This window comes from Pieris napi, chromosome 11, assembly GCF_905475465.1.
Source record: "Pieris napi chromosome 11, ilPieNapi1.2, whole genome shotgun sequence".
Classification (NCBI taxonomy): Eukaryota; Metazoa; Arthropoda; class Insecta; order Lepidoptera; family Pieridae; genus Pieris; species Pieris napi.
The window spans coordinates 8,454,536-8,598,714 of NC_062244.1; the positions used below are offsets into that span (position 1 = coordinate 8,454,536).

Consider the following 144,179-nt stretch of genomic DNA (forward strand, 5'->3'; position numbering starts at 1 on the left):
GATTCTGTAACTCACTTCACGAACTCACACAGCGGTTTTCGCATCGGCGGTCGCTCTCAAATCAGTCGTGAAGCAGTCATTTTATGATTTGGCATTCTGAAAAGGTGGGAGCTTGTACTTTATTGTTTATCAGAATGCCAAATCATAAAATGACTGCTTCACGACTGATTTGAGAGAGACCGCCGATGCGAAAACCGCTGTGTGAGTTCGTGAAGTGAGTTACAGAATCGCAGGGCTGTTTCTTAATTATAGTATAAATAGTTTGGATAATTTAGTATATTTCCGGAAAAGAGCGTATGTTGAACTTACACGTTCATGTTGCATTGTACGCATAAAACACCTTGTTATTCTCAGTAGTACTTCCATCGCTTTATTTAGTTGATAAATTATAACTCACTCATTATAAAATATTTACAAGGGAGATCAATGTTCTAAATCTACTCTAAGATAAAGCCAATATTGGTAATACTTGAAGTATACAAGCTCTCTCGACTTACTGTTCAACTCTCCTTGACGCCTGAACGAGTTAACAATGTAAGTTTATATTTGGTTAGCAGATAATAATAATAAGCCTATAATCATCCGCATATTATTGAAATACATTATACAAAAATAAATATATAGAATTTTACTACCCTAAGATGCGGCCCGTGCCCCGGAGAAAGCCTCCACCAACTTTTTCCACTCTATTTTATTTTTTGCCGTCATCCACCAATTTTAATCTCATCGGCCCATCGCTCTATTGGTCTGTCCTAGTTTATTTTTCCTTATGGCCCAGTCAATTCGAATACTGTTTAAGACCATCTGTCATCTGTATAACGATCTACGTGGCCTGCCCATCTCCATTTAAATTGTAGGGCATGTTGCTTTAGTAACAAGTCAGCCTACATCCCTACCAGATAATATCGTAATGCCTAAAGTTATATACGTTTGTATATATCACTAAGTGGCCACGTAAATGATACCCAAACGTTGAGCGTTCATATGTGAATTTTCTTTTCTTCTTCCGATACGAGTCAGACAGAAAATTTAACATAAAAAGAGTATTATAATACTTAAGTATATGTACGAATGTTGGGTCATAATTTTAACAAACTACACGCTAAGAAATTATTAGTTTTCCTTACGAAAAGTTTTGTACGAACTTATAATTAGCCTAAATTAAATTTAGTTCCTATTTCGTATGTCACGAACTAATTTGTACGTAGAAGTTACATTAAACCTGTAAGACATTAACAACGAAGTTTACATACTCACAAATGTCCGGTACTAACAAAATTAATGAAATTATTGCGCTGCCTGCGATTCGTGTTTTAATAAGCCGTGTACCGTATTTACTTTAGATCTAGCTTTTGTACTGTAATTGGGACGCAATAATAGTGCAATAGTGTTTATATAATTATTTTAACACCAAGAATTTTTGTTTATTTATTAATAAGTCCTAAAGCAATGTGTATATAATTATACAAGAAATTTTACACATCAATTATATTAGAACATAAGCAAGCAAGGGAAAAAATTCAACAAGTAACCACAAAATAAAAAATAATAACTAAAGCTAAATGAAAACTAGTTTATTTAGTTTTAGTTATAAACTCTCAAACCTCATTAAGAGCATGATAATTAAAGTTAAGAAAGTAAAGAAAATTGAGAGCCACTAGAATTATTTGTTGGTCGTTTTACGTACACTTTAAACAAAGCACTCGCTCCTAAGGAATCACTTACGTGAAAATGCTATATATTATAATGAAGCCATTATTGTCATTAATACGTTGTGCTAATAATGATCTCTCAGCAATATTTCATCCATGACAAATGTGGGGCAAACGCGGCCATAATTAACAATCGGCGGACAAACTGTTACCCTTATTTATGATCCATTCGGCTTATAGCATTAAGTGCATAATCGATATTGGTTTAATTGTTTCTGTTATGGGAAGTTAGAGGAAACCTAGCTAAGGAAGATATTTGGACGAAACTGTTATCTCCATAATATAAAACAATGTCTCACCGTTGCGTACTTTAATACATAAAATATTTTCTGGAAAATTGTTTTTTACTCGTTAATTTGGACAGGGTTGTTAGTCTTTCGGTACACAGGAGAAAGACTTTAAAATAAATATACTCCTATAAATTAGAAATCAATACAATTGCAAAATTATGTTTAAGATGTCGGAAAGACTTCTACTAAGTAGTTTCATTGTGCTCGGGTACGGAAGCTACTTGTGATGACAGCCCTGCGATTCTGTAACTCACTTTTCGAACTCACACAGCGGTTTTCGCATCGGCGGTCGCTCTCAAATCAGTCGTGAGTAAGCAGTAATTTTATGATTTGGCATTAACCGCTGTGTGAGTTCGAAAAATGAGTTACAGAATCGCAGGGCTGGTAGTGATTTAACTCGTGTATTATTTTTCGAACCAGTCACTTAACACCTTGAACGAAATCAAGGACAAAACGAGTCGTTCATTAACTACGCATTTGTGTTTTGTTTATTATTACGACATTTTGTTTCAATATGTCAAGTAAATGCCAAAGTATAAATTTCTAGTAAAACAAAACTGGGCGATTAAAAGAGTGGCGGAAAGTTTCTCGACAGTACTTCTCACCTGGTCTACGCCCCTTTGGAACTGGAAGTAAATGAAAATTTTCTTTTGAAGTTATACTTCTTTAGGCGCGTTATGAAAAATTGATGAGAGTGAAATTTTACGATGCGCGCGCACCGTGACACAATATTAACAGATGAAGTTGCCCACGGAAGATGCTACGGCATTGCACATAATTTAAAAACAACATTCGAATAATAATAGAATTTATGTTACACTTAATAATAATAAATATTTATTTATTTAATTTTTCAAATGTAAACTAAACTTTATTGACTATAACGACTCATTTTCCAGTCTTTGATTATTTGATTGTAATTAATTATTTGCATGCAATCAAAAACTATTTTTAATAATGCCAAATAAGTATAACTTCTTACGCGCGTACATAAGTACACGCACCCTTTTTTTATATTGACGTTCATAAGTATTATACCGATATGGTTAAAAAAGTTTGATTGAAAATAAAATTGACAAACGAATTATTTTGGAAAATAGTATGTTAAGTGTTTAACCAAAACATCGTTCTAGTTGAAATATACTCGTATTATCCATAGTTGTCTAGAATTTACCAATCAGCGGTTGTCCCCGGAGGCTACAATTCAATTTGTTGGCGTCCGTCCTACCGGATCCCTGTCTGTCCTTGTTCCTTTGATATTGCCTTTGTGACATTTAAATAGCCCTTTAAATTATTTACACATTAATGAATTTTTAACCTAAAATATGATTTTGTGCATAAAATAGGATCAGGCTTTTAAATGAAAAATACTTGTTTCATTTAACCATTTAAAAATTCTTTACTCATTATTAAACCGTGTCGGCCTAATCACATATAACTCACCCACATAAATAAATGAATGTTTGTTTTATGGGCGATTTCTCTGTATACACAAGTAGGCGATGGGCAGGCATAGGAATGCCTGAGCCACATCGTTTTCTAACACTTAACATTTCACATACCGCTCTTTATATGCAATGCGCTAACGGTATTTGCAATATAGAAAAAAACATCCAGTAGTGCTATCGAACGTGCGATCTGAGGGTTGAAAACCCTAATAGTGGATTATTTGTCAATTTTGTCCATAGGGGATTTGTTATTAATTATGATTTCGTGTTCGTTAAAAGCATATATTTATGTATGCATAAAAAACCCAGAAATATCTTTTATCTGCGCTATAAGTCCTGACTACACTCCAGCAGCCTAATTCCTCTCTGAAATCTAAGGCAAAACAGAATATCCCAATTTTCCCCAGATTGGGGTTATTCCTCAGTTGAAAATCTCCTTCTCACACCGCGTAGGGTAGCGTCAATCTGCTAGAAAGCTACGCTGTTTGTGTAGTTGCGCACTCACTATGAATGCAATATAATAAGAGTATTATCAAGGACGATGGAAATGTAAAAAAAGACAATGGTGCTTTTGTATAGTGACGGGTTATAGCATTGCTATTTCAAATTCGCACACAATCCGAACTTTATTTAATTACATTATGAACTATCTTAATAACACGGACCGATATATCTTTTTTCACACTAAAAGTTGTATTGTTTTAAATTAAGTTATTTAATTTAAATTTGTTCTCGGCCTTTGGGAGGGCTGTGCGGTACCGGGCGAATGCTTAAACCGTACATGGAGGGCACGGTCGAATTTCTAAGGCAAGCAGTGAGTATGCTACCTAAGAAAGGAGACTGTGAAGGTTTAGAACGTAGCAATACGTTCTAGGCCGAGGATGGCAAATTATAAGTGCGAATTATAAAAATCTTATACTTGACGCTGGCTAATGCACAAACCGTGCCAGAGCCACAAAAAAAAAAGTTTTTACAGAACCAGTCACAGACACATCTCGCGTTCCAGATGTTATCTAGCCAAGATGTAAACTCCGCTATAATGGTAGGGGAGCCCACGATGCTAAATGGGGATTTACTCGAGCGTCGTAGAGACCTATTGGGATGCAAAGCTTAGATGATAAGAAGAAAAAAATGATATATACCTTTTCATCGGTGGGGGAAGCGGCTATAGTTTGTTAAATATGTAAAAAAAACTGTTGCATGGACATCCTCGAGCGCGTCAGATATTGATAGCATCAATGCCCTACGTATTTTTAATAATGTACGAATGTTAATCTGATCGTTTGCATGATGCGGGTGGTTGTATTTAAGGGTTGAAAATGAAAAAAAAAAAAAATTATCGAGCGCGTCAGATTTTCTAAGGGAGTGTTGAGTGCACCAAAAAAAAGCTCTCATTCACTAATCTGACGATTTCGATGGGACGCAAACCCACGGCCATTTTCATAATTTGCAAAAAAAAATCGACATTTTGAAATACTCAAGCGCGTCAGATTAAGATATATATGGTTCATCTTTATGTTCTAAACGTACAGTCTCATAATCTGACGATTATCTAGAGGGATTCGCCTGATCTGACAAAAAAAAATTAGAAAAACGGTTCACCTTAAAGGCCATCCCTGCAACTTCCCGCTAATTCCATTCCTGGGCGCTTAAAATTGATTTTTGAGCTCGCTGAGTTCAAAAAGAAATAATATTTCTATGCATTTGAGCTCTCCCAGCTCGAAAGTCTGATAGAAGTTTCATAGAACACTATTTTTGGAATTTTCAAACCGCAATAACTTTTGAATAGATCAAGCAATTTTCACGCGGTTGGCGGCATTCGACGAAGTTTTATCATCCTCATAAGTAATTTTGCAATTTTAATTGATCGAACCACAAATTTCGGAGTAATCCCGAAAAAACACTTTTTCGGGTTTCTTTCGTTTACGATATCTCTCGAACGAATCAACCGCTTTTGACCAGCTTGGTGGCGATCGACGTGGTTTTTCAATCTCAAAGGCGGATTAGTTTTTGAAGTTGATCGATAAAGAAACCACTTTAAAAAAAAATATTTCTTATTTTTTTAAGATTTTTCAAAATTTCTCAAAATCTATCAGTCCGAATCGGTTCAAATTCACAGGAAATGTAATTTTGAGGGAAATATTTAGAACGCCGTTTAGTAGATTCCGATCGGTTTAAGGAAATGTAGGCATCACGCAGCTGCACGCATTTAACTTTATCGACGAATTTTTGTTATTTTGGCTTGCGGAAATCGTCAGATTATATATTTTTCATTATTCTTGAATTATTTCCTTCAAAATAAAAAAAAAATTAGCTACGCTCGAGAATGTCGAGATGACGTTTTTTTTTTACAACTTTGTTGCCCTCCCCTTTTTTTACGTCACTCTCAAATTGTCAGATTAGTGGAATATACACTTTTTAGGGTGTAATTAACTCACCCTACCTTAATCTGACGCGCTCGGGAATTTCTGATGGTCAATTTTTTTTTACTAATCTGATCCTGTCTCCTTCACGGGCGGCCTTATATATGGGCCTCATGTTTTGTGGAGGTACTTAACCGGGTACAAGGTATCCCCCTATATATTAATCTGCCGCGCTTTAGTAAATCCCGAAATCCCCTCTTGGGCTCCCCTCCCATAAGAGATTTGACCAGAAACTGGACACCGCCCAGGGGGCAAGAGCCAGCGAGCATACAAGAGCTACGAATTGATGTCATCGGAGATCAAGCCTTAAAACTAATTTTCGTACATAGTTCTAAAATTTAATGAAAATTATAAATAATTAATATTCAAATAGGTACTAATTGTATTTTGTGGATATTAAAAGCTCCATTTATTTTGTTTCTGTTTTGCTCATTATTTATTATAATTATAAGCTTCGTTATTTCGTAAATTGGGTTCTAAATTATTTTATGACTAGCGGCTCAAGTACTCTAAGCTCTACTTGTGCCAAATGCTAAATTTTCCTAATTCATTTAAGATACAAATATATATGATTGCCAAGTCGTTCAGTCATTCAGGCTTAACCCTAACAGAATTTTCTTTAGTAAGCACAACGTGAAGAAAGTAGTGCCTCTATACGTTGTAGTCCATGAAAAATATATTTATTTCTGAGGAAATTAAACTCTATTGGTGTGTGGCTCATAATAATAAAACACAAAGTTTCCAGCATTTATTTCAACATTAATTAATCATAATTATTTGTAATTTTAACATAGCTTATTTTAATGATAGAAAAATTAGACATTTGTATCTCGTTCATTTTAAACAAATGTTTAATTTTTCCAATATTTATGATATGGAAGAATTCGTCTATATTCACTTAAAGCTAAGCGTTGGCGATTTAATTTACATAAATTTATTTACAGCTCCTGACATCCGATTTTGTATGTTATCTTTGCGGCATCTGAAATAAAATATAAATTAAAACATTGAAATTTTATTATCCGCTAATCAAACTTAATATTTTTGTAAAAGCTTAAAGTTTACACAGATGTGATGTCGCCCAATTATTGTATCTTTAAATCCGACCAAAATGTTTCGATACTGAATATAATAGTGTAATAATAGAGGCGCTAAGCTTTTATAACGACTCATTGGTCTAGTGGTTAGTACCCCTGACTGCGAATCCATGGGTCCCGGGTTCGATCCCCGGCTGAGACGAACATCGATGTGATGAGCATTTGGTGTTCTGCTTAGGTCTTGGGTGTTTAAATATGTATTTATATATCTATGTATGTATATCCGTTGCCTAGTACCCATAATACAAGCTTCACCAGCTTAGCATGGGACTGGGTCAATTGGTGTGAATTGTCTTTAAAAAAAAAGCTTTGTTTTGTTTTTTATAGTAGGTACGCGGGGCCTTCGCATTCTTGACGTCGTAGATTTAATCGCCGGCTATGGATATTCTATGTGTCTGTGCGCATTTAAGACACGCACGTGAAGGAAAACATCGTGAGAAAAACGTCAAGCCTATAAAAAGTAAAAAAGTCAACAGTTTGCGTCAGGCACATTAGGCTGATCACTTACTCGCGTATTTAAAAAAAGTGGGGTAAATGAGACTCAGACCCAAAATGTTGTAGCGCCACTGTTTTTTATAGGTCCGTAGCAACATTTATTTTGCAGTTTCATGCTCCTTTATATTTTTTAATACCCAATAAAAGTCCATATTTGGTGTGGAGTAAAGTAAATAATATATTATAAAGTAACTGTAAATACGTTAAGCAAACGCTTTCAACTCGATAAATTAGACCAAAACATTGTAGTGTAAAGTTAACGATCATCTCGGGAGCTTTAACCAGGCTAAATAATTATACGGACTGACGTGACGAGACAGTTATGGCTCAATGGGGATTATATTCTTCAGATATTCGATACAATTGAACCTTTTTCTGGTAAGATCAGTGGCGTAGCTACCTAGGGGCTAGGCGGGGCAGTGCCCCGGGGCCCTCAAGCTCAAGGGGCCCTCGAATCCTTACCAGAAATCTCGATCGAACTGAAATTTTGAAAATTTCTCACATTTTTAAAATAAATCTGCCAGGTTGCAATCCCACTTTAATCATGACAACTCAGCTGAGAGAAATTCAAAGTTATCTCTAGCTAGGGGAATTCCCTCCCCTAAATTCTTCCTATAAGTTGGCAGTGTCGTCAATTTGAAGGATATGTGCGTTTTGGAATTCGAGATTCGGAGCATTTATTAGAAAGAATTACGCAACACAGTTGTTCGAGTGTCGAGTGCCCTGCCGTGCACAAAAGAGCTTAAGTGGATTAGCATTTTTAAAGTATTTGTATTTTCATATTTTTATTTGATAAAACCTAATCAGTTTACACAGCAGCGGGCCCCATTTTTCAATTTGCCCCAGGGCCCTTGGTCACCTAGCTACGCCACTGGGTAAGATTAATTAAACATTTGAAAGTAACAGATTATTTAACATATTTTGTACTAACCTTACTCGTATGGCTATAAAAGCTTTGGAATTAACAAAGACCATATACATAAATGATTAAAAAGAAAGCTATAAAGACATTTTAAAAATGTGACTCTCTTTTACATGTCTGTAAAATTTGTATCGAGAAATAATGTTGATTATATTATGTCTTTGGTCTGATACTAGATGGCGCTTTATACGTTTGAAACGCGCTATGGGATTGCTTTGGAATTAATACATATAAATTTTGAAATTATTACACAATATTAACGTCGCTGAACTCATTGAAAGAGTGTCTATGAGATCGGCGCCGTTAAAGTATAATATTTGCATGCCTTACTATTGCGATAGCTTTCATAATGGCTTAGACAGTAACATAATTATAATGAAGTGATAACCGAATACTGAATACTGATAATGATATAATATATATAAATTATGATATAAATGTTTTAACATGAATAATTGATTAATAAAATAATCAATTTTTTATTGATGGTTTATTAAATAAAAATAAACAATAGAAATTATAAACACAAATTAAAGTTTTAGAATAATCAAAATTGAAACTAACCTAATCTGAAATCTCGTTTTGTCTATCAAAAAAGGTAAAATTTAATAGATGCTGAGTGTATGCCTTTTCAGTAGCACATTGCAGTATTTTTGTTGTCTTTTTTATTGTTTGTAACCTTGTGCTGCTGAATAAGTTTATTTTACTTTTAAATTATAGTGTTCAATTCAAACTTGCGTTTTTGTGAAATTAACTGGTTTTATCACCCTTTCGATGTATCGCATCGATGTATATCGAATATCCCTAATAGTTCGGGGTCGGGGTTATAAAAGACATTATAAAAAAATAGACGGGAGGTGGCAGATGAAAAATCGACTATGAATGATTTTCAATTATAAAAATAATCGATTATTTCTATAATCGATTAATTTTCACATCCCTAGATGAGAGTGTCACTGCGTTGCCAACTCTACGACTTTTTACGTAGATCTACGTATTTTAGGCCTACGAAGTTCATTCACAGAATCTACGTATTTTTAATCAACTGTTATTGAATATTATAGAATGTCGCAATCGTCAGAAAATTTATTATTAATTTACTTATTTTAAAAGTAATAAACAATATACAACTTGGTTATTTTTTTTTGGAAAATAATCTTTCGGATGGAGCAGATGTAGCCATCCCAGAGAGATGCTTAAAGGTGGGAACTGACCAAAGTTACGAGGTGTAAAGTAGCATTCGCATCGAGCGTGTTACGCATCGAACATATTACGCTGTGTTTTAAAATCGGCGTAACCTGCCCAAAACTCTGTGCTCCGCTTTCGCCGCCAGTGTTCACGAGATGGCCGACAGCGAGGACGCGTTGGTATCTTTGATTCTACTTAACTATTGTTTCATCCAAATTAATAAGAAGAAAAAAAGTGGAACAAAGCGAGGAACAAAAATTTGCAATACCATATCGCCGTGTGGTGTGTGCGGCAGACAAGTGGAGTGAGGCAGTGGGTTCGCTTCTCGGATGATGTAACTTGTGTTGTCACTGGATTCTAGAACCACTCGGGGACCCTCAGCTTCATCTATGAGATTTTTTTTTAAATTATCACTTAAAAAAAAGGTTTTTTCAGAATATTCAAACAAGTTTAAAATCAAACGTAGTAAAGATAAAACTGTTAAAGTATCACAGAAGGTTTAGAAACCAACCAAAAGGGTGTTCTTAATAAATGCTTGTGTAGTATATACCAATTGTAATAACTGCGATCTTGTTTTAGAAGAAAAATGGAAGAATTCCATGACAAACACACACACTTATAGTTTTTTATTATAATACTAGCGGACTGGCACTGGACATACACCGATTTTAAATACAAAAGAAATCGTCTTTTCAAATTTCCATACTCGAATCAATTTCATCAAGATCGGTCCAGCCGCTTAACAGGAGTTTAATTACAACAAAGAAGATTTATATATATCATGTTAATAAAAAATGGTGATCGTAAACTAAGTCTACTCTTTCCAATTTGATGGCATGTGGAAGACTTCATTCCACGTTTCATTTCCGTTGTCATTTTCTTTTACGAAATATGATATCAGGTCCCGTTGGAGGTATTCCCTGGGTGATAAAGAGAATTAACTCCGTCCTTAAAGGCCGGCAACGCACCCACTAAAATGGGTCTAAGCGATGACCGGATTTTATGTATGTCCTATACGCAGTTAGTCTTATATAAAAAAAAGACTACAAGACTATAAAAGAAGTGTTGGTGTGCTTACTGTGTTTGGGGTTTAGTATATCCGGTTTAGTCTCCATTTTCTCCTGGCTGTGTGTCGTGGGATAGGCTATAAGGTAGCGTCGACCCTGGGCGTCAACCTGCACCACACTTTGACATGGCCTCTTGCTAGTTGTTGAAGATTCGTGACGCCTTGATACGTATTAAAAATTTAATTTTCTATTAGTTTATTTACATACATGGAATTTGTGAATGTAAATGTAAATCTGGTCCTTTCATGATGTATTATCTACTTATTTCACTACATACAACATCACAGACCAGCAGTAGGATAAGTTTCATATTCGAAAAAGTTTTTACATCATTATTATTAGTTTATTTCTTTCCGTTTGACGTATCACAATTAAGTGATGTCATCGATTCGTATTCGATTTAAAAAAGACTTTCCTTCTGGACCTTTATATTTTAATGTTCTATATTTAAAAAAAATATATCGTTTAGGGGAGAGTGCGGAACTATTTAATAGCCTGCCTGAGTCTATTACAAGCGCCAACAGTTGGCGCATTTAAGAGATGTTTGGCGTGCTTTATGACTGACAATAAATTATAGATTTGTGTGTTTATTAAATGACTTCTATTCATTATTTATCGTTATTCTTTATTTGAATTCATTTATCTTGTTTTCTTTTTGTGTTCTGTAACTGTTATAGTCGGGGCAAAGATTAATTATAAACATTATATATAAAGGTATGGTAAAAAAATTAAAGTAGGAAAGGAATAAAGATTCTATACCAAAAAAGAAAATCACATAGAAGAAATGTATGCGAAAACATAGTCTTACATGAAAACAACGCAAACCAAAGACGACGATTACAGCATAGAGGCTTTATAGAATTAACAAAAGAATTAACTTAATTCATATGTTTCGTAATCGTCATAACAGACGTATTATACGTAAAATAATATTAAAGGATCACATTATATTTTATCAAAAAACGTTTCGGGAAATGAATAAAACATTTTAAACACAAATAAGATAATATTGAGGTTAAACTACTGAAAATTTACGATTAATATTTTGAACACGACACAATATTTTATAAATTTACCGCGCGTACAGTTATTTCATAAATGAACATGTTTCGATGTGTCGAGGTTTTGAATTTTAAACTATTAATTCTTATTGAAATTTAATTTTATTGTCGATTGTTAAATATTGTCATAAATGTCATTTTAAAGATAAATATGATACGAGTCACATAATAATAATGATTTTGTGAGTGTATTTTATTGTAGGTACTTAAATAGTAGCTATCAGGGTTACACTAAGTGCTGCCTGTCCTTGTGGCGATACAGCTGAAGAGACAGTGCTGCATGTTCTGACCGACTGTCCCATGTATGGATACGAAAGGTAATGAGCTGAGCAAGCTATGGGCATGAGGGTAACGAAGACGAGTTTGAAGGGAACAATGCTCAATGTTAGGTTGAAGGGCATCTTTTTGGGATTTGCTGTGAGGGTCATGCAGGGGTTTGTCAAAAGAAATAGGTAGTAGTAGAAAGTAAATATTCGGGTAACCAATACCATTTATGTAAGCTTTTTAACACCTCCGACGACTACATAGTCGGGGAATTATCGGGAAAACGAAAAAAAAAAAATAGTAGCTACAGATGAAAAAAAAAAAAAAAAAAAAAAAGACGCTGAAATTAATTGTATTAATAAAAGTAAGACTAACTTATCAGACCAAAACTTATTCTAAACCTAAATCAGCTCTGATAAAAAACCGTTTTTCGTAACAATGTGAATTGAGTACATTTAAGGCACTTTACTTCTTGTTGACAGGCAAGGTTTTGTCAAGGGTGGAACGAGAAATCGCAGAATAGAAGGGCCTGGAGATCTTTGTTGTACAACAAACGGAAAATGTACGAGCGTTTGATTTGTTTTATTTTTGTGTCTTTTTTTATTTACTTACTTCTTAAAGACAAGCGCTATGATGGCTCCAATAGCAGTGACAACAGCAGCAGAACCAGCAAACGCAGCAGCGAGTGGAAACTTCGCTATTACACGATCCGTTTCCTCTGTTAAGTGTCAATAAATCAATTTATAACAAATAAAATATTTTTTCCTTATTCTATTATGAAATACCTTTAATTTTCCATTTACCTTAAGGCTTTAGTTTAATGGGCTTCTAAATTACTTATATAAATTTTGTTTGAAATATTGAAATATTAAATTTGAATTTGGAATTCCAAATGTTTGCCTTATTACAAAATGTGGATTCAAGTCAATGCGGATTTTGTTACCATGGTAACTATTCCTTTTACAAGGAAGCAACATCTTTAAACCACGGACAAACACATTGTAATAAAAATGATACAAATTTTAATTTATTTTTTGCAAAACCGCAGATGTTTTAGATACAAAATCAGGGTTAGATGGTTTTTAAAAATGGAAATCGTTAACTGTGTTCGTGATCTAGAAAAGCAGTTGACCAATCACAATCAAGCAATCGCCAAACCGTTTCATCGTTTCGAATTTCAAAAATTTATTCTAACGTCAAACCATTGTCACTATAATATTTCATTACCTGTGTATTTTAAAATACATATACTCAACGCAGTGATTATAACAATACAGAAAGCATTTTTGATAATAGTAGTTATGATAAAGGTCTGTTCATATAAATTAACGGTCATAACCCTTATTAAAATTAGAAATATGGACCATTTATAACAATCTGGGACACGATAAAAAAATATTTATATATTAGTTTAATTAATGAGAACGTCTTTAAGCTTTTAAGAGTATCCTTTAAACATATTTTCAAATACTCCCTAATTTTGGCAAAATTAAGTAAGAAGGACTACGATTTTTTAATCAGAGAAAACTCCGTTAAATCTACTTAAAACGACCGGTTCAACGATGTCGTGTGTAACGACCCGTAAAGAGTTGGGATGGCACTTAAAAGTTCTGCAATATGTAAGAAAAATTCTGACATTTAAACTTATTAATTTCTTTTACGGAGTTTTTATGGAGAAGTGTATATTTATGATAATAGGTCGTAGCAACAGAAACATTTTTTTTTTAAATATAATGGCAATAGTAGAAACATTTTTGTGTCTGTATGATAATTCTTTAATTTACTTAGTCTATACATTTCTTACATATGTTATGATTATAATGTTGAACGATAATCATACTAATTTAGTCATATAAAGTTTGGTTCACTTCATTAACTCTGAGTGACTCTTATAGTCGAGATTTAGTGTCAAAAATTATTCTCGTATAGTGATTAGAATTTACATCGCACTACGTCTGGTATCTGAGGTAAGTTATATACATGCAAATGAGTTAACTATTTAAAAAATATGTTTTATAGTTATAAAAAATATAAAATAAACGTTTTGGATGATTACACTTGTAACACACACGGTATAGACACGTAGTGAATCTTTGTCTATGGCGTTTTGGCAAAGGGCGTTAGACGCACTAGTCGTTACTAAGGAGCTCCTCCTCAAACTTGCCTAGTTATGCGTATACGTATATTTAAATTATCATTTATTCTAATAATAGACCAGTGCAGATAGCCTTTAAAATAAATAAAAAGTGAAAAAAATTACAGTAGGATGAAACGAAGAGAGAAGAAGTAGGGAAGGGGATGACGGGTCTGGGCGTTACTGCATACGATTTTTTGCATATTCTGAGAAGATTTACTATGGTAATATATATATATTTTTTTACCATAGGAAAGTAGAGATTTCAACGAACTTAAAGCACACCAACTTTTTGAAAAAAGCTTAAATTTTGACGTCAGAATTTTCGATTGAAAATTAGGGTGTTTTTTCGATATTAATTCAAAATAAGGTGAACAAATAAATATTTTTAATCAAATAAATTACAGCGTATTTGGGACATAGAAAGGTAAGTTTTCACCAAATTTCGTTAAAAAAAAATATTTTTGTAAAAGATAAAAATTAAAAACCAAAAACTTGGTTTTTGAATTTTTCACATAAATTTAGAGGTTATGTGAAAAATGTGTGAATACAAAAGTTTTAGATCTTTTTATTACCTACAACTTTGCCATTTAACTTTCTTCGATAGGACTTTTAGTTTTGCCGGAAATCGAGATAAACCGTTTTTTACCCTTAAAACTCCCCCCCCTACCCCTTCCCGACCTCAGATCGCCCGTAATTTATTTTTCCTTTAATTTTTATAATATTCTCCTGCTTTTCTAATGGGTTTCATACCACTGTAATTTTTTTTGGTTTCAAAAATTATCGGCACTGGTCTATAATTACATGCGAAAAATTTGTTTCAGGCCTATTGCTACATTTGATATCTACTGTGCAAATTGTAACTCCACACTTAAGTTTGTTTTAAGATTTTGTGCTACTAAAGTACTACTTCCATTATCGGGAGATTTCTTAGTAATATTAGTACAGATGAAATTAATGACAGTGACAATTTACATAAGATTTTTACCTGTTTGCTTGGCGGCATCTTTGAAGACCAATTCACTCAGCATTACTGGGTCTGACACGCCCTTGGTATTGCGCGCGCTGACTGTTAACACTTCGTCTTCAGTCAGGGTTTCCAATACCGACCAGCTGATGTTCAATAATACCACCAGGTCTATAATAAGTACATTAGTATTGATACAAATAAATAAGTCACAGGTTTTATTATCTAATATCTTATATGACCGTAACTCAAAACTTTAAAATGAATATGTACGTCAAATAATAACATAATTCTGTATTATTTAAATACATGGTAAATATTCTCGTAAACCACAGACAATACATGTGATAAGTAAACTTATTTTGTCTTGTCGTAAAATATATTAAAAAACCAAATTAAATGCCAAAACATTGTAACCATGGTAAAAATCTGGGTATTGTACCCACATATAATAAGGCCAATTAGTGTTTATGTATAAAGCGATTCAGATGAATTTCACTAAAGATACCTAAGCTTTTCTAGCTCTAGAGATTTATACTACACGCAATTGTATGCTTTTTAACATCTATAAATGAAAGTTTATTATTTTAGTCCCCATACAACTAAAACTTAATTTTTTTAACAAATAACTCTGTGCTAAGTCGACACTTATGAAATAATTACCGTCCTTCCCAGCAGTGACATTAGCAAGCACCCTGCTGTTGTCACCGACTGCTTCCAGTAGAAAGTGCTGGTGTAACCCACCATCGTATCCTGCTAAACACCTCACTGATAGGAACACATCCTTTGATACAATGCGTTTGGCTGTGCAGTTGCGTGGCGCCGAGGGCCGAGCTGCAAACAAATATTGTATCAAACGCAATCACCGCGGCGCAACAGTCGTACAACCTCGAGGTCATTTACAACATAATATGATCAAATATTAATATGTGGTTTACATAACGAGTGCCAGATTAACTTATTAATTATTTATAATTCAAATACCACATACAGATCAAATCAAATCTATGTTGAGTGATCACAATTATACCATTATTACAATTAAATTCCGTGAAAGTCCTCGCGAGACCTATGGCACTGATATTCCTGATATGATAAGTTACTTGAAGTATACGTTACCAGTTACTTTAGCAAGGTAGAAAAGGTTTGTTGGATGCATTTCTTACAATACTTTGCGTGAAAATTACTAAGTCTGTATTTTTGTATTCTCTAAGATCTTGATAGTTAGGCTGCTATTTATTACTACCTTTTCAAGACGTCCATACTTAATATATAAAATCATTCACGAGTAGCAAAGTTTTAGTACCCAACGTACCCAAAATAGCATAAATAAAACTATGGAAATTCGCAGCGACACGAACAAAAGGCATCGCAGTTTCTCTGCCATTTTGAACTTTTATTTGTGTCCGTCGTCGGTGAACTGTTGCATTGAAATAGTGCAGTTAGGACGAAGTGATGCCGAAATGAATTTTCCACGACGTTTTGTCACGTACGTCCGCTGACTTTATATTTAATGGGATTAATTCTAATAACGTTGGATACGAGTAGTTCATTCGTTTGCGATATGCTATTGAACACTGAAATTGTAAGGAAAGAATGTTCGCTCACGCCAGATGAAATTGTATCGGAATGATGTGTTTAGACTAGTGTCTTTCTCAAGCGAGTAAAGTAAATTCTCCAAAATATTTAAAGAAACCTGCATGTATCTACCGAGGGATCCAACACGGCTGTTGCTACCTTGCCCCACGATGTATTTAAAAAATTGTTGCGCCATGGCTATCAAACTATTTAATCACCTTCCCAGAAGTTATAGGTCACTACCGCGTAATGCTTTCAAGGGGAAGATGATTAGAGTTTTAAACGTAAGGTGCCTTTATAATGTGGGAGATTATTTTTTTTTTATTATTATTACATTATGATAAATAATATGACATTTCCATGTCTTTTTTATATGGCTGATAGTGCGGTTTTTTTATAATAAATCAATCTAAATATATCACTTACTTTGCAACATAATGATTTATTACAATTATTATCGCGGGCTTCAATACAATACAATTTTATATTAAGATAGCCGGTCACACCTGGCGAAAATATTTTTGACGAATCCCCGGTCACTAAAATAAAGGCTACCCCCATACTCTGTGAATCTTGATTATAAAATTTACTTAACTCACCCATCTCGCTATTACACATCGGCAAACCACAGAGACAAAGAATTCAAGTCTAAGTCATAGTTGCTTCTATTCTATGGCTCTTAAAAATCACAATATATACTTTGAATATAGAAAAGAGCATATCATTCTCTCAAAGATCGGCAAATCCCAGAGTTGGAGGTCTCCATGGACGGCGGTTATCATTTTATTCTAAAAAAAGAACCTCATGTATGTAATGTAAGTTAATGAACTCATTAAACATAAGTGCGTGTACTTATGTACGCGCGTAAGAAGTTATACTTCTTGGCATTATTAAAAATAGTTTTTGATTGCATGCAAATAATTAATTACAATTAAATAATCAAAGACTGGAAAAGGAGTCATTATAGTCAATAAAGTTCAGTTTACATTTGAATAAATAAATATTTATTATTATTCTCTTACATTAAGTGTAACATAAATTCTATTATTATTCGAATGTTGTTTTTAAATGATGTCCAATGTCGTAGCATCTTCCGTGGACAACTTCATTCTGTTAATTTTGTGTCACGGTGCGCGCGCATCGTAAAATTTCACTCTCATCAATTTTTCATAACGCGCCTAAAGAAGTATAACTTCAAAAATTTAATTCCTCTTTTATTTTGTTTTGTAAGCTTGTTGAATAAAACACGTTTCTGACCTATACCTATTAAACAGTTAGGATGTCCAAAAGCCGACTTATTGTAGTCGATGCAGCGCTGTGGCGGGTCGCTTATACGTATATACTAAAGCACTTAGAGCTTAAATAAACCATTAGTTAGTATATAAAACGGTTTTGATTATCTTTTTAGAAATAAAAATGCGGACTATCTATACTAATATTGTAAAGAGGAAAGATTTGTATGTATGTTTGTAACGAATTGGCATTACAAGTACTGGACCGATTTTAATAATTCTTTCACCATTTGAATGCTACATTATCAATGATAATAAAATCAGGAAACTAAAACTACAATTACCCAAGGTGTACAAAAAATACCTTTCATCGCATGAGAAACAAAACTATTGATTAAACGATACAACCAAAAAAATGTTCCACAATATAAAATAAAAATAAATAATAGTTAATATATATAATAACAATAAATATATATATATATATATATGTTAGCTTTATATAGGTAAAAAAGGAGCTTCTGAAAAAAGGAGCTATTTATGTATTTGAAATACAGTAACTCCCAAAAGGGCATGAGGTAGTCTTATTCCAGTATCTGTTGATTCTACTTAACCCACCGGAAATTGGACCCAGAACATCCGGATTGTCCGCAATTTAACCCATAAGCCATGATACTGCGTATATATGGCAAAAAAAAACTACTTTTGTAATTGACATTCAAAACAATTAACAGCATAATATTCATTCATTTCGTTTGACATGTAACAATATTACCAACATTATGCTTCTACGAGTATAATTGCCTCTAACGTGAATAGACAATATTTAAAAACACATATTATTTTATAAAAGTTTATACCCTTAATTAATTTATAATTGTTAACACTGGTCCAAGGAATATCAGGTTTCGATTCCACGTATTTACGAGAGCGTTTGTACTGTAAATAAACAAAGTTTGGGATAAGCTGTAAATCGCGTGTAAGTTTTCTCGTTTCGAATTTCCTATTGACTCGAGTTCCGTATTTTAAAATTAAGGCTTTTAAGCACTTAGCAGTGTAATACGAGTTTGAAAACGTGAAATATTTAAAATATGTTTCAACTATTGACCCTGCAGTTGGAACTAGTTGAAATTAATACACACTATCAAATTGGTTCGTTATATAAGATTTATTAACAAGGTTCTTTTGCCGAAGACTATCGTCGAATTTTTAATTAGACGAAGTCAACTGACGTTTACGGTGTTGTCAGTTTTTAATGAAATAAAAATAGTGTTGGACAAAGTAAAAACCCGTGAATTAATGATCGGTGATGGCACTAGTCGCCGCGCCGCGCTTTGTAATAAGACGTCAAAAAACTAATTGTAGTTACAGAGTACTAGTACCTAACTTATATCAGCACTTTTATACAATTTTGAAATATAAATAATATTCTTTTATTGTTTGAAATGATTGACTATTCACACTCATTGTTCATTCATCTGATTGAACAAGAACTGAACGCATCACTATTACTTTAAATATGGCAACATTATTTTACAAAGTGACATTAGCTACTGTCAGTTGGCTTCGTCTAATTAAAAATACGACTATAGTAGTGGTATTTTGGCATGGGCGTCAATAAGAGGTTCTTACTGTCGAACTTTGTACTTATCATCATAACATTGTAAACCAATTATTATCTTCTCTTTATGTTTGATTCTCGATGTTATCGCTTCGGAGAAATTGTGACCAAGATGATCCACCGTCATACAAACTTTTGTATTTTTTTAAAGTAAATAACTAAATTTTGTTAAACGATTACCGAAAGTGGTGTATATAAAGATCTCGGAATTGACTGGTGAACCACTAATTATTTTAGATAGATAGACATATCAAGATTGTGTTATAAATAGTGTACCATAAGTTTTTACAAGTGTACAAATTTTTAGTTAGTGTATTGCTTTCTTTGATATATATAGTTGGATTAAAATGATTTTATTGTTACCAAGCCAGTTAATGATTCGTACTTTATTATATATAAAGATTTGTTTAATGGCGTAAAAAGAACTTAATACTTAACAAGTAAGTTAGTTAGTTCTAGGCTGCAAATGGTGAATTTCTCAATAAGTAAAATTCTCCCATCCCATCTCTCATTGAAAAGGGAATTCCAAAATTATTTCATCGAGTTACGAATGAAGAGAGTGTCATCATTAAGAAAACACTACAAGTGTTGAAATTACGAGTAATATAGTTTTAACCTTTTGCAATTTTACGTTATAATGAAAATAATTATAATTTGCCATATCAAAATCCTCTTTAAAATATTAGGGCATAATAGATTATTTTAAGAGGTTCTTACTGTCGAACTTTGTACTTATCATCATAACATTGTAAACCAATTATTATCTTCTCTTTATGTTTGATTCTCGATGTTATCGCTTCGGAGAAATTGTGACCAAGATGATCCACCGTCATACAAACTTTTGTATTTTTTTAAAGTAAATAACTAAATTTTGTTAAACGATTACCGAAAGTGGTGTATATAAAGATCTCGGAATTGACTGGTGAACCACTAATTATTTTAGATAGATAGACATATCAAGATTGTGTTATAAATAGTGTACCATAAGTTTTTACAAGTGTACAAATTTTTAGTTAGTGTATTGCTTTCTTTGATATATATAGTTGGATTAAAATGATTTTATTGTTACCAAGCCAGTTAATGATTCGTACTTTATTATATATAAAGATTTGTTTAATGGCGTAAAAAGAACTTAATACTTAACAAGTAAGTTAGTTAGTTCTAGGCTGCAAATGGTGAATTTCTCAATAAGTAAAATTCTCCCATCCCATCTCTCATTGAAAAGGGAATTCCAAAATTATTTCATCGAGTAACGAATGAAGAGAGTGTCATCATTAAGAAAACACTACAAGTGTTGAAATTACGAGTAATATAGTTTTAACCTTTTGCAATTTTACGTTATAATGAAAATAATTATAATTTGCCATATCAAAATCCTCTTTAAAATATTAGGGCATAATAGATTATTTTCGTAAAATATTTCAATCCAAAGGCTATCCCTGAGAGCAATTCCAAGTTGAAATTGAAATTTCAGTAAGAGGCTTAGTTTATTAATTTTAGCAAGTCAACTTTATAGTTCGCATTTGAGCTGTATTTTGTTTTGTTTCCAATTATTAAATTTGCGCGCTTAAATTAATATTGTTATGAATTTTCCAGTTTATATAGGCTGGGCTGAAATACAAAAATATACCTAGACTTGTATTGTACACACATATTTCTGCATTATATATCTATTTATAAAATTCTCGTGTCACGGTGTTTGTAATTAAACTCCATCGAAATGACTCAATCGATTTTCGTTAAATTGTGTGTCTGAGAATCGGGCAACATCTATTTTTCATCCCTAAAATTTAGGGATTAGCGATAATTTTATAAAATGATCGTAAATATAGTCGTAAGCTAGAGAGCTTCAATAATATGCTACATAGCTAATTAAAATATTTGCACTGAACTTGAGATTGAAAAAAATAATTAATGAGATAAAAACGTGTAGAGTATTAATTAGAAGGAAAACACAAAAATGTTCCCGTTAAAATCAACCTTGAATAATTTATGTTCATTTAAAACATTTAAAATAATACACTAAGGTAAAATAGGAAAATTTGACTTATGATAAATTACAATAAAGTATATAATATTACTTTATGTAAATCTTATTTTTAATAATATAACTCTAAAATGAAATTTTTAATACCGAATAAGTCTTCAAAACTTTGCTAATAGGATTTTTTAAATGAAATTAATAAGTATTATTATTAAGTGATTAATAAGTTCCCAATTTTCGAATTTAAATTGGGAAGTTAGTCCGTCACTATGTTTGTCGCTGCAAACTAAACGAATACGGGGACAGCTTTGTATTTTAAAATAATGTAAAAAACAAATGAACGAATAGTGAGAAAATGCTGTAGTACTAGTTATTTTATTAAATTATTATTATGTGTACATACATAGGTGTAGCTAAGATTAAGATTCTATTGATTATTTAATTAAATATTTTATCTAATGTTAACAATAATAAAATGATATTAATTATATATCTCTATTTTTGATTTTTTATAGAACGGGGGGCACCGGGCAGAAGGCTCATCTGATGCTATAAATTAATGTAACATAATCTTGTTATGTATTCCCTTTTATATAAGTTATGTACTCATAATTACTAATTAATTAGGGACAGCTAATTAATTTATATGAAGTAATTTGGAAACAAAAAATTTACATTAATTAATTATTTTACATTTTTGTAAAATATAAACTTAGTTTCATTTATTAATTTGTCATTAAAAAATTAACACACAGCCTGTGTGTTAATTTGCCAAGTCTCGGCTTGATTTTATTTTATTTAATACTAGCCGTTTCGCGCCCGCTTTGCTGGACGAATTAAAATAAATTTTATGTTTCATTATTTTATTTTTTTTTCATATTTTTATTATTCTTCTTTTTAACTTCCCGCTAAGAAAATTGAAATATTTCGAAAATCGAGTTTTTAACAGATGTTGACGTTTAGAGGTTCTAGGAAGCCTCCCCGAATGTTTCCGCGGTGAAGTCCGTATGGATAAATTTTCATAAAAGTAAAACAGCAATAAAAAAATGAAGTAACGTTGGAATAAATAAATAGCCATAAACCATCTAGGAAAAATTTCGCATCGAATGGTGGTAGTTTCATGTCGATACGATCAGTGGTTTAGGCGTGATTGAGCCTCAAACGATGACCATTTTCATTATATATATATAGATTGTGGAAATATATATGGCCTATGTCTCTAATTTATTAGATATGTAACAGCTTGATGTTGAAAGAAATTTTGTAGTATGTGAGTTAATTTGTTACAAATATACAAATATTTCCTGTATATTATTACAAAAAGAAAATGTAAACAGAAATCGTAGCATCGCGTATAAAAAGCCTAATTGATTATCGGAAAATCGGGGTAGACTTTAATTGAGTTGTAAAATTAGTAATTTACGGATTAACTTCGACTCGGAGCGCATTTCCAGATAATGTATCGATTAAGTAACATTTAAGAAGTTTTCATACAAGCATTCGCTCGTGGTTTCACCCGTACAATTTTCATGTGAAATGAAATCTAGTTGGCCTCATTGAACTTCCCAAACAGGGTTATGCCACTATGGAATGAACCCCCTGAGAATGTCGTTCTGGCCTATTTACTGAATTAATTTTAAAAAAGTAGATGGATTCTTATCCCAAATACACACATCTAGTGTGTTTACTTATATTATTATTATAAAAATAATAGTCGTTTTTGCTATTTTTATACCTACTTGATACATATAACAGTTCCAATAGACGACATAGCATCAAAAGAAATAGAAAAACTAAAACCAAATATTATCCACTTAAAACAGAACTCACTCGTGTGCGGAAAACCCAAACAGGTGTCATACCATTAGTAACCGTTAGTACGGTGCAACAGGAATAGTAGCTAAAAGTATTACTTAATACATTCAACAATTAAATTGCCTCTGTAGACTTAAGAGAATGGTCTAAAACAGGCTGCCATTCTCAACCACAAACAATAAAGAGCTTGGTGATAAAGTATTCCTACATCGAACCTCTACACCACAGTATACGACCAATACATAGACTACAGTTATAAATATGTATATGGAGACGTGAGTGCCTCCAGGGTTACTTTAGGGTTTCGGGTTTCCAGACGTGGCACTGACGATACACCTGTACGCTGTGCAGGTTTTAATCAATCTTTTAAATAATAATAATAATAGTAAGTACCTATGACTCAACTTTCCGGACACTTGATTGGGGCAGACACAAAAGACGGTCTTTTGCATTGGTAGCATTTGTAAAATGCTATCCATAGTATAGAAAATGAATTAGTTTTTATTTATTTATTTAAACTTCGTTGCAAATAAAAGAAACACAATACATAAAAATTATAAGGGATGCAACGGGCGGCCTTATCGCTAATAAGCGATCACTTCCAGGCAACCCTAGTTAAAGAGAAAAACAAAAAAAAAATATCCATGAAAATGCGAAATATTATTTCAAGGTACAATGTGTCCGCACAACTTCATAGAAAAGCGATTTGCTTAGATCCCGCTCATTCAAACGCTTTCAGTAAATAATTTAAAAATATTTTTTTTGGTACATTTAGTTACAGAAATACGACAATGATTATATTGGAATTGGAATGAACCTTGGCCGATGAATTATTAACATTTCACTAAATTACAAAGTCTTCAGGACGCTAATAAAGGCATAGAATATTAATGGTTTATGTAGGAATAGTTTGTGTACAGGGCTGGCACAAAGGAACTTTGTAAGGATTACGATTTAAATAGGTATAGAGGATTAGCAGGGTTGGCCTTGTGACTTCAGCTTGAGACGCTCAACCCTGAGGCCGTGGGTTCGAACCCTGCTATGTACCAATAAACATTTAGTCTATTTGCGCATTTAACACTCGCTCGTACGGTGAAGGAAGATACCGTGAGGAAACCGGCAAGACAAAAAGTGGACGGCGTGTCAGAAGGTCAAGGAAGTCAGGCTCGGTTGATCATCTACTTGTCTATTTAAAAACATAAATTATCACGAAGCAGGACAGACGCCTGGGCCTCTTTTTTGGTTAAGTTAATTATGTCCCTAATACAAATAATAACGATACATATATATTAGTCGAATATAAGGTGCACTATTGGAGCGTTCAAGTATTACGTAACGAATTTTGGGGGGGGGGGTCATTTTGTAAAACGTTACGACGCGGGGCGGGGATTGAATAACGCGTTATTGTTAATATTATTTTCGACTTTCCAGTGCTTTACACCACATAATGGTAAACTTTTAGGTAGAGTCACTGGGTGGTCACGAAACGTTTTACTATTGGGTACAGAAAAACGTTACGGCGTGTTTCATGGGGGGGGGGGGGTGTGTGTCAATAATCTCCAAAAATGGAACGCTCCCTAAATAACAATATTGTTTTGTAACTATTTGTATAAATTAACCCAATATTATCATACATACGAATTAAATAACTAAAAAAAACAAGAATGTGCAACAAAATTTTTGTTGACCAAAAATAATATCTGTATTTCTCTGAAGTTTAATAGAAAAGTAAACAAGTGTAGCGACACCCACAATCACCATAATGATATCGTATTATATCATACACTGAAACGCGCTAACGAAGTTATAACAGAGAGTGTAACTTCGTTATAAGAGATATAATTCTCCGTTTAGTGGTAAGAATGGTCGATGTTCTTAGTTGAAGGAACTGCTCACCATCCTTCCTCCACAAAAATATTGATAGAAAATAAAATAAATTACAGATGATGTTAACACAGACAGAACTAATGAAACAAATAACTGATTTCTAAAGTCGATCAGTGTTGACTTATACAAAATAAACAGCTCCGCTTGAACAAACTAACCCCAGCTTAAACTATTTTAAATCCCTACTTCAAGTTTGAATATTCAAAAATTCATCATAAAATCCAATGTAAATGAAGTAAGGCTAAGTTGCGAAGTTTTAAGTTTTTATAGATTAAACTCTGAAAGTTGTCGACTGTCATTACCCAGTGCCGCTTGTAAAAACTCGATTAGCGACTCCTAACTTCATTCCATTTTGATTGTGAATAGATCGACATCTATAAAGCTGGTGATTGATTATCTGTACAAAACACTAATTGTGATCATTATATAAACAAAACACCAAAGCGTAAACGGCAGTATAAAATGCATTTTCTATTGAAAAATTTATCACGTGTAGCAATAAACGGTTATTTAAAAATAGAACTCGTGCTCGTGAATATTTGTTTTGATATTCATGTTCTGTTTCTCAATCATTTTTCTTTCTATGGCATGCCGGTTTCCTCACGTTGTTTTCATTCGCCGTACGAACGAGTATAAAATGCACACATAGAAAGTACATTGGTGCTAAGGCGGGGATCGAACCTTTGACATCAGGGACGAGAGTCGCAAGTTGAAACCACGACTGTTCTTTTTGTAATTGCACTAAGTATTAATTCAAATTTTGTAACAATTTTTTGTTGTAAAAAATCTCAGTCTTGAAACATTTAGCTTGATCAAGGCAGCTTATAATTATCCGATACTGCATTTTATATCAAAATTACGGCAAGACTTTTGATTTCGATTAGACACAACAACTTTGCTTTAACGAATTATAGATAAATTAAATAATTAAGGTATGTAAAATATAAGTTACAATGCGTATAGGCGATGAGAACTTGGAGAAACTGATCGTGGTTGGTAACACAGAAAGCAACGACGTTACGAGGACGTTGGAAATATATTATAGTCCGCTCCAGATGTTCCTTGCTGACCACGACGCTCACTCATGAGCTACCGACAGAAGAGAGAGAGAAAGAGAGATGTAAATATTAACACGGAGGTCCTGGATTCGATATTTTGCAAAACGCTTGAGCCAAAATGATTGTATTATATGGAGTTGTCTATGATGCTGCTTCTTTATTTGGTAACAGTCACGGGTAACCTGGACATCCTGTCCAGTTTCAGCCAGGTGTAACTGTGCTGTGTGGTGTGTATAACGCAAAACAATAGTTTTGTCCGGTACAACTTGTAACATGACATATTAATTATTATTAAACATAATTAAATTTCAAACTAAATGTTCATTACTATCCCAAAACCAATTATTACGTTAATGAACACATTGCGCGTGTATAGGCGCGAAAGTAGGCAATTTATCAATACGCCAGTGACTGATCTCAGTAATAAAGTAAATATTAGCAATATCAGAAACTGACGCAACGTTGCGAGTTGGATTAGCTCGACACAGGAGCGATTAGGGTTGCCACACATACAATTTTATTAATCTGTTTGCTAAAGTCCCGTAAGGTAGTTGGGAAAAGGAGCCAACCAATTCCTGTGTCTATTTCATTGTTCACTGACATCCGGGTTATAGAGATAGGCCGTCATGATTACGATTGGTATAAATTTATATTATTTCATTTTATTATTTACTTTGTATTTAGGCTAAATTTTGTGTGGTGGGGGGGAAATTCACATTCCTTGTAAATAGGAAAGCTTCAAACGACTGCGCGTCTGTCAATGGCTAAGTTTCCGGAAATAATATCCTACTGAAGGTGTCTTTTTACCCGTATTTATAGGGTCCCCATTTTTTTCTAAGAAAACAAATATGTATTGAAATATTTAAAATACATATAAGTTGTATCGCAAACCGGTATTTTTTATTCTATATAACAAAGTTATACCACCGCACGAAAGATAATTAAAAAAACATATCTGAGTATTTAACTTATATTTCCTCTATTATGAAGACGAACTTCAACACTTTCTTTTATAAGTCGACAGCCCTGCGCGCGATTTATGTCCTCAAGTCGAAACGATGAAATAAAAACTTTTTTACTTAAACCCTGGAATTAGCCCGGGAACTTCACGTTCTGACGTAACCTATTCACTTTATTTCAAACTCGGGAAGATTGATGATTTTCGCTTATAATCCAATTTAGTTAGTACAATTTTCGTGCATATTGAATAAAGTTGGCGTATGACTTACGAGACGTAATGACTGACTAATGTTTGGCAATGAACTATATTCGTTGACTATGATTTATCTGTGGCATTATCACGAACTGTACTCTGTATGTCAGTTTTTGACAGTTCAAACGCATCGGTTTTCCATACAATTTCTATAGTCTATGTTTTCTAATATTTGTCTACGCTTGGCGTAGCAACGCTGTAAATACTTTGAGAATTCTTTTTGAACTAGGTAATATGTTCTAGGTGCTCGTTCTGTGGAGTTAATTTTAAGTATATACAAGTTTTAGTTCAATCGAAAACATTCGTATGCTTTTCTTCCGAGAGTATCTATTGGCGTACGAGCAAGTTCTAATTATAATAAATACTGATTGTCAGTAGAACAATACGTAGAAGTACTGCCTCTATAAATACTGCTATAAAATGTACCATTTGTACATTACATAGGTTACAATGTTACATGACTAGATGTTCAAGCAACCACAGTGAGCTTAACTGGTGCGGCTGTATGTTCGGAATACAGATAGCCACCAGACATACATGTTTGGTTGAATAGATATTGAATATTAATGTTCTGATTTGTGGGATGCACGTAACGTAATATACTAAAATTTGTGCGTACTTTAATACGTCTATGTAATTGGTTTATATTCACAGTTAGCGTAATACTGCCATAAGAGACTTGATTTAATAGAAACTTTGTGTTGACAAAAGTCTAAACATAATCTGTGCTTATCGATTTTCGTCAGACTATCTCTTCAAAACCCCTCTCTTTCCCAACCGAATAATTTGACATATCAATGATCTATATATACTATAAACGGAGAAGTTATTCGTGGACTAAGACCTTAAAGATTTGCAATCTATACTAATATTGTAAACTTAACCAGTTTCCTGCCAGTTTTTCTTGCCCGCTCTACGCCCTTGACTTGCGAACTTGTAGTAAATGTAAATTTACAGTTAATTTAACTTCCTTTCTGACGTTCATAAGTGTACTTGTTTACCTATATGCATAAAGTTATTTTGAGTTTGAGTTGAACGTCTGTTTGATTGACCGCACTTATTCCAGGAACTAGTTCGAATTAAAAAAGTATTTTCTGTTGGATCTTGATTTATGGAGAAAGGCAAAACGACACGCTCTGTCGAATAAACACGAGCACCACAGAATACACCTAGTAAAGATAAATACTAGCTGACTATTATATATATTTACTGACATACCGGCAGGAACAATTTGGAAGACACAAGGCTTATGTTGCGTGCCCACGGTGTTTGTAGCTCTGCATAGTAACGCGCCGTAGTCCCTTTCGCTGGCCGCTCGATATCGTAACTCGCTTGCGGTACCACCAGTAGCTACTAGAAATACAATTATTACAATTTATTTATTTACATTATAGACAACAATTACAACAACAACCAAACCTATAATTTTTATATTCTATAGCTATATGTTCATTGTTTTCTAAGAAAAAATTTAAGAATTATTCTTTGTTTGTGCATTGATTCCCAAAGAAATTGGTCAGAAAGAAATGTCCTGAAATAATATTTTACCGGGAGAAATTCTCACCATATCTAGCAGGAGAGACTTGAAAGCTTTCCCCACTGTTATTGAACTGCCAGTAAAATGCCACATCGGCCGGGTCAGCGCTGACTGTACACCTCACACGGAGAGACTCGTCAAGTCTTGCTCCAATTATTACTGGTGTGGGCTGAGCACAAGTTGGCGCATCTAAAAAACAAATAATAGTAACTACATTCTACAATTTCGCGGGAAATATGTGCGGCCACAGATAACTTATCCTACATTTTTGTGTAATTGGCGCGAATTTGTGAAGTCTATATCATAGGGTATAGACAATCTAGAAGACTATAGTGCCACATACTTTTATTGGCCGGTAAGAGCGTCGCTGTCATGGATATAGTATTGCCAGTAATTTAACCAAAATAAGGGAATAATTTGAAGTCATATAGGCTAAATTAATAATTTATTGAAATGTCTTAATAAAACAGTGTATACTAGTATCTAGAAAATACTAAATAATATATATAGGCTTAAATATAATGGCACAAACTTGGGAACAACTGATATGATAGGTTTTTTTACCGATTAATATAATTTCTTTTCGATAATTAAAACTTTGCCATTGTAATTCATAATGCAAGGAATAAATGTAAATACATTTTAGTTGGATTTTTATTAGATGTTGGTAAATAGTAAAATTATGAGTTGTATTTGAGAGCTAACTGACAATGTCAGCCTGACATTTCAAAATGGCGACGATAGTATAAAATTGCCGCCGGCCAAGAAAAGCATGTGTTACTGTATATACATTGCACGCCATGTACCGAAAATCGTTGCTATAGTAATAAAAACTTTGTGGAATTAACGTTTGGACAATATCGTAATAAATATTTTAACATCCTTAGAGCAATTATGTTATTGTTTTCAAAAGAACGTTGAAAATACGTTTGACGGTTGACATCCATAATTCAAATATTAGTATTATTAGATAAAAAACAAAATAGTCGGCAAGTGTGAGGAAAATGAGCAATTTAAAACACTTAGATGCAGAATAGAATGTTAAACGAAGTACTTTGCAAATAAGCAAGCTGAGTTCGGTCACTCATTGCATTTGCATCACAATCACGAGTTTGCGGTTTCTCTGCAGACGTCTTAAGGACCTTAGTTTATAAATTTAAACTATTTCTTCATTTAAATATTTCTTTAACAAATGTAATTTTTTTCTGACATCCAAGCCATCTTTCTCAAAGCTTTCTTCTTACTAATCGAAAATAATTAGATCGTAATGAACTAAGTGATGTCCAAAACTAATAAAAATAATACTTGAAATTTTAAAAATGTAATGAAATTATGAGATAATGCGATAAAGTTTCTATAGCAGTTCTCGATATTAAAAAATATACCTTGCTTATACCACGGTGAACATTAGCATATATGGAAAAATAAAATAATTTATTACATAATTTATTATGTAATAAATAGTGTAATAGTGTGCAATTCATACGTGGAGTGGTAGAACGTTCAAAAATTTTAGTTTCATGGTTATAAGACGAATGTAATTTTAATTTTTAAGTTTAATGTCTAATTATCAATTTTGATAAAAACTACAATGATTATTAACTATTTAAATGTAGTATTAGCCTTTTCTTTGAATTCAGTTTTTAAAAATAAAATTATTAAAGTTTGAAAGTCGATGAAACGAAAAAGCGACAGTAAAAAGAGACAGACACATAAATTCATACGATTTAACGTGGAAGAAAATGAAATAACAAGCATTATACAGTTTTCACTTCAAAAGGTTTTTATAATTGATATGTAATTAAAATTGACAAGTTTTATGTAATTTTATAATTGAATTAAATAAATCTCCTATTTAACTTTTTTGCACATCTATTTTTTTTTAATTCAGAAAATGATCAAATACAAACTAATTTAAAGTTTATACACTGCATAATGCTTCCTATTTTCTCCCACGTTTTCTTATGAATTTATGTGTCTCTTTTTCGTTTCATCGACTTTCAAATCACAACGATTCTAAAGAAGTTTTCACTTCAAAAAGAAAGTGCAATACCCACCCTAGCATTCTCTGAGTCGTGGACAGCTGTCTACCCATTTAACATTATACCGATACTGGACATAATAATTTCTATATAACACTTGGAATTGTAAAATTAAACTTTTGTTGCGCAATAAGAATAATTTCCGTTTCAGCATAGGACAGGTTGAGAAGATGTTGTTTAAGATTTTTAGTGACTGTATCAAGTTTTTAATCGTTAGTGAATATTGCCTTGGAATTGGCCTGAGAAGAATATAAAGTGAGAGGAACGTCATCACAGCTATATGTTTTATCGGACCGTTTTTATATAGAATGTTTCATGGGTTTTTATGTTTAGCTTTTTAATAATAATATACTAACACTAAGTCCGTAAGTTTATACTAACATAATGATGGATTATTTTATCTGAACAAATAAATAAATAAATATATATATATAAATACTTACATTGCACTCTCAAGTACACGGACTGACTGGTGGTTTCCCCAATTTGATTGGCTGCCCTGCATGAATATAAACCAACGTCTTGTCTCGTCACTCGCTGGAGTACCAACGACTTGGTACTGATGAAAACCCCAGAAGACATGTTCTGGCTGACTGATTCATCCTATAAGTTTTTATTTTACTTATTAGACAAAACATCTTTTGTTGATTTTTTAGCCAATTAGTCGCTCTACGGAAATACAATATCTAATAAATTTCGCAAATTTACGTTTATTAGCATAAACAAAACAACTTTAGCGGGATATAAATATAATTTTTTGTCATACTTGATATGTTTTTAAAATAACAATACTTGACTAATATAAATAATATGTATTAAATGAATCTGCGCATTAATTCGCTTGACTAACTACTAACTAACTAACGCGTTTGACACAGTTTATAGTTAAAGATACATCAAAGTAAATAAATAATTCCAATATTTCTTGCCGAGGTTTAGTAAACATTATAAAACTTGTAATTGCTACGATTTCTTATTGCCAGTAACTTCTTTATTCGTATTTCATATAACTCGTACCAATTACGGATATTTTGTACAGATTATATAAAATACCTAGAAATAATATGTATTAAATATAAATAAATCGGAGATATATCTTACTGAAAAACCCTTATGCCAAATAAAATTGTACTAATTAATCACAAGTTGTGGAAAGTAGCTCACCGTCCACTTTTAATATTTTTAAAATGTTCTCTTAACAACTCTTCATTCGAGCTACCTTGTTACAATTTTACGAAATTAGACTTTATTTTTATGAATTTTAAACTGTATGATGGGCTCTTAAAGAATATTCTGTTTTAAGTGATTTTGAAAATTTATCAAAATAGTTATTTTACTTAGGCTATATGACTGATATTTCTGAAACTTTAAATTGCTGGACAAAAATTACAATTTACGAGATTTCAAAGTAATAATAAAACAAACTTTAATAATAATAGCAAAATAAACGAATAGTAAGGGCTCTATCTCAAATAAAATATTTTTAAATTTAAATTTCCAGCTCCTTCTGAATGACTTGAAAGTGAGTGAGAAAAACGCACAATAATATTAATATTGTTGGATTTCAGTTTCTTTTGTTTTAATTTGTATTAAAAAAAACATGGCGCTTGTTTCGTTATAAAACAACCCTTACATTTTTATATCTGTCGTTTTATATATTTTTTTAAATAGGTGATCTTCGGTATATGCCCGGGAAATGCCTTAAATTTTTAGGTATAAGGTATGTTTTCTCAAGAGGATTTATTTCATTGTACAAGAGAGTGTTAAATGCGCACATAGAAACGACGCACGCATAGTGGCGTACGCCGTATTCCGAACGTAAAACTACTTCACGCAAAATCAATTCATTATTGTATCTAAACTTAAACTTTACGTCTATAGGTATGTTCAAGACCGCGCACTGGTCTAAAAAAGAGCAAAACTAAAAGATATATTTTTACATAGTGAAAATCACTATTGTTTGAATTAACTTAATCACATGCATATTCTAGATCAGTCCATCATACGAGTAATACACTGCACCGGTGGCTAGTTCCCTTATGAAAAAGAAAATTTTATAATAAAGTTTAACTCACTCACGTTATGATACCATGAGATGCGGTGCTCTTTAGGATTGGACTTTATGTTGCACTCAAAGTATACGTCGTCGCCTTCCTTTATATCATTCGGGTTGAGGGTGCTGCCCAGGGACATAGTTACGACCGGCCTGTCTGTAGAAATTAAACCTTACTTCACCCACATAAAGCCTAAAATCCCTTGAAATAAAAACTGCAAGTACCCAGTGCAATTTCCCAAAAGTTCTCGAATTGAGTTGTATGAAATCGAGGTGTTTATTTCATATCCGTGTGTTAAGATTTCGTTAACGTTCAGACTAATGTCAGCCTTATTTCAGTGACACTAAGTACACTTTTGAATGAAGAAAATGTCTAGTTTTGATAAGAAAATCGAGGATATTTAGATAAAAGTCGGAAAATTAGTTTTTCTATCTGAGAGATCTCACGTAGTCGAATTGTTGTTTTGCTACATTACGCTTATTTTATGTTGATTCGTTTTATTTATATTTAGAACGGGCTTTTGCAATTTAATGTTAACAAACATCTTAGTTTTTATAGGAGGCATTCGACATTTGCGAATGTCTTATAAAGTATATACTATTATTACTGATAAGTATTGTGCTTGATCATACATATGAGTATCATATAAACTGTAACCTGAAACAATTGATTACTTGCAAAGCCAATGACAATATCATCAGTAGAATCGTCTAAATCTGTAATTATGTATTTATTAAATGTATCAAATTTGTTTTATAGCAAATAACCTCCAAATCTATTTAATGATTTTGTTATGTTAAATGGGTGTTTTTACGTAAACTTTATTTCATTGTAAAAATTATTATACAAGTGTAGACATACCAACAAATGAATTGTATTAAACAGCCCTGTTTTTTCGATATAATACTCACAAACAACACCCATTTTAAACGAGTCCTCCAAAGCGACTCTGAGTATCGGATTATCGGCTCGACACCTTATCGTTGTACCATCATCTTCTGGTTGCGGTAACATGCTGAGTTTACTAACAGTTGACGTGTCGTTGATATACTCGCTGTGCTGTTGAATGTAAATACAAGTAGTATAAGATCCCGATATACAACGACCTTCACCGAGATTCCTATTTAATGAAACGTATTTTATATTTAATTTAATATGTCAATAAATATAATCCATATGGGTTGCCTAGCAAATTTCAGTCCAGAGTATGTTTAATTAATATTAAAAAAAATATATTTTTTTATAATTTGCATGTAGTGAATTTTTTTATTTTTTTCAATCAATATTTTTAATCAGGGTACTATTATATATGTATCATAAAAAAAAGTTAATCGAAGCTAAGTAGAAGTTCGCCATTCGATCTGCGCCTAAATAATAACGGTTAATTTAATAAACTGTTACAAATAGAAATTTAAAACAAATGCTATTTGTAACCGAATTTGCATGCTATTCAATAATGGATTATTTGATGGCCGGAAATATTGTCTGCCGATTTAAATCTATCAATTCAATCTAAAAACTACTTTGTTGCACATCCAGAAATTCTATGAATAAAATAAGCTATCTTAATTCTATTTTTATTGCAGATTAATCACTGCAAATAGTCAAAAATATAATTATTAATTGCCTGAAACTTAACTTGCTTAATTATAGAAGTAGGGTAAGATAACGACGTTGATATCAAAACAGAAGTTGTATTATTCAAATGACATGTTTAAGAATACCTTTATTTAACATACCTTTCCTCTAGTATATTTCCTGTTCTCTCGATACCATGTGACCTGGGCTGGTGGTCTACTGCCATGTGTGATGCAGACCAGTGTAACTTCAGAATCCGCAGATAGCTGGCCAGGCTTCTCTATTATTGATACTGATGTTGGTCGCACTAGGAATAAGTTTACGATTACCAAAGTTCTTATGCTGCTTCCCGAGTTCGTCGAATATCAGAAATTTTGCAACGGTATCAAGCATCAATCAATAGTATACAGTGTAGAATTGATTTTGTTCTAATGGTCTAAGATCCCGCTATACAACGACCTTCACCGAGATGCTTATTTAATGAAACTTATTTTATATATAATTTAATATGTCAATAAATATAATCCATATGGGTTGCCTAGCAAATTTCAGTCCAGAGTATTTTAAGTAATTTAAAAAAAAAATATTTTTTTAAACATTTCACCGGTATGATTATTAGATAAATTCTATACCAATCGAAAGTATGAAGCCCATAGAATATGCAAAAGTTAGGTTGTTTTTAATCAATTAATTATTTATGTGTATATTTTTTATGTGACACTAAAGTATATATACATCTTTAGTAAAAAAGAAAGTTATAGTGATACATATATAATATTACCCTGATTAAAAATATTGATTGAAAAAAATTAGAAAAATGTACTACATGCAAATTATAAAAAAAATATATTTTTTTTAAATATTAACTAAACATACTCTGGACTGAAATTTGCTAGGCAACCCATATGGATTATATTTATTGACATATTAAATTAAATATAAAATAAGTTTCATTAAATAAGCATCTCGGTGAAGGTCGTTGTATAGCGGGATCTTATACTATAAGCAAAAACTTTTAATTGTATGAAACTCCTTTGAAAGTTTAAATTTTACTCGTTTAAAGTTGAATAGAAAACTTTTAAAAATTCACCTACTTAAGTCATCAATCATAATATCTGCTGATTTTGAGACTGATAATTAAATCAATCGAAATATACTAGACGATATTGTGACCACATATATGTTTGAATTTTTGACAACTTATTAAACCAATGTAAATTGTATGACCCTCAACTATTTCTAGAAAACATCAGAGTGAGATTTTTCACACCTTGATTACATGTATCTACAAAAGCTCTATTTAGAATACTTGACGCATATTTTTAAAATAGTATTGCTACTTTGATAAACTTATATATAAACCGGACCATTTATTACAGCCATAGCGATCCCATCACGTTTGCTTAATAACGAAACTTACAATTCATTTCCACCCTAGCGGTGCGTTCGTGTGGACTCAACAGCGCTGTGTTCGTCGCCTGACATCTCACTGTGCTATTCAGCCAGCTTCTTTCAGCGCCACTTACGCTGATTTTACTGATTATAACTTTGCCATCATTTTTCAGGATAATGTGGTCATCAACGGGTGTGTTATTGATGAGCCAGGATAGTGTTGGTTGAGGGCGGCCTAAGGATTGAAACTCTAAGATTAATGCCAGAAAAAACATAACTTAAAAAAAAACAAGTCTCGTAGCAGTTCTTGTAAAAGTTATGATATCCATGTAATACCAAGTCGGAGAATTTATTCAGTCCCTACTTAAGGGACCAACTGTCTTAAGTTATTACGCAATAAGCTAACCTATCAACATACTGACCATATCAATAATACAAATCTTTTATATTTATAATAAATACATTGAATTAGCCATCACATGGAAACATAATGAGAATGTAAACAAATGCACTAACAAATTATGTTGCTAAGTGCGATTGCCAAGTCAATAAATATATATTGGCTACTAATTTTATCTATAACAAAGTTATAGGGGGATTTTCGACCCCCTATATCCTCGAAGCCTGAACTGCTTCGAGAAAAGCATGGTACGGCCGTGCCGCTTTTTTGCTCGACTTCACGGGTGCACTGCCGTGCCCCCATAGTCTTGTTTTGTTTATATTACATAATCAGGAACCTACTACCTAGAACAACAATGGTTTAAGGCAACTTTACCGTCGCAAATATTACTATTAACTGCCCATTTGCGTTTTTGAATCATTGCTCAAAAAATACAACCATTTCATTAATTTTATGATCTGGGTATATACTTAATTACGACTTTAGGCAAAAATCCTGAGAGCTACACGCTGCGTGAAGATGAAGGATTTATATACTTTTATACAACTTGCAACACTAAAGGAGGTTTACAATACTCCAAAAATCGATTAAAAAGTATTTAATTTGAATTTGGAACTTTAACGTTCTGAATTCAAAACTCCATGGCTCTATATTAAACTATATGGAGAAACCCGAAACAATTCTGCTACTGGATAACAACTACTTAAATAAAAACCACAAAAAATGTATAATATTGGTTTGTACATAAGCCTCAAACATTCCAAGCCAACAAGAGCACTCCTAGCCATAAAGAATATATGTATTCTCAACAAGTTACCGAAGCTGTACCAAAGAATTCACCTGAATTCAAATCAATAATTCCATCAGCGATATCTTAAAGTGTTTGAATAAAGTATGAAAGTACTGAACGTGCTGCGTGAAGGTCTTCAGTTAAAAGTTGGGCACTTCTCATAACGAGACGGTATATTGCATCGGCACCGAGTTTTAACTTTACCTCGATATTTTCAAAGTAACAGAATATTACTTTTATGTTATAAAATAACCATACATACATATATAGGCATACTAAATGCCTACTTTAGATAGACTTTGTTTTGTTATTATTATAACTATATATTACTATTTTTGTTATTATTACTAATTCCTGATTTGATGCAGTGTAATTTTTTATTTTTAAAGTTTTAATGACGCTTAGGTAAATATACTCGTACCGGATCCAAGGTGAATCATATTTTTAATATGTTTTTTTATTACGTTTAAAAGAGAAAACTTTACCGGAAAGTGCATTTTACATTATTATTTATTTTAGATAATTGAAATAATAAATCGGTTTTTTTTCTATTACCAAAGATTTCATTTATTTTTACTATTTTCCTAAATATTTTACAAGCTAATTCGAAGTTTTTTATATTTCTTTATCATTTTTAGATATATTTAGAGCACTAAAACATATACAATATACATAGATATTCAGACACACCAAAATATAAAATACAAAATATACTTTTTAACATTTCAGGTAAAAATACTAGAAGGTAGGAAGGAAGGAAGGTAATATATATGGGTACATTTAACAATATTTATTAAATTAGAAAAAGCGTGAAAATATAAAAAAAAATTTATAATAATATTTAGGAAACTGAATGAAATCCATGAAAACAAAAAGATAAGAACAATCTTCTCTGAGCCTTTTGCACAATGGTGGGAATAACACAACCTTGAAACGAGATTTCTTTAAGCCTTTTGTTGGAAAAATCTTGCCGAACTCCATAAAGATATCATCAAAAGAAATAAGCTTAGCATAACGTTGGACCTATAGTCTTAGAGATGTTTATTCATGTTCAGTTTAAACATAAAAATTATTTATAGTATTATTGGAGATCTCGCCTTAATATTAATAAATTTTATCGCTATAATTTTGTTAGGATAGAAAATTGCCTCTAAGTCGTTGGTTTTCCAAATTAGTTAAATAAATAAAACTATTTGTACATCATGCAAAGGTATTTAGAGAGTTTATTAAAATAGGCCGAGAGGTAGACGCTCTTTATTCACCAGATTCTATTTATCATGTCGCAAAACGTTAATTGAAATAATAGGAATAAGAATACATTTGTGTAAAGGCGAAATTCAACCCATAACCTCCGAGTTTCACCTGTATAATACATAAATTGTAATTTTTCTAAGATCGCAATTAACACCAGCTCGCATAACGAAGCATAATCATACATCGAAGTTGATTTCAACTTGAGAACGACAATGTTACACTCAGAGTAATATTCAAGTAAGTGTTTCCAACCAATTCGATTTAAGGTCCTTCATGGAAAGAGGACGCTTTTTAAAAGGCCGGAAACGCACTCGCGAGCCCTCTGGCATTGAGTGTCCATGGCATGGGTGGTGGTATTACTTAATCAGGTGAGCCTCCTGCCCGTTTGCCCCTGTTCTATAAAAAAAAAACTTTCGCAAGTCAAAGATATACTGGGTCATACTCAACGCTAAGTCTTAACTTACGACATTTCAGTAACAGACTTAATTACCGGATTGTTGCCTATAAAGTTGATCTAAGCATAAATTTGTTCAGCCCACGCTCCATTGGTTAGATTCGGGACTTTATACAGAAATTGTAAAAAATCGTCATAAATCAATCCACCCGTTTTACCGTGATTAGGAGACATCCAAATTTAACCGGTTAACCGGTAACTCTCAGTCTATAACGGATATTTACGCCATCTCGTTAAATTTTACACCGACGTCAGCGGTTTGCGGTCCCCTAACGAAACATACGGAATAACTTATTATTGCCACAATCTAAAATATGCGTATGAGCTTTTTCGATTTAATTAAAATTTTCGACAAATGCTGATTAGTCATAATATACATTTGGCGGTACGTTATATATTTTATGTGATATTAAACTTAATTTTACTCAAAATTTATGGTGCGGAAAGGCCGTGCTATAAGGAAAAGAACAATGTGAAGACGAGAAGAAAGGTCCCGTTTAATAAGAAATACTGCAATTAGGTAAGGAATGAAGTAGGTTGGTTTGAATAGAAACGAGTACCCATCATCATTTTGGAAACTGTAAATGGAATTTAACCTAACTGATCAGTCCAGCTAAATCTTTTTACCTATGAATCCATTGTTTCACATCTCTTACGGCATTTAGGCTTATTTCTTTTATAATAATATTTATATCGTTTTTAACCAGCCCTGCGATTCTGTAACTCGCTTTTTGAACTCACACAGCGGTTTTCGCATTGGCGGTCGCTCTCAAATCAGTTGTGAAACAGTCATTTTATGATTTGGCATTCTGAAAAGGTAGGAGCTTGTAGTTTATTGTTTATCAGAATACCAAATCATAAAATGACTGCTTCACGACTGATTTGAGAGCGACCGCCGATGCGAAAACCGCTGTGTGAGTTTGAAAAGTAAGTTACAGAATCGCAGGGCAGATCCTTTCTTCCAATAGACCCACCCACGCTCCATTTAGCAGAATGGCTAGACTGTGCAATCTGCAGGGCCTCAACAATCTCGATCCATTCTCGGACCGCCCATCCGTATTTTTGCTATGTTTTGTAATTTGAGGTCTTTTGTTTTGTACACGGGTATAGTAATGTTTCTTTGTAGACTTAATGATTGTAAACATTGATATGTTATAAGCATTATGTTTGTGCACGCCGTCCGCACCTATTATCGCACACATTGGCTGCAAAATTTATAACTTACTTAACCAACCTGTTTTTAGTTGTGTGGCCTTGTTGGCGTGGCTTTTAATAGATAAATAAAAATATCATTTTAGTTTTATAAACATGAAAATGGATTAAACGATAACATTTTACTGCTATGATTACCCATACCATACCCATATAATTAGATATGGGTCTTTTCATTAAAATTTCTGCTTTTAAATCTTCAGAGACACATATCTTTTATTCATCACAGGAAAAAACTCATAACGCAAGTCCGCAGTCGAGCGACAAAATATTTCTCATCTCGAATTTAAAGTTCCGAACTATGTACAAAGTTTTCAAGCACTCAATTCAGTTTGTTTTTCTACTGTCGTAGTTTAAATTAAAATAAAAAAATTATGTATAACCTAATCTATTTGTATCATGATTATTACGAAAAAAAGATTGGGCCAATTACAAAAATATTTTTAAAAACATCCCACAACATATATTTCTAATATATTAAGAATATCCAGCCGTGCACACGCCGCTTATTATGCGAATGAATTTACTAAAAATATGGATTATTCATCACAATATTAATAACCGTCGTTCCTCAACTGAGCGTTTTATAAGGCAGTTTTTGCCGCGCAACTCCACTAATTGAATCCAGCCACCGATGTATTTCCGAACCAATTCGACTAAGAGTCCTTCAAGGAAAGAACGTTCCAATTCTTAAACGGCCGGCAACGCACTTGCGAGCCTTTTAGTAATGTCAGTTGCCCTGCCCGTTTGTCCCTGTTCTATATAATAAAAAAATTTGGTAAATGTATTTGTTAAATGTGTGAAGTTATACGTAGAATATCTGCAATATTCCATACTGCATGTTTTCAAAAGGGTTCAGCACGGTACTCTGTTACGGTTTACTCTGACCAAAGATACATTGTATCTCTCATATAAAATAAAAAAAAAAATTGCTAAATTATTAGCATATAATTTTAAAGAAATGCAACGCAATGATATTTTAAACAATTCTGCCAATAATTTGGCGACAATTATTAATGACATTGATTTTCATTTAAATTAGAAATTGGGACAAAAGAGGCAACCTCTTGCCAAAATGTAAGGAAGGTAAAATCAACTAAAAGTGCAAAAAATTTAAATAGTATCAACCTGGTGCATCAAAATATTCAAGGTTTTTTGAACAAAGATTTAGAAGTAGAATTATTCCTAAATTGTAACGATATAGACATTCTTTGTTTGACAGAACATTGGCTTAAAAGCCACCAGTTCATGTTCAATTTTAGCAATCACCAGGTTGGTAGTTCGTTCAGCAGAGTAAATGCTATACACGGTGGCTCATTAATTTTAGTAAATAAACAACTTAAATTTAAAGATCGTAAGGATATTGTGAGCCTATCTGTTGAGCGGACAATTGAATTAGCCTGTATAGAATTGGAGCAGTTCATTATATTAAGCGTGTACAGGCCTCCTTCAGGATTGTATGATTGTTTTGAAAAGGTTATGGATGAAGTATTGCACAAAATCTGTAATTCTTACAAGTCTATCATCACTTGTGGTGATTTTAATGTTAATTTGTTAGAAAATTCTGGGTCAAGCACAAAAATTATAAGTTTGTTTCAGTCATACAACCTTGCCAACCAATTTTTGGAGCCCACTAGAATAACTCCAACTAGTGCCACATGCCTAGATAACATTTATACAAATATTATACCAACCCACAAAGAAATTATTAATTTAATAGACTCAGATCATTGCGGACAATTGATTACTATTCCAAATCTAATCAAAAAAAATACTAAAAAAGATATCACTGTTAATCCAAAAACAGCTAATCGTTTGGAATCATTTAAAACTAAACTGTTAAGTAAATTACCACTTTTGTCAACTAATGATGACCCTAATGAACAATATAATGATTTTTTTAATATGTATTGCACACAATTTGATAACACTTTCATTCCAAAGGCATTCTCGGTTAATAATAACACCTGCTTCAGTGACTGGGCCACCTTTGGTATACATAAAAGTAGAAAACGACTTTATGAGTTGTATGATGAACGGACGTGTATTAACACTGCATTGAACTGAATTTATTTTTATTTTAGTGTATTGCACTGAATTTAATTTATATGTTAAGAATTATTCTAAATTATTTAAAAAAGTTTGTTGTATGGCCAAGTCACGTTACTTGAGTACAAAAATTAAGAATAGTAGTAATGTAATTAAAATGACATGGAATATCATTAATAGCGAAACAGGAAGGTCGAGCAACCGAAGTAGTGACTACAGCCTTGCTATTGATGACGATATAATTAAATCAGATTCCCAAGTCGCCGCGGCCTTTGAAAAGTTCTTCGCAGAGATTCCCGCGTCAACTACTAAATCTCTAAGGTCATCACCCACTGCTGCAGAGTCTTTACTTAAAGAAAACGTTCCTGTTTGTGAGTCTGAGTTTAATTTCCAATATGTTACTTGTAGAGACATAATTAAAACCGTTCACACGTTAAATATTAAAAAGACTGCTGATCTGTGGGGTAATTCTGTGGACGTTGCTAAATCAATTATAAACATTGTAGCACCTACTCTAGCTGTTATTTTTAACAACTGTATTGACCGTGGTGAGTTTCCTGATCTTATGAAATATAGTAGAATAATACCGTTATTTAAATCGGGTAGTGCATCTGACCCTACTAATTATAGACCTATTTCTGTGCTACCTACCTTTAGTAAAATTTTTGAAAGGGTTATTTTAGATCAACTGCAAAGATTTTTTAATAAACATAAATTATTACATAACAAACAGTTTGGTTTTACAAGGGGTCGTTCGACCACTGATGCCGGTGTTGAACTTTTAGGCCATGTTTATAATGCATGGGAGGATAAATGCGATGTTTTGGGCATCTTTTGTGATTTGTCCAAGGCATTCGACTGCGTTCTTCATGAAACATTAATCAGGAAACTGCATCACTACGGAATCCGGAACGCCTCTCTGGATCTCCTCACTTCTTACTTAAGTGATAGGATTCAAAGAGTTGATGTTAACGGGAAAAGATCACCCGGATCCATAGTAACAATGGGTGTCCCCCAGGGCTCTATTCTGGGCCCGTTTTTGTTTCTTATTTATATTAATGACTTGCCTTACCTCATAAAGGATAATCTTGATATAGTGTTGTTTGCAGATGACACTTCACTTTTATTTAAACTCAAACGTCAGCAGCTGGTTACTGACAATATAAATAGCGCCCTCGCAAAAGTAGTTAACTGGTTTAATGTTAATAACCTACTTCTTAACGAGAAAAAAACTAAGTGTATTAAGTTTACTATACCTCATGTTAGACAAGTAAAAACTAGTGTTCTCATAAAGGGCGAAGAGTTGATTCCTGAAGATACCACAGTGTTCTTGGGCATAACTTTGGATGCCAAACTTCAATGGGGCCCCCATATAGATAAATTGTCGAAAAAGCTTAGCGCTGCAGCATACGCCGTTAGGAAAATTCATGATTTAACTTTTTTAGAGACAGCCCGTTTAGTTTACTTTAGTTATTTTCATAGTGTGATGTCGTACGGTATTCTGTTGTGGGGAAATGCCGCCGATATTCAGACAATTTTTGTTTTACAAAAAAGGGCTATTCGTTCAATTTACAAATTAAGTCCCAGACACTCCCTCAGAGATAAATTTAAAGAAATTAATATAATGACTGTGCCTTCTCAGTATATCTATGAAAATCTTTTGTATGTTCATAAAAATATCAATTTGTTTAAAAAATTCAGTGACGTCCATAACGTGAATTCTAGAAACAAACACAAATTTGTTGTCCCTACAACCAGGCTTAAAAAAATAAGTGGTTCGTTTAGATGCCAATGTATACGTATTTATAATAAACTACATAGCCACATTCAAGAACTAAGCCTTAATAAATTCAAAAATAGTATAAAGCGGAAACTTTGTCAGAAAGCGTTTAATACTGTCAAAGACTATATTGAGGACAAAAAGGCTTGGGATTGAGCTGCTCCAATAAATTTGCACAATTAATGTTGATTTAAATACCTTTTTACATACTCTATGTACAATTAAATGAATATTTACTTTGTAAAGTATTATTTATACAATTTTGTATTATTGTGAATGTGAAGACTACGTGGATCATTGTTTTTTATTTATTGAATCCTTTTCTCAGTTTTAGTCATAGTCTGACAGTTTGAGTAATTTTTGCGGCCTACCCAAATGTCTTGTCTTTGGACTTGACAGGTCCACTCAATCCGTGTGGTTCTTTCCTCAAAAGACCATTTCAGACAACAATCTACATGGTCTTCACATAATCTTGTTAGTTATGTCAGGACTTTAAAAGAGACTGTGACCTCTGAGTTTGTTTCGGCGTTTCTTCTCAGAGTAGTCAGATAGGAAACGTCGATCTCATCTAGTTTAAAAAAAAAAAATGTTTGACGTGTAAAAGTGTTTGTAAAAACCTACTTACAGAAATAAATCATTTATCATTTATCATTATCACTCTATAATAACTATAAAATATAACCCCAGTAATTCAGAGATCGCAACATTAGTGCTACGTGTATTGAGAGACATTTTAATTACCACTAGATGGACATTGCATACAAAAATGGTACAGCTCTGCTACGTCGTAGCAGTCAAGGGCTACGGAAATGATTGCTGAACACAGACTTTACTATAACTTTAACTAACTATTCCAAGGATGTATAAGTAATAAATTTTCTCTTGAAATTGACCCCTTCCACCTCTCCTATACTTTCGCCAACGTTTCTCCAAAACTTACCATAAGTTATACTTTCCTGGCTTTGTTAATTCAGATATCTAAAGTTTAAAAAAAAGAATAATGGGTTATTAAGTATAAATAATACTGTGTGCCTGTTAAAGGAAGTACAATTAATTTTTATTGTTATTTTTGTTTGTTTCTAGATGTAAAATTTTATTGAAATGCGCGTTGGCAAGCCCATTTTTTAAATAACAGCTTTTAATATATACACCAAACAACAATACATACATTGTAAGTTATTGTAGAATGAAAGGAGTGTGAGACTAAAGAGTTGTTATTAGTCAATGTCGTGTATAGGTGCGTAATACTTAATAATTAGGTGATACAATAATAATGTCATTATAATCCTTATGAATGAGTCGTCTATAGCTTGAATAATCTGAAAGATACAGCTGTAATAAATTCCCTGTCTTACCTGTTATTTTTCATAGAAATTGAGATTTCCCTCCATCAATGTTTACGTAAACATTATTTTGGCAAATCAACGCGGATAAGGTTGAAATTCGCTTGAAACGTTTTGATAAATGCCCTCCGTTGTAACAGAAGTACCATTTGTAACGTTAATAGTTTGTTTCTACCTATTTCCGCTTCTATTTCAACTTCAAGTGTACCTATTGTCCTGTCTGTTTGAGCGATATCATATTCTTCGCATCTTTGTTATTTATGTGATTCACGACCTTGTGTGCACACGGTAAAGTTATGATTCCTTTGAAGTATTTTTTCTGTTTGATTGATGTTATTGTTTCTTTAGGATTATGAATTTGGGGGAAAGAAAGAGGAAATGGACTGTAAAATTATTTTAATGTTCCCCAGCCTAATGTAATGATAATAACTTTGACGTTCGTTCCGTCTCCGTTGTAAAGAAATTTATTATTCGAGAATGTTTTTATCATGCTTACAAGATAAATAATATGTACATTATTTAAGACGTAAATTATGTATCATAATAATGTAAATTAAGACTGGGGTTTACGTATAAATAAACAGTAATTATTGATGTGGTTTAGCAAATCTCCCCCAATTTCGTGTGTTCAAATAGCGTACCACCAATAGATTTTTTGTTTTATTTGAGCGTAATTAACATTTGTTCATACGGTGAAGATAAACATTGTGAAATTCTGATCTTTTTCATACGACAGAGGGTAGGCAGGCTGGTAAACACTTAAAATAAAATGGAAACCGCCACGCATTGCCCGGAGGCTTATAGTTGTACTATATATATATCGTCTCTAATATGTATATAAAATTCTCGTGTCACAATGTTCGTTCCCAAACTCCTCCGAAACGGCTTGACCGCTTCTTATGAAATTTTTTATGCATCTTCAGTAAGTCTGAGAATCGGCTACTATCTATACGTATATATCCAGTGACCACCGCAAAAAAACATATTTATTTTATTATGTGGCGTTAAAAAATACATACTCAATTTCCCCCCTCTACGATCAACTCCTATTTTGTATTTGTTAATGAAAACTTATTGATTGAACTTGAGGTTTCTATAGAGAAAATTCACTGATAAACCTAAAAAGTTTTCATTCCGGAAAACCGAACAGTCTCTGGGGTAGCATAGCAAAATGTGCCATGTTGGTTTGTACTAAAAAGGTAGGCTAAGTAAAATCACATTAAGGAGAAACGAAGTTCGCGGGGGCAGCTAGTATTAGTATATTATGTCCCCTGCCAATAGGGTATACTGTTTGTCTATACGTATATAAGAAAAATGTTCATAAAAACAGATACAGTCTAAGCAAAGACCTATTCTGGGCTGAAGCACCAGTGAATTATTATTATTAACTTCAGAAGAGGTAACGCTACTTACCACCTCTAAGTTCGCAGAGTAACGTAAAGTTACCACCTTCTTCTAAGGGCCCAACGACACCTGCCACATCTCGACCGGCTTCGTCGTACAGCAGCAACTGATGTGGTGGTACTTGAAATATAAATAAAACGAATATAAACTCGATTTTATTACGTCATTTACTTCGCTGTTTGGACGGTTGACAGGTCTCTCTGAAATTTTATTTAAATGTGCAGCACTTGTATAAGTGAAATCGTATGATATATAGCCCATTAAAAAAATCAATGGCGTCTGGGCCTCAGATTTCTGTATCTGTTTCATGATCATTTGTCAATCTTATAGGCAAGTAGGTGATCAGCCTCCTGTGCCTGACACACGCCGTCGACTTTTTGGGTTTCCTTACGACGTTTTCTGAACGCCGACCTCTAGGCCAACACTACTCTCTCCATTATTGTATCAGTCTATTAATTGTCTGTGGCTCAACTCATACTTCCAATTGTCTATTATAAAAGTCCCGTAATGGGCTATCATTGAGAGCAGTGTTGGCCTAGTGGCTTCGGCGTGCGTCTCTCATCCCTGAGGTCGTAGGTTCGAACCCTGGCTGTGCACTGGACCCCAAAAATTTGACGGTGTGTATCAGACACAGAAGGCACAGACAGGTACAGAAATCTGAGGCCCAGACCTTAAAAGGTTGTAGCGTCATCTTTTTATATCAAATGAGATATAGGTATAAAAATACACTATAATAAATAACAAGTATTAGCTTGAAATTATCTTAATACACCTATTGGATATTAAGTTTACTTGTTAAAAATAATTTTTTCTTATTTTTGAAACTTACCGACAACATTGAGTCGTATCTGAAAATTCCTTGTAGGTGAGTTCTTAAAATCGACCCTACACCTGTAAATACCCTCATCATCCAGCTGGACAGCCTCCACGTTTAGGGATGAGGGCCTGGACATCGTCACGAAGTAGGCTCGCTTCCCGAAGGCCAGCGGGTCACTCCAATGTAAGGCTTTGTTGAAACTGCGTCCACGCACATCAAAACTACGAAAAAATAATGTATCTATAATGTTTTTATTTCATGGAATACAATATTTAAACTTGGGAATAGAAAAATCCACATCTTATCTTACGCTTATCTTAGAAAAATAATTAACGACTTAAAAAAGGTATGAACAAACCAGTTGTTGGTGCAAAGAATTCTTATCTTATATAATGAGTATTTTAATTCGCGACGCTATATTTATATATAACAAAACTAGGTATGAAAGTTAAAATTAAAAAAAAAACTAATAATAGGTACAATTTATTTATATTATAACAGATTATAGTTCTATAATGTTAGTCCTATTTAAAGTACGTATATATTAAGGAGACGATTCTGTGGAACCTTTAAGCTATGCGACGTCCTCGCCTAATAAAGCTTCCAAAAACACGCTAATCAAAGTTTAGATTTCTCGTTTAATCTTTCAATCTATTCAAAGTTATCTAAAAATACCTAGAAAATGTATAAAGCTTCAAACTTTTTTCTACGATTTACAGGCGACTAGCAACAGAAGCTTATTTCCAAGCTGAAAGAACAGCTTATCTAATGCCCCGTTTATCAGACGCTAGAGCACACGTCGTTACGGCAAACACCAGGGTCGGACTTTGTTTATTTGCTATTGGAGCCATCAAATAATTACGTATAATTAGTTTAAATTATTATAAGATTAGTGTTGGAGAATCAAAATACATTAGCTAACAACAAAAATAACGCAGAAGCTAAACCTCTTATATATCTAATTACAGGGGTACGTTTTCTTTAATATGGCATCAAATTGTTTAGCTTGAATCAATAATTATGCAATAAATTGAGTACAGTACCACCACCAAACGTAAATGTTATGTCTTTAAATTATTCCTGGCGAAGTATTTTTTCTTACGTTTACTATAATTTTATATATTATTAATTATTAAAGCTTTATTTAATCCATACATACAACAATTGTTAGTTTATATTTCTTAATATTTTATTAGTATTAGTTAAGTTAGTAAGTTTTAACAAAATTTAAGTTAGATTTTATTTATTATTATTTTTTTTTATATCTGGTTTTTGTATGACCCCTTTTAGGGTAAAAGCCTCCTCCATACTTTTCCATTTTTCTTTGTTTTGCGCAACATCCATCCAGTTTTCCCCCGCTAGTTCTACAATGTCATCTGTCCATCTTTCCCTTGGTCGTCCTATACGTCTCTTTCCAGTAGGTCCAGTCCATTTTGTTATTTCTAGTGTCCATCTTTTATCCCGCGCTCTAGCAATATGACCTGCCCATTTCCATTTTAGCCTTAGAGCTTGTTCAAGTGCATCTGTAAGTTTGGTTTTTTTACGGATTTCAACATTTTTTATTTTGTTTATTCTCCTTAACTTTAGGATGATGGAAAAATTATTTCTCCTTTACTATCAGCTTATCATATAAGGTATGATAAGCTGATAGTAAAGGAGAAAGAATTTTATATATACTCTTAATAAATTCTCTTAAATAATAAATTCTTCTTAGTAAATTGACTTACTTTTACTGAACTTAATGTCCTATATATTAAATAAAAACCCCTAGATGGGGCAGAGGGCGTCCACAGTGAGTCTCCATCGCGTAAATTAGGTTAGGAAATATATTATTGTTGGAAAATTAATTATTAGTCTTAAGTAATGCTGGATAGATAATGTTAAATTGTAATTTTTAGGCAGTGACAATAATTTATGAAAGTAGACGAATTTTATAATCGCTACTATAGTATAATTGTGAGGCCAGTCATAGGGCCCTATAGTTTTAAATCCGTTCCTGTATCACAGCACACTCCCATATTGAAGCCGATTTGCGATAATCCCACACGTTAATATCCGAATCGGAATGGAAGCACAAATGTGGAGTTCGCTCGTTAGATTATTGCGAAATTACCTGCGATGGTTTTGAGTTTAGGTCCATACTCAAAATGGTGAAAACAAGTTATAGCTCGTCAAATACAGATGAATGAAAATCATTAAAAAAATAATCAAAACACAAAGAAATCAGTTTTTTAAAGTATTTATTGTTTAAATATGTAAATAATTATAATACATAAAACCAATAATTGATAAATTCTTTTCAGTTGAATTAACTAAGTAACTAATGAACTAATTAAATTAGTATATTAGCAGAATTTGCTATAATAAAATTAAAGTTCTACAATACAAAGTATAGGTATAATGAAAATATGATATTATATCTTCTTCTCGTTTACAATAAAGTTTAATAAAAAAATAATTGTATTATGTATTAGTATTTTAATTAAGGATCATGTTATTTAAATATCAAATGTTGATACTTTATACTGCCGTCCCGTAATTTCTTTTGCAAAATGGTAGAGCCAGAACTTAAATTGTACGTGCATGTAATTTTAATGATTTGCAATCATTTTTGTCTAATTAATTTCATGATTAAGTTACTTCATTTCAATGTTAGCATAGCGTTCCAACCGTTCTTTTAAAACTTAAGGACTTTTCTATATGTACAGAAAAGATGAACGTCGTAAGCAAACGGTTATCTCATACCAATATGTCATGCACTGAATGTAAATCACTAACTTTGCCTTCTAGAAGTAGACAGAAATGTGTCTGCACTTTAACTTTACCTTATCCTTATTTGGATGAACGTCAGCTGGTATTTTGGCAGTACTAAAAGGGATTAGTTCAAGTCAGCTATCAAGGAATAACGTCAGTACAAGTAAACTAAGTACGAGGGAGCGAAGTGATTCGTCTTGCAAGCTCCTCTCATTAAGTGTGATAAAACGGTCTAGAATCTAGGCTATATGTGTACATAATTACAGTACCTATGAGATTAGCTTAGCTGGCGCTAAAGTGCACGCTTAGGCGTTAATTACTTACCATTTGTTTGCGATAATCGATATATTTATTTACGTTTGGGGATTTTTCGATTTTTCAACTGTTAAATTTTAGTGGATGAAAAATTAAAAAAAAAATATTGAAAGATCGTTTTTCGTTTATTTTTAAATTTGGAGCGATAATTTTTGTTTTAATTTTGATAAATAAATACTTTGAAATGGTTTGCCTTAGCTCACATAAACGAGCTACATAGCCAAGTGAATGCTGAGGCAATCCAACTTCTTGATACAACAGGAACGCGACGCCTAAAGTGAAATAAACCTTTTGAGTTCATAAATTTGTGAATATAAGTGCAAGTGCAGTATCTTGGACACACGAACATAGTGTCAAAGCATTATAGAACACAAAGACTGTTAATTTTTTTTTTTTTATAGAACGGGGGGCAAACGGGCAGGAGGCTCACCTGATGTTAAGTGATACCGCCGCCCATGGACACTCTCAATGCCAGAGGGCTTGCGAGTGCGTTGCCGGCCTTTTAAGAATAGGTACGCTCTTTTCTTGAAGGACCCTATGTCGAATTGGTTCGGAAATACTTCAGTGGGCAGCTGGTTCCACATAGTGGTTGTGCGCGGCAAAAACTGCCTTGAAAAACGCTCAGTTGTGGAACGGCGGACGTCGAGGTGATACGGGTGGAATTTCTTATTCTGTCTCGACGTCCGATGATGAAATTCAGCTGCAGGTATTAATCCAGGGTTAATGAGCATTACCTTAGTTTAGTAGAAAATGAAGTCAACATAATATTATAATTACTTATTAGCCATAATTAATGAATACGCTAGATTGTAATTCACGTTAAGTCGCACTCTCTTTCTTAAATTTTATTGTAAGAAAAAAAGGATAAAAAACCAATGTTTTATCTTTTTTACAAATCAGAAGTAAAAATGAGATTTAAATTGATACTTATTAATAAATTTTTCATTATACATTTTTTACTTATTTCGAAAAAAGGTAAAGAACATGATAACTATGCATTACCTTATGCATCATACAAATGAAGGTTAAAATTATCGCAAATAGTTCTCCTAACTCCTTACTAAATTAGCCAATAACGTATAGTTAAAAGACCGGCAAGGCACTAGCTTAACATCAGGTGAGGCTCCTGCCCTGTACTGACAACCGTTACTAAATTTAAATTTAGAATCATTTAAAGGTGTACCAATATGAACAAGTTTTTGCAAAGCACAGATTAATAACTGAAAATCTAGGGATTGTTGCATAGATAACAAAGCTAAATCGTTCTCCCATTAGCTTTTACCGCAAGGGACCTATATCTTTACTGTCGTATAATTGCAATTATTGCATCACAAAAGTCGACTGGTTCAAGTCGAATGAATAATTGACGGAAAACAAACAGAAAATGTTCTAGCTCGCGAATGCCGCTATTTGCGAAACGCTTCATTACACGGCTCTAACGATACACGTCTTATGTTACCGAGACTGTGAATATATAGATATTTACTGGAATTCCTAAAAACAAACATTACATATCGTTATAAATAGTATTTGATCACAATTCATACGAATGAATTTGTTCTGTAGAAATGTGGTTTTCAAAATATTTGGGATTCTTATTTCATCCTTTTAATTAAAGGTTTTAATATGATACGCATTTTTAACAGTCTTATATCTCTACTAAAAATCATCTATAGACACAGCAATTTTTTAAGTCATTAGGTATCATAAACATGTTGTTTTTGAGAACAACTTAGCTAGTAAAAACTGTTAACTTCAGATTTTTTTTCATAGTCCATCTATTAGGAAAGTTATTTATATATGTTATAATGTGACGGTGTTGGTACCCTTTTGTTAATTATTTAATTTTATTTATTTATTTATTTTTATAAAGTAATGCTAATTTATTTTTTGTATATTAACGAATATTTTATTACATTTTAAAGGTAATTAGATTAAATACACCTATATAATAATAATAACTAAAAATGTATAATCTATATATATATAATGAAAATGGTCTTCGTTTGAGGCTCAATCACGCCTAAACCACTGATCGTATCGACATGAAACTACCACCATTCGATGCGAAATTTTTCTGGCTGATTATTTATTAAATTCCAACGTTCCTTCATTTTTTATTGCTGTTTTACTTTTATGAAAATTTATCCATACGGACTTCACCGCGGAAACATTCGGGGAGGCTTCCTAGAACCTCTAAACGTCAACATCTGTTAAAAACTCGATTTTCGAAATATTTCAATTTTCTTAGCGGGAAGTTAAAAAGAAGAATAATAAAAATATGAAAAAAAATTAAATAATGTAACATAAAATTTATTTTAATTCGTTCAGCAAAGCGGGCGCGAAACGGCTAGTAATCATAATAAACGCAGGTGCCACGCAATTTCATAACTAGCTATTCGATTGAACATCTCGATTTCGATTCTAACCACAACATATCCTGCAACACAACTGAGCAGAAACATACGTATAGTTAAAACAGTTGGTTTCTAAACCGCGGATTAAACGTCAGATATTAATTAAAAGGGTATAAAGTTAGTAGCTTTTTGGCTGCAGCTCCATACTTTGCTGCCAACTGTGTTCATTACCAAATTAAATATGTTTAATCTAATAAGCTTATTTGTCATATTTTGTCATTATATATGGTCTTAGTACCCAAGTTAGATTACAAGTGACAGTAAAATACTTTTAATCTCTTTAAACCGAGTGCAATTGTGGTCGAATTAAATTTACAAAGGATTTTGTGTAATTTTGTTAAATATACTTAGAGTATTTTCGTGTGGAATCCAGCACGGGCACAGAATAAGTAATAGTACTGTTGCACGCTTGCGGCAAGGCACATGCATTATGCATAGTCCAGTTTTAAGTGAATTGAAAAATATTATACTGTATACAATATGAATTAAAAATTGTATCTTGGCGAAGGGTAAGAACTATTGTTGCGACACGAATCATCTGTATTTAAATTATAAAATATTGGAATTGACTACAAATTTTACTGCGCTTGAGTCGTAATTTCATCTTTCGATTATTTTTAAGGCACTGCATGTGGAACAAGCTGCCCACTCATCTACACCCTCTGTCTTCTTTGCCGATAAGTAGGGATGCCTACAAATTCAAATTTAATGACGTGGAATAAGTGATACATGTATCTTATGTTCCATAATAAACATATTTTTTTTTTTAATTTCACTTATAAGCCTTGTTATTGTGTGTGTGTTCAGGGCCACGGTATCACTTAACACCAGGTAAGCCTCTTGGCCCCTGTTCTATATAAAAAATACATATTTTAAAACTCGAACTAATTTTGAACATTGACGGCATCAACCCTGATGGAGAATGCTTTAACATGTATATTTTGAAATTTGTTATGTATAGCCCTAGTACCAGTAGTTCCATGGTATCAAATTGTGCATACTCGTCGTAATGAAGACTGTGGGACACTTTAGTATAAGTTACGTAGAATTTAGATTTCTCGCGCAGCATCTCTGCCACACTTTGTAATTACATTATGTAGTTACAAGTTTTATTTTAATTAAATCAAATAATTTATATTTTATTAGGATTTTATTGATATCAATCAAGTATACAGTATTTCCATTTTTCTTAACCTACAAAGTAATAATCAAAAGAATTAAAAGGAAAATCAAAATAAATTTAAAGAGTTTGGTCCCTGTGGCAGTATACCTTTAACGCTGGTAGCATTTCCTCGCTGAATTTAGATATATTTTATTTTATTTAATTTTTAATTAAATTAGTTTATAAATTTGATTTTTTCTGACCTTTTGGAATTTATATGGAATATATATATTTATATATCAAATTAATTACTTGTTAAATTCCCTGTTTGAAAATATGAGTTGTGAAATATGTCAACTCTTAACGTCATATGTCATTTTAATTCAGCTGTCACTTGTATCTACAGTTATGTCTGTAAATTAATAGTTACGTCTAAATGTCCACAGATTATACCAAACTGACCATTGACTATATATTTACCGCTTAGTCAAATACTTATGTAATTTAGGCAAATAATGAGTAGCTTACAATACGGATTAAATTTTTTGCGTCAAAAGTAAACGTAGATAGGAAACAACAAAGGCTTTAGCAATGAATGACGGAATACAAAGTGTTATCGCGTAGTCAGTACCATTCCTTAGAGCGCAACCTTCAGTCTTCTCGACAAACGATGTAACGCTTCGCTAGCAAACGAATTTATGTAGTATAAGTTTTAAGCGACTAATTTCATAGCCATGTGAATGCTGAGGAAATCAAACTTCTTGACACAACAGTTAAAAAAACCTAGTGAAGTGAATATAAGCGCAAGTGCGGTATCTTGGACGTGTGTCCACCGAACATAGTGTCAAAACGTTTTAGAACAGCTATTTATTAGTACTGTAGAAAATTAAGTCAACATAATATTTCTTATTAGGCATAAGGCTAGATTGCAATTTAAGTAAAAACGCACTCTTTTTTGTATACTTGATAGAAGAAAAAAAAATATGTGTGTTGAACCTAAGCTATCATAAGTAGGATATAGCTTTTAAGGTTTGGTCAAACAGCGAACGGGGCGGGACAGCGACGCGACGATGGCGCGACGAGACAGTTGTAGTGTACTAATTGATATAGGACATGTCACACAGATAAAAAAAATACACAAAAGCTAAATACTATAAATAAAAATATAATTACATATTATAGCTCTTAGGCAACACAGATATTAAAATTACGCTTACTTTACTTTTTTTAAAAACTGAAATGCCTAATATTTTAATCTGTATTTTATATATTTGAATTAAAGTTATCTGTATTGACAAAAAATAAATTAACTCAATCTGTCTCTGTTCATCACAACGTAAACATAATTTGCCAGAAAGAGGCGGAATGGTCCTTTGAAAAGAATAGTGCTGTTTAGTTTAGACTGATTTATTTTTATGAATAAGTATAAAACGGTATTACTTTAAGCATCGTAACTTTGCAGTACAAATGCATTTAAAAACACTAATAATATGTTGCAATAATATGTTATCGCTACAGCTTATGACATACAGCATAATGCAGGTAACGAACCATTGAGACACTTGTCCCGGTCGGTGCTTCGATGAAATTTCAATATCGTGTGTGGATCGTAACGCTTGAGCGGCCTCCGTGAGTACAATCTGTGTTTAACGGACGGACACCCGTTTACGTTGTGTATGGGAAATCCAATGGGTTAGTGGACACATGTTTGACATAAGTGTCTAAGTTGTGGAACACACCAATATAGATGCTTGAAGACGCCGGTAATCAGCAGGTTATGTCGAATATACCAGTCAGGCTAGTGAGGAAGTAGATAGAAGAAGCATATTTAATAGATCCTGGTTGTGATATTTATTTATTTATTCAAAAAGAAAACAGACAAATCACAAATGGAGGGTATATAAAAAGAAATGCAAGGAAAACATAATTAGTGAAATTTGCTTAAATTGGTTCACGGTTAAAATTTTTTTATCAAACTAAAATAAACATAAATATACTAACTATAGGCGAACACAAGAAAAAACATATTATAAGCAGATTACAATACAAGGAACATAAAAAAGCTTTAATTTATTAACGATTTTCAACTGCAAAGCAGTAATATTGCAACAACTTCTATAAGAATAGTACGCGTATCAAATTAATTTATTTTACGTTTGTGTTTGTTTGTGTTTTAAGAATTGGTACGCTCTTTTCTTAAAAAAGCCAAAGTTAACGGTAACATGTTAAACCCGTATCATATTTATGAAATAAATCTTTGCTACTCTTATCACACAAAAAAATTGTATTTGTTGTTGTTGTTGTTGTACGCCAGTAGACAACTTCACCAGTAGACACTACTTAGGGAAAATTGTCCATAATTATATAACTGTTTATCAAGAGTGAAATCATATTAAGAAAATCCATCTGTCCATTAACCAAGGTAATTCCATAGGTCCAAAGAGCAAATGAGTCATCGTGACGATAACAAGTAGTATTGCACTAGGGTAATACTTTCCCATTTGAACTCCCTCTTCTTGATATCGTAGGAAAACTATTGACCCTTTGCGAACATAGTACAATTACTTGAATTCCAAGCAAACATCCTATTATAGTTGGCTTCTAAGAGCAGCTTACTCGAAGCCATTTAACTCCAGAAATTGCAATACTAATTGATGTTGAATGCGATCGATACCGTTCGAGACGTGATTTATGTGACGCCGGCTTTTACATTGATTGGTGTCATTCACGATAGCAAGCAATTTGTTTAATTCCATAGACAAAATATAGAAAGATATGATTAGCGATGCGCAAGGACCAGTAAAACATCGTAGAGATAGTTTTCAAAATATTATAAGTCTGGTATATTTAGTAAATGTCTCTAATGAAATTCTTCATCAATTGGATTTAGGAATTATGATTTTAGCAGTAAATTATTTGATAATTAAAGTAGTACAAGCCAATTGAATATACTTCGTCTATAATCACGTATTTGCGTCGCTGCACTTTTTTTATACATCTCAGGCTCACCGGTTATTAAGTGACACTGTGTTAAGTGTAACCAGGGACACTCACATTGCCAGAAGAATCGCAAGGGGGTTGCCGGTTAAGAATAGGTACGCACTTTTCTTGAAGGAACTCGTGGCTGGCTGGATCCACATGATGGTGTACGGCTAAAACTGCCTTAAAAACGCTCAGTTGTGGAACGAATCGTCGGAAATCGGACGATCGATGTTCAATTCCCAGCAGGTAAAATACCGAACAACTCCTCTAAACACTTTCCATCGTAAATGCAGTAGAAGATTCAGAGATCTCTATGCAACGCCAAGGGATCAAATCGCTTGGTAAGTGACTGATCGTCGACGATTCGTACCGCTCTTCGTTGAACGGTCAAGTGGAAGGATCTGGTACTAGCGATTTATGTGGGTTACGTCAAAAAATGTCTATGAAAATGATACGTTAATTAAATAATTTTTTTCGAAGAACTTGAACCCAGGATGTAGAATTAAAGTACGAAATTAGCCACTTAAGGCTATTGAACAGATAATTTTTCATTCAAAATTGGTATTTGTTCTTAATTAAATCGGTTACTAGAATTGTGACATGGATAAAACTGAATTTTTTTGCAAGAATTTTTAGTTGAATTCTGTCCAATTTTCATCGATTTTCCACGCGACAGTTGGTACACGTTTTGACAAGTTTTGTTTTCATATTTTTCAACGTTACAAAAAATGTGACTCGAATTGAGTTCTATTAATTTGTTTTTTTTTTCAGTTTAGCCATGTAGATCTGTCTATCTGCGTAACACACGGCGAACAATTTTCAGCATATGAGCAAGTGTTAATTGCCGACATAGAAAGATATACAGCCGGCGTTCTACTTCTATACTAGTTCCATAACCAATATTTAAAAAAAAATATTCCGAATTCAAATTATTACTTCAAAGCAAAGTGGTTTTTGAGAATGTAATATTATTTGAATATTATAAATGTATTCTGTGTAAACATATTTATTTATTTGTCTTAAAGTGTATTTAATAATTTGGATCTCTGTTGCTAAGGTACTTTAATACTATGAGATTTATATAAGACTGTAAGGTGCTTCAATAAAAGAGCGTACCAATTCTTAAAAGGTCAGCAACGCACTTGCTAGCCTTCTGGCAGTGTGAGTGTCCATCGCTTAGTAACAGAAGAGCATCTTGCCCGTTTGTCCCCAAAAAGGAGACTATTATTTGTTTTAAGATGCTGTCAAATTAAGTGATCAGCCTTACTCAGTCCACTATACCTGATCAAATTTATCTAATTTCAAGATCATTCTTTCTATTTGAAATAAGATACCTGACAGTGGTCAAGCGAAGTATCACTCAGCCGTTTAGACTTAGAACGAAGTAAACTATTAGTATTAATAGTGTTACTAAGAGTTAAAACATTATTTATATTCGATCTTTGAATTGAGAAATATTAACAAAGCTTTGTACTATTTTTATTCAGTAACAATATTACGAAATTAAATACACGGTAGCTTTTGTCCAAGCAATTTCTGTTCCCTTTGATAGTTGATACAGTAGATTCGCTTTATTTACATTTTTACGTAGGCGATATACACAGAAAAATGTTTATGTATTTTGAATTTATTAGTTTATAATAACATATTAAGACCAGACAAGCGCTTGTTTAATTAATCCTAAAGTCCCAGATTTGACCTCCGATTAATACTTTTTGTGGTTATCACATTACAGATACACAGAAATAGTCTAACTCTTGTCTACAGTTTTACAGACGTATTAATTGTTAATTCAGAGTTACTTAAGCAATCTTAAATATAAGAATTGATCCAAGCAGAAGCTACGATCTTTTACTGGATTCTCAACTCATTACGAGGGAAGAACTTGCTGAGTTTCTTGTCCGTTGTTCTCAGAACAAGGCATCATTGACATTCATAAGCATGGCCTAAGACGCACCTAGACTGAATAAACGTATTTTGATTGATTAATTTACTAAATGTGAGTTAAGTTTTATATTGAGTGATCTCATTTGTTAAATTGATATGGTCACTATAAGATGTTATAAGGTTAGCTAATTACGTTACCATAAGACAGAAGGTCCCTTTAGTAGGGATAATAAATTGACCGACTTGGAATTATATATATCTCACAACTTTTTACGGTAGATGATCTGCGTTGCGAGACTTGTTTTTTTTACAAAATATGTTTCTGATGGCGTATATATTATCATCTCTAATGATAGATCGTTAGACACTTTTTTTTTAAAGAACGGCTCTTTATTGTAGGAGTCATCAGGACTGCCGCTGAAGTTCATGAATATTAAAAAAAAGATAAATTATGGCATCGAAAATGATGTACACACATTTACATGCGTGTGACATAAATGTACTCGTGCATAAACGGCCTAAGCGCTACGTGGCATTTGTAGCGGTCCTAAAATGCTGACACAGCAACAATTTATATTCAACGAGTATCACGTATGACAATTACAAGTTAGTAAATTTCAAGCAAAATCTATTTCATATTTGCAAAGTGTATATCAAGTTTTGAATTTATTTTACAGTACAAATAACTTAGTATTGTCATAATTTATAATCAACGTTTATGTGGCGACATATTCTTCGTTTAATATATTTGAAAACAGAATTTCAGATATTATTAAAAATCCTACTGTGTGTTAGGGTAATGTCCGGTCCGATCCCTGGCAGCCATGGTATAGTTATAACTAGACAGGCGTCCTGTTATCTTAAAGAAAAATCATATAATTGTAAATCACATTTTTCAAATCCATTTGAATACACAAAAACATTTATCAAAATCGATCAAGGTTAGGAGGAGTTTCATCACGAACACGCCCAGAAGATAGTATAGATATTATCATTGTTTTACTTTAAACGCACAAACAAGCTTTCCTCACTTTTGACCCTCACAACGACCGGATTGACGTCAATAAAGTGTCATAAACTACTTTCTCTGATAACGAGTGTATTCAAATTAGCCCTTAGCAAAAGAATAATTAGATTAAATGATAGGATATATGTGGCGGTTTAACATGCTCCTCGAGAGCCGATCATTTGTCGAGCGTGTGTCGCTGGCTGTCGATAATCCATTTTGTGGAGCGCTTCGTTAACCCCGGTAGGGTTGCCATTTAATAAAATAAATATATTTTAATAAATATATTTTTTTTTCGTACAGCAACCAGTGGCGCTATAAGCCTTTGTAAATTAAGTCGTCGATTTTGTGAATTGCAAATTTCAACATCTTCTTTTGGAACTTGGGACAAACGTTTACTAGTCCTTTTTAGTTAACTATGGCTCTGGACATCAGTGTCTCTAGCTATAGTTCTCTGATATTTTAAGTTGCTTCCCCACCTTACTTTAAGATTCGCATAATTTGATTAAGAATATTCTTGATAGCTGGTTCAACAATAAAGTGGTTAACGGCAGAAAGTGCCTCAAAACGCACTGTGTGGTAAAACACCAGGCGTCGAGGTGGAAATAATGGAATTTCAAATTTCTGCCTCGACGTCCGATGATGGAGTTCAGCCGCAGGTATTAGTCCGAACAATTATTTAAGCACATACCATGATAAATGTGGTAGAAGATCCTGAAGGGACCAACATCTCTGCGTAAAGCCAAAGGAGGCTTGTTGGTCAAGCGATGGGAAAAAGGGTCAACGACGGTTCAAGCCGCCCTGCGTTGGATGCGATGAAATTCGTTGGGTGAGAACAGTACTTCATGTATTATGCTCGACACTACATGACAATCCATGATAAGTGGCTAGGAAAGAAGTCATAATTTAGTTTATTACAATTGATAATTATACACAACTTATCTGTGAAGATCACGGGAATTAAAATACACAATCTTAATATAGCTATCATTTCATTTTTCAAACGTACAATTTTTTTAAGGATATCCATATTAAACTGGAAAACCCTGGAAGTACGCCTTAATTGTATTATCATTTAGTTTGCGGCAGCCCTACAGCTAACGATGTGTACACACGACATCGAGACGGCCGCTCCTTAATAGCGAATATTCGCGAGATCAAAGTTTTTTACCTTCGCCGCAATATACTACGCTTACCTTTCAAGGTTTGCCTCAACAGAAATTACTTTCAATTTTCTCATGAGGGTCTTTGGGAATTATTGTAAATTTTATATGATTTTCTTATGATGTGAACTTTGCCGATATCAATAAATTCTTAAGTATCTTAATATTATTTTTGGATCTTTTTAAGGCAAGGAGATTATTACCGTTATTAATACCGTAGTCATCAGAGGCATTAAGTACCTTACAAATATGAAAAACTTATTTATTTTAACAAATTTTGATGAATGATATCTCTTAAGCATTTGTCCAACATTATTTCTTTAAATTTCGTCTAACAAATTATGGGAATACTTGTCATAGCCATACATTGGACAGCTGTATTACTACAAGTCATCATATACGAGTATATAGTACAAGATTCCAATGAAGTATTTAATAATATCTATTATACTTGTAGGACTAAAAAAATCTATTGAGGGTAAACGACTTTTTAATGTACATATAGAATGCATAGATTGAATATTATGTATGATTCAGAAGCAAATAAATATTATTATACATTCAAGTGAAGCCTTTATATATGTCACCGTAAAATTGTAAACACCGTTAGATTGTAATATATCTCGCGAGATTGTAAACTGTCGAAAGATTGTGAACCTCAACGAACTGCTAACAATTTAAGGTATTATTATTCGGTAGTTATATGAAATTGTTGGGCAGTAAAATTAATTTGTAATTGACCAAAGAAGTTTGAATGATAACTAAGTTAGTGTAGTACAATCTACCGAATAATAATACGTTAAATTGTAAGCAGTACGCTGAGGTTCACAATCTTTCGACAGTTTATAATCTCGCGAGATAGATTACAATCTAACGGTTTTTACAATTTTACGTTAACATATATATACTAAGTAGTTGTATTGCTTGTGGCGGCGTCCATGCGTCCGCGGTGGGTTGTCTCTATCCCTAAAATATGGCGAGGGGGCCGATGGCTGGCCATGCGTCATACTCGTGAACGGGTGCTACCTGTGGTGCAGTGTAATGTACATTCTTTCTATGTGCGCGTTTAACATTTGCTCGAACGGTGAAGGTAAATATCGTGAGGAAAGCGGCTTCCCTTAGAACCAAAAAGTCGACGGCGTGTGTCAGGCAGAGGAGGCTAATCACCTAATAACAACAAATGATCATGAAACCGATACAGAATTCTGAGGCCCAGACCTAAAAAAGGTTGTAGCGCCCCTGATTTATTTTTTAATTACTTTACATACAGGACTTTATTTTACTTTGTAAACACACATTAGTTTAATTAAAATCACGTTAATAAACTATGAACAATAAACTCTAAAGTTCCTCGCAAATATAAACTCGGCCATCGATTTTATGTTCGAATGATCGTATAATTAATGATGTTATCGTTAATCGAATTGTGATTAATTGTTATTGTGTATACACCCCCCTTTTGCCCTCACTAATTTCTGTATAGACTTGTAAAACGTGCCTTAATTACCGTAAATTCTTACTTGTAACATCATTAACAGTTCTGTTTTTTTACTATTTACGTCAAATATTTCTTAGTTGTTATACCTCCAACTTCGATTTTGTACCCTTTGGAGTAGAAACTTTTGGGCCGTGGGGTTCAAGTGCACAGTTGCTAGTGGTATATAACGTGGGTAACGGTGACCCCAGAGCTGGTTTTAATTTTCTTTTTATTAATTTTTAATTATTTTTATTATCACTATGTAGGTTAAGAAATTGTAAATACTGTATATTTGATTGTTGGAAATAAATGTATCTGTCATCGTTATTTAAATAAGATAGATATATCTCTAAACCGCCACGTGTACGAAGTATGCGTCGAACGAGTTATCTTGCATTACCTAAAGTACGTACAAACTACGGCAAAAAAATGTTTACCTACGAAGGCGCACAGCTGTATAATAAACTACCCACAGATATAAAAAATATTACTTCTATCAATTCATTCAAATCGAAGCTAAGTGAATATGTTAAACAAAATTACTTTTAAATTCATTTCTTATAATTACTTTTAATTCATATTTCTTTGTTTACTTTTATTTTTAAATTTATTGCATGTACGGCTATATTTTATTGTGATTATTTTAAGAACGTCTACAATGTTATGTTATCTAGAGTATTATTCTCATATAAGTGACATTTATTGTCTTTTTTGAGAAATAAAGTCTTTAAACCTAAACCTAGATAGATATATAGATAGAAACTAACGCGCCTAATTAAAACGTCACCTGCGGAACAGTCTTAGAGAAGAATGATTCTTTAGCTGTACATATAGTCTTTCGCGTTGCGTAGAGATGTGGGGACCACGGATAGTATTCGTGTTAATACAGCAGAGTTTTATCATTGGACGTCGAGGGAAAATACGAAACTCAACCGTATCACATCGACGTCTATCGTTTCATTAATGAGCATTTTTGAGACACTTTTTGCGTCGCACCACCACTATGTGGAATTGCCCACCGATGTATTTCAGAATCAATTTGACTCCAAGGGCGCTTCCAAGAAAAGAGCGTACCAGTTCTTATAAGGCCGCACTTGCGAACCCTCTGGAAATGTGAGTGTCTATGGATAGCACCTAACATCAGGAGAACATCCTACCTGTTTGCCCCCTGTTAAATAAAAAAAATATAGCAGTGATACTTATTGAGACTCCCTTTACCCAAAATCCCATTGAACATCAGTTGTGATGCACTAAAGAAAAACATTTATATGGAGAAGGTAACTTCCATTGAATGAATCCATGCCTTCATATATATTTTAGTAAGATTTTCGATTTCAGGTTTCCCTTGATTACGGTGAATAAATTCTCTGCGGAAGTTAAAATTGTCTTAGCCTAGTGCCGGCCCGTACTGCCGAAAGGGTAAAAATAAATCAATGCCGCTAAGATCGTGTCAGGGACGCTTTAGGAAGCTAAGTCTTGGATAAGCGATCTAAAGTTGTTAATAAGACTATTGTGGAACCTCTAAACAACTCTTTTTAATAGCAAAGGTGGAAATATGTTGACGTCCATACCACCAAACAAAACAGGTATATGATGCTTGGTGCTAGTTAATAACCTAATAAAAGTTTTAATAGTTATGGGTGTGGGCTCGTTCGTTTTCGAATTCTACCAATGGCCCCAGACGCATACAGCGTGGTCATCGACTGGTCTTCTTCTCCGTCTCCTCTTTAACTTAAAGGGTTTCAGCCCTCTAAAATGCATGCTATAGACAACTAACCTGTATAACGGTTTGCCACCGGCGTGTCGAAACCAGAGCACCATGTAGACCCTGTCCTCGTGGGAGTCCGGCTCGATGTCGCAGGGCAACGACCCCGTCCTCCCCACCACGGCCTCCACTTCCATCGTGGAAACTGGAACAAAGTCCACTACGCTTCAATTGATATGACCTGTTCAATACTCATAAAAGGAAAATTAGCCCTTTCCAATGAATAAGTGGTCGTAAAAAATACTATTCAGTTTAGGTACCGATAAATAACCCGAACCAGAACTTATATATACCTGACTTATTGCAAACTTCAGTTAAATGGCTTTTATAAGAAGTTGTATAACGTGTATTCCCGTTTTTTGTGTTTTATTCGTGGTAACGCTAATAGGGTACGGGGTAGATGCATTTTTGTGTTGCCAAGTCGAAACTCCGTTGTACCCAATACCAGCTGCGTCACCAAACCACACATAGTAAATAACAATTAAGCCTTTATAAAAGTTATGAAACAGCGAAGTGCCCATCTGTCAACTATAATCCTCAGTGAAGTCGTAAATAAACGGCATTTTCATAATTATTGTTTACAGTTTAATAATTTAAATAGTGCCGAATTTTACGACGTGTGGCAACCGCGGTGGTCGGATACTAATTTATGTAGCGAAAAAGGGATTAATACTCGAATTATTTCATACTTTCTATATGTCATCATTTAATATTTTCAGTCTATAACCACAAACTGTGCACGAAGTATAAAATGCAAATGGCGCAAAAAACTATTACTTGCTTACTTACATATCTAATAAGTTCATCAGTTCGGTGCTGTTGATAAACAATGTGTTCTAACTAAATATTAAGCCCTCAATACATTTCTCAGCATCCTAACCTGAATTAGACGAAAAAACAAAGGAATATCTTAGGCGAATGCTACACGCTCGATATTTATCATGATATTTGGATCGTGATCCAGAATCACGATGTGTAGTACAGGCGTATCACGATACGTGATACGGATCGCTGGATTTCTAGAAATCTAAAAATCCACGATCCGTATCAATTATCGTCGATAAATATCGAGCGTCTAGTCTCTGGTCGATATTTATCGCGTCACAATTAATTCTGCCAGTGATGGAAGAGGACGCGCATATTGAGTCGGCGCCCAGCGCACTTCAAACAAACGACCAAAAACACTTTTAATGAAAGAATTTATACTTGTATTAGAAACACTACCTGAGATATGGGACAGCTCAAATGCAAACATAATTAATAAAGTGAAAAGGGCGAATGCGTATGAGCAGCTGCTTCAAATTTTTAAGAAAATTAAACCAGGCGCGACAGCTAAAGACGTGATTGCCAAGATCAATTCATTAAAATCGAACTATAGAAAAGAATTAAAAAAAATTACAGATTCGAAGCGATCGGGTGCTGCAGCTGAAAATGTATACAATCCAAAGTCTTGGGTATTTCATATGCTGAAATTTTTGAATAAAAATGAAAAGCCGATTGATAGGGTAATTTGATTTAATAAATTCAGATGTGTATATTTTTCTCTATCTTGAAACCAATGTTTCGCCCATTTCTTTCGCTTTATACGTTTTTTCAATGCTATCGCTAATATAATAGCAACGCAAGCTTTCTTAATATTGTTACTCATTATTATAACACGAAACGTACGAGTGTACTCAATGAAATTTACCGTCGTACTGACGCGATTCGTATCGAGTGTGTAGTATACTAAAAAAATACAAGATAAATATCACGATAAATATCGAGCGTGTAGCATTCGCCTTAGGTCCGTTTTCAAGAACGTCACTCAAAGATAATAATGCTTTCTAGAGCTGTCAAATCATTTTTTATATTTCAACATTGGCATATTTGACAGTGCTTCAGCGGAGATTGTGACTAATTATGTTATATGTATATAAATGTTGTATATATATAAGCACAAAACACTCACGATATAAGATTCTGCAGTTAAAAGATACTACAATCAAAATTGAGAAATATTAAAACAATTACTGCAAGTGTCTCTAACCAAGCGATACAAAGAGATTGAACATTAGATGTGGCCATCGGCTGCGTCAAATTACGCAAATAAAATTATAAAAAACTATTAAAAAAGGAACATACATAATAATGATAATACTTTTATGATTAAATATATAAAAATCGACAAAAAATTGAAACTCAAATCTACCAAACAAATTATTGTTGCTGAGGTCCAATTACAAAAAACCCAATAAATCCTTTATTTGGCTTAAAAGTTGTTTTTTTTAATATTCATAATACATATTTACAAAAACGCTCAATCAAAATATCTAATTAAAAGGAAATTAAATTATTTATTAATAATATTAATCTAACTTAAATCAATATAAAAGCTCTAGTACCAATAAATGCTAATTGCGTAGCTAAATATGAAAAAAGGAAAAATATGAGCTATACTAGTACGGGGTGGAAATCGATTTCTAATTCAAAAGGTGTATCAAAGTTGTGCAGAAAACTTTTATGTCACGACCTGCCTTTTAAGAATTAACTCGGTGTAAGCTATTTAAAGCTAATACTATTTTAACACCAAACTTGATGTTAAATCCCGTTACGGCCAAAGTTTGTCTTAATTCACATCTTAAAGGAAACAATGTTTATGCCATGAATTATTTATTTTATTTAGGTAGCCAACAGATTTATACAAATTAAACCAAAATATAATAATTATCAAAGAATTGCTTTGAACGACCTACTAAATACTTTTGTATTGGTGTCTGTGCATATGTATGTGTGTCTATTTACTTAATATATAATTATGATTTTTATGTATTACTATAGTTTTTCAGACAAGAAAATAATACAACGAAAACATTACAACAGCACTCCCAACGTTAATATATAATTAATTGTTGACGTTGTAGCTTTATTTTAGCATATGGTGTACATTTCAGTTTTCATTCCGTAGAAAAATAACAACCGTGAAGCATTCGCGCGAAAATTGGCCTCCCGCGCGACTGGGCTTAAATTTTATAGCGGCGGCCGATCGCCTCATATATCGGCATTACGGCGAATAAATCATGAATGAATGAATGAATGAACGAAATGAATTGCGAATGAACGAACGATCGACGTTTTTGTCCGTTTTTATTACTTTTGATGGGATTACCGGATTATTTGTTGGGTTTTTGATTTTAAAACGCGGATATAATCGGATATCATTAAGCGCCGAGTTCTACTGTGAATTATTTAAACAAATTCCTTATAAATGATATAAAAATAATATTACATATTATATAATATAATATTATTGTTTGGTTCGGAGCACTCCGACTAGTTTTTCACCTCCAAGTATTTGAACCTACGCAAACTTTGATAGCCTTATTGCGATTGAAGTCAAACGTAATAGACTTATTTAATTGAATTATTCCGAATGAAGACTAACTTAAAACAATTTACGCTTTTTAGTCGTGTCTTAAATATTTCTTACAGAATGTATTGACGGTATATTACTCAATTAAATTTATATTTATTATTTGCATAGTATTGTTGCTATTGTATGTAAGTTCTCATACTTATTTGTATGTTTCGGTGTAGGGTTTAAACTTTCTTTGAAATCCCGCAACTCCGGAATGGAGCATGAGAAACATTTCAGTTTTTGCCTACCAACCCGAAACAATAATTGTTTCGCCGGCCTTTTTAAAAGACGAAAATGAGGTTTATTGATTGATAACTTAAATACCCTTGGGGGTATAGAACGCTTTTAAAATGAAGGTTAGTATAAAGGTATATTTTCCAAATATTTAGATAATTCATTGTAAAAATAATATTCAATTCTCGCGTAACACATAAAAAGCTTAAAATTATTTTCTCCTATATTAGCATACGTTTGAAAAAATTACTAAAAATTGTAAAGGTACCTATTCTATATTTTTTAGATTCAGTCAAGCTTTTTATGGAAAATAAATATTTAAAATAATATTATCAGAATCGTGTTTAAATCAAGAAATAGTGCCACATGCATTGTTATAAAAAGAGGTTCCCCGTTCCATGCGTTCATTAGAACTAAGAAAGAACTTAACTTGAAGACTGTAAGACTCAGAAACGGGACTAAGCGCGAACTACAGAAGTCACACTTAGCTCTAAGTTTTTGAATATCAGCATGTTACTCCGAATATCAATAGTGACGTGATTCTAACTTCATTCGAGTTTTTTTACCGCGCGGTACCAAGATTTCAACGCTGTAGATATTATAAGATATTTAAATATTGTCATGCGAAGGGCACTAATGCTTGAAGGTAGCACATTTCAACATATTTAAAGCGCTACAATCTTCAGTCATGGCCTTTGTTTTCTCTGACTCTGTTTCGTGATTATTTGCTTTTTCTAACAGGCAAGGTCGGGCACATGGCGCTGACTTTTTGGGTCTAAGGCACGCCGAGTATTAAATGAGCACCTAGACAGAAGAGTCCATTGGAACACGGGATTCGAATCTACGACCTCAGGAATGAGACTTGCACGCTCTAGCGTCTACAATGCTCCTACTTTCATGTTATAAATATATAATTTAAAATTTTAATAATTGGTCTTTAAAAGTTACTCGTTATTTGGTTATTCGTTTTGAGTGCCTTTAAAATTTATGGTGTTTAAATTGTTTAATTGTGCATTTTAAAATTAACTTTGAGGTTTTCTTTGGCTTTACGGAAAATATATATACTTCAAATCAATTATAAATTTCTTAGGTACATCTAAGATATCACTCACCTAAAAGTATATTTTTATAGTACATGAAACTTTGTAGAAGGATATTTAATTATTATTAACAGTCTGAAATAGTATTTATATTGTATTAATAACCTCACGAAACGATGTATTTCTTAATGAGAAATAATTTCTTTGAATTCTACATTGCGTTTCTAGATACGTAACTTACTAAATAGTTCATTATACAACAAAATTACTCGATAAAATATTCTAGATAAAGTATAAACTTTACGTAAAGTCATCAAAATAAAGTTTATATCGTAATATTCACAAGGAAGTTAAAGAGCATTTAATTTCGCCGTAGTCGTCGGGTAAACAAGGCAGGTAACTCATTAGAAGCACAATGAGTTAGTACGATGACGTCACGGGCACGCTACTACAAATTGCGTCTTGATTAAAATTAAATGTGCATACAACGGAAAGCTAACGGTATCCCGCTCTGGTTTAAGGTTAGGTTACGTAGAAAAGTATAACTGGCTGTATTAAGACATATGTCATATATTTTATACGCCATTTTTTCAAAGGGGTAGACAGAGACCATAAACCTCCAATTGCTACCATGTCTTACTCTCTCCCTCATAAGATGTTCTATATCAAAGACTTGGAACGAGGCCCTGGAGAAGGATGGCTTTATCACTTTGTATTTGATACTGTTGAAATAAAAGATGATGACCCTGTTTTGTTCTTGAAAAAATATATAATGAATAGATGTAAGCTGACTTTGACCATGGGTCTTTCTTGACTGTTTTTGCAGTCTTCCTGTCATAAATTTAATGAAGATTGTAAAAATGTGTGATAATATTAAATTGTTCCTGTTGAACATCTATATGGTTATGTACAACGAAGATGATTGAAGCAGGTCTTAGTAATTAGCTTTTCTTTATATGACAAGTGTTCCAACAAAGGTCGCTAAGCTGCTGAACTTGTAAAAAAACAAGTATTGCAACTCATTTCTTCTACCGTAAAAAGTTGTGAATGCCATGTAATATCAAGTCGGTTAATTGCTTCAGTCGCTACTTAAGTTAGCTTCTATGTTAAGTTATTACGTAATTAGGTAGCCTAACAACATCTTATACTTCCCATATTAATTACATTTATGTTTTTAATTCAAATTCAGTCTTTTACAAATTAGACTTAGAGAAATTGGATAAAAATCCACTACGAAGTTATAGGTCGAAAATGGTCTAAACTGCTACGAGAAAAGGATTTTTTGCTAGACTTGGCAATCGGACTGCCCCAGATATCCTTTATTTCCTATCAATATAATTAGTATAAATAGTTAGGAGTCCAAAATCCTGCTGTCATTTTTAAACGACCCTTAATTGATAAATTTAATCAATTATTTGCAAAGAACCTTTCGTTAAAATGTGAATACGAAGTGGAAAGCAGCAAGTATCATAAATAAGTTAGTAGACGCTCAAAATTTATAAGCTATATAGATATTTGAACGACAGCCGTTTCGGGATGTCGTAAGGTTTTACGAGTCGCAAAACGTAGCGTTGACGACTGTATGTTATGTATAGATAAAAATAAACTCTAGAATAACTATTTTCATAGAACTTTTTGAGATATCTATTTAATATAGATTAATTAAAATTTTATTTACAATCAAGTATACAGTATTTAAAATTTTCTTAACCTACAAAGTAATAATAGAAATAATTAAAAATAATTAAAAAGAAAATCAAAACAAACTTAAAAAGTTTGGTCCATGTGGCAGTGTACCTTTAACGCTGGCAGCATTTCCTCGCTGTATTGCGATACTTATTCATTGAGCCAGGAAAGTGCCAGCTCTGGGGTCACCGGTACTATTCAATCATACCAGAGAGGTAATATTTGTATATTTATTTATAAATACACGCCTTTTTTTCGAAAGGGTTTGCAGAGGTCACGGATCTCTACGCCGCCCGCGCGGCAATTAATATTCAAAATCAGACTTGGGTATAAAACCGCCTTCGCCGGGGAAGGCGTGGACCTCTACTTCGTACTTCGCTCACTCCAGTGAGCTTCCGTCCTGCCCTTCAGGCGATTCACCACCCCGCGACGGCCCAAGCCGAGGTCCGAGTCTCGCAGACGCCCTTGCGCTAGTTGTGGGAAAAGTCCCATGCAGGCCCAGCTAAGCTCGCCAAAACAGCCCAGGCTGAGCTGTAAAGGCCCTACAGGCCAACAGCAAGATTCCATAAAAAGTGGATCTCTTCGGACACTTGCTACGGTACTGACATGCCTCTCTCGCTTTATCCACTTTCATGACATACACCATGGATGCTCGTCGATTATGGGTAGTTTTGACTTGTCCCTTTTCTAATACGTCCTGGACTTGGTCCAGGTAGGTATGTACAACGAGGTCTACCCGACCCAATCTCACCATCTACGGTTGCCTTGTATAGCCTACTCGTCACATCCACATTAATCGTATCTGCATGGCCAAACCACATAAGGCTATGTTCTGATGGCAAAAACTTGACGCGCGTTTTCAAATCGCGCGACTAGACATTGTGGTATTTTCATACAACTGTTCACATGAGCGCGCGTCAACGCGCGTTAACGCACGTCAACGCGGCGCTCAGAGAAAAAGTCTCTAGACGCAGGTGATCGCGCGTTGACGCGCGCTTTGATATTAATGTAATGTCCATTTGCTGTTCAGATGAGCGCGCGCTTTCATCGCAATCGCATGTAATTTTGTTAATTTTCGTAATTATATTTTGTTCTCGCATTTAAAATGAGTGAAATTGAAGATATGGACATCGACTTACTAATCGATGAAGTAGTAAAAAGGCCAGCAATATGGAATATAGCAAATTTGTATAAGAAATATAATATAATTTGTATTTTTTTTTTTCAAAATTGGATGAACCCAATGTGTACGTTTTCTTTTCTATATTTTTCTTTATAATATAACCACAAAATAATAGCCTCTTCCACGTCCATTTTCTACGTTCTACCGAACTAGACTGACGAGTACTCACGCAACGCGCGTTAGCGCTCATCATCTGAACGCTCTTCAAATTTGATCGCGCGTTGACGCGCGTTAACGCGGGTTACATGTGAACAAAGCCTAAGCGTTTCCTTTCGTATCCTTGTCACTACGTCCTCTTATATCCTACACTACGTATCTGACTATTGCTTATCTTATCACGGAATATTACATGACACGTTTTCCTTAACGCTCTCTAGCTGCAATTTGTATGTTTATAACGAACATAGCGACAGATTTCATTGCTATATTATCTCAGAGTAATATGAGCTATATTCTAAAATGTTAATAAAAGATCCAGCCCTGGGAAGCTGTGTCTAGTAATTGTATAACATTGCCTTTACGCAAGTACAACTCAACTCGACTTCAATTAGAGCAGTTGACGAAACGACTGATTATTGGGTTCATGCAAAATACAAATGACAACAGTCGAGATCCAAACTTTTTCTAAAATTTCTAATTATATTGAATGAGAACAAAATTATTTCCCTTAAATATTATATCTGTTACATAAAACGATTACTGCTTACTGCTGCGTTAATTTCTACAGGAAAATAGTTTTCAATTCGTGAACGTTAACGTTATAATATTAGTAAAGAAGTAGGTAAATAATAGTAAATATAAAGTTGCTAAAAATTGTGCCAATGCGTAGTAAATAATAAACAAGATTGCGTCTGGGAGGACATTAGCTGATATCAACGGAAATATGAACGTTTAACGTTTGTTCCGCTCTCCAACTTCCGGTAACAAAGCCGTAGAGATGCTAGACTAGTAAACAATTTTCGAGTCAAAACTCATTTTACGATGGCAAATTTCCAGACGAAACTTTACGTTTCATTTTAATATACAGACAGAGAAATGGTTACTAAAAAAGTGTGGGATTACTTAAAGACAGTAACGCCATTCGACATATTGGTAAAGCTGGCGGCTTCAACACATTTACACTTTGTGCTTGTGTAGTGTCTGTGAATAAGCGCGAGGCGTGATGTCACACTGAATATGCATTATGAAAAGACTGTCCGTCTCTCTCGCGCTCTATATAGCTTGGCAAAAAAGTCATATTTTTAAACAACTGTATAGTGAAATTGCATTAGTGTGAGTACTGTGAACGCGCCAGCTTTCGATAACCTATACATACGCCTCAGAGACGAAATAAGTATAATTGTTGCAGAATGTTTTTAAATATAGTGACTAACTAATTGCTTGAATTCTGATCTATACTTGTAAATAAATTAAATCCATCTCTTAATCGGGTTCGGTAATCGGTAACATTAAGATTAAAATAATTTTCATTCTGTGCTGCCTATTTTATCTCTCTTGGATGAACTTTTGTTAAAATTTAATTTTTTAAGCCTTAGTTTTAGAATATAATACACATATATATTTTTCGTATACTTACACATCGTTTTAAAATATGTATAATTTGTAATGTACTGTAACGACCATGAGCCTAGTTTTACACATTATTTAATATTATGATGAACTACAAGTACTTTTTGTACTTCTATATTTTTTAAAGTATATGTTGTTATATTTTATATGCATATATTACCCGTCCTACAATTACCAAAGTTGCAATGGTTTTAAAAATAAATGATAAAACTCTTTACAATTCTTCCGTAAAAGGACAGTCAGTTAAGTCTCTTCCAGAAAACAACGACTCTTTGCTTTCAACTCCGAGTATTGGAGCGGCAACGCGCTACCGATCGACTGCATTTGACCTAACAATATTCAAATTCGGTCCGTATTGCGTTGTACTAAACACAAATTTCGTCTGAAGTGTCTTATCTCAGCGCCAATACATTTTAGGGAATTTTCAATCGTATCCTAATAGAATATGGTTTATTTCTGTTTGTATTTCATCGAATCATTCAAATAGGCTTTCTTTGTATATTCCCAAACGATTTTCAACTGCCGCAAGTTTGTGATTGAGCCAATTTGAAAAATACGTAGCATTTAGATTGCAGTGAAACTCGTTGTTTGAGTAACCTAAATCTATGAAACTGAATTTTGTATCTCCATTGCAATTTGCATAAACTTCCATTTGCCTTGATAACGAGTAAAGGATTTCGTAAATAAATACAGGTAATTGGATTTCTGTCCAATATTCCTAACAACATTTACGCAGTCAGCAATTTTGGTAATATGTAGTTCTGTATTCATAATACCTTATAGCTAACCTAAATTTGAAGTGTTTTAGCGTCTTACACTTGCTGCATTAAAAAAATTACTCATCACTACATAGTATAAAACAAAGTCGCTTTCTCTGTCCCTATTTCCCTTTGTATGCTTAAATCTTTAAAACTAGAGGAAGGTTTATATGTATAATAACATCCATTAAATAGTGGAGAAGTACTGTTATTTTTGAGGTTTCTAATGTGATGTCGTAAATAATTACATTTTTTCCGCTTACATTGCAAACGCAGGCTGAACCCTACGAGTTTTATCTAAATAATGTACTAAGTGTTGTACACATTGAAAAGGTCTATAGAAAAGTCCGTGATGGTATATGTCTATCTCTTATGGATAACCCACAATAACTTTTTTTTGTCATTTACTTTTTACGACAAATAATGGCTAATTTTCGAAGCGATTTTAACCAATACAGCATTAATTCTTAACCAATTAAATACCTTGAATACATTGTTCATTTAATATAGATCTATATGGCCCTTAACACCGTATGATTTAAGTGAATATTTTCGAAGATATTACAGATTTAAAAATTGCGGGACGTAGCGTTTGCGGCGGTACCGGCCGGCCGCACAGTTTTTCTGTAGTGTATTTAGTATCAGCATTGCACCCGTGCGAAGCCGGGGCGGGTCGATAGTAATAGATAAAAAATATTTTAATTATACGGAGCTGAATGTCTATGTTTTTCCAAAACAGTTTCCAATAAATAGTTTTATTTTTACATTGATCTTAATTTATTAGTAACATTATATAAGACAAAAACGATACATAACACATAGAATAATTGAAATACTTATCACGGAAAACTGAACAGTATTCAGTTAGAAAGAACTGTATGTAACTGTTAATTTATCTCACTGTTAAGGTTAAACTTTTTCTCTAGTGTAAAAAATAAATATTCAATATAATAAATAAAATAATCGACTATAGACGCTCATCTAAGAGGTATAAATAACAAGGGATGAGAAAATGCACATCAAATAAAAATTATAACCCTTAATATACCGGTGTATAGTCGAATTTACTGCGCATTGGTCTAAAGGATAGGCGAATACGTATATTTTATATAATGTTAGGAATACTATTTACAACTATCGTAACTTTGAACGTAATGCTCGCCTCTTTTGCTCTCTTATTTCCGAATACTCAAACATGCTTTGACTGATTTAGAAAATCATAATTATCTATAATATTTTATTCTACTAGCCACCGACCGTAGCTGCTCCCGAAACCATTTCGTGTATTTACAAGATTTTTGCGATCTGTACAACAATAATATTCCTTTTTAATCAATTTATATAAACCCATAGTAAATTACACACTAAACCTTCTTATTGGTGAAAACCGTACAATGACCTGTTATGTTTTTGAGTTTATCGCGTTCATACACACAAACATTAGATGCGTCCAGTAATTATTATTTTAATATTAGGATAATTAATAGGTGATAATTACTACTGCAGTTCGTACAGCTGTAGCAGAAAACTGAGAGCCAGGAACTGGTGGGTAGTTATTTGTCAGCGAATGGTGGAAAATGTTAGTTTCAGATGCCAATACACATTTTGGGTCGCTGAGTCTCACCCTGAGTGAGTGCGATTATAGTAAATCGTTCGAAGAAAAAGTTTTAATAATGTTTTTATGGTGGTGAAGTTCGGTCTAATTTTGATTATATATAGGTTTATATTACAAATAAACAATTTGAATTGAGAATAACGCTTTAGTGTATAACAGGCACCACACGTAAAAAATAAATAATTGCTGACGGGTCGGAGAGCAGCGCTTTTATCTTTACGCGGACGATACGCGTTCGGGAATTTTGGAATTGCGATTTTTGCTTTTTATCTGTGGCCGTGTCTCCTGTTAATGAATAGTGGCTGGTTAAGATAAATGCTTTTTCAATGTTTTTTTGGATAATTTGTAAAAGAGGTTTTTATGTGACAACAAACGAGCAGGTGGCATAATTACTCAAATTCAAAATAGATGTTATATGTATATATTTTGTTTTTGTATTGAATGTATTAATTTTTCTCTTTGTCTTTCGAGTCTAAAGGATTTTTTACTGTAGTTGCCGAGGTAGTTGGTGTTTTGTACCCTTACTTAATGTAAAATGTTAAGGCAATAAAAATACTTGGAGTGTAGTGCCGGAGTGTGTACCGCCGCCACATAGAACACTGCAACGCCTAACTAATAATTAAAAAATGTTTCAAGTGTTTATATACGTTTTACGTGTAATATAAGTGTAATTTAACTTTGGCACACTAATATAAAATTCAAACTAAATTTATTAATCTTTGACAATAAATAAACAAAAAAGTGTTTTACAAAGCAATACACATTCCAGCATCTGTTTTAGGGCAAATAAGCTTTCTATATGTATTTAACCTCAACAGTCTAAGTCTTATCCGAAATCAACTCCAGATGGTTTTTATATTTACCTTATATAAAAACCATTTTTCGCTTGTTGGCTTAGTATAGCGAATCAGGAAGTATCTCAAATGCGGACGTTAAGTGGACTTCTGTTTACACTTTCATCCACTCAAATCCATTTTTATTCCATTTCCAACAAACATTAGACAGAGATTCCAAATACTTTCCAAGGTTTTCCCTAATGTCACTCGTGTGAAAGTGTGAACTGTGATGCCCCAGGAAGATTTGACACGGTTGATGTATTTCTGCGGCCAGGCAAAATACACTTTATACAGCAACAAAGGTTCATTTATAAATGGAAAACTTTTTCACTGAAAGTAAGAATAATAGTATCGAATTTATGTGTATTAACGTTTTTATACTATTACTAAGAATCTATAACATACACATGATAAATAAAAAGAAGAGTGCGTGTACTTATGTACGCGCGTAAGAAGTTATACTTCTTTGGCATTATTAAAAATAGTTTTTGATTGCATGTGAATAAATTAATTACAATTAAATAATCAAAGACTGGAAAAGGAGTCATTATAGTCAATAAAGTTCAGTTTACATTTGAAAAATTAAATAAATAAATATTTTTTATTATTCTCTTACATTAAATGTAACATAAATTCTATTATTATTCGAATGTTGTTTTTAAATTATGTCCAATGCCGTAGCATCTTCCGTGGGCAACTTCATTCTGTTAATTTTGTGTCACGGTGCGCGCGCATCGTAAAATTTCACTCTCATCAATTTTTCATAACGCGCCTAAAGAAGTATAACTTCAATAATTTCGTATATCTTTAATTCGTCGTCGTAAATGGTTATTGCACATGGCGCATTCAAATCTCCAGATTTTGCTTCCCGGCAAAACATTGTCTAGGTTAAAATTGTCTTGCATTAAAAATAATAAGACATAAGCAGAACTTTGTCTGCCCTATTCCATTTGGAGGGTTTTCTCAACAAACGATATTGTATACATTTTCAAAACTACGATTTGGACGCTACGGTGCTACGACTCTACGCGAGTGCAATTAATGTTAGTATTGTAATTTTTATAAGATTTCTAATTATTTTATAGAGACAAATGCTCTTTTGTATTACTCGCTAATAAAGTATTTATCTATGGAGATAGCAAATCAATAGAACATTGTGGAATACCGTGCAGGAGTCTTTTACCCGTAGGGTATATAAATATAAATATGTACAACATTTTATTATATTACTTATTGTTAACGTCTTGTGTCGTATGTCTTATATATTTTTAGAAGAAAATAAAGCTGTATTATTATCAGTATCTTTTTTATTATATTCATATAGTATCTTTAAGCGAAAAAAATTGGTTCGAGAAATATTGTAGGTATGTTGACACAAGTAGTTTAAATTACTTCAAAAGAACAAAAGAGGGGCTTAAAATTCGATACGTTTCTTTGCGTATACATACAAAAGCAATTTTATTTCTTTATAAGCAAGCAGTAGATTATAAATGTAAGTACAATTTATGAAGTTACGAATAAAATGCAGAAAATGCTTTACGATATTTTATGAATAGCAAACTTTTAGTTTAATATCCAGCTCTGATACATAACTTTAAAATGCATTATGTCACCTGAACGTGTATCCTATTACTTTCTGTTTATCGCACTTTAAACTAAAGCTCTTTTAAATGTGTTTGAACTCGAACTTTGTATACAACAACGCAAATAAAAAGTCTGGAGTTTAATAATTTATTCCGAATTGATCTGATAATGAAAAAGACTATTTATTTAACAACTTAAAATTATTACAAGTACAAAAAAACCATTGCGGTTTCATAAGTAACCTCATGTAAAATAATCGTAAAAGTATTGAAAAGTCTAACCTATGTCAGTAACTTTAAAGAAAATTTATATAAAAGGAATACGATAATTCCAAGATGCGATGGTCACATGAATCAATAAAATAGAATAGAAGGCGAGAATATAAATATTCTGGGAAATAAAGTATAAAAGTGTAGGGAAATTCTTAGTAAGACTTTCTATAATAGTAAATAATTTTCTCTAGCAACATTATTTTTTAGGCGCACTTTATACGATCAGCACAAACTAATTACTCCACACTGACTATTTATCTAGACACATTGGATTTTAGGATTTCAACTACACTATTTAGATATTAAACTGGTTGTTATTTGGATATAATATATCCATATATTATGTGCTTATAAATCTGCATTTAAGTAATAAAACATTTTATGGAATAAGTTGTATGAAAATGTATTTCTTTTACGCAAATAAAATACTATAAACCATATTTAAACGTCAAGAAATTTGGCGGTTATTGTTTTAAATACTTGTGGTATAAATAAAACAGTTTGATGAAAGATGTATGACGTGAATTACATTCTGAAAAATTAGAGAAAAACCACATCCAAATCAGTGTCGTTAACTATTTTTAACCAACTTCAAAATACCAAAGGAGGTTATCAATTCGACGTGTAATTTTTTTTTATGTTCAAGCATAGTTCCGCCGTTGACCGATTTGTCATGGTTCTGTTTCAGATTTGCAAGAATAGGTCCCACAGGCAGGTTTAATCAGATTGACGGCACTGAAATAGCCTAATACCATCTTTATACCTGTATATAACTAAATAAAGATCTGAATATAAGAAATATTATTATTGAATAATTTTTAGTGCATTTTGAACTCCGTAATTTTGTTAGAAAGGAATTTATCACAAAATACTTTTCTCGTACAACTTAACTGCATAAAGCTCTTCTCAAAGATAAGATTGTTTAAAAATGTCTTTCATTTACGCCAATAAAAGAGATATTAGTCTGCTGTAACACAAATTGACACAACACGCGTGAATTCCCATGTCACAAGACACTGGTTTTAACAAAAAACTTTAGAGGTGTCAAGGGACACCCGGATGGAACGAAATTCCTTTCGATTAATTTATATGTTAATTGGTATCATAACAGTACGATAGATTTTCTCGACACCAATCTTACGACGAAAAAGAAAAGCCAACATCACGATGTGTTCCCAGGCGGTCACCCATCCAAGTACTGACCTCGCCCGACGTTGCTTAACTTCGGTGATCGGACGAGAACCGGTGTATTACAATAGCAAATAGCAAAAAAGTGTCGTGACAACTTTTCGTAAGAATTTTTTCCGTCTAGCCCCCTTTCACAACGCGCGATAAGGAACTTCGTTCCAAAAACATTCTTCATATAAAAGCTAAAATGCTACAAAAAGCTACCCTGAACCGATCAAGAATCACTCTAATTAAACGGCTGAACCTCTATATGAAACATTTTGGCCGGCAACTAGATGGTTGCGGCTTGATTTTATTTGAAGTAATTTCTTTGACGTCGAGTGGCGCACGCTCGGGTTGCCTTTGCTAAATCATAGATCGCTGCCTCTCACTTAATAGTTATTACTCTGTGTAATTTTATTCCCTTTTAGGAAAGGAATTTTAACGTTTTTTAAAGTGGTTTACTCAGTTTTTGCCTGAAAAAGATATTTTAATGGTTTTTCCTTTTAAAAAGTTACAAGTTTCTACGAAGTTTTAAATTTTATCAAGAGTTTATCTGCTTATTCTATTCAAGTATTTATCGCTAGTTTTAATTGCCCCTTTCATGTATGAACATTTATTTTTTATGAAAATATTTGACGTGAAAACCTCCTTAAGCGTTTTCGAAACTGTTCAAGTGAGTATTTATTGGTAGCTTTGTATAATTAAAGTTAAAGTATTAACTTATGAAAGGTGAAAACGTGGTTGAAGAAGCTAAAATGTTCATGTTGTGTCTTAGAATACTCGTAAATACAAAATAGGGCATTATTTCTAGGTCGGTAATAAATCTTTTTTTAGTAGGCGACCAGCCATCTTGTCTATCAACCTGGACTCCATTTGGGTCTAGTCATTGAGATAAAATAAAATATGATTTAGAAAAACACTCGCGCATAACACCAACATTCCGATATGAATTCTGCAGTCTCTTGGATATCTATATATAACTTCAATGAAATTTTGAAGCTGTAGTATACCCCAAAATTTGTCCAAGATTTTAGTTCTATATTCAAAATAGAACACAGTACACAAGCATTACGTAATGAAATTATGTATGAGCATTATCCAGGTACACGGTCAGTACATGCGTGGAACTAATGCCGCAATATACGGAGCGGTAGCGATCCCCGGTTCCTATTTGTACCACATCATTTTGGCATATTAGTTTAAATTCAAATTCAAAATGATTTATTCATATAGGTAACACAATGCACACTTATGAACGTCAATAAAGTAATACATTTTGAATGATTCTAATTTTACATTTACTGCAAGTTCTCAAATCAAGGGCGTAGAGCGGACGTGAAGAACTGGCAATAAACTCTCCGCCACTCTTTTTAATCGCCAAGTTTTTTGTCTTAAGGAGCTGAATCATTACACCAAGTTCCACATGACATCTTTAAGTAATTAATGGTTAATTAATAATAAAATAAAAAACAAAAATTTGTCCTCTATTAGCAGTAGGCATGGTGAAATAAGAGTACGCACTTACATTCTCGTGGGAACAACACGCAAATACATAGTTGAAATAACTAACATCACCGAATACACGAATTCAAGTCCGACCAGTCACCACAAGTAGCACCGTTCAAGATTTTAGAGATTTCTATATCAGAATATGTATCCATCGATAAACGTTCTTCTATAAAATAAAACTATAGAAACAGACATAATTCATTGTAGTCCTTAAAAAGCTAGTAATTAATAAAAAATGATTCCTAATATTTACTTTTGTTATAATAGTCATTAACACGTTATTAGAAGTCCTATTTGGTGGTATGCAACTGGGGTAGACCTAATGCTACGATATTGTGTTTCTTAGTCTGAAACAATTATTGCTTCGCCCGAAACTGATCCAAGATGGGGGCGGTAACTCAATCTCGGATATAACCAGTAATATAATTAAACCTAATATTATCTCTGATTCTGAATCGACCTAACATAGCGTACTCTCTCTACGTAGACTCTATGCGTATTCTACAAAGTGTACCATGGAGAGTGTTCTGAAGAGTTTTTTTGGGTCGATCCCTCCTGCCTCGTTTCAACACCGTACGATCCGTATTATTTCAAAATTATCGACATCATCTTAATGGCTGGAAGTCTTCCGCGGTCCACTTCACAAGATACTTTTTTTGCGAGGTAGCAAACTGTGGAATCGACTCCCACTGTGGATCTTCCCAGGGATATAAGACCTCCAATTGTTTAAAGAATGAGTATACTACTCTCTCACATGCCGGCAACGCACCCACTAAAATGGCTTCGATTACTGCCCTTTTTGGGCGTTCCGTAGGGTCCCTAATAATATAAAAAAACTGTATTTTTATAGAGTGTAGAGGAAACAGGCTCATCTGATTTATTTGATTCACATTTAGTATAATCAGAGAGTACCTGTTAAATTCACTTAAACATGGGAGACATATAAAATAACCATATTTATTTATTTCTTATGTAATAGGAGGCTCAAATGATGTTAAGCGATACCGCCTCCCATGGACACTCACATTGGCAGAAGGCTCGCAAGTGCGTTGTTGGCTTTTTAAGAATTGATACGCTTTTTTCTTGAGGGCCCTAAGTCGAATTGGTTCCGTTTAAGTCATAATTCTAAGCATATATGTTTCACACAATGTATCTGTATACATTTTCTTGTCAATGTTGAACATTTATTGCTATAAAGCTCGTCTAAGTACTAGAGCTTACAACTTTGCATACATCAAGTCTCATCTTTATGCGACCGCATAATTTACTTGCATTTCTACCTAAGTACTATTTACTATATAGCTTTTATGCAAATTCTTAGGCCAACGTTGGCCGACTTTTAAACAGTCCATATTGTTTAAAAATATGAACTGTCAACGTAGCTAGGAGCATAGGTAGGTAGTATTCCCTTATTTTTAGTATATTAGAAACTACCCATAAAATTAGTCGAAGGTAATATTATGTCTCTGCGTCTTTACCTTGATTTAACGTCTCGAGGGGCCATAAATTGTTGTGTATTACACAACACAACATAATTGTCAAATATGAAAACACACGCAGGGTTGAAATGAATGGCGACGAATTGATTGAATGGCTGGACCATAATTTTCCTGGCGTTATGGAAACTATAAAGGGTTTAAAATTAAAAAGGGAAAATAATTAACAATAAAAATTATCTTCAATCAGAGTTGCAAAGTACATAGAGCAAAGATTGGTCGTTTGTTGATTTTGGTCGCAGTAGGGCCGTGATAAGGAAGTTTGTATTAATATTAGCATGTTTGGATTATTATGCATTACGCTTTTATGTTGAGTATATTACAATAATTGTTATCTTCTTCAGTCGAGGTCTTCATTTCTGAAGCTCATATTAATGGCGCACAACCTTCTCCACTCCCCCAGTCTTTGGCAAGCCTCTGCGCCTAGGTACACCTGTAACACCTGTAAGGGTTGATCGGTCGGTTGTACTTGATCGGTCCAGCGAGTAGGAGATCAAAATCTGGTGCCCTTCACTCGCGATAAGTTTTTCTAAAAATTATAAATCGATTATAAATCTTTACCCTTTCCTGAAATAGGATATTAAATAATAAATAATTTTAAACCACCTGACAATATCACAAAACGGAAACTTATATCACAAGAACAAAGCCCGCCGAAGCACGTAACTATTATATAATTTCGTGATAATGTTCCGCAATTCCCCGTTCTTTCTAAACTAAATAAAAGTATAAATTGTGATTCCAGCCAAGACTCCCCAGTTGTGGTCAAGTTGTTATGTTGCCAGGTACACTTGCCAATATTACCAGTTTATAGCTGCGGCGACGCGTTACATTTTACAATTAGTTTAATAAACGACCAAATACTTGCGGCAAAGACCGCGGTTGTTGTAAAGGCATCCTCTTCTTTTGTTTTATCCTTTTTTTACATTTATATTTGGCAATAAGGCTAAATAAAACGCCTATTTCAGTTTTAGCAAATTGAATTCCTTTTAAACAGCGCAGATCCATCCGAAGCGAAGAACAATCATTGTCTATAAGTAAATTTAAATATAGAATATATTATAATAGAAAGGATAACTTTATCATTAATATTACTTCCAAATAAATTGCGTCAATTGTCACTTTATAATATGTCATTTTCAACAAGGGCGAGAGATGTTAACATGCCTGTGTTCTTGGCTGTCGTTAGACACAATGCCACATTTGATTTTTATTCGATACAAACTAGAAACAAAAATACATAAAAACATCTTAGTTTATGGTACTAAAATGCACAGATCACATATAATGGTCTGTGCTTAATGCACAGATGCTTAATATCTGTGCTAAGATTTTTAGCTCTTAACTTGACAGTTGTCAGTCGATCTTTGTCTGATCTACATCTAGATTCTGTTTTCGTCGATAGAGATAGATCAATATGAATGTGATTTTTTTTTGTAAATATCGTATGTACCATTAACCATACACATTTCTATGGTATTTTAGTTATGGTTGACGAATTCGATTATTCAACTTTATTAGTGAGTCATGGTTATGATAAAGATTGAAATTATTTTATACTTTCGTTTTATTCATTATAAAAAAATGTTGGTCTCTGAAATCTGATTTTATCAGCATTCAACGTTAACATAAGTCTCACCTCGAAACAATATAAAAAAATCAACACGATTGCGCATTATACTTTTTATTATAGTATTTTTTGAAAGTCAGTTTTATTCTACAATAATATCTCGTATCATGTATACACACATTGTCCTAATTAATAGTTATAAAACTAGTATAACATTTTATTCTATCTAACAAAGCAGCGAAAATAAACGAGGCACCATTAATCTCTCTTAGTGCTAGATTTTCATTTATAGCCCAACTATCCCCCCTTCCCCCCGTTTTGTATAGTGATATACGTTTCAGCTCGACTCGTAATTACAGGTGTAATTTTCTAATTTATCTTCTAATAATAGCAAATTTAAACATTAACCATTGATAGTAGGACCATTTCTACCGGACTGTGAAACAGATACAAAAACGTATGAAATACAGCAATAGTAATTATATTCTCGTTGACAAACTGTTTTTATAGAATAATTGGGTGAACTTATCATCAACTGGTCAGCCTTCGTTTGCTACGTAACTTACTACATTGTTGACAGGAAGCAACTACTAGGAACTAGGAATTAAAAAAAAACTTGACTCACTGTCTATTGATGTAAACAGTTGGGCCAGTTAACACGTGGCGATCTTTTTTAATGAAACGGGGTAAATGAGCAGACAGCTGTGTGCTTACCGCCGCCCAAAGATATTTCAATTTTTTCAAGTGATTCACCATACTGACAAAAACTGGCTTTGTTTTAAAGAACAGCATAAGAAATACCAAAAAGCAGTCCCATGCGTAGAAGTAAATGTACCAACTTTGACTTAACTTCTAAACAGAGGATTTATTTTTACCAAAGCATTTTTTAAAGGTTCCTGGGTCATCGGGGTGCCTTAAATAACAGAATATTTAAGTTTTACTCTATATTAACCACTCGCGTACAAAAATAGAATATAAGCGAAATAATGAAATGTTAATTGTTATGAAACTAATGAATGCAATGTAACAGTCGAAGAGAGTGCCTACATCTAGCTACACTCTCGGGGCGTAACTCCGACGATTGAGGAAATCGTCACGCTTATAAAACTAAGAAAGCCTGAGTGATCAAAATGTACAGCCTTGGCTCGTACAATTTTGTTAAAAATACTTCGCTAAAGTATCAAAACAAGAGAAACATTTCAAATCTCACGTCTAAACGGCTTATGTAAATACGCTACATAATATATGACGGCAAATAGCCGTATGGCTATAAAAGAACATAAAACTCGTACGAATAACCAACAAATCTGACGCGTCTATCCCAAAATTCCCTGAGGCGCTAAAAAATTCACACAATGCTGCCAATGCTTGTACGGAATAAAAATCAAGATAAGTCCAGTTATAGATGGTATGTAATAAGCCAGTTCTCAAAGGAATCGCTTAATATGATTTGCTTGGAAATTCTTTGAACTTTTTTCCACTGGTCTGCCTAGAGATGATATGAAATTGGATAGGAGTTATGCGAATGTAATCAAACCAAAATATGATTTACCGCCGGCCTGAGCGTGATATTAGTAAATATATTGTGGTAGCAAAATGTAATCTACTAAGTAAAATTCTGCCTTTTAATTATGTAAGACAAATTTGCACGCCATTATATAACGAATAATGTCGTTCAAATATATTACATATTATGAAAACTTGAGTTTTTAAGACGTTATTAATCTTATTAAAGTATAATACTTAAAATTGTGTTTCAATTATGTATTTTTATTTGTATTTTCATTTTTCCAGCCGCGGAGATAATAGAAAAATCGTATCATGTGTTTGGCTTCAGTTTTGTCACCCCTATCAGCAATTTCAGATCCAATAATTAAATGAAGAATAAATATTTCTATTACATAACATTGTATTTTTTGGTACATGATAAATAAATTGAAAACATGAATACTTTTATTGTAATATTTTTTAAATATATATAGACTCGCTACATTACTTTATGGATCACGGCCAAATATTTATGCATCTTTTGAATTGATAACTATATTTTATAGGAGATTATTCTGGGCCTGACAAATATTATCGATTATTGCGTCTAAGGCGAATGCTACACGCTCGATAATTATCGTGATATTTATCGTGATATTTATCTTGTATTTTTTTAGTATACTACACACTCGATACGGATCGCGTCAGTACGACGGTAAATTTCATTGAGTACACTCGTACATTTCGTGTTACAATATGAGTAACAATATTAAGAAAGCTTGCGTTGCCATTATTATTATTATTATTATCAGTATATGCTGATATACATCAATATCCAAGACTTTGAATTGTAAACATTTTCCGCTGCAGCACCAGATCGTTTCAAATCTGTTATTTTTTAAATTATTTTCTGTAGTTTGCCTAGTTTGCATTTGAGGTGTCCCATATGGCCGATTTACACGTATTAAGTTGACTAAAAATTTACTAAAAATTAACTTAATTTTAAGTAACTTAACCCGTGTAAACAGTGAATTTAGTAAGAAGTTGCAAGTTAAAATTTAGTTGCAACTAAACAAGGTAGAATAGAATTTTGTCTATTTTTCGGTTAAGTTGGTGGGCGTGGCTAATCACTTGACACGTTTGGACAGGCAAAATTTAGTTAAATTTAAGTGAAAAGCATATGCTGGCGGAGTCATTGCAAAGCTATGGTTTTGCTTTCGGCGCTGGAAGCTCAAAAACATATCCAAAACTATTTGTCCGATATGCGTATACAACAATTAATGAATAGTAGTAGAACCCCTTCCCCAATGAGCCGTTTTACTCCTTCGCCTTCTTCAAATACGTATTACGTTGAGTCCCCAGAACCTTCACAATCATGTATTGGAGCATACAATACAGTAAATCCCCAATCAGGAAGAGAAAATCCTATAATATTTTGTTCTGTGGTCGTCCATCTTGAGCGAATAAATGAGTTTAACTAATTATTTAGTATTTTTACGTGTAAACGGTTACTTAAAATTTAGTTATTCTAATACAAGTATGAATTCTCTATATTATTCCGCCTCCATATATGCGCGTCCTCTTCCATCGCTGGCAGAATAAATACTGACGCGATAAATATCGAGCAGAGACTAGACGCTCGATATTTATCGACGATAATTGATACGGATCGTGGATTTTTAGATTTCTAGAAATCCAGCGATCCGTATCACGGATCGTGATACGCATGTACTACACATCGTAATTTTGGATCACGATCCAAATATCACGATAAATATCGAGCGTGTAGCATTCGCCTAACATATGTCAGGTTTCTTAAGGTACTCTTTATCGTACGACCTTGTCTTTAATTAGTAAGTAATTTAAAGGACGACCTTTGCTTAGCCACAGCAATGACAATTAAATTGTCTTTGATACAGATTGTGAAAACCAACGTTTTAAGGTTTTCCACAGCAACGATTTGTCTAGTACTTAAACATTCCTTGAACACAGACTAATAAAGTTTACATATTTTATTTATTTAATACAGAAATACATACATTATCATTTCAGACCATGCCAATACGAAAATGTCGAGACGCTACTCCGAATTCACTCTGCGAACATATATGTCGATAGTACTGGCCCTTAGTATCGCAAATAACCTAGGCCTTCGCCTTCGCACATGTCCCATAGGTACCAAAAAACCCACTTCTTGGAGCACACTTGGTTTGCATACTACCCTCAAGACTTTTAGTACATATTAGGTCAACTGTCAGTCCCGGTTTGTATATACAACAGTACCAATACTCGTAGTACAAAAATTTCATCGCAGCGATACATACACTTTATGTCTTGATTATTTATGAGTAATAAATAAAAATTTCTCCGCAATCATGTAAAAAAGCTGAAAACTTTAAAGGAAATATAAAAATTCTAATTCATCAGACAAATTAGCGTTTAGTTTGAATGAGAAATACCTGTTTATGAAAATGGAATTTTAAGCATGGCTTCTTGAATGAGGGCATTAACCTCACCTTACTTGACCTCATATGCATTTTATATAACGTGAAATCATTTTATGAGGCTTAGTGGCTTTTGTGGCTCCTGAATTCGAGCTCCAAAAGTTTAGGTCATCCTAATCTTAGATCTACCTTATGTATGGGAATTTTAAATGCGCACTCTATGGACCAACGGCCGTATTAAAATTATGTTTTGTGGTTTTTGTAACTTCACTTTATTTGTGCCTATGTAACATACATAATTTATTTATTAAAAAATGTAATTGTTCAATACAGAAATTTAAATGATAGGTTATTAGGAAATTGTTTACGAAACAATAAGTAAATTTTCAAAACATACCGCAGAACTGAAATTCCATATAATTTTAATAAATATTTTTCTATATTAATTTAGTGAGATCCTTGCGCTTGATGCTTGCTGCACAGAGATTTTATTCCCGTTTGGTTAACTTCAGTAGGTATCAAGACTCCACGTTGCATTATATGCAGCTCATATGTGGGGCGTGGGCACTACGTTGGGAAGCACTGCTTTAGACTTCCTTTCCGTATAAGACAAAAATGTATTTTTTTCCGAGTGGCATTTCTCACAATTAGAATAGGTAGAATAAATCGTAGTTCTGTTTGTATGGTCAAATAATATTCGACCGAGAAGCATTATGAACTGTTTTCAAATAGTTATTCAATTATTAAGTATTTTTCAGTTTTAAAGCAAAATAAATTCAGACGCATTCCTAACTAAATTATTTAGTGATTGCGTATAAATAATAGCAATAATGAGGCACCGAGTCTCGATACGTCCCTGTAATACCTCGAATAAACCACAGTTTATATGCTCGTAGTTCTTTCAAAATAATCATAATAAAGCACGTGCAACTAACCCGGCTTATGTAAATTTTGCTACATAATTTCTATGCTTCATAAGTTATATTTATAATTCCGTACTTCCATATGTTTCCATGTGTGTATGACCACGTAGAATTTAGTGTGTTAAAAAGTTCCCCGAGTTTGGATGAGTTTTTATTTTATTTTATTTGTTTTTATTGGCTATTTTTATTTTATTTTATTTGTTTTTATTGTAAATAATTGATTCTATTCTCAAAGGGCTTTGTCATTATTATTATGTAGCTGTAAATGCATAGTTTAGACTATTATACTTTATAAATACTGCTCGTGTTAAGTTTCCTTTAATAATGATGTTGCTAATTCAATTTCTCTTCCCTTGTTGCGCCGTTACAAATAGACTAAAACGTTTTAGGTTATAAATAACTAACAGGACTTGCACCTTGGGAAATGTATACAAAATTATACACGCTTGATAAAAAACAGTGTTGTTTCAGGTATGCAGTGTATGTAGAGAAGTTATTATTTAAGTAAAGACGAATTTGGCTATTGCTTTTTATTAGATAACAGAAGTACCAATGTATATCCAGCCCGTTATTATGACTTTAATGATCGTACAATATTAGATTCATCAAACATTCCCGTACAATAAGCGATTACAATCACTGAGGCTACGGATGAGGTAAGCACAGAATTTGAAGCACGCCTTAGTGGTCTTTAATCAGAGATTTCTAGGCCTAGTACCAATAATCAGTTCCTTTATAGAACATATCGGCTGTCAAAGTTTCAGTATTTATAATTACACTGTACTAGGGAACGCTTAAATGGTTGAGAAATGAGAAACAAAACAAATAAAACATTTCATATAAGTTTAATTTTGCAATACTTGTGTAAAAAGAAAATAAAAATAAATGTGAGAAAATGATAAAAACAATCCTTGATGCGGATTATATATCATACTCGAACTCGATCGGTGCAGAACTTTTTGAAGCGTACACAGACCAACATAACATGTATATTGTATATATATATAGATTAAGTTGGACGAATTCTATTTTCAAATTATAACTGTCAAATATTAAATGGCGTATAATATAATATTAATACGTGTCTGTCGCGATTGTGGTGGAATATTCAACACATTTTTAGAGCTAGTCTCCGGTCTTTATGCCATTCAAACGGAGGAACTAAATGCGTCGAAGGCTAATCCGGAATCGTCTATTTGCCCTATAAAAATCAGACTCAGAAGGGGAAGGTAGAGAATTGACGTTTTCTCATAAACGGGGAAGAAAAACAGCTTTTCATCTAGCTGAGAGCGATAGGCGCGCTTATGCCTAGCAAAAAATTTCTTCCAACCCAAATATATTGCAGTACTGCGAGGATCCTGAGATTAATTCTGTATTCCAAAACAAATTTGGAGGTTTATTCAATCTTACAAACAAATTATCGAACTTTGATAAGTTACGAGTATCAGGGACCTCAGAGATCGAAGGGAATATTGTTTATTAGCAAATTAATAATTAATTTCAACCTTCGCTTTGTAACTTTAGGAATTAATAAATGTAATTTCAAGTTAAAATGAAGGAATGGCCGATATTTGATGTTGAGTTTGGAAACATTTATGTCGGTTCAGATATCTTGTTACTTCCTTATAATGTAGAATCCTTTTAACATAGCTTATATGATATTATCTTCGTAATTCACATTCGTATATTCACATCTGAACTGAACTGAAGTATTTCCGAACCAGTTCGACTTAGGGTCCTTCAAGAAAAGAGCGTACCAATTCTTAAAAGACCGGCAACGCACTTGCGAGTCTTCTGCCAATGTGAGCGTCCATGGGCGGCGGGTATCACTTAACATCAGGTGAGCCTCGTGCCCGTTTGCCCGTATTACATAACAAATATCTATGTAAGAATGCTTATAAAATAGATATTATTGGTCGAACTACTTTTTTAGTGTGGGGAAATGCTGAAATACCCTTCGCAGTTACGAGGGACACCGTTACTGTACCCTACCCTCCAAATTACCCTACGATATTTTTACACAATTATTCTGCTTATAATATCTTTTTTATATAATTATTAAATATTGTCATCATCAAACATTATAATTAAAGGTAGCATGTTATTAATCAAAATTGTAAACAATCAAGACTGTAAAAAAGCATACAAAATTGAATCTTGCCCGTATATAACGAGGGATCCAACATGCCTGCGTGTTGCAACACGATGTTACTAAAAAAATTGTTACGCCATAACTATCAACGTATTTAATCACCTTCCTAGTAGTTATAGCTCACTGCCGTGTAATGTTTAAGAGGAAGGTGATTAAATTTTTAAAGGCAAGGTTCCTATATAGCGTGGTTTTAATTAGATTTAGACCATAAGTGTGACAAATATGATTATTAACTTTACTTATTATTATGACATAATGTTAATGTTCTTATTTATATATATATCTTTATGAAAATTAATATCACATTTCTGCCTATTTTCATATGGCTCATTGTCCGGACTTCTGTAATTAATCGATCTAAATGTGCCAATTTCTTGCATAAATAATTGATTTGCATTGCATAATAAATGATTTATTATTTATAACAAGTTCAACACTATTAGCAGTGTTGGTCTAGCGACTTCAGCGTGCGGCTATTATCTCTGAGGTCGTAGGTTCGAACACTGAATGTGCACCAATGGACTTTATATGTATGTATCTGTGCATTTAAGACTCGAACGTACGGTAAATATAACATCGTAAGGACACCGACATGCCTTAGGCACAGAATGCTGATCATCTACTTACCTATTAGAAGAAACAAAATTCTCAAGAAACAGATATCTCAAAAACAGAAATTTGAGGCCCAGACCTAAGAAAGTTGTAGCGCCACTGGTTTTGGTTTATAAATATTATGAAGATCGATACTTCATCGTACTTGATTAGAGAAACAATTTTATGAGTTGAAAATGCAATTACCCAGATTGCACACATGGGAATACCCTCATCATACTAGAGTTAAGCAATTTTGAAGTTAATCCCAGTCATATCTATACCAAAGCGTCCATTCCATAATACCTCAACATGGCATTGCTTATATGAACTCGGTACGCGAGAGAACCTTTTGCATTTAATAGTTATAGAAAGTGAAGTTAATCCCAGTCATATCTATACCAAAGCGTCCATTCCATAATACCTCAACATGGCATTGCTTATATGAACTCGGTACGCGAGAGAACCTTTTGCATTTAATAGTTATAGAAAGTGAAGTTAATCCCAGTCATATCTATACCAAAGCGTCCATTCCATAATACCTCAACATGGCATTGCTTATATGAACTCGGTACGCGAGAGAACCTTTTGCAATAATAGCTGATCTAATACTAGCTGATCCGGCAAACGTCGTTTTGCCATGTATATAATTTATAATAAAAAATAGGGGTTGATCGTAGAGGGGTGAAAATTAGGGGTTGTATGTATTTTTTAATGCTGTATCATAAAAAAAATTAATTAAAATTAAAATTTATCTAAAAATAAAATATAAAATAATTTAGGGGTGGACTACCCTTAAAATTTAGGGGGATGATATGATGAAAATAGATGTTGTCCGATTCTCAGACATACCCAATATGCACACAAAATTTCATGAGAATCAGTCCAGCCGTTTCGGAGGAGTTTAACCACAAACACCGCGACACGAGAATTTTATATATTAGACAAGAGAACCTTTTGCATTTAATAGTTATAGAAATATATATCAATGCTAGGATTATTAGGAAATGTTATGATCGCGTCTATTGACCATTGATTTTTATTGTAGATTTGGTTAATCATTGAGATTTCTTGTGTTTTTTTTAAGAATCATAATTTAAATTTTAAGTTTTTTTATTATTCAATTGTTTCATAGTTTGGAATCATTACTTAACGAATAAAACGAATATAATTACGACCAATCGATCAGAGAAAATGCTTCGAGTGTGGTCAAGACGCCATCTTGAATTTGGACAGTGTGTTCAGGCAACGCAAGACAGTTATGTTTGAGCATTGTGGTGATGAGAGGTTGGAGTGAGTTGGCTCTAATAGATTATGATTAAATATGAGATCGGTTCCCTGAACCCGCTGCTCGTTATAATTTAAGAGTTTTTGTAAACAATTGTAGTTGTTAAAAGAAATCAATGTAAATTAATTTTTACATTGATTTCTTTGCAAAACGCATTTATCTCATATTATTTTTTATAATTAAAGCTGATATAATTAAGAGTTTTCTTGCGCCTGGCCGTTACCTCAACATTTGCAACTGACCGTAGACAGGAATATCTAGCATAATACATAATATTCCAAATTACTTATCTATATATATCTCTTAATATATAAAACTCTCGTGTCGCGGTGTTTGTACTTAAACTCCTCCGAAACGGCTTGACCGATTCTCATGAAATTTTGTGTGCATATTGGGTATGTCTGAGAATCGGACAACATCTATTCAACCCCTATTTTTTATTAGAAATGGTATACATGGCAAAACGACGTTTGCCAGGTCAGCTAGTAATATATATGTTAACGTAAAATTGTAAACACCGTTAGATTGTAATCTATCTCGCGAGATTATAAACTGTCGAAAGATTGTGAACCTCAGCGTACTGCTTACAATTTAACGTATTATTATTCGGTAGATTGTACTACACTAACTTAGTTATCATTCAAACTTCTTTGGTCAATTACAGATTAATTTTACTTCCCAACAATTTCATATAACTACCGAATAATAATACGTTAATTTGTAAGCAGTTCGTTGAGGTTCACAATCTTTCGACAGTTTACAATCTCGCGAGATAGATTACAATCTAACGGTTTTTACAATTTTACGGTGACATATACATATATTTAAAAACGATTAAAGCTCCTTTTATTTGCTATATTTTCTGTAAAATATATGACACCTTAAAGCCGAAATTAAGGAATAAATTTTAAAATGGGAAAGTGTTATGCGCAATATTCTTAGAGCTCATAAAACGTTTGTCATAGGGTTGCCACCAAACAATAGTATGTCGTATATTTTATAAGGAAACAAAATCAAGATAAGTGTAACTTATTCATAGGAACTCTCTTTTTCTGAAACACAACTTCACAGAGAGAGACGAAAGAGTAATTAAACCTTAAACTTAGAATTTATTTCAGCACCAACTACGACGCTGCTTCCATAATTATTTTCAAATAAAATCACTTTTATTATTGAAGTTTCAACAGATTATAATAATCTCTCTGTGATGCATTGTGCTTTCTAACTGGAGTGCATTTTTATTCAAAGGAAAAAAGTGATCGCAGCCCTATTAGATGAAAATATTAAGATAATATAACGGGTGTGGAATACCTCTCATAAGTCATGTCCTTATTTGCATTTCAAATAAACATAAAGGTGAGATTTAAAATTCTTTACTGTCTCCATTTAATACCTATTTTATATTTAGGTTGTATACCTATATTAAAAGGACGACAACGCACTCGTGAGCCCTCTGGCAGTGAGAGTGTCCATGGGCGCAGTCCATTCAACATTTAACATCAGTGTTGCACCTGCCCGTTTGCCTTGTGCTCTATACAAAAAAAATATAAGGAAATGCAATACTCTCAAGGGGCAGAAATCAAAGCAATTTTAAATATAGAAAGCGCTAAACGCAGATTACCTCTGAAAGTGCTCTCTAATAGTACTATCATGGCTACTTTAAAGTTCCAATAGCTATACCTATAGTTTTCTACTGCAACGTTGGCGTTCGTCTTTGTTCCAATGTCCGTAGCGCTGAAGTTACAACTTTGGAATTTCGTGGTACGATCTGCATTAATTCGGCGCAGGCGCTGCGTGCCATGACCATATCGAGCATACAAAAACGTCGGTATCCCTATCGCTTTCGTTATTAAGTTACAGGATAAGGGCTCAGCCAGAATAACAGTTGATACTTTAGAAACTTCCTACCGTTTCTTCATTCATTCTTTAAACTATAGTAAGTTCTTTTACTATATAATATAGACGCCGCAGACATATGAACAAATGACCCACTTATTATTCAAACATAGCCACTTCTACTAAACAACGAAACAAAAATAGCGAAATCCGATTATGAAATAAACACAATAAGGCTTACAAAAGGAAAAAGTTGTAGAAATTCTTTGTAATATGTAAATGGGGCTGGGTAAAGCTACATCGATTTAAAACTTCGCAAAAAACTTATTCGCAAGGTCGCTTACTATTCAATGCGGACTGTTTTTTATTTGAATATTTTCGTAATAGTCTCCGTGCCAGATAGGGAATTTCTCGGTGATACTTGAGCATTCTTACGTCTATAGGATTATAAATGATATCGCCAGATGAGGGAACTTTTATAGAGTAAAAATTATATTTAAACTAGCTGACCCGACAAACGTTGTTTTGCCATACACTAAGAAACATTGTTTTAGATCAGTAAAAATACCTATCTACAATAATAAAAAATAGGGGTTAATCGTAGAGGGGTGAAAATTAGGAATTGTATGTATTTTTGCATGCTGTATCATAAAAAAAAAACGAAGCAAAAAAAATTGTTTGGGGTTTGAAATATAGATAGTAGATATGCATAAATAATTTCATAAGAATCGGTGGAGCCGTTTCGGAGGAGTATGGGAACGAACAGTGTGACACGAGTATTATATATATAGAGATTATACTTAAGACTAGTCAGTATTATCAAGTGATTATTACACATAGAATTAAGTGTCTAAATATCTACTACCAGAACATAATATTTATTATATTTAATCATATTATTTTATCGCATTGTAATTAAAGAGTAGTGGCTTTAACCATTTTCAACACAAAGCTTGCGTTCCAATCATGACTAAACAATCTTTCTAAACGCAATTAACACTTGTTACTACGGAAAAGGTAAACATCGTGAGAAAAAAATCCCTAAATTTACATGTGTCAGGCACAGATACTAATCACCTACTTTTCTATAAAAAATATAATTAAAGAAACAGTTGTAGCACTGCTGAATTTATACCTATTATTGTATTAAACGTAACAAATATTGTGTTCAATTTTCCGTCCCACCACCGTTTCCCATTGATATGTTATGCAAAGTCAGTGACGCAAGCTAAATCTAGCAAAGATCGAATAAATCGTAGTTCATTTTTCAAAGCGAATCTAAGTTCGGGGAAGCCAGATGAAGCCGATCTTCACGCTAAGCGCATTTCCCCAGCGCTTCGATCAAATTCTCCCAACTTCATACGAATTTTCAATCCACTTTTAGCGAACTAGCATTGAACCGTAATGAACGTCAACACTTTACGAGTTTGGCATTTTTAAAAATACACTGGCGTGAGTTTATAAATACAATTTTAAGTTTGCCTTTTCTTATAAATACAGTAAGCGTTTTAAAGGTAATTATTTCTTTTAATTTTGTGTTTAGTTTATGCCAGAGATACATTCAACAAAACTCTTTAGTCGCGATATTTTACGTTTTCAGCGATTCAGAATTAGTCGAGTATTCGAAACTTCATGGTACAATAAATTCATATTTAAGTCTAGAGATTTAATTTCTATAGCAATTAAATAAAAATTACTTATTTTTGTGTACATATAATATTTCAATAATAAAGTCTTTTCTTTGACTAGGAGAACAAATGTAGGTTTTTATAATTAGATTTCTTAAACTTGATATTTTATTCAAATGTACATACAAAGACTAATTGCGAGATCTGGACTGGAATTCTCGTAGAATCCTTTCAAAAGACAATCGCCGAAATTCAGGTGAAAATTTAAAAGGAGAAAATCTTTGTTCTGAATAGGAAGCCTTATTAGCGCGACCCAGCTTCGCAGCTTCAAGTAATCATTTCGGTCACATTAAACTCTTGTTAAAATATTCCTTATTTGAAAGAAAGAAACACGTTACGCATAATAAAAAATTATGTTTAGTTAAAAGAGAAAATGCACTAGCTCCCATACTAGGATTCCCTGTGGGCAGCTAATCCGTTCGATTTGACCTAATAATTTCTTCATAACATTTAGAATTCCAGAGTTAAACTACTGTTGTGCAATAAGAATACTTGACGTTTCAGCATAGGTTGGAAGATGTTGTTTAAGATTGTAAATGACTGTATAAAGTTTTGAATTGCTAATGAAAAATGAGTTTTTAAGGAGAAGTGGTTAAAAAAGCTTAGGAAAGTGACGTCCGACTAACCAACGACAACAAAGAACGACTAAAGAAACGTTTGCATGTTTCGATTGATTAGTTATAATTAGTCAACGGCGAATTACAGACGTTTTCGTACATCTCACTCTTTAGGAAATTGTACAAAATTCCTTTCTTCATTTTTGTCTTTGATCTAACATTGTCACACACTTACTCAGAAATTAAAGTACTTCTTGCTTGCCTTATCTAATTTAATTTTTTTTCCACAGTGTTTAGCAGGACGAGATCGCTCGAAAGCGATAAGGCCGCCAGTTCTTTTTCATTTAATTATGTCAAATGTTTCTGCCACGAAGTGTTAATAAATAAATATATAAATTTTGCAAAAATGTGGGATGGAAATCGTCTGAGAGAAGTACTGTCAGAGTGTAGAACTCCTTTTCCAACCAACCGTAGAGACCCAATTTCAGAACACACGGCCATACAATAAATATACCCTCACATAACTTTTATTGAATTAGTATTACGGGAATAAAACAGCTTACTCAGGCCAGATGGTAACAAGGCACAGGACAAACCAGGAATAACCAGTTACTTTTTAAAAATCTCATCGTATTTCGCAGTTTAAGATGAAATTTAATTGTTACTACTTTAAATTATGGTTATAGAATGTTTATTGCAATTATAATAACTGATGTTATGTGTTACTAGCAAAAAATGGTCGAAAAAAGTCACACAATGGACACCGTTGTAGCGAACAACACCAAGCAAAGGAGAGGAAGACCATGTGGGCGGTGGGCAGATAACTTTAAAAGCCACCGGTCCTCTGTGGCAAAGAGATGGCAGGGTTAGGAATCAATGGAAGCGGCTGGAGGAGGCCTTTGTGCCACATAAGCAAGCTGTACAAGAGGACAGCTGTGCAACAAAACCTTCTTAAAGAACTTTTTTATAATCATTTATATTAATTTAGTTGAAATAAAAAGGCTGATTGATATGTTACTGCCACCCATAGACACTTACATTGAACGTAAGGCATTTGCGAGCCGAAAATGCGTTACTGGCCTATAAAAATGAAAATGTAGTTAATTTGGTTGCACCAATAATTAACGGTTATACAACATAAAAAATAATACAAGGAAACAAAAACCATATACATTTGCACGATATAATTGATTGAAGGATATCTCATGATTTTTTTTCCATAATATTTCAATGTAGTGAATATTTAATGAAAAAATGCTGTTTTTTTTTGTTATCAAAAGACTTAAAAAAGAACCAAGCAAGAGTCTATCAATTCCAAGATTTTTTTTATCCGTGAAACGATCTGGATAATGGAGGTTTCAAATGAATTCCTTAAATTAAGCTATAGTTCAGTACTCGAAATAAATAAGGTTATAATCATACCAACTGACGAAAAGATTCTGTGGCAGGTAATGTTTCTTAAGAAGAAAACTATTCAGGGTCGGTGTTTCTGAGTAATAAGTTGTAACGTTTCGCGTTAATAGCATCGTGTTAATTAGCGTTCTTAAGTTTTTCCCGCAAGCTGAATAGGAAAACATAATTATGTATTTATTAACCCAACTCGAAACGTGAGTTGATAAAATGATATGCATTGTATGAATTTTTATTATTTAACAGGGGGCTAACGGGCAGGGTCACCTGACAATACCAGACGGCTCGTCCGTGGTATACCGAAATGCCGAAATGCCGAAATGCTGTTTATATTTTCATGTGTTTTTTTTTTACCTATTCAAGGACACTTCTCTAATTACCTGTATATCTTTTTATATATGTATTTGTTTATCTGTTATTTCTTCGTGAATAATTAAATACTAGTTAACTACTAAATACATACGACGTTGTCTGTCTTCTATCTACAAACAAAATTAATAACAACTCGGTGGCGTGAATGCATTTATTTCTTAATTCTCTTATTTATTATTTTGATATTCTCTTGCTATCCTTACGATGTTTGCTTTCACTGTAGGAGCACGAAAAAATAAATACCATTGCTACAACGCTGTGCTCTTAACAGATTTTAGCTATATTTCTGTTAAATCTGCGCGATAGGCGCGGCGGCTAAATGTTTTTAAGTCTGTCCCTGAGATTTCTGTATTTGTTTCGTAATCTTTGGCTATATCTAATACGCTCTTTGGGGCTAAGGCATGACGGTTTCCTCACGAGAGATCACGAGCGAGTGTTAAATGATAGACAGAAATTCCTTTGGTGTATAGTCGGGATCGAACCTACGACCTGAGGGATGTGAGTCGCACGAAAAAACCACTAGGCCAATGCTGCTCTAGTTAAAAAAAATGCTATAATAAAATATTTATACACATACCCATGTATGGTCTATAATCTATTGTTTTAAAACTGTACTTCGATTACAATTATATTTTCAAATTCTCTTGTTCTAAAACATTTCGCAGTCAATCATTCTGTCACACAATCGTAACGATAACTTTTATCCCTTTTAAACGGCCTACATGAAAGAAACCCTAAAGAATTTTTCGGAGATAAATCTTTCTACATTCGTCAATCTATGAAACAGACTAGCTAAGGACGTGTTGAAATATAACATTTGGTTCTGTGATTGTATTAAAAAGATATAAATAAAATGTTAAAAAATTCACTTTAGTTAGACTGCAGTTAGTGTGGATTGCCTTAATTATTAATTCACCTTGACCTTTATTTTAAAGAAATTAAGGAAGGAAAACAGTTTATTATCAACGATTTTAAAGCATTTATAAGCAACTTGTAGAATTAAAAAAAAAAAATTGTGAATGTCATCTAACGAAGAAGTATCGCAATACAGCTTAGCTTAGCTAGGAAATGCTGCCAGCGTTACAGGTTACTATGTCACAAGGACCAAACTTTTTAAATCTGTTTTAATTTTCTTTTTAATTATTTTGGTTACAATACTATGTAGGTTAAGAAAATTGTAAATACTGTATATTTGATTGTTATGATTACTAATAAACGCAAACATTATGTCTTATCAACACATATAAGTTAACTAAGAAAAACAAAGTACAGCCCTGCGATTCTGTGACTCACTTTTCATAAACAATTAACTACAAGCTCCCATCTTTTCAGAATGCCAAATCATAAAATGACTGCTTCACGGCTGATTTGAGAGCGACCGCCGATTCGAAAACCGCTGTGTGAGTTCGAAAAGTGAGTTACAGAATGGCAGGGCTGTTTCTTATCTTTCATCAGAAAGCTAGTTCACGTTGCATTTCCATAGAGGCCCCCAAAACTATATACAGTAAGTGGGACAATGGGGAGAAACTGACCTAACCTAACCTATTATCCGTTTAAAATGCTGGAACGAAAAATCTTTTTTCGTAGCAAATGAGGTGTAAAATCGCCCGGGATTGGAGCATAGTATCGAGCCGGCTTTACTTCGACCAATAAATTGTGTAAGATAAACGCGGAAATCGAATTTTATGAATACCATGTTCTACGTAAACTACCTTCCAATATCACATAAATAACTTTCAATTTGTTTTAAAATATACTATGGCACTCCATTTTACGTTCTTGATCACATTATAATACGTATATGTATACTCGTATATCGTTCATATATATTTGAATACGAGCTTAAAGAAGTTGGTGGGGATGATTGGAAGAAAAGTCAAGAGAGATAGAGCCTATTAGAGGAGTCTTTTTAAGAGGTCTTTGAAAAAATATATCTAGTTTTGTATAAAAGTGAGTTTATTAAGTATTGTTTCAAGGATTTATATGTTATTGCACTAAGCGATGAACATAGACAATTTTTTTAGTAATTTTGAAATTTGCTAAAAAAAATTAGTAATTCGGACAAAGACACCTGTGCAACGTTGCCGCCCTTCGTTAGAAATACGGCAACGTCGCACAATTGGTGCAGTACGAGGTCACTAAAACACTGTCTTCTACGTCCAGTATCTAATTCACTTTTAAATTACGAATACAAGCACAATACGAATAAAACAAATTGAAATAAAAAGATGTGAAACCATTTTGACAATTGACTTATTAATTGTATTTCGAATACGGAATATTGTAGCGTTATAGATTCCTTTTATTTCTCAATAAAGAAATAAAAGTAGTTAACATTATACAACGACCGTTTATTTTATTTTCCTTTATTGACTTACCTGTATCTTCATTAGTGAGAGCCCTGGTCCTCAAACAGGAACACTTGAAGGTGAGCAAAAGCAGCACTACCAATTTCCCGCCAAAATCCTCCGCCATCTTGTTTATATGCCCTCCATCTTATCTTTCCATTTTAAGTCGCATCAGACCATTTTATCTGTTGAAAATGTAATCAATTAAATATTTGTTTGTGTTAATAAAAAATTAAATGGGTATAGAAAAAAATATATTGGGACCAATAGGACGCACCATAACTATTTGTTATTCGAGTTGGACATACATAAAAATATAAAGATAATAAATAATAATACGTCTATTATATGCTTTTTCTATCTAAGCATAAGAAATACCTAACCTATGACAATCACGTCAGAACACAGACTTCTAATTGCAAGTCGAGCGTTTCCTGTCTTTTCACTCATTTTCTTTTTATAAGTACGCTTGCTTCCTGATCCTTCCCGGAAAGTCGACGGGTAGACATAGAAAATTTCTTCCCTTCAAGAAAAATAATCAATTTTAATTGTATATATGACATCCGTGGCATTCTGGGGTTTGACAGAAATACAAAGGAATAACCATGTAGGAATGTAAAATACATCTTGACACAACATACTGAATACCCCATTACAATTCACAAGGTCCACAATATTTAAAAGTATATTTGCGAATAAGGTTTTAAAAAAGCGAAATAATTTGATTCAATGTAATAGCAAAAATATTTTTTAAATTTATAGTATAGAAGTATTTTTTTACGTAGATTTATATCGTTGTATTCTTAATAAAAATTGCTTATTCGTACAATGCTGGAACGAACAGTTGTTGGTTTTTGTCTTGTTCTTTTTACTGGATAACAATCCACCCCACGTACAAACGCTTCATAGAAATCATACAACCCTTACATATTTACTTCAAGAATACGTGAGTCTAACTCTATTCTCCTCATATTCCGAGAAACCTATAAATTCATTAGTTTAAATAAATCATAGAGCAGTGTTGGCCTAGTGGCTTCAGCGTACAACTCTCAACCCTGAAGTCGTGAGTTCGATCCCCGGCAACCTTTCTATGTGCAAATTTAACATTAGCTCGAACGCTAAAGGGAAAAATCGTTTGAAAACCGGCTTGCCATATACTCAAAAAATCGACGGCGTGTTAATTGACAAATGATCATGAAACAGATACAGAACCTTAAAATTTTGTAGCGCCACTGATTTATTTCTATAAATCAATGACATATAAATAATCCAAGAACAAAATCTAAAGTGAATTGAAACGGACTTCAAAAATAGTTGACCCTAATAGAAAAATGTTATCAAGAAAACTTTATTACTCGAACCCCGAGAGGCTTACACCGTTTCGACTAATTACTTAAGTGCTAGTCAGTGAAAACAAATAAAACTATCTGAAAGTTAGATTAAAATGAAAACAATCTACAGAAACATTTCCACTCACAGTAGGAACGGGTGATGTTTCGAGTGATGCTAATATTACCATAAGACGATAAGCAAGTGATTTAATCGCTTAGCTGCTACTTTAATCATCCATTGAATAGGCTATCTCGCTCTTACAACCTGATTACTAACATTGATAAATATATATAATTTTTTTTTAGTAATTTTTTTTTTTGTGGTTGCCTGTTTCATTTTTTCCGTTGCAAGCTTGCAAGTTATAATATAATTGATGTGTATGTGTGTAAAATTTGTGAAATCATATTGTCTTGTATAATTTTATACACGTTTTTTTAGAACTTATAAATAAATATATAATATTTAATTGTCACAATATCTTGAAAACCATAAAGCATTCTATACATACATTAATAGAATAAGCATAAAACCTATTATAATAAATTCTCTTTGAGGAGACAATGTTATTACTGTGTACTTAAGATATTGTCGCTAAAAGTGAAAATAGGACTAGGGTTTATCAATTTCTTAGTGTTATTTAAAATAACATATCAGTTTTTCTAGCAACGTTGCAGCTTTGTTTTAATACTACGTTCTAAAGGTGTTTTATGAGCAAAATAAAAGATTGACATAAGTTAAGAGTCAGTATGAATTTTGGAGTGGAGAAATATGCAGGAGGCTTATAACCAAATGGGGTTCAATTTGAAGTTATAAAACAATTTAAATACGAAAAAATCTTTATTATTATCATGAATTTTACATTTAACTTAATTAAAATTTTTACTTATATATAAAACAGCTGTTGATATTCCCAAAGCACGGTACATTACCGTAATGCTGATATTACGTCGCAACTATTATGCATGTTTACAATTCACGATGAGCTTGTTAAAAGGGCCAAAGGTCAGTGAACACACTGTAATTAAACGGAGTAAAGCAGTACCGGGAAGAATAGTTTCTTTAGTTACTCGTTTTCAAGGTCTTCAATTGTTTTTAAGACTAAAAGAGTTCTTACTGACCTTCTGTAAAACAGCGTAAAGTAATGGGTTTCTTAAATAAACAACAAAAATGCGCTTATTAATTACAACGTCTTTTTATGTACAGTGGTTTAGCATATGCTCTGTATCAATTTAAATATCCAGTTATGGCTACGAAAGTGACGTAGTCATAGGCTACGTAGTAGGCATACTCCTTGTAGAACTGTGAGGTGCTGCTGCAGAGGTTCAATCCATATTTGTGCTACAGAAGCGGGCTGTTCGGGGTATTTGTTGTGTTTCTCCGAGGGAGTCGGTACGGAATAAGTTTAAGGAATTAAATATTATGACACTATCTGGTCAATATATTCTTGAAGCCTTGTTGTATGTCCAAAAAAATATAAACGATTTTAAAACAAATGGTGACTTTCACCAGTATAGTACGCGAAATAGAACTAATTTGAGTTTACGACCAACCGGGCTCCAAAAGATAAACCACTCAGTTCAGAACAGTTCTTCTTACCCGCTCTACGCCCTTACTGTTAATTTAACTTCTTTCTCACAATTCATAATTATATACACTCTAGGTAAGGCAGACAAGACCAAGGGGATAGTGGGGTGCTCTGATTCGGTTTTGGGTACTTTTAGAATATTTTTTTGGGCAAAAAAAGTCATGAGCCATCATAACAACACTAGTTATGGTGCTAAGAACTCATGACGTGGTCATAAAAAATATCAGCCCCAAAATCGCTGGTGCCGCGATCCGGAATATTTACCCTTTAATCATACTATGAATCATAAAGACTATAGGGCTCATTATCACCTTACGAAAAAACCATATAGGTACAGAAATTGCGGTAACAACAAAAAAACTAAAGTAACCTCGATAATACTTTAAATATATAAATTCCATCTAAAGGAAAAAGCATATAAGTCGATATAAAGACCGAACGATTAAAACTTTCGGGTAATTTAGCGCCGATTTAACGGCGTGTTAAAATTTAACACACCTTTACATAAAATATGATGGGTCCACACTGTCATGAATTTTTGCGAAGTGTCCATTGTGTGGAACGCAAACAGCGCTGCAAATATATGTTAATACCGGCTATCAGGCGCTGACAGCGCTTCTATATTTGCATTGTATTGAATTCGAGCGGGGTATGGCGGCTGTTCAAGCGGAACTTTCAAAAGAAATGGTAATATTGACATAATGTTTTTAAGTTCAAACTAATAAATGGGTATTGGTATTGGTCGTGGTATATTGGTTATGGAAATAAATAAATTTATGTCCAGTTTACGTGGTTTATGTCGTTAATGTGCTTTAATACTAATTATAACAACCTATTACCAATTTTAATAATTAAGAATTGGTGCCTAAAGATATTCTTTACATTACGTAAATTTTAACATATAAAAATTATTTAATGTCTAATTGAGAGACAATTGTATTTTTAAGACGTTACAATTCTAAGTCAGGGTCAATTAGATAAATAAACAACTAAATAAATCTCTAATGCGTTACAAAAATACTATAAAAATCAGCGAGTGTGGAATAATTTGGGTTTTTATTATACGCTATAAAATTTAAACAGTAATATTTATTAATTACTACTTAGTTACTTGTAGGAGTATGTAAACTTTAGTTACGCACACCTAAAACGTTGAGTCGCTGCACTAGAGACATAAGTAAACTGAAAAAAAACCACCGGCCACGGACGCGCAAATATGGGTGTCCATCGTCTGCGTGACAATCATTTATTTATTTTAATTCTATTTATTATTTGTTTATAAAAAAACAATCCTGTCCTAATAGGTGACCCTCAATTGACAACATGACATTGAGTGCACAAGTGAATAAAATTTACAGACGAAACAAAAAACAAACATAAGAAATAATTCGGAAAACAAACTACTTTAGGCACTAACAAATAATAAAACTTTTGTCAGTTCACTCAACGGACAATAAAAAAGGTCTGTTAACCTATGTAATTCGTTAAGTAAATTTATACACCGAATCATATGTGCCCTTTTCAGAAGGTTAGTCCTAGCTGTGGGCACATGAAGTATAAGTAACGGTGTCGCCTTCTGACGTACCCATCAGGCACATTGAAGCTACAGAACTGTAGTATCATAAAACTGTCCCGTAGGCTCTTATGAAAAATGCAATTAAAATTACCTAAAAGTTGCAATACTGCTTATTTGTTTTCTCGTACTATAAATTTAGTTGTTTCCAAATATTACATTATACATTATTTACATTACGATAAAGCAATTGAATATTAAGAAGTAAACTATAATAGCTCCGAAATCCAACTGGAAGCTGCTTAATACGATGTATGTTAATATCCCCTATCACACTCTGACAGTTCCTGCTATTTGCATTGTATTGAATACCGAGGTAGCACGGGTGTGGACACATAGATAGCGGGTTAGTTTATTCAATTGTTTATATTACTGACAGCGTTTATTCATGTGTATTGACAAAAATGCAGGTTGTTTTTGTAACATTATTCCTTGATCTTTGCTAGCTAGCTACTGTTCAGACTCCGAAGTTCAGAGACTAATATCCGCCTTATTTGTAAAAATATAATTTAAATCGTGGTTTGGAGTTAATTTAGTGTGACAGTATAAAATATAATCCTCAAGTGAAAGGTTGTGTTTCATTCTTAAAACCACCTCTCTACATGGCAACCCTGCCAAATATTGCTCGCTTTAGAAAATATAGATTACAATTAGCGCATTAAAATGCTGAAAAACATTTAATTGAAAATATATTCAAAAGAATGTTAGACTATGATAAAAAGCGCATTATAAGAAAAATTATTTCCTCTTAATTAAAAACAAGAGTGAAATCAAATGATGACAAACTGTATGAAGGACCCTTAGGAACTTAATGTTAATATGTCGAAACAACAAAATAGAAATAGTTCATGATCCTACGAAACCTTTTAGGAGTTAAGTATCCTTTGTGCATATTAATCCTTTTTAATAAATTGTGTCCATATTTATATAAGAATTAGTACCATGAAAAAAAATATAAATGATTATAATTTTTTTCACTTTAAGGGGGATGATGGTGTGGAGTTAGATTAGTGTGGCGCGGCGGCATAAAATGTAACTACCAAATGAAAGTGTTCTTAAAATCAACAGTCTTATTAAATACAGTTGACTTCAAATTCAGTAAAAATCCAATACGTTTCTGACATATGGAAGTCGTTAAACGTCTCTGAATCTTACCCTAGGAGAGTTTGGACGTGCATTTATCTTGTTAATGGTTAGCAGCGTAGCCCAATCAGAGACAATGATGATGATAAGACGAAACAAACTATGTCATGATGTTGTGTTAATTGTCACCTTGATGCTGTTGTCCAATGACAATCAAAAGCACCGTTATACTTCTTTAGGCGCGTTATGAAAAATTGATGAGAGTGAAATTTTACGATGCGCGCGCACCGTGACACAAAATTAACAGAATGAAGTTGCCCACGGAAGATGCTACGGCATTGGACATAATTTAAAAACAACATTCGAATAATAATAGAATTTATGTTACACTTAATGTAAGAGAATAATAATAAATACTTGTTTATTTAATTTTTCAAATGTTAACTGAACTTTATTGACTATAATGACTCCATTTCCAGTCTTTGATTATTTAATTGTAATTAATTATGTGCATGCAATCAAAAACTATTTTTAATAATGCCAAAGAAGTGTAACTTCTTACGCGCGTACATAAGTACACGCACCCTTTTTTTTATTCCTTACGCAATTTGTTTTTAAGATGATAATGCCAATTGTCATATTCTGTTTTAAAACAGTTCAATTATAATGTGAAATATTTAACTGTATGCTATTAAAATTAATCAGATCGCGCTAATAAACCAATGGATTCAATAACGAGAAAAATTAATTCAATCATTACTGCTTTCGATAAAGTGTTAAAGTTAATTTGAATGATTCGATATCTGGTTATTATTACCTGAATATTACAGTTGGTAATTATTGTTACGTAGTTAAACATTATTGTTTATTTTTAAACATGAATTTAAAAAACAAACATATATATATATTTAGTATATTTGCCGGTGATTCACTTTAAAAATAAAATAGTTGTAATGGACCTAGGACCCAGTGCATAGTATATTGATATTTTATATATGGATATTTTATATTACATTAATATTAAATAAATTAAATTTGAAACGTTAGCATACCTTACTAGAATAAAACGTTTTTACTTGTCTCAATTTCAGAACAAATATATTTAGAAATGTTTAATAAAACTTTCAATGTTAGCCAAGCGTCAGTTGTTTAAATTCAAAATAAATACGTTTTCACCTATCTTTATATACGATAGGAAAAAGCAGTGTAGCCTAGTAGCGTGAGACTTTATCCCAGAGATCGTAGAATCAAACCCCGGCTATGTACCAATGGAATTTCAGTCTATCTGCGCATCTAACACTCGTAGTATGGTGAAAGAATACATTGTGAAGAATCCGGCATGGCTAAAGTCCAAAACTCGACGACATATGTCTAACAGAAGGATCGCGGTTGTAATTCTAAACAAAGTTCAATATATAAAAGGTAAATTTAAATCTAAGATTGATTTTCTATATGACGCTTCGCTTATGAAACTCGCTACCCTCCTCTACCGAAGACACACACATATACAATACATATGCTTGTCCATTCACTGGGAGCGGTCGATAGCAACACTATTGTAGGTTATGACATTTTTAAACCACTGATCGTGTCTACGTTGATGCGGAATTATTTATGTGCAGTAAAAATAATTGTGTACAGAAGTTTACTATTAAATCCTTACATATGAAATTGACGTTGTATCGTACAGGCGACTTTGACCTCTAATATATCCTCTGGCAGGCAGACATGCATACATCAAGGTTTAATTTTGAGAAACGTCTAAAGCTTTATTATTAACGTTTTGGTCAGACTGACGCGAATAACGAAAAGGGCAACTTAAAATAGTGAATTTTCCTAATTGAATTATTTAATACTAATTTTAATTATTTTGTGTAGGTTTTGTAAGACGGATGGAGAGTAGACAGCTGGCGCGGCGTATTTAATCTAATATAAATTGTCATGTTTGTGTACGATAGCGCAAAAAATAAATATTGTATTCTACCACATAAATGATAGTACTTTTATACTGATAATTAAAGCAATTTGTGCAAAATTATTCCCTAACCATTCCAAAATATCAAAAAAGGAACGTTAATATTCAAGTTTTCACTTCTGCCGGCACTCCCGGAGTGCAACCCGTAGTTTTTTTTTATTAAAGGGAATGAACTACCTATAAGATGGCATAGATAGCAATGGTACATACTTTGATTAATAAAATATTTTTAAAAAATCTACTTTTTGTTTCTCCCATACAAAACGCCAATTTAATATGGAAGCACCTAATAAAAAAGTGGTCGCAATATATGTTTTTTTCACACAGTGGTCACTGGTCATACTTCATAGATTTTTCATTAATATCAAATGGCACTTATCGAAGTGGTACCATGTTAAAGTTAGCGTAACATTATGTAATACGATTTTATCGTATGGCTACCAATAATAAATAAACCGAATTATTTCAGCTGGTAACACTATAATTAACTTTACTAAACAAATGTAACCACATTCAAATTGTGTTAATATTCTAATCCAATCAACGCCGAATGAAACATTAATGTTCATTTATACTGGCTTTATTAATTATAACTCTGATGATAAAATCGTGAACAAAATGGATGGAAAAGCTCGGTTAAGTTTTGAGATTAACTCTCAGACCATGAATTTCTTATTGTTTAAAGAGTAATAAAGGTTATGCTGCAGGAGCGAAAACGCTACTCGCTAGACGGAAAATAAATATTATGTAAAAATGTTCTTGTAAAATTCTACGAATTGCATGCTACGGGGATTCGTAGCACAGATCTTAAGTTGCTCCGTGCGTAGCTAAATGCATACGAAAGCGCGTACAAACTTACAACTCTTTCTTTGTAGACATTAAAAATAATACATATCAAATGGGTGTTACTTATGTTATTATACTCCTTAGTCTACGTTAGACATAGACATAGACATATCTTTTATTACAAACAAAAACACACAAAATAACAATAACTAAAGAAAAAAAAAGGTATTATATATCTCTCATACATAATTTATTTTTTCCTTCTCCCATTCGGTTCGTTTCAAGTATGTAATGCGTGTGTGCTGTGGCTGTAATTGGCCCTGGCTCAGCATTATGCTGAGGAGCAAAATGTTCCACAGCGCTGGTCATTGTGCCAAAGACCACATAAGCTAGATTGCGCCTCAGTCGCAAAAAAAAAATGTATTAATGCTTAGTAGAAAATAATAATTATAATATAAGTAAAAGTTAGCAGTGTAAGTATCGTAATCTTGTATAATGTGGTGTGAAGTAAATAAAATTAAATTAAAAGTTAAAAATACGAATAATGGTTAAGAATTAGATAAATTTTTTGGGCGGAGTAAAAACTAGATTTCGTGGGTTTTTTGTTGAGTTAATAGCTGAATTTTATAGCTGCGACTAAAATTAGACGTTAGTTGTTGTTATTTCCGTTTCATTGTGTTCTGCAGTACGGACCCTTCTTGGGTAAAGGCCTCCAGCTGAAGTTTCCATTAGGATATGTTCTTAGATTCCTCCATCCATTTCTCCCCAAAAACCTTAACTATGTCATCAGCCCGCTTTTGTGGTATTCCCACGTTTCTTTTTCCTGGAGGTCTCCTCCAGCGGATGGCTTTGGAGGTCTTCCTTTTATTTGTGCACCTTGCAATATATCACCTTTAAATTACTATATATAGAATGCAAGGTTAATAACGCTGAATGCAATCCTCGAAAATAATTCATTGGTTTAGTCTTCTATAATTCTGTATGTGTACTATCTAAATAAAATACTATTTAAATAGAAAGAGTTACAATTATAGACTTACAATTTAACATTAATAAGGGTAGGTGGTATTTTTGAAACAAAATAATAAATGTATTGCTATATATTATTTAAGCTGTAGTAACAAGTAGGAGCGTTTATTAAGTACCTTTAGTATTTAATTCTTTTCAATGGCAGCACTTAACTGATTTTGATATTATCATAAAACCTCTGTGTAGTTCTGGTAACAAGCTCCTAGACAAGGTATAATTTAATATTAAACTTATGCTAACGTTAGGATTCCTAGGCTATTGTTTGAGGAAATAAAACATTATGGAAAAATTACTTAGTATGATTGTTAAAATAATTTCTAAAGCGAAGTGTTTCTCGCAAGCTAATTTTTATTCACGCCGGGTCTCAAACGGTCGAGGATTTTAATTAAATTTTTAGCCAGCTTCTAATTATAGGGCAAATAAGTCAGAACCGCTGTAAAGAAATGCGACTTAGGAGAATGTGTTGTAAAAATTGTATACTTCTGGAATGGAAGTGAGGTTTTGTTTAAACAATGGAAATTTTTCGTGATGTATAATTGAATATTTGTTTTCGATTTAAAGTTTTTTTATTAACATAGATGAAGATTTTTCCGAAATATTTTATTAACATATTATATATCTAATTATTGCTAAAATGGAGTATGCCGTGAACCTTCAATGAAAATCTAATTCATACTTATGACTTAACCTTTTCTGATGTAACTACGGAAAACAATTAGGCCGGTTACGCACTCGCGAGCCCTCTGGCATTGAGAGTGTCCATGGGCGGCGCTATCTCTTAACATCAGGTGAGCCTCCTGCCCGTTTGCCCCCCATTCTATAAGAAAAAGAAAAAATATTTTCAGATTTGGGACACATGATTTTATTGATATTTTAAATATTTTTTTATAATATAGTAGGCTATATTTTTGTTACAATTATACGAATTAAGCGAATAGAAGAATACAGTAAAAACATATCTTCTTCCTTTTAATTAAGTATAATAAAAATTATACATAATAAATAAGGTATAAAAATATACTGTTGTTTCTATAATATTTTTATAAAGGCAATTTCATCCATTACACTTCATATAAAGGGTTAATGCAGCACAAGCTGTCTAAATAGTTTAAAACATTCCCACTAATTATTAAACACGCCAACAGACTTTGATGCGGATAAATCTTAAGAAATCAAGTCCGCAAAGTATATAACTGTAGTAACTAAATTATAATTTATTTATTTAAAAAAAATGTTAAAGGTGTTGTTCGTTCTAATGTTTGTTCTAAGAATTACTCGTAGACATACTTCACTATTAATAGGCTTAAGTCTATATTCACAGACTTACTGGAAACGATTAAAGTTTCCAGACGACGAGTATCTAACGTTAATACCGTTTATATTTTCCTTTTTATTTCTCTTTTGGATTTTACATTTGTATTCTGTAATAAAAACAAATAAAAATAAAAAATTATAAAACCACGTATGTATAGAATTTATTCCTGATATTGTGATTCTAGTATATATCTGTCCTATTAGGACAAAAAATAGACAATGTCTATATATCTATTCTCGTTTGGTATTTTTATTTTAACATATGTGCTCAGCTTACAAAAGGTTCCGGAGGGACTTGGCTTTCTGTGGCATATATATAGGTAGAAAACAACGAATATTTCCTAACATTATTATTATAAAATTAAATTTAAACATAAGTTATATGTTGAAAACATGCCATTAACATTTTGGTATTTCCTAATATAAGGACAATTTTCTTAGGAATGATAAAAATAAATTTCACTATATTTTAAACCGGAAATTATTGGCATAGTATTTAATTCCTTTATTAATAAATTTAATAGGTTTAAGATTACGATTTAAGTTATGATAACTTAAATTAGACTTAAAACACTTAGCTTCAATAGATTACGTAAGGTTTGTAAAAGCGCTAATAATTATTTAAATTGATACTGATGAAACCCCGTTGACTATTAACATTTTGTTCCGCTGGCGATTTTTCTTTTTTTACATACTATTCACATCAAGCATAAAGTTCCATGCTTATATTTAAATAGAACAATTAACTTAACTTAAAAACAACACATTAACAGGACTTACGTTTTAAAAGCACATTCACTTCACCCGTTAAACCATTACAGTCAATGTCACTGTAAACAATCACTTGATACTAAAAAAGTTTTACGATCGTATGAATAGGGGTTAGAGCAACGAAACAGGCCCTCGCGACGTCTCCTTGCGTACTGAAAGCTTTTACTAATACATCTTGAGGCTTCAGCGCTGTGTTACCATGTTTCCCAGCTTCCCTGATACGTGGGAGTTTAATGTATAAATAAAGGAGATTTCAATGTTGCTTTGAATTTTGTTAAAGCTATTTTTTTTATTCCTCACTTAATAATTAATTGAGAGACAACTTGTTCATACTCTCGTGATATAATAAACTAAGTCTATAGATGTTGAAGAACTCTTCAAATTATAGATTTAATTTAATTAATTAATAATATTATGTATTTACCATACAAAGATAAAAAAGTAAAATTAAACAAAAAGTATCAATTTAAAGCGAAATTTAAGGTATTATCCTTAACTCCAAGACTTAGGACTGAATACATTGTAACATAAACATATGTTTAAATTTAATCATGGCAACACAACCTCAGGATGCCGTAGTATTAACCGAATAATTTGAAAACCGCTGAAAATATTCTATGAATTTTAAACGTGTGTTACTGCTTAAATCAGCCGCTTTGCCCACTTGGCTATAGGACTCGCAAAGTTATTCTAGCTTTTAATACATTATTAAGTGGTTTTAAAACGTGAAGCACCATTAGCCATGGGTGCTCCTTTTCGAATTAAATAGGAAATTACAAATTCATTTGCGTATATTTTTCCTGAACAAAAAATGTTTTGTCAATAATAACATGGTTTGGAAATACTCATGTTGCGGTTTTTAAAGTAATTTTACTTAGTTTTGCCGATTAAGCTTCCAATTTTTTTTTTTTTAAAGACAATTCACACCAATTGACCTAGTCCCATGCTAAGCTGGTGAAGCTTGAGTTATGGGTACTAGGCAACGGATATACATACATATTATAGATAGATATACATATAAATACATATTTAAACACCCAAGACCTAAGAACAACACCAAATGTTCATCACATCGATGTTCGCCTCAGCCGGGGATCGAACCCGGGACCCATGGATTCGCAGTCAGGGGCACTAACCACTAGACCAATGAGTCGTCAAATATATTGATTAATTAATATTTTATTCATCAAATATTAAAGATTTAGCAATAAAATGTAGGTAAAAGACATGATACTAGTAGAAAATTCGATTCCACCCTTATTGCCTCGTAAATCACACACATGCAAATCAAGCATTTTTTTCTACTTAGAAACATCTCGAAGTGTATACAGAAACCGCTTTTCCTCATATAGAAGAAACATATAAACTAATAAATAGAAATAGATGGTGTGTGATGTAACTAATATACTCCTAAGCGCTTAAGATTAACACAACATCAGATCTTAAATATAGATTGAGGAACGAAGAACCACCATTCACTGAGCTGTGAACGTTCAGGTGAATTGTTACATACACCCATATAAAAATCCTAATCAAGAAATCTAGAAACATATGAACGTATCAAGTGACATGAAGAGCGGCAATTGTTCAGTCCACTGGGTTTCATTATTGCACCACAGAATGTTTGAAAGCAGTATTGGCTGTACAAATATTACGTTATAAGGAAATATTATAACGAATGAACCCAAAACTAAGGGATCCAGTTAACAATTAAAATAGTCTATGCCCTTAAAATTAATAACATATTTTATTAATATCATGCCCAAACTAATTCTTTTACTATTACTATAACAAATAACAGTTGGACAGAAAAGTTCATAGGCTAATATAGAAATCTTTTTGAAGTGAAACTTCTTTATCGGGGTTGGAAAAAAATTTAGTGTAACATTTTTTCGTTACGCGTCACATTTTTCCGTTACGCGCCATCTTTTTGAAGTGAAACTTCTTTATCGACGTATGGGTGAAATTTTGTAGCAAATCGTCACGTTTTTCGGTTACGCGCCATGTTGCTTTTTGAAGTCAAACTTCTTTATCGGCGTTGGAAAAATTACCGTCACATTTTTCAGTTACGCGCCATCTTTTTCTTGCCCTACCACGGTTGATCCGACGAGATTAAAAGGCATTAATAACAAAAATATATAATAACGATAACAATGATAGTAATAATTACAATTAATAAAATTCTGTAATAATCTTACTAGTAATAAGGTAAAATGAAATAATTGTATTTGTATTCATGTCTATGATGATAAAAGCCTTTTTTTAAACTTTATCTAATTTTACTTTATTTAACCAATTTCTGTAAAGTTGCATAAAGTAGATCATTTTTCGAAAAATAAGGTCATAAAGAAGTTTCACTTCTTACGTGTGTACACCTAGTACACGCACACATTTTTTTTTATAGAATTTCATTTGATTATGACATATTATATATAATAGTTGCCTTCGAGAGTGATACAACAATTATAGTGGTCATACAATTTTACGCTACAGTTTCGGTGATTACCTCTTCATCAGCGCAAATTTGTCCAGCGAGCATTCTCTTGAAGTCTGAGAATAGGAAGAAATCACTGAGGAATAAATCTGGATAATACGATGGTTAAGGAAGCAATTGCAAGCCCAATTCATGGAATTTTGCCATCGTTTTCATATGCACATGACACAATGGATTGTGTTGATGAAACAGCATTTTCTTCTTCAAATAGGGCCGTTTTTCTGTTGACCAGCCATGCGTAGTCTATAAAATACCTTACTTTGACTACATACTTTACAGACAATTGATTATTAAGATTTCTTCGGTTGTAAAACATACATTTTTGGCTTATGTGCCTACCAAGCTCAACTTCTTTACGGGGAATCGAACCTCCGAGTGACACGCTATGTTACACCGCCAATCAGGCATGCAGGTCAGTGATATTATATACGTTTATATAAAATATACATATCGCAAATTATGTCTCACCTAGCCGAATCAAAAACAAAAGAAAATTGTATAGTTTTAATAAGATTTCATATCATAAATAATTACTGTAATATATTTATTTTAATAGTCCAACTGGTAAAACCATTCTATGCCGATGCCCTGAAAAACTCCCGTGACAAGACACTAGGGACCTAGACACTTTGCTACGATGTTTTTGCAAATGTATTAATATGGGACAGTAATAAACTAAAGTGGAGTTGCAATTTATCGTTGATTTTTATATGGCGTTCCCACTGTTTATGTATTTAGGTTAATATCTGGGTTATATATTTAACTAACTCGCATTTGTAGAGATAAAAACTTGTTTCCATATCTGAACTGAGCGAACGATATAATTAAATCAGTTACGTGAATTCTCTTCAACTAAAATTAGGGTCAAATTTAATTTACAGCGGTACTCAAAATCCTCCCTTATCACTAATGGTAGGTTAATAATATATCTAACTAGCGATCTAGGAGATAAGACCTCCTTTTAATTAAAAGAAAAAAATAAAGAGAGAGTTTAGTCCTCCCTCAAAGACCGGCAACGTACCCACTAAAAAGAGATCCCTGCGGTGCGTGCTGCGGCTCGTCTTGTCCCCTATCCTATTAAAAACCCACAGTGCAACTCAACTACGAGCTAATACCTGATTACTTAACAACTGGTTAAAGGAAATTCAATACGTTTTTAGCTAATACGATTATTTCACTTACTCATTCCTCTATATCTGCGACCCAAAAATTGTTTTGCCCTCCGTAAATATGAATATTTGTGGAATTTAAATATTTACTTGATAACTGTTATCAATTTTGTTACTATAATAACTATATAACTAGTAAGTGGACCAGTTTTAGTAAGTGGCTAAGCAACTACCACGCACGGTAAAGGAATCGTGAGAAAATAACAAAGTTTCAACTTTCAACATTGATTAGCAAATTAATCATAGTAAACAGCTTCGTTGTATAACGTCAAAACAAATGAAGTGTCGAATGAAGAGAATATATAATACGAATTGTTTAAAGTGGTCATAATGAAAATTAATTACTGTTCATCATTATAACCAATACTGGCTGCAAACGTACCCGAACATAAGTTAGAAGCTTAAAGCGGACTTTGGACTTAATTAATTTTTATTCGGCTGGATTCTAAGTTGGTAATCTTCATCATATACCAAATGTTTCCACAGTGGATTAGGCTTAAATTATTCACGTTAGTTATTTATTAAAGCATTATAAAGGCACTTAATTAATCAATATCATTTTAATCCTCATTATGATCATTTGTAAGCGTCCGTTAAAAGCTAAAAGGTAAACTGGGCTTCCTACAAAGAAGGAACTCTGGTTAAGGGCCTTCATTTTATTAACTTGTCCTTATTGAAACAAAAATAGTATAGTTTTATCTTCTCTTAACGGGAACGTGTAGAAAACTCACCCACAGGCATTGAAGAATGTATATTTTGATTTATTTGATTTCATAATATCTTGTAAATCGCATAATAAAGCGCATACGTAAACATATGGTGAAGCGGAAAAGATGAAGTTAAAGGGTTAAGTTCCAGGAACAATGTACTTTTCTACTATCTATAATATTTTTAATAGTTAATATTTAGTTTATTATAGGCAGTATAAGTTCATCTATTTATTCGTTATTCATTCTTGTACATATATTAAGAAGACATTTTTTTCTAATATTTACTCCAAATGAGCTTGTAAGTTTTTAACTCTTCAAGGACAATCCACTTTCGAAGCAAGTAAAAATATACAATAATTTTTTGTTTTAAATTACATGAACAAATCTCACTTTGTATTTGAACAAAATTAGTTTTAGTCCTATAGTGTATTAAACTACAATTCAAACCAGTGAAAATAACTATAGTTATGAAGGTATATTTAAACTAGCAACAGATAGCTAAACCTCTATATTTATAACAAATTTTTTAAGGCTAAAATCTCTTTAATAGGCGATTCTCTAGTATCGGTGTCGTCAATTTCGTATGCTCATTTGATAATATATTAGTAGTTATACTGAAACCAGTCGTTTAATATCAAACCTCTACGGGCTAAGTTTATAACCTGCGCTCACAAAATGAAGTGGGGCGTGAAATCATTATCACCGATCACTCAGCCATCGCCCGGGACATATTACTGTTTTGTAAAGATTTTTAATACCTACATAAATATAATGTTCACCAGCGTAATGTATTTGAATGGTTTTATTATATTTTTAAGTCCAGGGTCGAAACTTTGCGTGAACTATTATTACCGTATGTCAAAATCTAATATATTTTTGACTTACGGGAGTCATACTTAACTTTTCGAATCTAAATCCCTTAGATTTTTTTTTATTGAACAGGGGGCAAACGGGCAGGAGGCTCACCTGATGTTAAGTGATACCGCCGCCCATGGACACTCTCAATGCCAGAGGGCTCGCGAGTGCGTTGCCGGCCTTTCAATAATTGGTTCGGAAATACTTCAGTGGGCAGCTGGTTCCACAAAGTGGTGGTGCGCGGCATAAACTGCCTTGAAAAACGCTCAGTTGTGGAACTGCGGACGTCGAGGTGATACGGGTGGAATTTCGATGTTAGCTATAAACGTTACAATGAAGTTTCTTTTAAATGTTTCCCAAAGAAAAAGTCTTAGTGAGGGCTTATCTGCTTCGCATTAGAGTGTGAAAGCTTTTTACTTAAAATTCTCGTTGGGTTAAATTCTACCAAGAGATCGAGATGTGGTGTCACTCTGCATCTTCTACCACATTTACCATAGAGAGTGTTCAGAGGAGTAGTTTGGATTAATACCTGCAGCTGAGTTTTATCAGTGGACGTCGAGGCAGAATACGAAATTCCACCACTATTTGGAACCAGCTGCCCACTAAAATATTTCCAAACTAATTCAACTTAGGGTCCTTCAAGAAAAAAGCGTACCAATTCTTTAAAGGCGGGCAACGCACGCGCGAACCTTCTTGCATTGAGAGTGTCCGTGGGTGGGTATACTTACTAAAACAGAGGATAAAATACAAACAAAAATATATTTACTTGGCCTATTAACCTTTGTATTGTACATTCCAGACAATGGAGCAAAATGTGGCCGCGTTCAACGTTGAAGTCCTTCCTTCTAATGATAAAACCTGTGAAAATATCGACAGTTATAACTTATTAGTGTAGATATTTAAATTATGGAAATTTATGTGACAGATTAATCCGTTATTTAAATACTTTAAAGGATATAAACTAGATTTGTATCTGTATATAAATAAATTATGTAACGGTTGCATATCGGCTAACTATGTCTCCTCTACTTACCGCCCTTATTTTAAATCTATCGTGCGCAGTTACTACGAACCACGCATGCGCTTTCGCCCTGCAGTGCTGTATTTATTTCGAAACAATACGGTTGACGACGGACGGACGCGGACAGAGCGGGCGTGAGGGCATAATACACATCGTGTATTATTTTAGAAGCTATTGATTTTATTTTAAACTGGCACTCAATCTGAGGCCCATGAGTTTAAACTATACAATAAATATTAAAAAAATTAATTGTTCACTTAAGAAACTGAAATGATATGATTATGATTAATTTTCAAAACAAAATGAAAAACTGATATTTAATTTCCAAATAATTTAAAGATTTTTCTGTAATGATTTATCATTTTAATTTAGGGAGATCTTGTGCTTGATGCTTGCTGCACAGAGATTAGGTTCCAATTTGGTGAGCTTCAGTCACAAGTCTCCACGTTGTGTTATATCCGGCCAATTTTGATTGCCCCCCTTAACAACCTAATTGCCCTTCTGTGGGGCGACATTATTTACTATTATTACTACGAATCAGTTTGTCTTTCGATAAAGCCCTCCTCCATATGTCACGATTTTGATGTGTCTTCGCTATTCTGTACCTCGGCTACCCTTCTTATGTCACCCTCCAAATCTTTTTATTTTACAACATTTTTTTTATCCTCAGTTCTGTCAATGTGTCAAAATCTTCCTGGGCAATCTTTTGTTATGAAAAGATCCATTTGTATACAGTAGCAGGAGACGACCTGTCGAAAAAACTATTCTTTATTTAAAACAATATTTTTAACGATAGTTTTATTGGTTGTAAATTAAGTTCATCTTGTAAATTGTCAGAGAATCTCACCTTATGCAGTAGATCATTACGAATTTACAGATATATTTTCGATATATAAATTAGAAAATAAAGTGAACGGATGTATGTTTCACTTGTTATGTACATAGCGAATGGCTAGAGACCGTTTATTGTATTTACTTAGGACTACAAATATCAGCTCAGGGCTGCCACACAAATATGTTTGAGGGGTTCCAGAAATAGATCAACGAATAAAAAGAGTACAAAAATATAACACCTTACCCGCGATGACCTGCGTCTGTCTTAATGATTATTTTATTATAAGACTAGCTGTATATATCTATGCAGTGAGATGATGATGATGAGTATGAGATGTATATCAGTGCAGTGTTAGCCTAGTGCCTTCAGCGTGTGACTCTCATCCCTGAGGTCGTAGTTTCGATCCCCGGCTGTGCACCAATGGACTTTCTTTCTATGTGCGCATTTAACATCGAAAAAAGAAAACACCGTGAGGAAACCGACATGTCTTAGACCCTAAAAGTCGACGGCGTGTGTCAGGCACAGGAGGCTGATCACCTACTTGCCTATTAGATTGAAAAACGTAATGAAACAGATTCATAAATCTGAGGCCCAGACCTAAAGAGATTCTAGCGCCACTGATTGTTTTTTTGTATGTATCATCATGATCATCAATGGCCATACAGCTTGTGAGCCTTAGCCTTCGCGAATATATTTCGCCATCGCAATCTTTTCGTGCTTTTGCGTCCAACTTCGAACTCCTATTGTTTCGAGGTCCTTGACAACTCCATCCCACCAATGCAGCTTCAGTCTAACGGGTTTTCCCTTGCCACCAGGTTGTAAGTTCAGTAAAGACCTTGGAGTTCTGTCATCTGCCATTCGGTGCATTTGTCCGAACTTGAGCCTTATTTATAAATTATGTGTTTTTGCTGTTAATACATATACGATCTGTTAAAAGACAAGCAGTCGATTGTGGAATTCTGTGTCTCTAGCCGTGCAAATCTCGCAGATCTAAGAAACCAATAAACCATTGTTATTTTAAGTTCTGTATTGGATTTTTTCATGTTTATATTATTTATGTTTGGATTGCCTGAAAGAAACTGATTTGAGCTATAAGACTGCGCATTAATTTTTAATGTATATTAAGCGTAATCTGGAGAAGTGTAAACGGTTGAGCTTTATAACATTTTTTTTTTGTTTGAGATTTGATTTATTTTCACTTAAAAGTACTTGTCTCCTATTTTTGTCAAAGTATGTTTAAACTGTGATAAAAAAGAATTGAATAAACTAAAGCACATTTACTATGAATAAGTCTAGACTGATTAGAGATAATAAAGTGAAGAAATCAGTATTATCTGTATTCCGTATATTGCTTTATACTACGCTGGTCATTCTTCTTAATATTCAATGGATATTATGAATATTTTTATACATTTGTCAACCCTTAATAGGACAGTCGACTAAATGAGGATAGATGACAGCCCTGAATCCGGCCACACTTTTTTGTACTAAAACTGGGCCATTACCGCCAGTTACATAGAGATAAATAGTAAAAAAGGTTCACAGTAACCGTAAAACAATGTTGGAGTTATATAAAATATATGATCGGGCGTGGTCAGTTAAATAACACATAAAGTTAACACATAAGAAGTAGGTAATTCAGTATTAGTAATTAATATTAATTGTATTGTATTCGAAAAATCAACTTGTTTCTTAAAAAAAAGAGCGTACCAATTCCTTAAAGGTGGGCCTTTTAAGATTTGTCGAATTGGTTCGGAAATACTTCAGTGGGCAGCTGGTTTCAAATAGTGGAGGTTCGCGGCAAAAACTGCCTTAAAAACGCTCAATGGTGGAACGACGGACGTCGAGGTGATACGGAATTTTGTATTCTGCCTCTGAACACTATCCATGGTAAATGCGGTAGAAGATGCGACCGAGAAGATGCGAAGAAGAGACCCCAAATCTCTACACAACGCCAAGGGATCAAGCCGCACGAAAAGTGACTGGTCGTTGATGATTCGAATTGTTACCTGTATGAGTATAAAATAAATTTATTAAAATCATTTCATTATTACATTTAGGAATATTACAAGTGCTCTAGAAATATATACGTTATATGAATAATAAACTTAGTAATCACCTTGACGTCCTTCAACTGACCATTATTTATTGCAGTTTTGCCGCGCACCACCGCTATGTGCAAACTCAAACTCAAAATATTTTTATTCATATAGGTAAACAAGTACGCTTATGGATGTCAAAAATCGGTTGTCTGTAAAGTCGGTTTACTGACGATAGTTCAACTATCGTGACAACGTCATAAAAAATATTGATGGGATGGTTGCATTTTTCAAAAAAAAAATTAAATTTTATTTGTTTTGATAGGTATTTTGTATGGATATAGAGAAGGAGGTAAATGGAAATCACAATTGAATTGATCAAGTTACATTTATTTGTACGCATAAATACAATTATGTCAATTATAAATGGCACGCCTCAGAGCGAGGTAACGCCGCATGAGTCATGTTTTTTCGTGCGTGCAGCCGGCTCCATCGAATTATAAGACGTTGTCACCTTAAAAAAAAAGTTAAATTAATTGTAAATTGACATTTACTACCAATGAGCAAGTCAAGGGCGTAGTGCGGGCAAGAAGAACTGGCGAGAAACTTTCCGCCACTCTTTTTAATCGCTAAGTTTTGAGTCATACAAATTGTTTCAACTGGAGCAAATCAATCCCAAGGATTAGGATCATTTAAGTATTCGTCAAATTTATAAAAAGCTTTATTGATTAATTTTAACGAGGGCTTTGGATGTATTTAGTGATAATTCTCTAATTTCGCTTGGGAGTTTGTTGTAAAAACTAATACAATTTCCATATAAGGAGTGGTTTATCTTCTGGAGCCTCGTTGGTCGTACACTCAGCACTGAAGTAAATGCTTCAAGCCTTAATATAATTTATAAAGCTGCTACGGGGATTAATCTTTTTAAATTTTCTTTTTTATTAATCTTTTACCTTTTTTTTTTGTTAAACACACATATAACGTTACTTATGATAAAAGCACAGACTATAAACCATTCTGGTCTAACAAGAAAATCGTCACAATATTTGAGTTATAAGAAATATATTTTCACGTGCCTAATGGGGGACGTGTTAACGACACGCGTCAGCTGTGACAGACAGACAAATGGGAGATCGCGATATTATTTATAAGCAGCCTTTATTATATATTTTCTACCTCATTGTTTGTGAAAAATTATGCTATTTATTTGTATTGTCTTGTTATAAGGCCGTTTAATAAGGTTTTGCTTACATTTTTATGTGAATTGTTTGTTTGGACTTTCTTCGTAATTACGTTACTAGCTTTATGTAAGACTTATTATTTTAAGAATATTTAACATAAGAAAATGTCCAGTACTTCTAAGGTTCTATTGTTGCGTCTTGTTTAACAACAAAAATAAAAGTTGACTTACTAATGCGCTATCTCTTTTATTTCATTTATAATCCTTGGGTTCGATTTACCGCGAAAAAAACGTTTCTTGACATAGAGAAAACCTTGCTATATTATGTCTAAGTTCAAGTCTAAGCTTTTTTTTATAGAACAGGGGGCAAATGGGTAGGAGGCTCACCTAATGGTAAGTGATACCGCCGCCCATGGACACTCTCAATGCCAGGCTCGCGAGTGCGAGTGCTGATGCATATAAAAAAACCATTGGTGAACAGCTAGGCATTTGAACGCATGACAATCAGGGTTATGAGTGGCACACGGCCAACCTTGAAATTAAAAAGCAAACCCATACAAACTCTAACTGAACCTGCTAGAGCTTTCAGGAATATTCGTATGTATTCTAGAGAAAATCAAAGCACATTGTAACGTGTTTGGAGAAAATAAAGGTTCCATTATGTTCGAAGCAAAGCAATTCAATATCATACATTTCAATAGGAAATTGAAGGTTTGGAGAATGGTTTGGATGTAGTTATAGCGATTTAATAATTTTATACAGATGTATGCTTTACTAAATTAGAACACACACATACACTAAATAATCATATAGTATAGTATATATCATTTCCTTTTAAGTAGGAACAATTACATATATATGTCGGAGCAATAGCGCTGGTATCAGCTGCCATTGTCATTATAATTTAATAAGTCAAATTATGTTGTTCAAAACATGTATATGGTTTATTTGCATTGCTAATACAAATTATTATTATAGATCTACAAATTAACCACTATTTTAAGATACGAACCACGCCCTCTAAGAGGACCAGTCTGAGTCTGGCGTATGTATTTTTAAACACTAGACTGTTTTTATAGAATCGCACTAGTAAATAATAGTTTCGCTACAACCCTATATGAGTCTTGGCCTCAGATTGCATCCGTTTTTTTATCATTTTTATTTCATAGACAATTATTTGATCAGCCCTTCGTCTGACACATGTCGTAGATTTTTGCTTTTGAACCATGTCTCACGATGATTTCCTTCACCTTACGAGCGAGTGTTCGATGCGCACATAGACTGAAAGGCCATTGGTGCACGGCCGGGGATCGAACCTACGACCAACATTTAATAAATCTTAAACTAAGTTAAATTGTTTTTAACGTACAGTTTGATACAGTAGCTTTTCTTTTAGGTTGGTATTGAACTGAATAAACAATAATAGGTCAATTTAACGCATTATACGATTAACTGCATTATACATTTTAATCTAAACCACTCACAAATTTGTCAAACATATGGAAAAATGGTTTGAATCATATGAAAATGCTTATAGAACTTTGTCTGTTTACCAGTTATTCAAAATTTGACTATTGACATAATAATATTTCAAACGAAATTCTAAAACGCTATAAGTGGCGACATACAAAGCGATTTGTCTATAGGAATGCCTGAAGAGGAAATGAACGGCTTCGCGGGGCGATAGTTGGATTCCGGCGCAGCGGGCATTTAGCGGATCTACATAACATCGGAATACTTTCACTCCGCATTGTTTATACGAGATTACATTGCCTCACACCCTTTGCTATACAGTTTACTTACTAATTGGCTAGACTGTATGGGGAAATACTTTGAAAGGATGTTCGAAAAGTTCAAACCAATATTAATGTATCCCAGTACAAGCGAAGGTTCTGGAATTGTTGGGAACGAAGTGACTGCAGCGGGAGTTGTCAATCGAAACGATAAAAAACTTACAAAAACAAAAAAACAATTCTAAAAAATATATTCACAATTGCAGTGTTTACACCATCTCATAACTCATTACTAACTCAAACCATACAGGAGATATCCTTATTCGGAATACTTACTTAGAATACTACTAACACTAACTGAAGTATTAACGTACCAGCCCTGCGATTCTGTAACTCACTTCACGAACTCACACAGCGGTTTTCGCATCGGCGGTCTCTCTCAAATCAGTCGTGAAGCAGTCATTTTATGATTTGGCATTCTGATAAACAATAAAGTACAAGCTCCCACCTTTTCAGAATGCCAAATCATAAAATGACTGCTTCACGACTGATTTGAGAGCGACCGCCGATGCGAAAACCGCTGTGTGAGTTCGTGAAGTGAGTTACAGAATCGCAGGGCAGTTCTTAGGGAGCGTTCAATTATTACGTAACGAATTTAAGGTTCTTTTGTAAAACGTTACGATGCGGGGCGTGGATTGAATTACGCGTTATTGTTAATATTATTTTCGACTTTCCAGTACTTTACACCACATAATGGTAACTTTTAGGTATAAAGAGTCACTAGGAGGTCACGAAACGTTTTACTATTGTGTACAGAAAAACGGTACGGCGCGTTACATGCGGGGGGGTCAATAATCTCCAAAAGTTGCGTGACATAATACTTGAACTCTCCCTTATACGGCCGGCAACACACTCTCAAGCCCTCTAGCATTGAAAGTGACCATGGGCATGGCCATCACTTGACATCAGATGAGCCTCCCGTTTTCCGTCTGTTCTAAAAAAACTGACGAAACTATTTATATACTGTTTACCACTGTGCTTACATTACATACTATGGTGTAATACGTTTTAACGAAATAAACATTTTATATTGCCCTGGATTTATACAACACAGATACTTATCAATTGGTTAAGTTGAAAGGTTTCTAAAGCTTACATAAATAATTCTTTTAATTTCGGCCAGTCGTCAATGTTATCTTTAATTTACATAACACACAATTAAATACATAAACGAGATAATTTACACAAATTTCAAAAACAGGAAAGCAATAAAAATATGAGTCAATAATAAATGAATGCCAATTCACACGAATGCCGTAGCGATCACTTCAAGGCAACCCGTGCTAAAGGAGGACTGAAAGAAGAAGTGTGAATTAGAAAAAACAAAAGTGAACGATTTATTTTGCGTTTTAAATTATACCTTCATGAAGTTTTGCGTGCTCTTAGCAAGTACAGTCACAAGTTAAGGCGGAACTAACCAAAATTACAGAATTCTAAGATGCTTCGTTTTGTGTTGCCACGTTCATTACATAAAAACATACGAATTTCGAACAATTTTAAAGTGATCGTGAGAGTATTATTATAAAGAAAGAATAAGTAAAACGTACTAAAATGTTTTTAATATGAGCTTAATTTTTGTTTTTCTATTTATTGTATTCATTATATTTTTTTTCTTAAGTCTTTACTTATACATATTTGAATTTGTAGTGTGTTGTGGCTTTTCAGGCACCAAAGTTAAGCCCCTTACGAGTTTTTTGGTGCTTCTGAGTAATACAAACAATAAATTAAAAAATATCTTCTTTCTATTTAAGTTAACGAATTTGATAGATCTCCTTGAACGTTAGAATTCCAATTTTGAAACAACGGAAACAATTGAATGTTCGCAGAAACATTGAGTTGCATCGAATGTGTTACCGACACGACATTCACACAAAATAGTATAAGTAGTTCTTGAGCTATGAAAATCGCGATCTTTGGCCCGTTTAGGATAATAATCCAGTACTGTCCAAATATGAAGATTAAATGAGCTGTTAGTATACGTAACTAAAACTCTACAAGTGAAATATTGATATGCACTATTAAAAATACAGCCACGTAGATAATGCCTTATATTAAACAGAAGGCAGAAAATATTTAATCTATGTGGGCTGGGGTAACTCCATCCTTACACCGTTATAAAAAAATAGCCTTTATTTGAGTACACTATAACTTCACAAGTCCATGTCATTTAAGTTTAACACTATTACTCGACCTCCGACGGAGTAAAGGCCTGCTCCAAATTCTTCCACTTATCCCAATTCCTTGCGACAATTTTCCAACTTTACCCCGCTATCCCTTTTATTTCGTCTTCCCAAGTTTTTGATGGGCATCCTCTCTTTTTTCTTCCCACTGGGCAATTCCAAGTCAAGGTATTTTTGACCCATCTGGCATCACAAATCATAAATGCCTTTCACCGTTACGTACGCTAATATTTCTCGCTAATCAAACTTCCAGCGCTCCCTCCGCTCCACCTCCCGCCAATTGCTGGCTTTCAGCTGCAAGTCCTCCGCTTTGTCGTTCCAGCGATACTTAGGCCGACCTACTGGTCTCCGACCACTAGTAAGCTGCTTAAGTAAGCTTTCTCACCGCCATTCTAATGTAATCAATTTAATCTCTTGCTACCAAACATATAAAATAATGATAATGGAATGAAGAACGTAGTTGGTTGTTTCCAACTTTGTCTCAAGAGAACTCGTTGTTTTCTCCGATATTTCGAAAATGGTGCGGTTATCGATAGGTATATGCAACGTGTAGCCTGCGTTGAAAGTACCGTCACAGTACCGGTACTTTTATGAGATATTTGACGTGCTTTATCTGTGATAATATAATATAGGTTTGTGTGTTAATTATTAATTATTTTATTGCTATATGTAATTCATTGTGGTTACTTTGTATTCTTATAGCTATTTTGTTGTATAAATGTAAAATAGTCGGTGTAAATCAATAATGTATAAATGTTCTGTGTAAAAAAAAGATTCTATAACGATTTCTTAGAACTTGAATTCATTGTAATTCATGCGTATACAAGCCGTCGAATGTTTATTAAATGTGTGACAGCTATTAAGCACAAACACATAAGTGACAACAAAAGCTTTGCTTTAAGGAAGTAATGTTTGTGGCCACAGTAGGAAATAAAAGGGAATCAGTATTCAAGAGGTGGGGACAAGTTTTACAGCCGTCGATAATTTAAATCAATTCCTACCCCGGCTATAAAACGAAACATTAACTGTCTCACTCACTATAAAATGTATAAATAACTTCACGAGTTCTTTTGGTTTTGTTTCTTCAGATTAATATGGTTTTAATATTAAATAAATATATCATTGTAACCATTTCCGTATATGGTATTTCATTCGTTCAGCGGCTGTTATTGGTACTTAGAATTCTACCTCTACCTTTATTATTTTCTTTTATAGATTGTGGAGTACCTTCAGTATCTGATACCATACATTTTTCTGTATAAAACATGCATTCAAAGTAATTAGTTGCAATATTATCCAAGGCCTTTTAATACAATAAAATCTTTGTTAGAAAGTTAACCACCACCACTACCCCTGAAGTATTTCCGAATCAATTCGACTTAGGGTTCTTCAAGAAAAGAGCATATGAATTCTTAAAAGGCCGGCAATGCACTCGCGAGCCCTCTGGCATTGAGAGTGTCTATGGTATCACTTAAGGAGGCTTCCTGCCCCTTTGCCCCTGTACTATAAAAAAACACCATTTGATATTAGTACACATAGTTTTAGTTCCGAGATATACGGTTTCATGTATAAATAATAACAGAAGTAACTTATAATAACAAAAAATATGTTATCAAAATCTACGTCGGGACGCAATTATTATTAAGGAAGTACTTATACGTATAATATCTCACCCAACATAAACCCCACAGACATACTATAAACTGTCCGTTTTCCATATAAATTGTTTGAACAACCTTCCCGTAATTACGGGCCTACATAAATATTATTTATAGCCTCGGATTCGCCTACAGCTGCATATTGCACGAAATCTATAACCGGCAGGTACTAAGGACTTTAATGGAGCATTATTGAGGTCACAGTAATACATTTACATAAATATATCAAGACTTTTTAATTATAAATTATTAGATTAGAGCAAAAGATCCGCGAAGGTGCGTTCTCATTTCAGTCACTACGGGGAAGTAAGTAAAATCCATTAAAGTACTATCATATTTAATTCACATATACTGCAATTCTTCGATGTACGTACAAAAATCATAGCGACGTAGTAAATTGTGATATATTAATTTTTAATTGTGTTAGTTCCCAACTATACACACGATTCCCTATTATATTGCTTTCAAATTGTTGGGACAGTATGGGACTTGTTGTAGCTCGTTTTACAATGCATATATACTACATATACTGTTTTGACTGTCATTTTAAATATAAGTGGCCAGCAATTGTCGTGGTACTTAAAGTAACGCTTTTTGAACTGGCTATGCAAAAACACTCAAAAAGACTCCTAAGGATAGAAAAAGGATGTGAGAAACAGTTGTGCTATATTTACCGTCTGAACAAAATTAAATGGAATGGAAGGCAGCCTGTGGCAACGCATTACAATAGACCGATAAAAGCTTTCAAACGAGAGCTCTTTGAGGAATTCTCTTTACGTTTAAATTCTATATACAATTTTCTAGCATATGGAGTATGTAGTAATTGCAATTTAGTCTTTGTTGGTACAAAGGTCGAAACCTCGCGTTTTGAAGTGGCTCGGTGAGGTGTGGATTCAATTCGAGATACTAAATTCTTTTCTTTCTAAAAAGAAACTTGCTTTATGAAATTACCTATAGATTTAGTTGTCTTTGAGTTTGATCTGATTTTGTATGAATTACATATTTTTCGTACCTGATAAAAAGAGGAGTCGTGATAACTTTGTGTAAATGAATTGCAACAAAAAAGAGTTTACTCTAATTAAAAAGGTATAGGTACCCATAACCAAAACTAATTTATTTATTTATTAAGAAATCAACGTTATTGTATGTACTGTAACAGTATTGTATGTATCCTACAACAGTTTCCCAGAAAAATTGTAATTATATATAAACATGACAGCAGATGGCAGTCAATAATCAAATCACCTATCGTAATTTTTTTTACCATGTACTCTCTATAATGAAAACAACAAGACCCCCAATTATTGAGCTGAACAAAAAAACAAACGGGCAAGAGGCTCATCTGATGTTAGCAGAAACCGCCCATAGACACTCACATTGCCAGAAGGCCCGCAAAAAATTCACATATCCATTTTACTCTAAACAAATAAGTATAAAACAATAAGCCCATAAACAAACAGTTAGATTGTGTTTCCCAAATAGAAATATGTAAATAAATAATGGACGTTGCGCACCTGTAAATTGAAATGGGTTATAAATAATGTTAGATTAAATTTATTTAGGCATATGCCAATTATCAAAAAAAATGTGTTATAGAATCGTTTGCTGTCTATATAAGATCTGACTCAAGCAGTAGTAGTAATGTTACACTAATGCATTTTCTTCCGTGGGTACAAATCTCAATTTCCGAGCTAAATGTCTCATTTAATTTTTCAGTTCGGGAAGTAGATGAGTAATTTTTGAAATGTTGTAATAATGGCAAAACAAGCAAACATACAAAAGGATTCTTAGATATTGTTTTTGCAGCTAGAAACACACTAGATTTAGATATGACAAGAAGCGATGCATTCTTATAAATAAATCAAACTGACAAACCTATAGAGCTTGTCAACATTAATAGACAATTTTTTGACAAACAATTTAAATATGGAATAAAAGTACCTATGTGGGAAATGACTTAAGATTAACAAAGCTATATAATATATATACAGGGTAGCCAAAAAGTCGTGGATCAAACGCAAATAGATGAGGTCATCAGCTGTAAAAAATGGTTCTACGGGAGGTCTCTAAGCTCAACCCCTGCAGAGTTATAATTTATTTTGCGTTTTATAAGAAAATTGACTTTTTTTTACTAATTCTTATTAAAAATTCGAAAAAATCTACATTCAGTATCTTTTTCATAATATTCTTTTTGACCAACCTGTATATCGGGAGCGTGAGCGTGAGTTATTCAATTTGAAGAATTTGTTTATGTTTTTTTGAAATGCAGTACGTACAGGCCCACTAATAGTAGATTAAACCAGATTATAAAATAAAACTTTAAGTGCATAGAGCTTTTCGGTTAGTATAGCGGTTTTATGAATAATTAAAGCATCATCTTGAATTCCTTTGCTGGACGTAATACCAAGATGTTTGATATCAGGGCCCGATTAGTTTACAATCCCTCTCTACATTACTTAGTAGGATTACTTCACTTTATATTTAATGAAGCAATCTAATTTCTTATAGTAAAACACATTGCAAGATTTTTTTTATCAAGTCGCAAAAAACAATAGACAATTTTTTCACACGAAAAAAGATTTTACAAACTATTTTACTGTATCTTGTGCACTAGCGTAGAAAAATAGATTGAAAATTTAGCAGTGAAGTTATTAAATATGGAATACATTCGCCACTTCACTGAAGAATATGCAATAACGAAAAACTGAAGGATATTAACGCGTTTAATTGTAATAAAACATTTCATCAAACCTTGTGTAGCCTACAAGCAATAAAGTTCTTCGTAGCAAATGGTACTCATCGATACCAAGGCTACAGTATTCCATAAATGATTAGTCGAGTTATTTATATCTAGAAATCGATTGTTAGACCTTTCTAGGAATTCCGGCCAAGGTAAATACTAAGGTAATACTTATTTAAAATATTCAATCTTTTTAATTATTAAATTTGTACGAAGGGCGATGTGTTGAAATTAAATAAACCGAACATAAAGAATATATGTTACGTCATTATTATTAAGAAATTGCCAAGTCCTTTTAGAAACGAACAATAGATCTCAAAATTGAATATTTTGTCCTTAACGGTCTCAGAATAAATGAATCCATACTACTAGTGTGACAGAACATTATTTCACTGACAGTTAAAGAAAGTTTACAAATAAACGCAAATCTTTGACTTCAACGCTTTTTACATTTAGCGCTAAAACAAAATCCTAAGCTCCTGATTTCATATAGGTTACAGCGACATTACCATAGAGACTAAGATAATAAAGAACCCAATTATTTCATATATTTAAAGGAAAATAGACAGCGACGCTAGTCTTTAGTTTTTCCCTCAGATTTCCCTTTTTTTGATCATTTTTGATTACTGGCAGAAGAGACTGAGAACTGGCACTAAATGTAAAATTAAAAGCATTAATATGTATTTATTTACTGACAAGTCATAAGTGTACAATGTGTTATATATATGATTAAATGATTTTTGAATTTTTGAAGTTAGCAGATAGTCTTATGATTTTTGAGTTCTAGCCATTCTAGGTTTTTTAGTAGTTTTTAGTATTAATTGTGCACATACAAAAATTTATTCTATAAGTCGCCACTCCTAATTCAAATAGAAAATAAATAATGTTGAAAGAAGTTCGAGTTTTATTGTCATTTACCCTTAAGGTTACTTCATTGTTACTCTATAACAAGCAGTATTAAAGCCACACAAAACATTTGTTGTGAGAAGGATTACTAGTAATTCTTTGAACTATAATAAACTTTCCTTAATAAATCGTGTTAAGGTAATATTTCTTGGGTAAAACGAATAATATAGCCATTGATGAACCACCTGCACCGTGCATTATTAATAACCACTCAAAGTTCCCTTTACGTTTATAAAGGCGGGACTAATAATACTATTAATATAAATCGTTGGTTCTATATTTTATCAGACAAAGTTTGAATATGTACAAACATCGGTAGGTCTCGGAGATCTCTTGAAAACTTCATACTTAAGAATGACTTAAGACTAAAAATCTTATAGTCGAATTAATTCATTGCGTCATAATCTCACATAATTAACGCAGTTACAGATACTAATATGTATTATATAAAGCTATAGAATAAAAATAAATAAATAAATGTGGCGCTACAACCTCTTTAGGTCTTGGCCTCAGATTTCTGTATCTGTTGAAACAGATACGGAATGACCATGAATGACCATTTTAAATCTAATAGGCAAGTAGGTGATCAGCCTTCAGTGCCTGACATACGCCGTGGACTTTTTGGGTCTAAGACATGTCGGTGTTAAATGCGCACATAGAAAGAAAGTCCATTGGTGCACAGCCGGGGATCGAACCTACGATCTCAGGTATGAGAGTCGCACGCTGAAGCCACTAGGCCAACACTGCTCTGAAGCTATAGAACACAGACGCTAAATTGACACATGATAATTAAAATTTGGCATCTGTTTTAATGATGTTAAAGATTAATTGTTTATTGTAGATTTTTTTCAAATTCAAAACTATTAAAGAAAAAAAATTTACTTTCTAAAGCGAAAAAGAAACACTGCGTCGTCAAGTGACTTTTTTGTTTCTTAAGCACGTCCAATACACCTTATAAACCGTCACAATTCATAAAACCATAAACAAAGGCTCGTGAAAAATCACATACGAAAATGTCGTTTATTTCATAATATTTTATAGCAAAGTCCCATCTTTTATTGCCTCCTCACTGTCTGAGGAATGTCGACGAAAATAATTTGATCATTTTTGTCCCATGGTTTGGATTTATGTGGGAACATCTGGACATATTGGTCCCGAGATAGGACCCGATAGCCCTATATTGGGGTGTCTAGGGATTTGTGGGCCGTTAGCGTCAGCAAAAATGCTTTCCGTTTTAAATCGAGACGAAAGCTTAGTATTTCTTGTAGATAAACTGAGTTTATTAGCTCCGAGAAAAATAAAGACAAGGATAAGTCGTTTACAGAATTAAATTCAACTTACGTAACTGCAGAATTCGGAGTATTTAAACCAAAACAAATCTATTGAAAGTTGGTGTATACTTATAACTGTCAAATTGTCTTAACTGACAGCCATTCTAAAAAGCTTTGGGCATAAAAACTAACTCTTATTCATAAGAATACCTCCTTCTGCCCTGCGATTCTGTAACTCACTTTTCGAACTCACACAGCGGTTTTCGCATCGGCGGTCGCTCTCAAATCAGTCGTGAAACAGTCATTTTATGATTTGGCATTCTGATAAACAATAAACTATAAGCTCCCACCTTTTCAGAATGCCAAATCATAAAATGACTGTTTCACGACTGATTTGAGAGCGACCGCCGATGCGAAAACCGCTGTGTGAGTTCGAAAAGTGAGTAACAGAATCGCAGGGCTGAACGGAGTTAATGTATATTTAAAGAAAGAAGTAAAAAGAGGCCTAGGTCTGTCTACATGTGGTCGTGAATGTGGATCATGATTGAGTCACTGTAATCCCAGCTACACGTTATTGCTAATTGGGTACAAACCTAACTGTTATTGTTCCTTGTTGAGGCTAGTTTTATATCCCTTTATGGAGTTCCTCAAGAAAATCTACAGGAATCAAATAACTCGAAGAAAAGCTAGGAAACAATTCATCTGATGATATCAGTATACATATATATTCGTAAGTTAAGTATATATCAAAATCAAATCAATTTTTTTTATTGTGTCTCAAATTTTACATTAAATACATGAGTTGAGACAGCCCCCGTAAGTTGTCAGAGACACTTGTGTTCGGGTTGAGATATGTATGTAGTATGTAATAATGTATATAGTATTTATATAACCGCACCAAAAATGCCACATAATAATAGTAAAGATACAAATTAGAACCAATGTGTGGTCTCTGTAATAGGTGCGGACAGCATGCACAAGCTTAAAGTTTATATATAATAATGCTTATAATTAGTATTAAACAATTAATTCTAATAAGAATTTGTATTTTTTTTAATTATAAATTCAATTACTTTACATACTCTCATTCGAATTCTTCGCGATTATAACGGATTAAACAGTACTTACCCGGAGCTTTTGCTTAACAATGAGCAAAAAAGTTTTTCTATTTTATATATATTATTATTTTTTGTAACATGTTTGCCAAAACTGTCATATACTTTAAAAAAGATAGCTTGTTAGCTGTTACATATACTGTAGATATAGCATTATGTATGTGGTAAATTTCAATAAATAATTAAAATCAATGCGGCCGTTGGTTGGTGAATCAAATATTATATTTGAGTTTAATTTTGGAGTTTATTGTACACGCATCAATCTACGCAGTATAAATAAGAATCTACATAGGATTTTTATTCCGCAAAGAAATACAAGGACACATTCTTCGAAGGTATTTTTAGAATAATATACGAACAGTATATATGTCAATTTTGAACCATGGACCTGTAGGTGGGCCGTCCCACCTACAGGTCTAATTGCATTGCAGTCTAATTGCACAGATCTAACTACAACAGTACTAAATTGTCTCTTACACAGCGTAAACAAAATTTGAGAAAAAGAGACAAAAGACAACCGTAACTAACTAAAGTAAAAAGTCCTTATTTAGTCTTTAACAGACTCAAAAAACCGAAAGAGGAGTTTATTAGGAATAAATATAAATATGTGATAAACACATACGGAACTAACGCGAATTCTAGTTACTAAGCAATGAATTTGATTAAACGCCTTTATTCGCTCTTCTTTGAACAACTCACTCAAATACATTTGCACGTTTCTTGTATCATGTAGTTTATAGCAAGTGGTTAAGAAATAGAGATTTTCAAGCTTAATACAAAATGGGAATTGGTTATTAAACCTGCAATTTTTGTCTATATGTTTCAATGAATATTTTCTCATAGGGTACAGAAATCCCTCGCAAGGAAGTCAAGTGTAGTACATGTTGTGTGTCAGGCAAAGAAGGCTTATCACCTACTTGGCCGTAGAAAACCATAATCAAAGAAAGATCTCTTCTCTATATTTGAGTATATACTCGTATTATATTATATAAACATAAGACCCATAAAAAGTACTTACAAATATACAAGCTATATTTCTCTTAAAGAATATTATGTTTATATTTATTTCCAACACAAAAATATACAGTATTTACAATACTCTTAATCTAAATAGTAATAATAATAATTGAAAACTGATAAATCTTAATACATATATATATTACGTGTCACGTTGTTTATCCGCTATTGACTCCTAAACTACCGATATCAATCAAATTTGCACACCATGTTCAGTTTGATCTAACTTAAAAGATAGGATAGGATAGCTTACATCTCAATATATACCCGCAATATTATTTAATGGCAAAATATTTGTTTATTATTTGATAGTCACAATTCTAACAGATGGCGCGCGCTGTGTTGAAAGTACCAACGTTTCACATAAGCTACAATTTAATGGCGTAACCACCAATAAAGCAGTCTGCTAGTAGAATATAAAAACAAATTTAAAAAGTCTGGTTCCTGCAGCAGTGTACCATTAATTTTGGCAGCATTTCCTCGTTGTATTGCGATACTAATTCGCTAACCGATGAAAGCTCCAGCTCTGGGGTCACCGGTACTATCTACTCGAAAGGGAACAAAATCGTTGGAAGTTGGAAAAAAGACTCTTATATTTGAGCCGTTTCTTAAAAAAATAACTGAAACACAAATATTAATAATAAAAATGAATGATGTATTCAAAAGAAAAAATATGAACGTATAGAAAATCTGATGAGTTCCTTCGTAAATCTGTAGCAATATGGTAATTTTATTTCAACGTCGCACCTGAACCAGTAACAATGACGACAAAAGGACGACTACCTAACAGCGCCAACAAAGCCGTTCTATTCCGCCACACGTCATATGCAGTGCTTTTATTTGCGAAATTAATTTCTTTCAAATAGAACGTTCGTCTATTGTTATTATTGGCAAATATAATAAGAAAATTTGGTTTCGGAAATTTTCTTTGGCGTGTTAGGTTTTTTAAGAAAAGCACATCTTTCCGGTTCCTTTAATAATTTTTAGCTATAACCATAGTTGTATTTCTTATGAGCGAGAAAACACTATTCTGGGCGTCATCACCAACAAGGTAACATTTTATAAGATGAAGGTTACAAGCTTTTTAACTTTATTCTGTATTTTTTTATGTAAACATATCGTTTATTAAAACCTAAATATAACAATCAACCCAATAATAATAACAATATTTTTTATATAACAATAATTATAGGATGTATGTATGTTTTTTTGTTACGTTTTTATTTTAATTTTACGTTTTAAGGATGCTAGAAGGACAATACTTAGTGTAAAATATAATTAAACAATACAATCTGTACTAATTCTAAACATTCGTTCTACAGTTCTAAAGTCATGAACCTTAGAACGATCTTTTTATATATACCACACAATTATACACATCTTTTCTTTTAATAGTCCTCCCTAAAGGCGAGTATCTTCATTATACGCGAAGACAAAATAGCCTTATACAATACTTTACAACGAGAGACATTTTCTTTGAGCCCAAAAATTTCTTATCTTGTCCCAGAGAGATTATGTATAACAATCTTGAGCAAAACAACGCAGTATACATAAGAATTTATTGTATTTATGTTTTACCCTACCCACACATTTAATTTAAATTTACCTACCAGGTAAGGTTACCCATACACGTGCATCAGTCATATATTTTGTTACTTACCGATTTGAAATAATTGTTGTGTTGGTGACAATCAAATCTGTGGTCGCCTCGCTTTTGCATTATTATTACGCAACGTTGACACCCACAAGGAGCTAAACACAGAAAGAGTCGATGAAGAACTTAAAAACGTGCTAAAGAGGCAACAGAGGCATCATGAGGCAGTTGTTTTTTATAATACCATGCGCCTATTTTATTTTAGTATAGTAGTTGTTTTTGTTCTAGGTACATACATGGTCTTCACATATTATAAATAAAATAGTTTAATATTCCTATAACTATTTTAAACGAGTAAGTATGGAGTTTCTTGCCCATTTTTAACATGTAATTTTGACTTTCAAAAGTGCATTTTTAATAGGCGTAATTGAATCTAATGATTTGACTGTGACGTGAAGTTTGAGACTGCCCAACTCGTCGACATCTCAGGGGTAGGTAGTGCTTAGACTTAAAAGTCCCAAGCCTTTTGAGCTAGAGTAGTTTTAGCAACTATAGGTGTAGTGGTAATAAAACTGAATAGGTTAAGTGCTAGCCAGCTGTTAAGATTAGTGTTAGGTCCATAAGCCAGTTCTTTACATATAACTTTAGACAGGACATTAAGTTAAGTTAACGTACGCCTAGTTTGTGTTAGACTATAACTGTTTATTAGCTCAAAGATGGTGGATTGCAGTAGAATAACGTTGTGGTTTATGACATTTTACTTTGAATAATTGTAATGTAAAGGGAGGTCAAAACTTGCTGAGTTTCTTGCCCGTTCTTCTCAGAACAAGGCCTCCTGGTAGTTTTGCGAACGGATGGCGTAGTCCTGCTCTTTCGTGAACTTTGTAAACGTTGTTGACATTCATAAGCATGCTCTAAGAAGCATCTAAATTGAATAAACGTATTTTGATTTTGATTTTTTGATTTTGATTAAAGTTAAAAGAAAATTATTATTAGACGAACAGAATATCACTTCATCGTATTAAATATTATACACCGTCTCATCAACATATAAGCAACCAAAAAAACCGTTGAAAAGTGAATAAGATCGTAGTAAGTGGATATAAATCAACAAAATAAATTAAAAGTAGAGTACCTAATAATCAACCTTTCCCCCAGAGAGTTTAAAATTACGTACTAGAACATAATGGTTCATACGTTCCGTAACATTAGCTACATAATTACTGCTAAAAGCTCAAAGTTTCCATTGTGGAAGTTGTGAAGTGGTTTAAAGAATAACGTATTATAATAATTAAGTTTGCGGCCATCAATCACGGCGCCATCTGTCCGACTGCGCGGGAAACACCGAGACGTGGCCTATTTATAGTCCACGTCTCGGTCCATCAAAGATTGATATAATTTTAGGTAAAATTAATTTAAAAAAAAAAACCAGAGGCTGTATAGTGTATAGGCCGCCATACAAGCTATATTTCATATAAAGTAATAAGGTTAGAACTTTAATGTCGATGATAATTTTTGATTTCATAAGATAGCTGCGTGGTTGCTTCGTATATGATTTTTCTGTTGCTGTTATTTTCATAAGAAACCTTACTATTTGAAATTACGAGTAAAGAAAATACCACAATAGTAACACTTTGAATTTTAAACCAATTTTAGAGATTTTATTCGAGTACTTCTGAGTTAAATAAATTAAAAATTTAGTTAGAATGTTTAGTAGAATTCCATCTAAATTAATAAACGCAAAAAAACCTGAATTTATTTCCAGTTCTTATTTCGAGGCTTACCAACTTTGTGTTCTTTTTAATACTCTTTTTATTTCCAGTTGCGCTTGGACTATATATAGACGCTGAAAGCCAAACAATTTTTCCACTGCCAAAGGTAACTTTTGTTTGCCGGATTCGTATAATTGATTATACTGAATTTGAGAGTTCCTGAATTATTTAGTGATGTTATTCTCTGAGGTTTGCTCTCTTGATTTTCTGAAAAAAGAATAAGTGTTTACCTAAAAATATACCGGCTTATCACTAGCTATTTGTGTTTATAGATCTATGATAGGTTCATTTTATTAATTGTCGATTACTACTCTGACTATTTGTTGAGTCTTATCACAAAAGTCGAAGAATTTCATTCGATTCTAAATTATTTAACTGGTATGTGTCACGTGACATGCGCTTTGCATACCTACTTTGGACCTTATTAAGATTAAATCAGCCATTTATATTTATAATATTAAGATACAATATAGCGGTGCTGAGATGTATGAGCCCTATAACGAATGCTCGAACACAATGATTAAATGCAATACTACTCAACTTAGATTGTATCAGAACAGCAGTTATAAACACCTTATTTTGTCGATAAAGAGAAGCTCGCGACATCTAATAGACCACGGTTATTCAACTTCTACGTAACATAGCGCATATTACTTATGGAGTTCTAATGGCGATTTTCCTTCCTCTTTCTTAATCGACAGCTCATGTCTGAGCGACGTTGGTCAGCAAGAAAGCGTCTGGAGCGGACTATCTGTTTCCACCGGTTTCGGTCCAGTGCATCTCTTATGACAGTGTACAGTTTTGAGTACGATGAGTCCTTCACTTGATCGGTCCATCTGGTTGGTGAACGACCACGTGATCCTTCTGTGTTTTTTTCATCACACTAAAATAAAAGAATCCATTTCTTCTAAAATTCAAATGCACTTCAAGGCTGAACATCACTCTAAACCAACACTATCACTGCCCTTGTAATACTATTCAAATTACAGGTGCTTTATATAAATTGGCTCAACAACAAATGTAGGAAACTGCAAAACCAATTCAATAGACATTCCTTACAAAGGAAAGTTTCAATTGAAAAACTAAACAGAACTCATTTTGGTAGCAATCGTGTGTAAACTTTTGCATTGAGTTGTTTTCCGGCATTCAACAGTTAAACAGTGAGTCAACCCGTCACTGTGCTGTAATGGGAAACGACAAATGTTTTCTAATTATAAATTCAAAATAATTGTATTACTTTGAATTATCAAAACTAATTAATTATACGGTTAACCGTGATATTGAAAGAAACAATAAAAGCTATAATAAAATTAATATGTTTTATTTCGATATAAGTTTAATACAATTAAGTCGTAAGAAATTCAAGATTCCATCGTGATTAAAGCGCGATTGACCGAAACATTGCTTAATAATTAAAATCCATGATTGTTCGACGATTTCATCTCTGAACTTATTTAATTATTATCTCAGGTCGTATGTAAAATAAATATTCTTGACGATCAGGTATTTATTTAGAAAACAAATCAGAAGATTATCTATGACACGTCCGTCGCGTTCAGGCACCCGAATGGATAAAAAAGGCAATTGAGTTAGTCAGCACACAATAGTCCATCAAAATGACATCAGGCGATGTCTTATGCGCGCCAATGATCGTCCCCATCAAAAATGACATTAGCTGATGTAGTCAGCACGCAAAACTTTTCTTAAAATATATATACTAATACGTACATATCTAAAAATTTTAATCCATATCTATCTGGCTTCAAGACTTAACTCATAAAACGCATCAATATGTATAGTAAGTATAATTCTATCGGAATCTCATGGCAAATAGGGAAATAAAAAATTGTTGTGGGCAATACTAAGAAAATTGGATTAAATGATCTTGATACTGTTAAATTTTTATTTAGGTCTTTAGTAGTAATAAACATGAAGTATATTAGTTATTGGTGTGAAGAATGTTGTTCTTTTTACAAGGCGTGGAAGACACTCCATCATTCAATGTGCCCTCAGCTACGATTCGCCGTATAGTAGTACTGGAACCCCCTATAAGGAAGTCACAATTAAGTACCGAAGAAAAATATAAACTTAACTAAAAGTATCAAAACTACTCAGTCCAACTTACCGGTCAACTCTACCACGCGCAAAGATTGAGTTTGATTTACACCTTCTTCCTTTATATTACGATAAATTAATTTTACTATAATTTAATATTTCTTGCTTGAGATTGAAGTGTCTTTTTCGACATTTTCATAAAAACAACAAATTTCAACAAGATAATCACTTAATCCTGCACCGTTTGACAGATCTCGTACTTTGCTGTGACAGATGACACTTGACATTGCCATATGAAAATCTCTTTAAGCAATGAGATTCCGGTAGAGGTATTAGATACTATATTATATTCAAATACATAAAAAAAACAAGTAAATAAAGCACGAAAACATGCCTTATGTTTATAATTGAGGCTATTCAGATGCCGTTAAGAAAATTCAAAGGGAGATTTTAATTTCATTTAATAAAGTCCATAATCGAGTTTCAGTTAACTCCGGCTGACGACAGATGCGTGAAATTACTCAATTAAAAGTATTAAAGAAATTTCCATTCACCCCTTCGTTTGGGCCTTCCTCTATTGTGGCGAAGTTCAAGTTAAACTAGTTGAATTTCGACATTTATCTTATGTTGCTTAATTTATTTAAATAAAGGAATACTACTAGCTTAGCGCTAAACATCACATTCAGCGTACACGTGAGTTTACGGCCTTGTAAAGATATGGCCCGCGCTTTTCTTGATCCCTGGACCGTAGTTCGGAAGTGACATATTATATAGCGCGCCAAAAATTGATTAAATCTATTTTTATTTATACATGCTTTAAGGTGGGAACTGACCAACGTTACGAGGTGTAATGTAACATGTAATGTAATGTTACACAGCGAGCATACGTGCAGTCAGTACGTCGTGTTACGGGGAAACCAGCGAGCAACGAGCCGCTCGTTGCTCGCTTTGAGTGCTCCACCCGGCTGTCGGTTTTTTGGCGAATCCTTTGACTGTTACGCGGTTCAGTAATTAAGCGTCGCACGTCGCGAGTGATCATTATTATGATTTTCTATAAATTGTGTCTTTAAGTACTTTTGGTCCAATTAAATTCAACAGTTCTTCAAAATCGAGACCTGCGTACAAAGTTTTTATACTGTCCAGTAATCATTTGTTTTTAATATTGCAATCAATAACAAACCACCTCATATTCCTGTGTTTTTAAATAAGTTTTATGTCCAGTAACATTTTTTCTTCTTCTTAATTTGGATGAAACAATAATTAAATAGAATGAAAAATATCAACATTATCAATATCACATCTCGTGAACACTGGCGGCGAAAGTGGACACAGAGTTTGGACAAGCATGTTACGCCGATTTTAGAACACAGCGTAACATGCTCGATGCGTAACACGCTCGATGCGAATGCTACATTACACCTCGTAACTTTGGTCAGTTCCCATCTTAAAGAGAAAGATCATATTTTTAAACTCATAGACAATATGAATATAAAAATAATGCGAGTTGCAAATCGCAATACCGGCTTTATTTAATTTTAATTTTCTGAGGGTGGATAAAAATTAACAAATGTTATTATGATATGAATATTTTTAGCGTTACCTCAATCAAATGTAGAAAAATAATTCAGATTATTTACAAATAGGAAGGATATGAACGAATTTATCATTAAGAGAAAATGTACACAATTACTACAAAATGGATAAAAGACATTAGGAAAACTACATGTAATATAGAAAGTCAAGTGAATGGATGTGAAACAAATAATTGGACGCTTATGGCCGATTTACACGTATTAAGTTGACTAAAAATTTACTAAATATTAACTTAATTTTAAGTAACTTAACCCGTGTAAACAGTGAATTTAGTAAGAAGTTGCAAGTTAAAATTTAGTTGCAACTAAACAAGGTAGAATAGAATTTTGTCTATTTTTCGGTTAAGTTGGTGGGCGTGGCTAATCACTTGACACGTTTGGACAGGCAAAATTTAGTTAAATTTAAGTGAAAAGCATAAGCTGGCGGAGTCATTGCAAAGCTATGCTTTTGCTTTCGGCGCTGGAAGCTCAAAAACATATCCAAAACTATTTGTCCGATATGCGTATACAACAATTAATGAACAGTAGTAGAACCCCTTCCCCAATGAATAATAGTAGCCGTTTTACTCCTTCGCCTTCTTCAAATACGTATTACGTTGAGTCCCCAGAACCTTCACAATCATGTATTGGAGCATACAATACAGTAAATCCCCAATCAGGAAGAGAAAATCCTATAATATTTTGTTCTGTGGTCGTCCATCTTGAGCGAATAAATGAGTTTAACTAATTATTTAGTATTTTTACGTGTAAACGGTTACTTAAAATTAAGTCACTTGAAATTTAGTTAAAATTTAGTTAAGACTTGGCAACTTAATACGTGTAAATCAGCCTTTAATGTTTGTTCGCTCGTAAACGGTTAAGCGCACTTATGCTGAGAGCCTGCCGGACTATCTTAGAATATGGGGACTGTGTTCACTTGAGCCATTTTCAGACAACTGTGTTTTTTCTAGTCATCGGATGTATAACAAAAATTCACAACTCAAGAATTTAAACAATTTTCTACTACCGTGTTGTTTTGTTTAAAAAAACCCACAGACAATTGCGAGACTATCTAATATCAAAGAATTATCGCGTGGGTAAAGAAACGGAAGTAAAAAATTTACTACCTACTCTTATTCTCCAATCGTTAAAACACGTTAAAGTAGTAAATTTTTGCTCCAGAAATCTTGATAATCGGCGCGAACATTTTGAATAATTAATGTATATGCTTTTTCCCTATACTATTTATTCTTCCTTCTAAATAGATAGTACGATAAACTCATCTTTAGACGTAGACGCAACTTTTATAA

The 144,179-nt window shown here is 33.1% G+C and overlaps 1 protein-coding gene across 2 annotated transcripts; it reads right to left on the reverse strand.

Moving 5' to 3' along the window:
• Positions 1–6,608: 6,608 nt before the first annotated feature.
• On the reverse strand, positions 6,609–113,034 carry LOC125053982 (B-cell receptor CD22-like). 2 transcript variants are annotated; one of them, XM_047655627.1, is made up of 18 exons: positions 112,904–113,034; positions 101,477–101,631; positions 64,443–64,590; positions 47,575–47,783; positions 46,755–46,865; positions 36,088–36,294; positions 34,829–34,974; positions 34,001–34,148; positions 33,115–33,245; positions 31,479–31,638; positions 29,021–29,182; positions 28,675–28,806; positions 15,732–15,902; positions 15,090–15,239; positions 12,580–12,685; positions 10,654–10,802; positions 9,844–9,962; positions 6,609–6,855 (listed from the first exon to the last, which is right to left on the reverse strand). In XM_047655627.1, the coding sequence occupies exons 2-18, from the start codon at positions 101,571–101,573 to the stop codon at positions 6,841–6,843; spliced, it is 2,361 nt and encodes a 786-aa protein (XP_047511583.1). In that variant the 5' UTR covers positions 101,574–101,631; positions 112,904–113,034; the 3' UTR covers positions 6,609–6,840. The 2 variants fall into 2 exon arrangements, with proteins under 2 accessions (XP_047511583.1, XP_047511582.1); XM_047655626.1 differs by having other exon boundaries at positions 28,675–28,809.
• Between the last annotated feature and the right edge of the window lie 31,145 nt (positions 113,035–144,179).

Excerpts from the sequence above, each read along its gene's own strand:
- LOC125053982 (XM_047655626.1), bottom strand. The coding sequence starts at position 101,573 with ATGGCGGAGGATTTTGGCGGGAAATTGGTAGTGCTGCTTTTGCTCACC. Across the intron at positions 31,639-33,114 it reads GCATCTCATGGTATCATAAC|GATGAATCAGTCAGCCAGAA; the intron begins GTGAGTGAGTTA and ends AAAAACTTATAG. Across the intron at positions 10,803-12,579 it reads ATAGCGCTTGTCTTTAAGAA|GCGTCACGAATCTTCAACAA; the intron begins GTAAGTAAATAA and ends ATACGTATCAAG.